This window comes from Oncorhynchus mykiss, chromosome 1 (assembly GCF_057628025.1).
Source record: "Oncorhynchus mykiss isolate SJ-2025 chromosome 1, ASM5762802v1, whole genome shotgun sequence".
Classification (NCBI taxonomy): domain Eukaryota; kingdom Metazoa; phylum Chordata; class Actinopteri; order Salmoniformes; family Salmonidae; genus Oncorhynchus; species Oncorhynchus mykiss.
The window spans coordinates 36,056,484-36,174,218 of record NC_143022.1 but is presented as its reverse complement, the minus strand read 5'-3'; the positions used below and the strand labels follow the sequence as shown (position 1 = coordinate 36,174,218).

At 42.8% G+C, this 117,735-nt stretch overlaps 7 protein-coding genes across 11 annotated transcripts in view; 3 read left to right on the top strand and 4 right to left on the bottom strand.

Annotated features, from left to right (window-relative positions):
• The first annotated feature begins 2,703 nt into the window (after nucleotides 1–2,703).
• On the top strand, nucleotides 2,704–6,913 carry zp2.3 (zona pellucida glycoprotein 2.3). Its single transcript, NM_001124600.1, is given in 8 exon segments — nucleotides 2,704–3,330; nucleotides 3,594–3,781; nucleotides 4,019–4,116; nucleotides 5,082–5,239; nucleotides 5,320–5,512; nucleotides 5,862–6,009; nucleotides 6,506–6,581; nucleotides 6,709–6,913. Coding segments are annotated over 8 exon segments (1,575 nt in total). The 5' UTR covers nucleotides 2,704–2,720; the 3' UTR covers nucleotides 6,813–6,913.
• Nucleotides 6,914–34,168: 27,255 nt separating this feature from the next.
• Nucleotides 34,169–39,057, top strand: LOC110521923 (kelch repeat and BTB domain-containing protein 13). The gene is made up of 9 exons (XM_036976547.2): nucleotides 34,169–34,489; nucleotides 34,861–35,113; nucleotides 35,297–35,485; nucleotides 35,640–35,824; nucleotides 35,980–36,331; nucleotides 37,743–37,888; nucleotides 38,180–38,334; nucleotides 38,496–38,653; nucleotides 38,761–39,057. The coding sequence occupies exons 2-9, from the start codon at nucleotides 34,862–34,864 to the stop codon at nucleotides 38,941–38,943; spliced, it is 1,620 nt and encodes a 539-aa protein (XP_036832442.1). The 5' UTR covers nucleotides 34,169–34,489; nucleotide 34,861; the 3' UTR covers nucleotides 38,944–39,057.
• Nucleotides 39,058–40,309: 1,252 nt separating this feature from the next.
• cpt1 (carnitine palmitoyl transferase I) lies at nucleotides 40,310–51,270 on the top strand. Of its 2 annotated transcripts, none has more exons than XM_036985287.2 (19): nucleotides 40,310–40,621; nucleotides 43,977–44,136; nucleotides 44,385–44,524; nucleotides 44,844–45,015; nucleotides 45,167–45,268; nucleotides 45,428–45,565; nucleotides 45,743–45,820; nucleotides 45,932–46,039; nucleotides 46,342–46,426; nucleotides 46,640–46,835; nucleotides 46,956–47,141; nucleotides 47,323–47,428; nucleotides 48,336–48,452; nucleotides 48,649–48,813; nucleotides 49,131–49,265; nucleotides 49,819–49,971; nucleotides 50,086–50,199; nucleotides 50,394–50,486; nucleotides 50,611–51,270. In XM_036985287.2, exons 2-19 carry the CDS (start codon nucleotides 43,996–43,998, stop codon nucleotides 50,701–50,703), a joined length of 2,322 nt encoding a protein of 773 aa, XP_036841182.2. In that variant the 5' UTR covers nucleotides 40,310–40,621; nucleotides 43,977–43,995; the 3' UTR covers nucleotides 50,704–51,270.
• A 379-nt stretch (nucleotides 51,271–51,649) lies between these two features.
• On the bottom strand, nucleotides 51,650–65,835 carry LOC110521911 (selenide, water dikinase 1). Of its 3 annotated transcripts, none has more exons than XM_021599875.3 (10): nucleotides 65,510–65,835; nucleotides 62,556–62,684; nucleotides 62,244–62,340; nucleotides 62,055–62,158; nucleotides 59,288–59,395; nucleotides 59,037–59,191; nucleotides 58,753–58,843; nucleotides 53,649–53,748; nucleotides 53,167–53,379; nucleotides 51,650–53,074 (listed from the first exon to the last, which is right to left on the bottom strand). In XM_021599875.3, exons 2-10 carry the CDS (start codon nucleotides 62,649–62,651, stop codon nucleotides 52,860–52,862), a joined length of 1,179 nt encoding a protein of 392 aa, XP_021455550.1. In that variant the 5' UTR covers nucleotides 62,652–62,684; nucleotides 65,510–65,835; the 3' UTR covers nucleotides 51,650–52,859. The 3 variants fall into 3 exon arrangements, with proteins under 3 accessions (XP_021455550.1, XP_021455540.1, XP_021455559.1); XM_021599865.3 differs by having other exon boundaries at nucleotides 65,431–65,561; XM_021599884.3 differs by having other exon boundaries at nucleotides 65,496–65,559.
• A 1,641-nt stretch (nucleotides 65,836–67,476) lies between these two features.
• bend7 (BEN domain containing 7) lies at nucleotides 67,477–75,516 on the bottom strand. 2 transcript variants are annotated; one of them, XM_036976539.2, is made up of 10 exons: nucleotides 75,098–75,516; nucleotides 73,805–73,882; nucleotides 73,375–73,713; nucleotides 72,608–73,089; nucleotides 72,387–72,494; nucleotides 72,196–72,313; nucleotides 71,961–72,074; nucleotides 71,829–71,873; nucleotides 70,432–70,482; nucleotides 67,477–70,266 (listed from the first exon to the last, which is right to left on the bottom strand). In XM_036976539.2, the coding sequence occupies exons 1-10, from the start codon at nucleotides 75,165–75,167 to the stop codon at nucleotides 70,208–70,210; spliced, it is 1,464 nt and encodes a 487-aa protein (XP_036832434.2). In that variant the 5' UTR covers nucleotides 75,168–75,516; the 3' UTR covers nucleotides 67,477–70,207. The 2 variants fall into 2 exon arrangements, with proteins under 2 accessions (XP_036832434.2, XP_036832437.2); XM_036976542.2 differs by having other exon boundaries at nucleotides 71,829–71,870.
• A 2,022-nt stretch (nucleotides 75,517–77,538) lies between these two features.
• LOC110521894 (uncharacterized) lies at nucleotides 77,539–86,478 on the bottom strand. The gene is made up of 8 exons (XM_090184334.1): nucleotides 86,195–86,478; nucleotides 85,856–85,892; nucleotides 84,549–84,662; nucleotides 84,148–84,455; nucleotides 83,855–83,871; nucleotides 82,451–82,665; nucleotides 77,952–81,629; nucleotides 77,539–77,836 (listed from the first exon to the last, which is right to left on the bottom strand). The coding sequence occupies exons 4-7, from the start codon at nucleotides 84,317–84,319 to the stop codon at nucleotides 81,350–81,352; spliced, it is 684 nt and encodes a 227-aa protein (XP_090040460.1). The 5' UTR covers nucleotides 84,320–84,455; nucleotides 84,549–84,662; nucleotides 85,856–85,892; nucleotides 86,195–86,478; the 3' UTR covers nucleotides 77,539–77,836; nucleotides 77,952–81,349.
• A 26,844-nt stretch (nucleotides 86,479–113,322) lies between these two features.
• The window catches only part of zgc:77752 (protein tyrosine phosphatase domain-containing protein 1), a 7,980-nt gene continuing 3,567 nt past the window's right edge, over nucleotides 113,323–117,735 (bottom strand). Inside the window, exons 6-12 of the mRNA XM_090183179.1 lie at nucleotides 116,550–116,852; nucleotides 114,745–114,996; nucleotides 114,530–114,646; nucleotides 114,179–114,280; nucleotides 114,006–114,086; nucleotides 113,778–113,888; nucleotides 113,323–113,697 (exon numbers count right to left, since the gene is read on the bottom strand). Coding sequence (XP_090039305.1) covers nucleotides 113,557–113,697; nucleotides 113,778–113,888; nucleotides 114,006–114,086; nucleotides 114,179–114,280; nucleotides 114,530–114,646; nucleotides 114,745–114,996; nucleotides 116,550–116,852 — 1,107 coding nt within the window. The 3' untranslated portion in view covers nucleotides 113,323–113,556. The remainder of the gene's footprint in view (nucleotides 113,698–113,777; nucleotides 113,889–114,005; nucleotides 114,087–114,178; nucleotides 114,281–114,529; nucleotides 114,647–114,744; nucleotides 114,997–116,549; nucleotides 116,853–117,735) is intronic.

Genomic DNA, 117,735 nt, shown 5'->3' with positions numbered 1-117,735 from the left:
ATTAAAAATGTTTTACACTTTCAGAGGGTATTTTATGTAGATTGTTAACAAAAAAAGAAAATTAAATACATTTTAATCCCACTTTGTAACACAACAAAATGTGAAAAAAGTAAAGTGGTGTGCCACGACCTTCATATGAATAATTGGACCAAGGCGCAGCGTGAGTAGAGTTCCACATTTTAACGATACTGACACTTCTAAAACAACAACGATATCACAATCGTGAAATACGTAGCGCACATTGGCACTCAAACAAAATAATATCCCACATCGCAGGTGGGCAAAAGGACACACTAAGTCTGATCCCCAATTAGAGGTAACGATCATCAGCTGCCTCCAATTGGGAACCATGCACACACACACACCAACATAGAAATATAATACCTAGAAACCCCCCTAGTCACGCCCTGACCTAAAACACAGGGCGTGACATGGTGTGAATACTGTCCTAACTTATTCTGCAAGTGCTGGATTTGCTAGTTAACGTATATAGTTTGATAACTAATGAACTCTGTAAATGTCTATCTTTTACCTCATAATGCATCAATTTGACATAAATGTATGTTGCAACCAAATAATATATGGATGTGGCTGTAAATACTGCATCATCATTCTCCAATGGAAAGAGTCATTGGAAAAAAGAGTCATCTGTGCTATATTTTGGAAATGTAGTTTAGTGTACAATGCACTACTTACCTGGGTTGTATATAGCAATATAATCCACTCATTATTTGAATTACAGTAATATATAAATAATTTCAATTAGAGAGGCAGGCAAAACTGTATGATTTGACAAGTCACATAGAAAAGGTGATCTTGTACAATGTTGCATCGGGCAGAAATGGCATACAACAACATGCTATGTTTTCACAGTAGCCACCTGCTTTACAATACACCTATTTCTGGTTCTGTCCTATATATGTAGTGTATACGGCAGGGGTTCCCAAACAGTTTTTTTGGCCGCAACCCCATTTTGATTTTAAAATGTTTTTGTAACCCCGCCATGTGAAAAATGTTATGTTATAAACGGCCAATGTTTACTTTTTTTATTTGGGCTATGACAGTTTATTACAAATCACTTTGACAGTACCTTTGAAAGTATTTCAATCTGATGGAAGTATGATTTTAAGTGACTGAAATGCATCAGAACATTTTGAGTGCTCTTGATGATGATCTTTTCCCCCCAGTCTGATTTAGTACCTGGTCTTGTCCACGAGTCCTGTGTGGCTTGTAGAGGGAAACAGAAGACACATACGTATTCCTGAGAGTATTATCTTTCAATGATTGGGTCATACATAATATTTTGAGCTTAAACGGTTTAAAAGATAGAGCCACATTTGTAGGAAGAAAACAGAAACCGCTCTGTTTATTTCAAACACATCTAGCGGCAACCAGAGGTTACTGACCTAATGTCGGTTCTATCAACCAAGCTCAATTTGATACATTTGATTTCAGTTTCTCTCGTGACCCCACATCGGGTCACAACCCCTAGTTTGGGACACGATGGTATAAGGATAATGAAACTGTAAGACTGACATATTTGTCAACATACTAACAACCTGCCATTTGACACAAGTTATTTTAAAAAGTGTGCATGTCAAGTTATAGTCAAATACTGTATAAAAATGATGTCTACTATTCTTTCTATTCAGCACTTCAAAAATATGTTTTGAAATGTGTATCCTGTCATTTATTCTATTGGATTAAATGGTAGTTAAAAGGACTAAATGGTGAGCCTATCATTATCTACTGTAGCGGTGACTAATCAAAAGATGCACATGGTATTTCAAGGAAAACTTTGATTTTGTATAAACGACTAAATGTGGAGGTGTGTGAAACCCCAATGAATGTACAATCAAAGCTTCTGAACATAAGATAGGGGACATTAGAAGTGTTATCAGTTTAGAGTTTTTTACTTCGAGTTTTGAAAATACACCACTTCTGAAAAATGTGCCAAAGTGGTTAAAAAAACAGTATATACAACCCAGGTATTTCAGAAATGCATTCTACACTACACTATACACTGAGTATACAAAACATTAAGAACACCTTGCTACTATTGAGTTGCACCCTCTTTTGCCCTCAGAACAGCCTCAATTCGTTTTGGGATAAATTCTAGAAGCAGTCCACAGGGAATTTGTTTGTTGTACTATGCTTATAGCTTTGACCACAAGCCATTTTGATGATCTGTTTAGATTTTTGTGCTTAGAGTTGTGAAAATGTACTATATACTTGTGAAAATGGCACCAAAGTGATTGAAAAAAACTGTAATATATACAAAATTGTCTAATTATCTATTTATAATGCGTAAATCATTTTGAATTGTTTCTGACTATCAAAATAAATATATAAATAAATATATATGTATATTGTCACATACAACAACTTGGAGCAAATTAGATACTGACAGAACTGGCAAAGCCTCCAATGACATGACGTGTCGGTCACAAAGACCTTTCTCAAGGCCATGACCGAAATGTTGGATGTTCGCAAATGTTACACAACTGTTTTGAATAGTGTGCTACTAAAGGAACATTAGCCAGGGCATTTGATTGGCTAAAACTTTGACCCCTCAGAAAAGGAACGGTCAGATAAAGAGGGGGCGGATTTCCAATAAGTAAACAACGCTCCATCTGTTATAAAGGTGGCCGCAATTCGTTCATCCTCATCACAGCATCCAGTGAACATTGTGGATTAGTTCTTGTAGCGAAGCCATTGCGATGAAGTGGAGTGCAGTTTGTCTAGTGGCAGTGGCCACGCTTGGCTGGCTGTGTGATGCTCAGATTTACTTGGAAAAACCAGGGTGGCCACCCATCCAGACACCACCGTCATGGCCAGCCCAACCCCCTCAGAAGCCTATTCAACCCCCTCAGAGGCCTGCCCAGCCCCCTCAGTGGCCTGTCCAGCCCCCTCAGAGGCCTGCCCAGCCCCCTCAGAGGCCTGCCCAGCCCCCTCAGAGGCCTGCCCAACCCCAGCAGTGGCCTGCCCAACCCCCTCAGAGGCCTGCCCAGCCCCCTCAGTGGCCTGCCCAACCCCCTCAGAGGCCTGCCCAACCCCCTCAAAGACCTGCCCAACCCCCTCAGAGGCCTGCCCAACCCCCTCAAAGGCCTGCCCAACCCCCTCAGTGGCCTGTTCATCCCCCTCAGTGGCCTGTCCAACCCGGTACGCCGCTTCAGAGGCCTAAATTCCCCTCTGACCCAGGCTCAAAGCAGAGCTGTGATGTTGATGGCCAACACAAGGTGCAGTGTGGACTTCCTGACATCACTGCCGCCCATTGTGATGCCATTAACTGCTGTTTTGATGGACGGATGTGCTTCTACGGAAAATCAGGTATGTTTTTGACCATGCTCATTTTACTCTAGAACTCTATGTTGTAACAGTACGGTTTACTTTATGTACTGCCCCCTCAGAGAAACTTGTTTATCGCACTTCACCAGAAAACAAATCATTGTATTCTGAACTCTCACTGATTCCACTTCCACTTATATATGGACAATTTTTATCCAAAGCAGTTTAATATCAACATGTTCCAACATGCTCCAATTTACTCAAGGACACTAAGTTCATGTTTTTGTTATGCTCTTTGTCACCAGTGACTGTTCAGTGTACCAAGGATGGCCAGTTTGTGGTGGTGGTGGCCAGGGATGCCACTCTGCCCAGCCTGGAACTGGACTCCATCAGCCTGCTGGGGACAAACGGAGCCCACTGCCACCCTATTGGCACAACTTCTGTCTTTGCCATCTACCAGTTTAAAGTCACTGAATGTGGAACTGTCATGACGGTACGTATCACCTGTGCCTGGCTTCCGTCTCAGTACAGGGAAGTAGCTCCTATCTCCTTCAAATAATTGGATCACATCTTCTGTATTGGTTGCAACAATGATCATATCATGATCATATCACTGATTGTTTATTCAGGTTTAAAGATGCTGCCACATTGTGACAAAAGCTCGTTGTCAAAGCTATAGTGATTTTGCCTCTTAAAGATGACCTGTATAACATAGTTGTGTTTATTGCAGGAGGAAACGGATACTATTATCTATGAGAATAGGATGTCCTCTTCATATCAAGTGGGGGTTGGCCCCTTTGGCTCCATCACCAGGGACAGCCAATATGAGTAGGTGATATTAAAAAAAAAATTATAATAGCAACACAAAAACAACAACATCCTAAGGAACCATCACTTTAAATTGTTGTGTACTATATATGGAGCCAGGGGCCTCATTTATCAACCGTGCATACATACAATTCTGGGGTACGTGGAGATTCTAGGATTAGCTTGAGCAACAAATTATTGGGATCATTCAACTGTCGAACGCAGCACATACTCATGTTTTCATTGATAAATTAGAGCCATACTATATTTTTGCACTCGTGAAAATACGAATTGTTGTTAAATATTTGGCTTATCCTGCTTTGGTATAGGCTCTGAATTTAAGGCTATGATGTTGCATTCCTATCAATACTGTAGCCTACCCAATTTAAATAGGCTACCGGTCTTTACGTCCGAGCATGTTTGGCTATTAAATGAGCAATGGATAAATGGTAGGCTATTATTTGTTGTGTAGTGGGAATAAACCAGTTGTGAGAAAAGGAGAGACATAATTTAGGCCTATATAATACAATTTAAAAAAAACACATTGGGCAACATACATTACCAATGAAAAATGTATAAATGTTATGATTAACCCTGTTCTTATTAGCCTACCATTATTACAATTCCTGTACACATTAATTTCCTTCAAAATAAGAATATTTGCTTGCAATACAATTGATCAACCGCTCTAAGTTCTGGGTACGCACAGTCAGAGATTTGCATGGAGATACCCACACTTTCCTGTCAACAAGGATAAATGCCAACCTTTATGGGAAAACCTGCAAACACAAGGTTTAGAGTCTCTTTTGTGTGCATTCGCGTTTGATAAGTGAGGCCCCTGGTTGGAACTTTTAACAAGACACTGGAGTTAACACAATTTGTATTGTTAAATAAGCAATGGGATCTTTAGTCATCACCTTATACGTCCTGCTTTAAAGTCTCTCAGACACCTTCAAGATGTCTGACCACACGTAATTTCTTCCCAGTCTAACATTCCAGTGCAGATATAAGGGCAGTACCATTGTGGCTGTGGTTATTGATGTGAAGCCGGTTCCTCCTCCAAATCCTGATATAGCTCCTGGGCCCCTCATAGTTGAGCTCAGACTGGGCAGCGGAGGATGCCTTACCAAGGGATGTAATGAAGGTATGTGGCACTATATTCATTGATTGGTTAGTTGGATTAATAAATGGGTGAATGAATGAATCTTTCCTCTTTTGAAACAGAGGAAGTGGCCTACACCTCTTACTACACAGAGGCAGACTACCCTGTCACCAAGGTCCTCAGGGATCCTGTCTACACTGAGGTTCGCATCCTGGCGAGGACAGATCCCAACATTGTGCTGACCCTGGGTCGCTGCTGGGCTACCACAACCCCAAACCCTCTCAGCCTGCCCCAGTGGGACCTTCTCATTGATGGGTAAATATCTGAATAGGTAGTAGTAGAAGTAGTAAACATTTTAGTAACTGTTTCGTCCAATTACTGTTCTGCCCTTCCTTGCGAAGATTAGGAAAATGTTCAGCAGCTCTTGGAGTTATTCACTTAAAAAAATGACTCTTTATTATCAAAACCAATGTGTCATCTCATAGCCTTGATCAATGTATTTGCCGTTGCTGGTGTAAAGGGGGTAACGGCAAAGTGAGAGTCGTAACATGGCATGCGGCATGCCAACCCTGACGCAGACAGACACTTGACCATGACTCTGTCTGTCTGTCTACGTCTCACTCTCTCTGTCTGTCTCTCTCTCTCTCTCTGTTCATATCATTAGATGTCCTTACCAGGATGACCGTTACCTGACCACTCCCATCACTGTGGGACCCTCTTCGGGTCTGTCCTACCCAACCCACTACAGGCGCTTCGTCCTTAAGATGTTCACCTTTGTGGATCCAATGTCTATGGCCCCCCTGAGGGAGACGGTATGACCATAGAGATACATTTATGTTACATATTTACAGATATTGTTCTATTTAATTCTGAGGGTATGACTGTGTTCTAATTATACTGGAACCATAGAGTTCAAATTAATCATAATTATAATAAGAGGTTTGAAACAACTACATTGATGTTGTTGATTATCATGCTAACACTGTTTATTAAATTCATGCATGAAATAGAAGTGCTGTACTTTATGCTTACATTAGATTTTTGATAACACTTTTCACTGTCCTATTACAATTAGTATTTGTGATATTATTTCCACTAATTACTGGTAATTAATGATTTAACAAAAATGTGTCGGCTTGCTTGGTCACAATTGGTACTTTCTGGTAGGCCTATTTCTTACAATTACATAAGTAATATAAAAGCATATAGTTTACATAAATATTAAACTACTCTAATTTATTCTTGGGTAGTAATTATCTGGCTAGATACTTATTGCATTTAAAAAACAATCTGTACTGTCTCTTGCAGGTGTTCATCCATTGTAATACAGCTGTGTGCCTGCCATCCCTTGGAGACAGCTGTGAACCAAGATGCTACAGAAAGAGTGAGTTACCTTTCTCTGATAGGCTGCATTGCATTCCAGCAAATAGTTTCAATCCCTTCCACCCTTCCCTACAGTTTGAGTCTCGTCCCTCTCTCTGCAAATGACCACATAAAATGTTTTTTTCCAGGGAGAGACATTCCTGCTGCAGTTCAGAAGACCACCAGAATCAAGTCTAATTTGGTTTCCAGTGGCGAACTGATCCTGACTGACCCAAGGGAGCTCACCAACTAGAAAATCTTTTGACTTAACTCAAGCACTTTGTCACCGTGGTGCTGCCGGCTGTTATGATGACTTCACAGTGAGGCATGTGCAAATAAATCTGACTGTCCTCGAACTTGTTGTTCATACATTTTTTTGGTTATAGTTCCATTCATTCCATTCGGTCATTACAGTGAGCCTTCTTTAAAGCCTCTACTTTAAAGTGATACCAGCCTCCACTGGTGTGTGTGTGTGTGTGTGTGTGTGTGTGTGTGTGTGTGTGTGTGTGTGTGTGTGTGTGTGTGTGTGTGTGTGTGTGTGTGTGTGTGTGTGTGTGTGTGTGTGTGTGTGTGTGTGTGTGTGTGTGTGTGTGTGTGTGTGTGTGTGTGCGTGCGTGCGTGCGTGCGTGCGTGTGTGCGCATGTGTGTGTGTGTGCGAGCGTGCGTGCATTACGGAGGTGAAGCGCATAGTTTGAGCCCCAGTCCGTCACATTGGTGTCAGAAGTGACAGGCTTGGCCCAAGTGATGAGTAACCTTGTCTTGGAGATTAATTGTGTTATCCCCATCCTTGAGCTAGTGTATAGGCTTTGGATCAGTGGGCTAACACATTATTTTGACTTTTGACTCAGGATATATTCAAGATATTGTTTTTAAATCATAAAGAAATTACACAGCCCAAGCCTATCTTCAAAACAGTGAATCTGGCTATGAACTTTCCTCTTGAAGAACTATTTCAGGATTTTACAACTTATTGTTAGATGGTTCCACATCCTTAAAGTAGTTTATGTGCCAGGAGAAATTTGAATCCATTGTTCGGTTTTCTTTAAACAGCCACTGCAAAACATCAGCTAACATTAGCCACAACAAGCTAACAATTATTTTACAACAGGTGAATCTAATCATGATTGGTTAAAACCTCATTCAAGCCGGTGTCTATTCCACAAGTTACCACTGGCTAAATCTATGACGTTAAAATGCCTATTTACTGTCTCATCAGTCTAGCAATGTATAAACTTAATCTCCACCATAAAAAACATCTAGAAATTCTCACATTTCTTTTAGACTAACATTTAGTTTTCACGGCGGAGATTTGTATAAACCTTGCTGTTGTTCTCCCCGACATTTGCAACATTGTTTCAATATTATAATTATATATCCAGCTGTCCCATAGTAATGAATGTATCAGGAGTCTGGATGAGACAGACGAGCAGGCAGCGTTTCTCAGCCAGTCGAAATCATGAATCAGCTGGCATAATTTTTATGGATACATACAAAGAAATGTCAATTTAAAAAATGTAAAATGAAGCAAAGTGCTAGTTTGTAGTCTTTCCATCTTCAGTTTGAAGTGATTGTGTTAGCTGTGTTGTTGGCTAGCTCCTCTGAACAACTGTGTCCTGATGAGTGAGCACATTTTCTATGCCAGGCGAAATCACGTCTCAATAGCTCATTGTTATGTATGTATACAAATAAATGTCACTCGAAAACATCTTAAACTAATGCAAATGCAGCAACTTTCCTGTTATGCTGGCTGATGTGAATGTAAGTTTGCCATAGTTGGCTAGCTAGCAAGCAAGGGATACGAACGTTGCCAGCCAGTATGGCAATGGAACATTTATAACGAAAGACTGTGTCGTGTCCATAGATACAGAACAAAAAGACTGAACGGCCAGGTTGCGTCTCTGGCAACCGAACCGATAGAATGACCAGCCAGCTTGGATAACAATCCTAGATTTGTGTCGGGACTATATCTTGTGGAATGATGAAACAGTACGAATGAATTCATCAAAATAAAAATTATGAAAGTATGTCAAACATTATTTTAATGTTGGTAACCTGTTGTATAAAAGTGATAATGCCCTCGAAGCTGGTGTTTGGGGGATATATTGGCACAACACGGTGTCCTCCAAACAGCGGCTTCTCGGGCATTATCACTTAAATGGAAGTGATAGGTGCATGTGAGCATGTTTAAAGCCCCCATGCAGTCTTTTTAATTATACTGTTAAATCATCACTTTGTCTAATAAATCACTGTGTTTATTTTTTCATATGTTTCATATAACTCCCAAATATATGTTTTGTTATTTTCCCTGAGCCTTCTTGGGCCACTGAAATGCTCAGTCTGACTGTATGGGCATGGGGATACACATTTTAATATATTTACATACAGCCTTGATTGGCTGATATAATTATCTAGAGCCCACTCCTTACCCTTAAAAAAAGAAAAACAAAAGGCACTTGGTACTCAATCTGTCAGTTAGAGTTGGAGTTGGAATCTGAAAGACACAAACTTCCACAGGTGTGTTGGCTTTTTTTTTTGTCATCAAAACCAAAGGCATACATCACACATCTTAATTTGCTATATCATTGTTGTACTGTTTTCAATAGGTCACCAGAAGACGCAATAGGTCAGCAGAAGATGTAGGACCAGAACAGCCTGTTTGCATTATGGACCATCCTGCAGAATGCCATGATTATCTACAGCACAGGTGTTAAACTCATTCCACAGAGGGCCGAATATCTGCGGGTTTTCACTCCTCCCTTGAACTTTTTATTTCACCTTCATTTAAGCAGGTAGGCAAGTTGAGAACAAGTTCTCATTTACAATTGCAACCTGGCCAAGATAAAGCAAAGCAGTTCGACACATACAACGACACAGAGTTACACATGCAGTAAAACCAACATACAGTCAATAATACAGTATAAACAAGTCTATATACGATGTGAGAAAATGAGGTGAGATAAGGGAGGTAAAGGCAAAAAAAAAAAAAAGCATTTTCACTTTTGGATGAAAAGCATGCCCAGAGTAAACTGCCTCCTACTCAGTCCCAGATGCTAATATATGCATATTATTAGTAGATATGGATAGAAAACACTCTGAAGTTTCTAAAACTGTTTGAATGATGTCTGTGAGTATTACAGAACTCATATGGCAGGCGAAAACCTGAGAATAATCCAACCAGGAACTGGGTAATCTGAGGTTTGTAGTTTTTCAAAGCTTGGCCTATCGAATACACAGTGTCTATGGAGTCAAGTTGCACTTCCTACGGCTTCCACTAGATGTCAACCGTCTTTAGAAACTTGTTTGAGGCTTCTACTATAAAGGAGGGGGGAATGAGGGCTCTTTGAGTCAGTGGTCGGGCAGAGTGTTACAGGCTCGTGACTCGCGGTCACGAGAGAGTTAGCTCTCGTTCCATGGCTTTTCTACAGACAATGGAATTCTCCTGTTGGAACATTATTGAACATTTATGATAAAAACATCCTAAAGATGGATTCTATACAATGTTTGATATGTTTCTAGGATCAGTAATCTAACTTTTTTGAATTTTCGTCAGACCTTTCCGCTGAAAGTTGCAAGCGCGTTTCGATTTGTTTACCAAACGCCCTAACAAAAGCAGGTATATGGACAAAAATTAGGAACTTTACCGAACAAATCAAACATTTATTGTGGAATTGGGATTCCTGGGAGTGCATTCTGATGAAGATCATCAAAGGTAAGTGAATATTTATCATGCTATTTCTGACTAATGTTGACTGCGCAACATGGCACATATTTCTTTTGGTTGGTTTGGGCTCTGAGCTCCGTACTCAGATTATTGCATGGTAAGCATGATACGTTTAAAAAAAATCTGACACAGCAGTTGCATTAAGGAGAAGTGTATCTAAAGTTCCATGCATAACACTTGTATTTTCATCAACATTTATAATTGTATTTCTGTAAATTGATGTGGCTCTCTGCAAAATCACCGCATGTTTTGGAAGCAAAACATTACTGAACATAACGCGCCGATGTAAAATTAGATTTTTGGATATAAATATGCACTTTATCAAACAAAACATACATGTATTGTGTAACATGAAGTCCCATGAGTGTCATCTGATGACGATCATCAAAGGTTAGTGATTCATTTTATCTCTATTTGTGCTTTTTGTGACTCCTCTCTTTGGCTGGAAAAATGGCTGGGTTTTTCTGTGAGTTGGTGGTGACCTAACATAATCGTTTGTGGAGCTTTCGCTGTAAAGCATTTTTGAAATCAGACACCATGGCTGGATTAACGAGAATTATATATTTAAAATGGTGCCTAATACTTGTATTTTTGAGAAATTTGATTTATGAGATTTCTGTTGATTTGTATTTGGCGCCCTGCAATTTCATTGGCTGTTGGCGAGGAGAGGAGTTCCTAGACAGGGTAAGGTCACTAATTAGTAAGGAACTCCCCTGGTTGTCTTGAGCTTAATTGAAAGGGAAAATCTAAAACCTGCAGACACTAGGCCCTCCATGTATACAGGGCATACGATAGGCCTCTGCATATCAAAAGCCAAACACAGTAAATCAGGGTTTCCAAACTCGCCCTCCCCCCACCCCCACAAGTAATATACTATTAATAAAAAATTACTTTATTGAAATGATCAGGTTTGGGGAATATATTTTCTCATTCAAACCTGAAAACAAAGTGCAAGTTACATCACTATCATAACCATAAAATCTTACACAACCACTTGCCCTCGCATTTACTTCATAAACTTCCATTTTATCTAACTTTGCTGTTGAAGTTTAGACACCTGATTTTACTAACCCGCTCACAGGATTGGTTAACTCTTGAGGTTCCTAGGGTCTACACCTGTCACGCCTACTCCCGATCTCCCGCTCCACGTCGCCGGTCTACTAACCACCGGTCCACATTATGCAGACCTGGCAACCATCATTACTCACACCTGGACTTCATCATCACCCTGATTACTCTCCCTTTATTAAGCCCTCAATAGCCTAAGTCTTCAGACAGTATTGGTTTTGTTTACATTCAGTATGCCACTCCCATTTTTTTATCTTCAAGTTTCTTATTATTATACTCACCTTCTGCACCTGCTTCCTGACTCCCTGCGTATACATAACAGAATACTGCCTCAATATATGGAAACAGCAGAAGTTAAGGATATCTCCCAGATGGTCGACAAACAGGAACACCTACTCCGTCAACACCATGACCAGCTGGCTCAACTGGGTACGGTAATGGATAAGGTCCTCTGCGTTCTTCACCACCTCGACAACACCTGAGAGGAGGATCCTCTATCACGAGTCGTCCCAGCGAGCCTGTCCCTCAGCCCATCCAGCAGTCCGCTCAGGTCAGCGATGCCCTATTGTCCCTCCCAGACAAATATGACAGGACTCCATCGACATGCTGTGGCTTCCTACTCCCAGTGATCTCTCTATTTCGCTCATCAGACAGGAGCCCTCACCACCGAGATGTCCAAGGTTGCAACAGTTATTTCCCTGCTGACCAGATGGGCTTTGGAGTGAGCTACAGATATCTGGAAGAGAGGAGAGGAGGTCTTCGCGTGTTGTTCAGGTCTTCGCGTGTTGGGACAACAACCTTTCCTTGGACGCTTTCATAGCACTGGCCATCCGTCTGGATAACCTTCTTTGAGAGCGCCAGCACCCTCCTCGTCTCTCGCCTTCCTCCTTTGGCCGTCCTGAAACAGAGCCTGAACCAATGGAGGTAAGGGCCACACACCTCCCTGCGGCAGAGCCTGGTGGGCTGGGAGGGGTACAGTCCAGGGGTACAGTCCAGAGGAGCGCTGTTGGGTCCTGGTGGAAGACATCCTGGATCCCGACATCGTCCGGGATTTCCACCTCCACGGTCCGGACCGGCCCGCTCCTCGCCATCTGGGCCTTCCCCTTGGCTAGTGTCGTCCTGTGGCTGGAGCCGCACATCAGGATGCGGGGGGTACTGTCACGCCTACTACTGCTCTGGTACTCGATGTCGCCGTTCTACTAACCACCAGTCCAGGCAACCCAGATTAAGCACACCTGGCAACCATCATTGCGCACACCTGAGCTTCATCAGGTGTCTCTCCCTTTATTTAGCCCTCCTTTGCCTTTGTTTTTCTGGGTGATTTGGGATGTTTTATTTGTTCTCAGAATGTTTTTTTAAATCATTTTTTCATTTAACCTTTATTTAACTAGGCAAGTCAGTAAAGAACAAATTATTATTTACAATGTCGGCCTACATCAGCCAAACCCGGACGACGTTTGTGTGCCGCCCTAGGGGACTCGGTTGTCATACAGTCTGTATTTTAATGTGTGCATACAGTGCATTCGGAAATTATTCAGGCCTCTTGACTTTTTCCACATGTTGTTACGTTACAGCTTTATTCTAAAATGGATTAAATAAAAAAATTATGAGCATCCTGTTTCCATCTATCATCCTTGAGCTGTTTCTACAACTTGGAATCCACCTATGGTAAATTAAATTGGTTGGACATGATTTGGAAAGGCACACATCTGTATTTAAAGGTCCCACAGTTGACTGCATGTCAGAGCAAAAACCAAGCCATGAGGTTGAAGGAATTGTCCGTAGAGCTCAGAGACAAGATTGTGTCGAGGCACAATCTTGAGAAGTTAACAAAGCATTTCTGCAGCATTGAAGATCCCCAAGAACACAGTGGCCTCCATCATTCTTAAATGGACAAAATTTGCTTCCTAGAGCTGGCTGCCAAGTCAAACTGAGCAATTGGGGGAGAAGGGCCTTGGTCAGGGAGGTGACCACGAACCTGATGGTCACTCTGACAGAGTTCCAGAGTTCCTCTGTGGAGATGGGATAACCTTCCAGATGGACAACCATCTCTGCAGCACTCCACCAATCAGGCCTTTATTTTAGAGTGGCAAGACGGAAGCCACTCCTCAGTAAAAGGCACATGACAGCCCGCTTGGAATTTGCTACCTAAATTACTATCATACCATGATACCAGATTGTCTGGTCTGATGAAACTAAGATTTAACTCCTGAATTCCAAGCGTCATGTCTGGAGGAAACCTGGCACCAACCCTATGGTGAAGCGTGGTGGCAGTATCACCCTGGGGGGGGGATGTTTTTCAGTGGCAGGGACTGGAAGACTAGTCAGCATCGAGAGAAAGGTGAACGGAGCACAGAAAGATCCTTGATGAAATCCTGCTCCATAGCACTCAGGACCTCATACTGGGACAAAGGTTCACCTCCCAACAGGAGAACAACCCTAAGCACACAGTCAGACGACGCAGGAGTGGCTTCAGGACAAGTCTCTCAATGTCCTTGAGTGGCACAGCCAGAGCCTGGACTATAACACGACCGAACATCTCTGGAGAGACCTGAAAATAGCTGTGCAATGATGCTCCCCATCCAACCTGACAATGCTTGAGAGGATCTGCAGAGAAGAATCTGAGAAACTTGCCAAATACAGGTGTGCTAAGCTTGAAGCATCATACCCAAGACGACTTGAGGCTGTAATTACTGCCAAAGGTGCTTCAACAAGTTACTGAGTAAAGGGTCTGAATACTTATGTACATTTTTTATACATTTGCAAAACATTCTAAAAACCTGTTTTTGCTTTGTCATTATGTGGTATTATGCGTAGATTTACGAGGGAGAAAAACAATTGAATACATTTTAGAATAATGCTGTAACGTAACAAAATATTTTAAAATCCTGGGGTCTGAATACTTTCAGAATGCACTGTATGTATATATGTATTTTATTTTGTTTGTTTTTGTTTGTTTGTTTACTGTGTATTTTAAATTGTATTATACAGGAAGCATTTGGAAAATATACCTAGGTCTCAATATGTCTTCCCTGTCAAAATAAAGGTTATATAAAAAGTTGCCACACAACCAAACCACATCATATTCTCCTTTCTATCTTTCCTGTAACAAAGCCAAGAATTTCTAGAGCAGTCACCAAGTAAATTGAAGTTTCCCTCTTTCTGTTCTGAAAATCAACCAACTGTTAGCTTAGGCTTCACCAGCGTCGACTTGGGAGGGTTAGGGGGGAACCAGTTCAGCTGCTTCTCAAACCAGTCAATATTCACCTGTCTGTCCTATCTGTGTGTGTCTCAAAATCTTCATCCTCTTTTTCACCAAGTAGCTCCTCATCAAAAGTATCTTCCTCCAAGAAGTCCATGACCTCATGGTCCTCCTCATCCTGCAGGCCTTCCTCAGCAATGACCCTTTAGCACATAAGAAAAGGGAACATGAATGGGAGGGAATTGTGTAGCTACAAGTTATCAACCTGTTTGCAAAGTTGCATTTTATAATCCTAACATTTGAGAAAACATGTTACATCTGTTTTATCACAGCATGCATCATTAATGACTTACAATGACAGAACACACTATGACCAACACATGATAAAAAGAAGGGGAAAAAACACATTAAGACAAAGGCACATGCACTAACCATAGTATCCCTAAAATAATAGTTTGATTCAAGTGTTGTTTTTCATCGTACTCTGGGGAAAACAGGCAACAACATTTTCCAATAGAAAGACCCCATATAACAGTTAATCAATTACACCCATGGGCAGGATGAACCTGCTACTAAAGCTGCTCCTGTGTTGCATTAGAGTGCTGTGGAGTGGGGTGTGTGTCAATGTACATGACCATATGTGTTTTTAGTTGCAGCCTTTTCATGAACATGTCCTGCATTGATTCCAGCCAATTGTAGCACTGGCTTTCTTAATGATTTTGTCAAGCTTGTTAAAGTCTTCCTTAGCTAAATTCCCTTTCCAGCACACAATGGCATAGGTCATTACACTCGCCACGACACTGTTATAGAACATACGGACCATTTTGTCACATACATTAAAAGATCTAAGCTTCCTTAAAAAGTACAGTGTGGATTGGGATTTTTTGTAGACACTGAGGATTCTCCTTCCAGTTCAGTTTGTTGTCCACTGTTACACCCAAGTACTTATTTTTCCTAGAATTTATCACTAGCTCCTTGATACTTCAGTACATTCAGGTCCAATTAATTGGCCTCAAACCATTCCACAAAGGACTCCGTTATATCCCTGTGATGAGCATCGTATCCTCTCCTGACACAGCTCACTATAGCAGTCATCAGACTGTGGTCTATTGGTCAGTTAGTTCACAATCCAATTTATTGTGTGTGGATTTACGTGAATGTCCTTTAGCTTTTGGGCCAGCAGGTGGGGTTGTGTGGTATTGAAAGCACTGGAGAAGTCAAAAGAAAATTGTTCTCACCACACAGCCGGGTTTCTCCAGGTTATATACATATACTCTGTAGAAGAGATTGAGCAGAGCATCTTCAACACCAGTTTTTGGGCGGTAGGCAAATTGCAAAGGATACAGATAGGCTGCCACCTCACTATATAGGATGTTTTCCATTTAGTAGGAATATCTGATAGTATTAGGGTTGACATGTATTGTATACTGCAGTATGAAAATTGATTAGCACATACCTTGAGTACTCTGGCATCATAAACATCAGGCCCTGCTGACTTACTGGGACTGATCCTCTTCAGCTGCTTCACCGCTTGTTTCTCAGAGATTCTCATGGGCTCAGTGCTTCCCAGATCAGAGTCCAGCACCTCCCTCATCTGCTGTAGCTCTGTTGAGAAATCATACTCATTGAATCTGGTAAAAAAAAAAAAACTGGTTATGGCCTCCCTAGTGGCGCAGTGATCTAAGGCACTGCCTCGCAGCGCTAGCTGTGCCACTAGAGATCCTGATTTGAGTCCAGGCTGGGATGTGTTTCAGAGGACACATGGCTCTCGACCTTCTACTCTCCCAAGTCCGTACGGGAGTTGCAGCAATGAGACAAGACTGTAACTACCAATTGGATCCCACGAAATTGGGGAGAAAAAAGGCTCTGTCCCTTCCCTCATCACTTGTAGTTGTGATGTAGCTGGTTATCTTCTTCATACCATCCCAGACATCCTTCATGTTATACGCTTGCAGCTTGCTTTCTAGCTTCAGTTCGTATTTGTGTTTGCCTTTCCTGATCAGCTCTTTAATTTCCTTCTGTACTACTTTCAACTCATCCCTATTTCCAGGTTCAAAAGCCTTATTTTTCCTGTTCAGTGCCTCATTGATTTATTTTGTGACCCATGGCTTATTATTTGCATAGCATTTCACTGTTTTGCTTGGCACCACATTGTCACTACAGATGTTAACATAGTCTCAAATCAAATCACATTTTATTTGTCACGTGCCGAATACAACATGTGTAGACCTTACAGTGAAATGCTTACTTACAAGCCCTTAACCAACAATGCAGTTAAGAAATAATAAGTGTTCAGTAAAAAATAGATACTGTAAGTAAAAAACAAAACAAAAATGATGTACTGGGCCATACGCATTACCTTCTGTAGCGCCTTGTGGTCGGAGACCGAGCAGTTGCCATACCAAGCAGTGATGCAACCAGTCAGGATTCTCTTGATGGTGCAGCTGTAGAACTTTTTGAGGATCTGAGAACCCATGTCAAATTTTTTCACTCTCGTGAGGGGGAATTGGCATTGTTGTGCCCTCTTCATGACTGTATTGGTGTGTTTGAACCATGAGAGTTTTTTGGCGTTGTGGACACCAAGAAACTTGATGCTCTCAACCTGCTCCACTACAGCCCCGTCGATGAGAATGGGAGTGTGCTCCGCCCTCATTTTCCTGTCCATGATCATCTCCTTTGTCTTGATCACATTGAGGGAGAGGTTGTTGTCCTGGCACCACACTGTCAGGCCTCTGACCTCCTACCTCTAGTCTGTCTCATCATTGTCGGTGATCAGGCCATCCACCGTTGTGTCGTCGGAAAACTTAATGATAGTGTTGGAGTTGTGGAGTACAACAGGGAGTACAGGAGGGGACTAAGCACACACCCCTGAGGGGCCCCCGAGTGTCAGATGTGTTGTTGCCTAACCTTACCCCAGTTGCAGAGGGAAGTGTTTAGTCCCAGGGTCTTTAGCTTAATTATGAGCTCTGAGGGCACTATGGTGTTGAACGCTGAGTTGTAGTCAATGAACAGCATTCTCATATAGGTGTTCCTTTTGTCCAGGTGGACAAGGGCAGTGTGAAGTACAACAGAGAGTGTGTCAGCTGTGGATCAGTTGGGGCGGTATGCAAATTGGAGTGGGTCTAGGGTTTCTGGGATGATGCAGTTGATGTGAGCCATGACCAGCCTTTCAAAGCACTTCATGGCTACAGACGTGAGTGCTACGGATCGGTTGTCATTTAGGCAGGTTACCTTGTTGTTCAGGGCACAGGGACTATGGTGGTCTGCTTGAAACATGTAGGTATTATAGACTCGGCCAGGGACAGATTGAAAATGTCAGTGAAGACAATAATTTGTCTGGCCCTGCGGCCTTGTGAATGTTGACCTGTTTAAAGGTCTTATTCACATCGGCTAAACTGAGCGTGATCACACAGTCATCAGGAACAGCTGGTGCTCTCATGCATGCTTCAGTGTTGCTTGCCTCAAAGTAGGGCAGCTAGCGTCTGGGCAGCTAGCATCTGGGCTTCCCTTTGTAGTCTGTAATAGTTTGCAAGCCCTGCCACATCAAATCAAATCAAATCAAATGTATTTATATAGCCCTTCGTACATCAGCCGATATCTCAAAGTGCTGTACAGAAACCCAGCCTAAAACCCCAAACAGCAAGCAATGCAGATGTAGAAGCACGGTGGCTAGGAAAAACTCCCTAGAAAGGCCAAAACCTAGGAAGAAACCTAGAGAGGAACCAGGCTATGTGGGGTGGCCAGTCCTCTTCTGGCTGTGCCGGGTGGAGATTATAACAGAACATGGCCAAGATGTTCAAATGTTCATAAATGACCAGCATGGTCGAATAATAATAAGGCAGAACAGTTGAAACTGGAGCAGCAGCACGGTCAGGTGGACTGGGGACAGCAAGGAGTCATCATGTCAGGTAGTCCTGGGGCATGGTCCTAGGGCTCAGATCAGTTGAAACTGGAGCAGCAGCACGGCCAGGTGGACTGGGGACAGCAAGGAGTCATCATGTCAGGTAGTCCTGGGGCATGGTCCTAGGGCTCAGGTCCTCCGAGAGAGAGAAAGAAAGAGAGAAGGAGAGAATTAGAGAACGCACACTTAGATTCACACAGGACACCGAATAGGACAGGAGAAGTACTCGAGATATAACAAACTGACCCCAGCCCCCCGACACATAAACTACTGCAGCATAAATACTGGAAGCTGAGACAGGAGGGGTCAGGAGACACTGTGGCCCCATCCGAGGACACCCCCGGACAGGGCCAAACAGGAAGGATATAACCCCACCCACTTTGCCAAAGCACAGCCCCCACACCACTAGAGGGATATCTTCAACCACCAACTTACCATCCTGAGACAAGGCTGAGTATAGCCCACAAAGACCTCCGCCACGGCACAACCCAAGGAGGAGGGGGGGGGGGCTTCACCAACCCACTCAGGTGACGCACCCCCTCCAGGGACGGCATGAGAGAGCCCCAGTAAGCCAGTGACTCAGCCCCTGTAATAGGGTTAGAGGCAGAGAATCCCAGTGGAAAGAGGGGAACCGGCCAGGCAGAGACAGCAAGGGTGGTTCGTTGCTCCAGAGCCTTTCCGTTCACCTTCCCACTCATGGGCCAGACTACACTCAATCATATGACCCACTGAAGAGATGAGTCTTCAGTAGAGACTTAAAGGTTGAGACCGAGTTTGCGTCTCTGACATGGGTAGGCAGACCATTCCATAAAAATGGAGCTCTATAGGAGAAAGCCCTGCCTCCAGCTGTTTGCTTAGAAATTCTAGGGACAATTAGGAGGCCTGCGTCTTGTGACCGTAGCGTACGTGTAGGTATGTACGGCAGGACCAAATCAGAGAGATAGGTAGGAGCAAGCCTTTGTAATGCTTTGTAGGTTAGCAGTAAAACTTTGAAATCAGCCCTTGCTTTGACAGGAAGCCAGTGTAGAGAGCTACACTGGAGTAAGATGATCACATTTTTTGGTTCTAGTCAGGATTCTAGCAGCCGTATTTAGCACTAACTGAAGTTTATTTGGGTTTCCAATCTCTCCAAAAGAATGTGGTGATCGATGGTATCAAAAGCAGCACTAAGATCTAGGAGCACGAGGACAGATGCAGAGCCTCGGTCCGATGCCATTAAAATGTCATTTACCACCTTCACAAGTGCCGTCTCAGTGCTATGATGGGGTCTCAAACCAGACTGAAGCATTTCGTATACATTGTTTGTCTTCAGGAAGGCAGTGAGTTGTTGCGCAACAGCCTTTTCTAAAATGTTTGAGAGGAATGGAAGATTCGATATAGGCCGATAGTTTTTTAATATTTTCTGGGTCAAGGTTTGGCTTTTTCAAGAGAGGCTTTATTACTGCCACTTTTAGTGAGTTTGGTACACATCCGGTGGATAGAGAGCCGTTTATTATGTTCAACATAGGAGGGCCAAGCACAGGAAGCAGCTATTTCAGTAGTTTAGTTGGAATAGGGTCCAGTATGCAGCTTGAAGGTTTAGAGGCCATGATTATTTTCATCATTGTGTCAAGAGATATAGTACTAAAACACTTGAGCGTCTCTCTTGATCCTAGGTCCTGGCAGAGTTGTGCAGACTCAGGAAAACTGAGCTTTGAAGGAATACGCAGATTTAAGGAGGAGTCCGTAATTTGCTTTCTAATAATCATAATCTTTTCCTCAAAGAAGTTCATGAATTTATCACTGCTAAAGTGAAAGTCATCGTCTCTTGGGGAATGCTGCTTTTTAGTTAGCTTTGCGACAGTATCAAAAAGGAATTTCGGATTGTTCTTATTTTCCTCAATTAAGTTAGAAAAATAGGATGATCGAGCAGCAGTAAGAGCTCTTCGGTACTGCACAGTACTGTCTTTCCAAGCTAGTCGGAAGACTTCCAGTTTGGTGTGGCGCCATTTCCGTTCCAATTTTCTGGAAGCTTGCTTCAGAGCTCGGGTATTTTCTGTGTACCAGGGAGCTAGTTTCTTATGAGAAATGTTTTTGGTTTTTAGGGGTGCAACTGCATCTAGGGTATTGCGCAAGGTTAAATTGAGTTCCTCCGTTAGGTGGTTAACTGATTTTTGTCCTCTGGCGTCCTTGGGTAGACAGAGGGAATCTGGAAGGACATCAAGGAATCTTTGTGTTGTCTGTGAATTTATAGCACGACTTTTGATGATCCTTGGTTGGGATCTGAGCAGATTATTTGTTGCGTAATAAAATGGTGGTCCGATAGTCCAGGATTATGAGGAAAAACATTAAGATCCACAATATTTATTCCATGGGACAAAACTAGGTCCAGCGTATGACTGTGACAGTGAGTGGGTCCAGAGACATGTTGGACAAAACCCACTGAGTCGATGATGGCTCCGAAAGCCTTTTGGAGTGGGTCTGTGGACTTTTCCATGTGAATATTAAAGTCACCAAAGATTAGAATATTATCTGCTATGACTACAAGGTCCGATAGGAATTCAGGGAACTCAGTGAGGAACGCTGTATATGGCCCAGGAGGCCTGTAAACAGTAGCTATAAAAAGTGATTGAGTAGGCTGCATAGATTTCATGACTAGAAGCTCAAAAGACGAAAACGTCATTTTTTATTTTGTAAATTGAAATTTGCTATCGTAAATGTTAGCAACACCTCCGCCTTTGCGGGATGCACGGGGGATATGGTCACTAGTGTAGCCAGGAGGTGAGGCCTCATTTAACACAGTAAATTCATCAGGCTTAAGCCATCTTTCAGTCAGGCCAATCACATCAAGATTATGATCAGTGATTAGTTCATTGACTATAATTGCCTTTGAAGTAAGGGATCTAACATTATTAAGTAGCCCTATTTTGAGATGTGAGGTATCATGATCTCTTTTAATAATGACAGGAATGGAGGTGGTCTTTATCCTAGTGAGATTGCTAAGGCGAACACCGCCATGTTTAGTTTTGCCCAACCTAGGTCGAGGCACAGACACGGTCTCAATGGTGATAGCTGAGCTGACTACACTGACTGTGCTAGTGGCAGACACCACTATGCTGGCAGGCTGGCTAACAGCCTGCTGCCTGGCCTGCACCCTATTTCATTGTGGAGCTAGAGGAGTTAGAGCCCTGTCTATGTTGGTAGATAAAATGAGAGCACCCCTCCAGCTAGGATGGAGTCCGTCACTCCTCAGCAGGTCAGGCTTGGTCCTGTTTGTGGGTGAGTCCCAGAAAGAGGGCCAATTATCTACAAATTCTATCTTTTGGGAGGGGCAGAAAACAGTTTTCAACCAGCGATTGAGTTGTGAGACTCTGCTGTAGAGCTCATCACTCCCCCTAACATCTAACAAGTGTCGGAGCCGGTGTAGTAGGGTTCAATCTTAGTCTGTATAGACACTTTGCCTGTTTGATTGTTCGTCGGAGGGCATAGCAGGATTTCTTATAAGCGTCCGGGTTAGAGTCCAGCTCCTTGAAAGCGGCAGCTCTACCCTTTAGCTCAGTGTGGTTGTTGCCTTTAATCCATAGCTTCTGGTTGGGGTATGTACGTACAGTCACTGTGGGGACGACCTTCATAGATGCACTTATTGATGAAGCCAGTGACTGATGTGTTATACTCCTCAATGCCATCAGATGAATCCCGGAACATATTCTGCCTCATCTGACCACTTCTTTATTGAGCGAGTCACTGGTACTTCCTGCTTTAGTTTTTGTTTGTAAGCAGGAATTGGAAGAATATAATTATGGTCAGATTTGCCAAATGGTAGGAACACCGCCTCTGGATGAGCATATACATCTCATTCAGTGCAGTCTTAGTGCCAGCATCTGTATAGACCGCTATGAAAAATATAGATGAACACACTATTTACCAAGAGTTGTCTTCAGCTTATCATGAGATACTCTACCACAGGCGAGCAAAACCTTGATACTTTCTTAATATTCGATTTTGCGTACCAGCTGTTATTGACAAATAGACACAGACTGACACCCCTTGTCTTACCGGAAGTAGCTGCTTTGTCTTACCGATGCACGGAAAACCCAGCCAACTGTATATTATCCATGTCATCGTTCAGCCAAGACTTGGTAGCTGATGTCCCGTTGGTAGGATAGTCTTGAACGGAGCTCATCCAGTTTATTCACAGTTTATTCACCAATGATTGCAAGTTGGCTAGTACACACTCACTCACAAATTCTCACAAGGCACCCGGACCCACGTCCCCTCTATCGGCATCTTTTCTTTTCTTCATTCGAATGACAGGGATTTGGGCCTGGTCCGGTATCTGCAGTAAATCCTTTGCGTCCAACTCGTTAAATACAAAATATTTGTCCAGTTCGAGGTACGGAGTTCGGTTCTGATATCCAAAAGCTCTTTTTAGTCATAAGAGTAAAAAGATTATTATAAAAAGAAAAATTATGCACAAAGTAAGTTACAAATAACGCAAAAAAACACACAAAATAGCACAATTGGTTAGGAGCATGTAAAACGTCAGCCATCTCCTTCGGCGCTATTCTGTTCAGTCATTTGAAATGCATTCATTAGGCCTAATCTATGGATTGCACATGACTGGCAATACAGATATGCATCTGTTGGTCACAGATACCTTTAAAAAAGGTAGGGGAGTGGATCGTAAATCCAGTCAGTATCTGGTGTGACCACCATTTGCCTCATGCAGCCTGTCATCTCCTTTGCATACAGATGATCAGGCTGTTGATTGTGGCCTGTGGAATTCTGTCCCACTCCTCTTCAATGGCTATGTGAAGTTGCTGTACATTGGCGGGAACTGGAACATACTGTCGTACACATCAATCTAGAGCATCTCAAACATGCGCAGTGGGTGACCATGTATGCAGCTGAGTATACAGGTCATGGAAGAACTTGGACATTTTCCATGAATTGTGTACAGATCCTTGCAACATGGGGCGGTGCATTATCATGCTAAAACATGAGGTGAAGGTGGTGGATGAATGGCACGACAATGGGCCTCAGGATCTCGTGATGGTATCTCTGTGCATTCAAATTGCCAATCAATAAAATGCAACTGTGTTCATTGTTCGTAGCTTATGCCTACCCATACCATAACCCCACCGCCACCACGGGGCACTCTGTTCACAACATTGACATCAGAAAACTGCTCGCCCACACGACGCCATCTGCCCGGTACAGTTGAAACAGCTACTCATCCGTGAAGAGCACACTTTTTCAGGGTGCCAGTGGCCATCGAAGTTGAGCATATGCCCACTGAAGTCGGTTACAACGCTAAACTGCAGTCAGGTCAAGGACCTGGTGAGGACAACGAGCACGCATGCAGATGAGCTTCCCCAAGATGGTTTCTGACAGTTTGTGCATAAATTCTTTGGTTTCATCAGCTGTCCGGGTGGCTGGTCTCAGTATAGTATTTGTCATTTTCCATGATCTGGAAAAAAATATTTGTTTCAGCTCTCAGGATGCATCTCTAAACAACTCAGCTGCCAGGACGAAATTTGAAGCAACTTAATTGGCTAGTTCATCTACCTATCAATAAATGGTCAGGTTCCCACTGCTACAATTGGAGCGTCGCCTCACATCTCTCTCCATCACTCATTACTTGCTGCTGTTTACTGCTACTATGATAACTAGCTCAATGGCGATAACATTTGCTAGCAAGCTATAAATGTGTGTAATATCTAACAAGGAGAGCGAGGGTAGGAAAAAAGATGAAACAACGATACACGTTCAGTCTGAATTTCTCAAATCTGCCCATAGTTTGAGATGTGAGAATGCGCACACTCTAAGGGATTTCCTCCTCTTCTTCCGAAGAGGAGAGGCGAGAAGGATCGGAGGACCAATATGCAGCATGGTTAAAGTTCATGGTTCTTTAATCAGAGAAACTATACATGAACAGAATACAAAACAAGAACCGTGAAAACCCGAAAACAGTCCCGTGTGGCACAAACACTGACACAGGAGACAACCACCCACAAATCCCGACACAAAACAGGCTACCTAAATATGGTTCCCAATCAGAGACAATGACTAACACCTGCCTCTGATTGAGAACCATATCAGGCCAAACATAGAAATAGACAAACTAGACACACAACATAGAATGCCCACCCAGCTCACGTCCTGACCAAGACTAAAACAAGGAAAACACAAAAGAACTATGGTCAGAACGTGACACACACACGCTAATATTCAGCTTTATGGTCCATAAACATGCAGGAAAATTCTTAGGTAGTTAAACCTATTGCTAACCTTTATTTAGGCATTTTAAAACACTTATTTCTTTCCCTATTATGACAATCCTCTAATCCAACTATCTGTCAATTTATGGATACAATTGCGGCTGGTCATATCAGCAAACTAGTAAATGGCTAACGTTACACCACAAGTCAGATGGTTCGTTGCCGAAAATGTTTCATGTTCAAAATGACAACAAGCTAATGTTAGCTAGCTATGTTGGCTATTAGCTCCTATCTGATATCTTAGCACCATGTTTATCTAGCCAGCTAACTACCATAGTAGCAATATATCTAGCTAACATCACAGATAAAGTTTAATATTCATAATCTTTGCTAACAAGTCACATAGCTACCTGATTATCTAGCTACAAGCCATATTATTGGTGAATTAAACTAAACTATTTACAACAGGAGTTACATTTTGGTTACTGTGTCAATTCAACCTTTTCTCAATACTGCACCTTTCAGTTGGAGAATGAGCTTGTGGCGGCTGGCATAGCAGCAGTTTTGCTTTGTGAAGGAACTATCTGCAAATCCGATCGAGAAGGGCCGATGGACCGATATTGGCCTTTTCTGGTCTGATATATCGGCTCTACTCACAATGGGTTTTGCTCAGTACAGTGTCTGACTTTCAGCTGACGCAGATGCACCTCCCAACTTTACTTGGCAACTTTTGTCTACAGTCGGATACTACTGCCTGAGGGAGTCAACCTGGTAACAGAATGTTGCATTATGGGGATAAAAATTGTTTACATAAATCATGTGATCAAGGGTTATTAAGTTTTGACTGCAGTCCACTGCAAGTTTCTGCAGTCGCTCTTCATCAACTTCACCTTGCAGCCATCGTCTGCATTGTGGGAGGCTTTATTATCAACCAATCCCTAGGGTGTTTATGTTTGACCCACGCGAATGTGACCAAAGACATGACTGAAAAAGGAAAAAAACTTTGCCGCGATTCATGGATACAGTGGATTTTACAAATGAATGTGATATGACTCTCTCTCTCTCTCAATTGATTTACAATGTACACACACATGATTCCAGTATGTGAGTGTGTGATATGTGGGTTGGAGACATGTTTATTTCGACATTATAAAGAAAAACTTTCATAAATCTTCTTAGGGCTAGGCGTCCCGCTCGCGGACAACTTCGGGTGAAACTGGAGTGAGCGCAATTCAAATAAATAATCATTAAAATTACGGCTATTAAACATGTAGGTACATACAAGTGTATTACATCGGTTGAAAGCTTAAATTATTGTTAATCTAACTGCACTGTCCAATTTACAGTAGCCATTACAGCGAAAGCATGCCATGCGATTGAGGACGGCGCCCCACATCAAAATATTTTTACACCGGCACAGGTTTCATAAATTCACAAATAGCAATTAAATATTCACTTACTTTTTGAAAATCTTCCTCTGATTTGTCATCCAAAGGGTCCCAGATATAATATGTAGTGTCGTTTTGATCATTCATTATATCCCAAAAAGTCAGTTTAGTTGGCGCCATCGATTTGAGTAATCCACACGTTCAACATGCAGAGAAAAGAATCCAAAAATCTACCGCTAAACTTTTTCTAAACAAGTCAAAATGTGTTTCTATTGACTCCTCAGATACCCTCAAATGTAATCAAACTATAATATTTCATATGGAAAGAAGTATGTTCAATAGGAAACCGATATTAGCAAATGCACCTTGTCTTTCTCGTGCGCCCAAACACGAATTTCCAATAGTATGTCCCAGTGCTAAAACTCTAATTTCTTACTTGTTTTCTAAGAAACAAGCCTGAAACCTTGAACGTAGAGTGCTGACACCCTGTGGTAGCCATAGGAATTGAATACTGGGAGTTTGATTTAATTATTTCCCTATACTTTCCATTGTAAGAGCATGGGCTCTCAAAAATGTTTTATTCTGGTTGGTTTTTCTTTGGATTTTCTCCTACCATATTGATTATGTTATAGTCTCCTACATTATTTTAACATTTCTACAAACTACAAACTGTTTTCTTTCCAATGGCACCAATTATATGCATATCCTGGCTTCAGGGCTTGAGCAACGTGCAGTTTACTTTGGGCGCGTCAGTCAGGCGGAAATTGAGAAAAAAAGACTCTAGCCCTAAATGGCAACACTCCCATGTTGATCTGAGCCTTGCTGTTGGAAAACCACTTTAATGTCCGACTTTCAGCTGTTGCAGATGTATCTCCCCCTACTTAACTCCTCGACTTCCGTCTGCAGTCGGTTTCTTTAGCCTTACCACTCAAACGAGCCCAATGACTTCTCAAACCCCAGCCTGGTCTGCTTGGTCTGTTTCACAAGTGTTCCCGGAAGTCTCGCAATGTTGCGCCTCTGGGTTTAGAAACTCTGTGGGTTCACTACCAGTGTATATATTTTATTTCCTAATTGTGTGATGTACATTATGGCTGTCCAGTCTGCCCAGTTGTATGGAACTGTTTTTCTGACCACATCGCCATCCAGTGGAAACAAACTATGCATGCACATTTCCAGAACTCATGAAGTCAAACGTCTAATACAATGACACAATTGCAAATGCATTATTTTCAGGTTATTGATACAAGCCAGGGAAATCCATGTATAGATTAAATCTATTTGGTGTCCCTCATCTCTGAGCGAGTGTGTTTTTCTCTTCAGCTGCATTTCTTTCTTAACCTCTTGATCCTACTTGAGACGCAGACGTCTCAACTAGGCACCTGGAAATGCAAATGCGCTACGCTAAATGCTAAATGTACTCGTTAAAACTCAAATGTTCATTAAAATACACATGCAGGGTATTGAATTAAAGCTACACTCGTTGTGAATCTAGCCAACAAGTCAGATTTTTAAAATGCTTTTCGGCAAAAGCATGAGAAGCTATTATCTGATAGCATGCAACACCCCAATATACCTGAAGGGGACGTAAACAAAAGAATTAGCGTAGCCGGCGCTACACAAAAACGCAGAAATAAAATATAAAACATTCATTACCTTTGATGATATTCTTTGTTGGCACTCCTATATGTCCCATAAACATCACAAATTGGTATTTTTCCCGATTAAATCCGTCCATGTATGCCCAAAATATCCATTTGTATAGCCTGTCTAGTTCAGGAAAAAAGCTCTCTTCCAACGCAACGTCATTTAAAAAAATTATATAAGTTGCCTATATTCTTTGACAAAACACTTCAACCTACTTTTGTAACCCATCTTTAGGTATTTGTAAACGTTAATAAGCGATCAAATTGATCACTGGGCAATCTGTATTCAATAGCAGCGACTCAAGAAAACAATGTCCATTTTTCAATCTTCCAAAATCGATTGTTGTAGGCTGGATGGAATGACGGATTTATTGGTCATGTCTCAAAGGATTTTTGTCAATGAAAATGACGTTTTTGGCGACATCGTGTGGAAGCTGTAGGAATTGCATCCGTGTCCATATTAAATTTGGTGTCCTTTAAACAATACATGAAAGTGGCGCATGGATACTTTTTTCAGCTTTCAGTGACCAGTTTTTCTTGCGCTTTTCGATGAAACACACGCTCTGTTATAGTCACAGCTGTGATTTAACCAGTTTTAGAAACTTCAGAGTGTTTTCTATCCACACATACTAATCATATGCATATACTATATTCCTGGCATGAGTAGCAGGACGCTGAAAAAGGAGGGGGTAGAATGAAGAGGTTTTAACTACCTGCTGGAGATGGGTGGATATTCAGAGAGCACTATGCATGAGGACCAAGCTCGCAAAGAGCTGGAGATGTTCTTCGAAGCAAATCGGTAAGACAAAAACATATACCACAAATTAGCCCAAAAGAGATAGCTCACTCTTAAATCGAAGATTGATTTTCTGAATTCAAAAGTAATCTACACTACTTTTCATTATATGATTGTCATAATTTATTGGATTTATACTGCGCTTTTCCACCTAGGTGTTCATCGCGCTTGACATAAGGTGGAAAACTCACCTTTTGCAAAGTAGTGCCTCAGCGTATTGTAACATCAATTAATGTAATTCACATGACATTGCAGGTATAGGTGTTCTATGGCCTCTCCACCAAGTGAGTGGTTCTATGACCTGGATAAACAGTGGCACGTGCTTCCAAAACACATCAATATTTACATTGTCAATTCAGAACTATGCCCAGTCTCGATTTGATGCTTACGTCGGCAGAAAAAGCTACTTTTTACCTTTTTAGTTTGGTTCATTTATTCAAAGTATGTATAAAAGGATTTGAGTGAAATGATAACGTAGCAGAAACATGGTTAACAAGGCAGATTTATTAAGTGGTGAAACCAAGCCAAATAAGGGGGAAAAACACCCACTAAGAGTCGGAGGTGGATTTTTACAAGATAATCCATCGTTTGAACTTTTATATTTATAATATACCACTATACCATCCATATAGTATCTTTGCTTAGTAGCATCCAATACTTTGCAATGCCTGTAACAAGTAACGGTGAAGCAGGGACTTATCTGCAATCCAACTCAATGCACTCAACCTCTACTATGAAATACGAAATTCAGTGAAAAAGCACAGCAAAAATGTATGTTGTTTGTTTACATTAGTTATCTACTGGTTCCAAACATTTCTTTTCAAAACCTTTTGTAAGGGTTTTCCTGTGGTGAAGGAGAGGCGGACCAAAATGCAGCGTGGTGGTTATTCATGTTCTTTAATAAAGGAACTATACATGGAATAACTAACAAAACAATAAATGTGCGAAAACCTAAACAGTCCTATCTGGTGCAAACACAGAGACAGGAACAATCACCCACAAACCCACAGTGAAACCCAAGCTACCTAAGTATGATTCTCAATCAGAGACAACTAATGACACCTGCCTCTGATTGAGAACCATACTAGGCCGAAACATAGAAATACCCAAAACCTAGAAAAACAAACATAGACTGCCCACCCAACTCACGCCCTGACCATACTAAATAAATACAAAACAAAGAAAAAAGGTCAGAATGAAGAAGCGGACTCCAGCCGCAAAACCTTGACCTATAGGGGAGGGTCTGGGTGGGCGTCTGTCCGCAGGGGCGGCTCTGGCGTGGGACGCGGACCCCACTTCACCATTGTCTTAGTCCGCCTCATTGTCCGCCTCCGTGGCTCTCTAACCATGGCAACCCCTCTCAATGACCCCACTGGACAGATGGGCAGCTCGGGACAGAGGGGCGGCTGCTCGGGACAGAGGTGCGGCTGCTCGGGACAGAGGTGCGGCTGCTCGGGACAGAGGGGCGGCAGCTCGGGACAGAGGGGCGGCAGCTCGGGACAGAGGGGCTCTGGCGGCCCCTGGCTGACTGGCGGCCCCTGGCTGACTGGCGGCACTGGCGGCCCCTGGCAGACTGGCGGCACTGGCGGCCCCTGGCAGACGGGCGGCTCAGGCGGCCCTTGGCAGACGGGCGGCTCAGGCCGGGCAGACGGGCAGACGGGCGGCTCAGGCCGGGCAGACGGGCAGACGGGCGGCTCAGGCGGCGCCGGGCAGACGGGCGGCTCAGGCGGCGCCGGGCAGACGGGCGGCTCAGGCGGCGCCGGGCAGACGGGCGGCTCAGGCGGCGCCGGGCAGACGGGCGGCTCAGGCGGCGCCGGGCAGACGGGCGGCTCAGGCGGCGCCGGGCAGACGGGCGGCTCAGGCGGCGCCGGGCAGACGGGCGGCTCAGGCGGCGCCGGGCAGACGGGCGGCTCAGGCGGCGCCGGGCAGATGGGCGGCTCAGATGGCGCTGGGCAGACGGGAAGCTCCGGCAACACTGGAGAGACGGGTAGCTCAGATGGCGCTGGGCAGACGGGTAGCTCAGATGGCGCTGGGCAGACGGGTAGCTCAGATGGCGCTGGGCAGACGGGAAGCTCCGGCAACGCAGGAGAGGAAGGCTCTGGCAGCGCTGGACTAAGGAGCTCTGGTAGCGCCGAACAGGCGGGAGACTCCGGCAGCGCTGGAGAGGAGGAAGGCTCCGGCAGCGCTGGACAGGCGGGAGCACCTGTAGGGATGAGACGGAGAGACAGCCTGGTGCGGGGGGCTGCCACCGGAGGGCTGGTGCGTGGAGGTGGTACCGGATAGACCGGGCCGTGCAGGCACACTGGAGCTCTTGATCACCGAGTCTGCCCAACCTTACCGGGTTGAATGCTCCCGGTCGCCCTGCCAGTGCGGCGAGGTGGAATAGCCCGCACTGGGCTATTCAGGCGAACCGGGGACACCATGCGCAAGGCTGGTGCCATGTAAGCCGCCCCAAGGAGACGCACTGGGGACCAGATGCGTAGAGCCGGCTTCATGGCACTTGGCTCAATGCTCACTCTAGCCCGGCCGATACGCGGAGCTGGTATGTACCGCACCGGGCTATGCACACGCACTGGGGACACCGTGCGCTCCATAGCATAACACGGTGCCTGCCAGGTCTCTCTCGCCCCCCGGTAAGCACAGGAAGTTGGCGCAGGTCTCCTACCTGGCTTCGCCACACTTCCTGTGTGCCGCCCACCAAGAAATGTTTGGGGCTGACTCTCGGGCTTCCATCCGCTCTGCCGTGCTAGCTCCTCATAATGCCGCCTCTCTGCTTTTGCTGCCTCCAGCTCGGCTTTGGGGCGGCAATATTCCCCTGGCTCTGCCCAGGGTCCTTTCCCGTCTAGAATCTCCTCCCAAGTCCATCTCTCCAAATAGTGCAGCCTCTCCCACTGCTGCTGCTGCTGCTCCTGCTGCTGCTGCCTCTGTTGCTTCTCCTGCTGCTGCTTCTGCTGTTGCCCGTCACCACGCCGCTTGGTCCTGTTGTGGTGGGTGATTCTGTAAGGGTTTTCCTGTGGTGAAGGAGAGGCGGACCAAAATGCAGCGTGGTGGTTATTCATGTTCTTTAATAAAGGAACTATACATGGAATAACTAACAAATCAATAAATGTGCGAAAACCTAAACAGTCCTATCTGGTGCAAACACAGAGACAGGAACAATCACCCACAAACCCACAGTGAAACCCAGGCTACCTAAGTATGATTCTCAATCAGAGACAACTAATGACACCTGCCTCCGATTGAGAACCATACTAGGCCGAAACATAGAAATACCCAAATCATAGAAAAACAAACATAGACTGCCCACCCAACTCACGCCCTGACCATACTAAATAAATACAATACAAAGAAAATAAAGGTCAGAACGTGACACTTTTAGTCAGATTGTTCTGTATTCATGTGCATTATTTAACAGTCATTCAATACACCTTCTTTTTATTTTACCCCACCTCGTAATTTAAATGATTATTGTTGGACTTCAGTACACACTTCAGGGTCAAAATATGCACATTTTGTGTTGCATGTTTTGTTCTTGACTTGTTTGTTAAATGTGTGTTCTTGTTTGGTAAATGTGTGCTATGTGCATGGTGTTGGGTGCTGGCATGGACATAATACATAGAATGGCAGAGAATCAAGCTGCAGCTCAGAACTCCATTCATACTGTAGTTATCTGTTGCTTTGTAGTACAGTATGGAACACAGACTGATGGTCCTATTCATTTAGAAATAGTAACTAAGTGGCCGGAGGAACACAACAACTTTGTTGCCGGGCAAGATTGTATGTTAACATTTATGATCATCTTCATCTATCAGTGAAAGTGTTAACGCTGTGGGAAAAAAGCAGACGCTCAATTGCATAGTAAGTCAAATATGTTCTTAAACAGGATGTTGTTTTTGACCTTTCTCTATGATGGGGTCTGTTTGAATGGGGCCTAAACTCAATGTATGGCCTACCTGTTTCAGCATTATCTCTAGTTAAACTATATAGCCAGTCTGTTTTAAGAGTCTCTAGAGTCATTCTACCTCTTCACAACAATCAGGATGATTTTGCACATTTTATGTTTGCATGACAAATGAGCAAATGTATAAAGGAGTGAAACTAAATGATTCAAAAACGTGTTTTTGGTTATGGACAATGGAAGCTAATTGCACAACATATCTCAGAGAGCATCTTTTGAAAATAATAATCTCAGTTATATACTGTACAGCTTTCAGTATCAGAATGTGCTAAATATCGTCATCCTTTTTTTGTTGTTGCTGAAAGCCGTTTGGCTTTTATGAAGTCATTGCAATCTGACTAGGTTAACCTTGCATTCTAAAGCTGTTCCATTACTAGGAAATGGTATAGAACTGTCTGTCACAATTTGACTATTGTAACGAATCTCTTCGTCATCTGACGACAAGTATGAAATATCGGACCAATGCGCAGCGTGGTAAGTGTCCATGTTCATTTATTAACTGAACACACAAAACAAAATAACGAAGTGAATGGAAGAAACGAAACAGTTCTGCAAGGTGACATAAACAGAAAACAACCACCCACAAACAAGAGTGGGAAAACAGGCTACCTAAGTATGGTTCTCAATCAGAGACAACGATTGACAGCTGCCTCTGATTGGGAACCATACCAGGCCAAACACACAGAAATACCAAACATAGAACAAAAACATCGAATGCCCACCCCAACTCACGCCCTGACCAACCTAAAATAGAAACATACAAAAGGAACTAAGGTCAGGACGTGACAACTATGCCCAACGTTTAAATGTTTGTCATTTTCCATTTCATACCAAGAACCACAATAGCTAAATAAAACTGTTCATGACTTTGAACAACAGATTTTGTGTCTGAATAAAATGTGCATTTGGACACTGTTTGCGTACGCCTAAAGTATTATTTAAACCAAGTGTAATATCATCTGCATGATTTTTAAATTCAGATCCAAAGATAATGAAAATGGGATCAGGCTGAAAGAAAAGTTATTTTTTTCCTTGGAATGGCAATCATTTGAACACGTCAAAATGTTGTTCAGTATAATTTCTAACGTTGTAAATTATTTAGTATATTTGTTTGCTAAGTGCAGTACCCTCAGTTTTGGTATGTCGGTTATAGTAAAGGTTTCCCTATGAATTGACCCTATGATATCAGAATTAGAATGTATGCTGTGGATATAGGCCGGTGTTAGATTTTAGAGAATATGAAACTGCCTACTTTAGAAGCCAGTGCGTCATCATCTAGCTTCATTTTTGAGTATTTTACATTACATCTCAATCCTGTCCAAAATCCTCCTGCGGTGTAAATATGATAAATTAACAGCTAATAAACAGGCTTGATACCTGATTGATTATGGATATTAATTTATTGATATGGCAACAGTTCTTTTCACCTTGTACGTACTGTAGAAAAACAATACATGTTCAGGAACCAGAGCTCCCCCTAATGGTACAATTCTTAGCAGATTTAGGGGAGTCATATTTCACACTAGCATACTTAATGCTAATCTGTAAGGATTGGGTAGATATTCAATATGGAAATAGCTACACCTCTTAACTAGGTGGGAGTTTCACTATGTCACTAACATCCATATTTCTTCCTTTCAGTGCATAGAAGGAAGGGGAATGGGGAGTACCTAGGGGTAGGGGCTATGGGTTCATTTGGAATTAGGCACAAGTCCCCCATGATGCCTAAAATAGATCAGTCCTTTAGAGCTGTTTTTCTGCACACAGTTCCATGTAAGCCCTGCTTGGACTGTCTATGGAGAAGAGGCTTTATAACTGACCTTGTCTACTCTCACACGGGGATCGAAGCTGGATTTTGGATTTATGCACGTTTGGGATGTCATTGTTAGGGGTCCAAGCAACATAGTTGCTGTGGACCAATTGCATTTCTTTCTTCTTTTGTGTGGCCACCGGTGTGTGGCATTCAGCTAGTATTACAGCTGCTGCTGCTGCTGCTGGACTGTTATCTTATCAGACATGTGACTCTGAGCTGCGATGGATCAGGGAGATAAATGTGTGTTAGGACCCTCGAGTGTCTGTTCAGTGTTCAGTGTGTTTCCTTCATGCTCTGTATTGTTGTTGTGTAATGCAAGCCCTTCTCCTTGAGTTCTCTATAGCAGGAGGTTGTTCAATGTTTCTAGGATCTAAGTTTAAATCTGGGTTTCTCACAGTTAGTGGCTAACATATGCCTGTTTTTCTTCCTATGACAAATAGTTATACAATATTAGCATAATTGGTCAAATGTATGACATGAATCTTTAAAAAATGACACAGATATATTTTGGCTAGAACCTAACACAGTTTTGAGAGACAGAAAATAAGATCGATTTGTGAGATAGATGAGGTAACGCCCTTTAATATTAGTAAATCATATTTTCTCCTCAGTATGATAAGTCATCTCAGACCGTATGTGAAAGTTGTGGTGCTGTGGATCAGCGGGTGGTTGAAGTACGCGTTAGAGAGGGTGTGGAGAATGCCGTTCTCAGTGCCACACACCTGGGTGACATCACCAGGCAACTCAGGTGAAGGACTGTATGACAGGTTGTCAAAGGAGTGGCTAACCAATGAGGTGTATCGTACCTATCACCATGGAAGTGGAACAATGGTTACAGTCCAGACCAGCACACATGCCTTCTACGTAAGTTAACAGCTGCTGTATGTCATCACATCATCCCTGCATTGCCTTTAGAAATGGTACACCTCACTTCACCATAATGGAGATTGTCTCATCAGACATAATGCAGAATTTTTCCATAACTTGACATAATGACAAAGATAACATTCCATCTATGTTTTTTGTTCTTTCATCTGTGTGTATAAGGTGAACCTTGGTCGACTGACTGACTGTAGTGAGTACTTCAGAGCCCTGTCCCAGTCCAGTATGAGAGAGACCACAGAGAGCCTGATTGTCCTGGACCACATTCCCTCCTCAGTCTTCCATTCCCTCCTAGAATTCTGCTTCCGGAATGACTTCAGCGTTCCCCCGGAGGAGTTGGGAGAACACATCCAAGTGGGTGGACATCTTATTCCCCATATATCATACTTATTTTCCACTCATATGGAAATGAATCTGTCCCAGGCTGGCACATCACACAGAGCACCAGCAATTTATTGTTTGAAATGTTGTATGTCTGATAACTCAATTTCTCTGTCTGACTCTGGAGGTGGGCAGCTACCTGCTGGCTGAGGCCTTTGTGTCGCAGTGCCTGTTGGCCCTGTCTGGTGTTCTAACCCCAGACACCTGCCTGTCCTACCTGGCTCTGGCCCGGGACATCAGCTGTACTGAGATGGAGACGACTGTGTTCTCCTACCTCAGCAGACACCTTCTGGAGCTGTCTCACCTCACCAGGTACAGCATGATATTCCCCAATACTTGACCTCATTTAATCAGCCTACTTCATGGGTTTCAAGTTCCACACCAAGCAAATAATCTTCAGCTGCAAGGAGTGAACTCTCCTTTCAACTGAAAATGGATTATTCTTCATATTGTGAATGCATGGCCAGGTGTTTGCCGGCTGAAGACAGGGCTGAACTGACCCGTCTGAGGTGGCAGGGTGATCTCCGGCTCTGCTGCGTGAGGAAGGAGAACCTGACCTCCTGGAATGACCTAGAAACAGAAGCCGCCCGCCACCTCTTCACCCTAGATGGATCAGAGGTCACTGGTGACTGGCGTCCACTAACAGAGCTCCCCTTCATGGCTGATAAGTGGTGCTTCACCACGGTGGTTCTACTCAACTACCTCTACCTCATCGGTGGCTACAGGCAGCGGGCCAAGAGGGGCTGGGAGTTCAAAATGGCCTCCTTTAGGTACAACCCCTTCACCAACACCTGGGTCTCCACTGCACCTCTCATCAAGGTACAGGAAAGACATCCACCTCATGAAAATCAATCATTGTTAATCATTGTAATATAAAATGTACAGTGCCTTGCGAAAGTATTCGGCCCCCTTGAACTTTGCGACCTTTTGCCACATTTCAGGCTTCAAACATAAAGATATAAAACTGTATTTTTTTGTGAAGAATCAACAACAAGTGGGACACAATCATGAAGTGGAACGACATTTATTGGATATTTCAAACTTTTTTAACAAATCAAAAACTGAAAAATTGGGCGTGCAAAATTATTCAGCCCCTTTACTTTCAGTGCAGCAAACTCTCTCCAGAAGTTCAGTGAGGATCTCTGAATCATCCAATGTTGACCTAAATGACTAATGATGATAAATACAATCCACCTGTGTGTAATCAAGTCTCCGTATAAATGCACCTGCACTGTGATAGTCTCAGAGGTCCGTTAAAAGCGCAGAGAGCATCATGAAGAACAAGGAACACACCAGGCAGGTCCGAGATACTGTTGTGAAGAAGTTTAAAGCCGGATTTGGATACAAAAATATTTCCCAAGCTTTAAACATCCCAAGGAGCACTGTGCAAGCGATAATATTGAAATGAAAGAAGTATCAGACCACTGCAAATCTACCAAGACCTGGCCGTCCCTCTAAACTTTCAGCTCATACAAGGAGAAGACTGATCAGAGATGCAGCCAAGAGGCCCATGATCACTCTGGATGAACTGCAGAGATCTACAGCTGAGGTGGGAGACTCTGTCCATAGGACAACAATCAGTCGTATATTGCACAAATCTGGCCTTTATGGAAGAGTGGCAAGAAGAAAGCCATTTCTTAAAGATATCCATAAAAAGTGTCGTTTAAAGTTTGCCACAAGCCACCTGGGAGACACACCAAACATGTGGAAGAAGGTGCTCTGGTCAGATGAAACCAAAATTGAACTTTTTGGCAACAATGCAAAACGTTATGTTTGGCGTAAAAGCAACACAGCTGAACACACCATCCCCACTGTCAAACACAAATGCTCTCCATCCAACCTCACTGAGCTCGAGCTGTTTTGCAAGGAGGAATGGGAAAAAATTTCAGTCTCTCGATGTGCAAAACTGATAGAGACATACCCCAAGCGACTTATAGCTGTAATCACAGCAAAAGGTGGCGCTACAAAGTATTAACTTAAGGGGGCTGAATAATTTTGCACGCCCAATTTTTCAGTTTTTGTTTTGTTAAAAAAGTTTGAAATATCCAATAAATGTCGTTCCACTTCATGATTGTGTCCCACTTGTTGTTGATTCTTCACAAAAAAATACAGTTTTATATCTTTATGTTTGAAGCCTGAAATGTGGCAAAAGGTCGCAAAGTTCAAGGGGGCCGAATACTTTCGCAAGGCACTGTATATTAAGTGTCTATATCTGTTGTCTTCCCGACAGCACAGGAGGCATTTCAGTGCGGTGTCATGTGATGGCTGTATCTATGCTGTGGGAGGCTGGTACTTGGACTCTTTGGTGACTCCGGACTCTAGCACAGCCCTCTACACTGCTGTGGAGCGATACCACCCCAGGGACAACACATGGACGTAGGATACAGCTCCTACCTGGATGTGTATTATTATGTTGCTACTATGGCTGTCAAACGATAAAAACATTTCATCGTCTTAATCACAGTATTTGCTGTGATTATTTACTCGCGATTAATCACAAATTCAGAATTGGAAGATCTTTTTTTTTATATACAAAAAGCATTACAAGAATATCGATGTCTTGATTTTGTCCAAAGTAACTTGAGTTGACGGATTAACTCTGACAGCCCTAGCTGCTACTGTACCTCTTAGTCTAACCTATAGGTTTGTGTGTGTTCTCTGCTGCAGGTTTGTCTCCTCTCTGCCTCTGACTGACTTACAGTTCACCATGTCCCTGTCCCATGACCTCCCTCTGGCCACCAGCCTGGGCTCCCGTCTCTATGTCCTGGGGAACATCCAGAGGACTGGAGAAAAGCTGCTTCTACAGTATGACACCAGGCAAGGTAAAGCAGTATCAATCTTGAGTGGAGTTGTTCCTTGCAACCTTACATGTTGGTCAATTGCAGGCTGTAGTCTAATCAATAACAGCCTTTGAGCCCCTATCACACACATACAAACACACACAGACAGACATGAACACTCCTGTTTTCTCTGTCTTTCCCAGACTTATGGTCTGAGCTGCTCCCTACCCTAACCAAAGCCAACGCTGACCTCCCCAGCCTCTACTTCCTGGGTGCCACGGACCGGCTGTTTGTGATTGGAGGAAACAACTCAGAGAATGTGGTGACATCATTCTGTGTGGAGTCTGGGAAGTGGGGGCAGGTGAGACCACCACCTAAGCGTTATCTTGAATGAGATTAAGTTGCTTTAAATGCCATAGGCCTATCTATCTAGGCCTATCTATCTAATCCTCCTGTTTCTGGTCCTAGGTGAAAGGGGCTGAGAAGGTAGCATTAGCTGGACAAGGGACAGTGCTGGGTGACCAGGTGTACATGCCAGGTATAGAACACAACGCTGCTGTAAGGCTGGATCTCCACTCCCTATCTCTCACTGTCCTCCCTCCTCTACCCATCTGCATTCGCTATGAAGCCCTCCTTCACCTTTCCTTCTAAAACAACTTTCATCAATTAGTCTGATTTGACTTGCCTTGCTGTTTCTGGGGTTTAGGTCAGGGTTTTTTGTTTAGTGCTTCTGGACAAACGCAGACTCATCATCAAGGGGGTCTTTGCTACATGTGGACTTCACCATTCTGTGTCAGCAACAGTATGCCTTGTCCTGCTTTCACTCTGCCTTACATGACAAATTTATTAACTTAAGTAGGCCTAATCTACAGGAGATAACTCACCGGACCGATTGTCCTCCGGCTTGTGTTCAGTTTGCAAATTACAGCCAAGACTGTTCAGAGGTGCTAAGTACTCTCGCCAGCAGATGCTAGACAATCCTACCGGTCTGGTCGTCTCTTAAATCTTTACCCGGAGGAGGATGGGCTCCCAATCTCATTTTCTTCTTAGTCAGGTTCCTTTTAAAGGTTTCCTAGGGAGTTTTGGAGTTTGGAGTTTCTGGAGTCACGTGTGATGATATGGTGTGTGGTCCTACTACTAAGACTCGGGAAATCATGCAGTTTATTAGGATGCAGATGAAATAAGTTATGATGAATTTCACAACAGTGTGCGGTGATGAGTTTGATGCGCCTTTCCAATAAATGTTGAGTGTGACATGATGATTGATGCTTGACTGCCATTTGACAAATAAAGATATTCGGTCTCTTATCCATAATAATCTCATCATGTAGACTCACTAGCCTACCCGTACATTGTGCAGCCTACCCGCACTGTACAGTATCTGCCAGCTCTTGTGTAGAGCGCACATGCTAAGTACAGAGTAGGCACATTTGCTTTTTAATGCAACAGTTTTTATGACAAAATTATCAGTAGAATTTGATAGGCATAGAAACCCAATGAACTCTAGATATTTATTCAGTACATGAAAGCTTGTGTGCACTACATCATTAGTGTGCACTACATCATTACTGTGCACTACATCATCACATACTGATTTTTAACAGAAACATGTCAGTTTGGTGGAGACACCACTGGTGGGGCAATTCAGACATTTTCTTTATGCAGAATTTGGAGTATCCGTGTGTGAAAATCAGTTGCCAATTGGATTGTTTACTCTTTTGGGAGGTTTACTTACTTCTAAGCACTTTGTGACAGATGTATTTGTGATATAGAGGTTAAAGGAGAATTAACTGCTTGGTTGACTGCCTAAAGCTTAAAGCCTGTCAAACCATAAAAACCAGTGTGTCCACAGACGTAGTGATAGAAAAATGGAACATGGTGGGTTTTAAATAACAAAGTAACGATAGACACACTGTTCACAGAGAGATGAAACTCACCTCTAAAGTTGCCTCATGACTATGAATTATTAACCATTTGTCACCGGGTACCACGGCCAAAACGTAATATATACGTAAATAGATTGATGAATAAACATCAGGTGTTTCTAGTAGTACTCTGTAGGGGTTTGAATGCTATGTGGTCAGCAGGCACACGAGGATACAGTCTAGCTCTAGATGGTGTCCAGTTGCAGAAAGGAAAGGGGGTAGAATTTTGCTCCCAGTACCTGAGGAAAGCCGCTTCAAGGGCATAGGAGTCACAGACAGAGCACAGAGGCAGCACATACACAGAGAGCTCAGCTCTGGTCCAGAGGAATTCCACTGTGAGAAACCAAAGTCACTGTCTTCTTCTGTTTCACTTCAGCCAAGCTTGAATTGAATCGATTTTCAAGGTATTGAATGTTTGGTTTTTGGATTGTTATTATGTATCAATTCTTTGGCTACTGTAGCTGTCTATGTCTCTGAGAAACACTAAGTATGTAATACTGTACTAGTGTAGTTAGTTACCATATAGATTTGTTGCTGGTGCTGGGTTGGGTGTCACCGTCTATGCACCTGAGAGCTATAGGAAACATTTCAGATGCTTGACAAACAAAAGCAAGTCAAAAGTTAGTTATTCTCTAGCCCCCTTGTGCCACACAATAAGTGTGTGTAATAGGCTAACGGAAAGTTAATTCATAGGAAGTCTGCATTCTCACAATTGATTTGAAAAAGTAAATGTTAACTGAAGGAAATTAATTGTCTCATTCTTCAGTTGATATTGTTAAAATCTAAACTTTTAGCTGACCGGACACATATTATAAAGCTATACTGGAGAAATATCCATTTGGCACTGATGGCACTGTATTATGTATTTGGCACTGTATTATGTATTTGGCACTGTATTATGTATTTGGCACTGTATTATGTATTTGGCACTGTAATATGTATTTGGCACTGTATTATTTATTTGGCACTGTATTATGTATTTGGCACTGTATTATGTATTTGGCACTGTATTATGGCCCTGATGATCAAACCTAACCTTTTTTATGAATACACCATGCAAAATGTTTTGTTATGTGGTCAGTGGTGTAGTAGGCTGCTCTTCCTAGTCTGCAGTGTTTATATTTATAAACCGGTTCCACTTCTGAGCGCATGCCAGTAACCCAGGCTACACCGGCCTCTATATCTGCCATTTCAACTTTGCCCTACTTGGCTGCCGGGCACGGCATATGACATGGAAAAAGGAATTCAAGCCCAACTTGTCAGTCAACCGGGCCACAACATAAACAGACTTATGACCTCCACATACAGTTAGAAAGTATTGAACTAATCCTTGAAATTACAAAAGGGCTGCCTATGGCTATTTCTTAGTCATTGTTTCCATGAGTCTCTGAAAATGAACGTTTCTCTCACCTGAGATTGATGTGAGAGAGGTTCGACTACATTCCTGCATGCATCCATTCCCAACCGTCAGCCTAAAGTTGGTTTGGTTTGAACCATGAGGCTAGAGCAATAGTAATGGCGTCTTTTAGTAGGCACTAACTCCGCCATGGCTCGTTGGCCAATGCCTATGGGGAAATTACAGTTTTTTTGTGTGTTTTTTGGATAAACGCCAAAAATAGGTCTGTGGTTAACACAGGCTTAGGAGATCTTATACGTTTTGTTCTATGATCTTCATCGGCTAACGTAACTTTTTGTGAATTTCGAAGCATATATGTAATCAAAACAAGCACAGAAAGGCTTCATATTCATAAAGGTCATGTTAACTGACTGATGTTATCTCATTAAAAAAAGTATATGATCTCCTAAAGGCCATACATAGGTTCCGTTAGGTCCTATCCGAACTCGGCTAGTAGAAGTGAACGTCTGTTCTCACATACTCCTTAAAAACCATTGTTTGTTAAACTAGAAAAAAGCAGCAATATTACTGTTGTTTGTCTCTAGAGCCACCATGGCAACAACATTTCCATGCACTTCCTCAAAATAGTCAGAATGAATCAAAGAAAAATCAAGAAATTACGTTTTACATCTACCTAAGATGTTTGGTGCAGTACTTCTCAGGTGAAAAATTGTGCATGAAAACTAGTAGTGCACATACAGTAGGGCCTAGCTGCTGCTTAGCTCTCTAGTCTCTCGTTGAATGACAGCAAACACTTCATTGAACAATCCCGTCCATATGTCCTACCCCTACTGTTGACCAATTACCAATGAAGGGGCGTAGACATCAGCTACCAAACTTCAACTTGCCTCAAGAAAGACGTGTGTGGCGAAGAGCTGGAAAAAAACCTGCCGAACACCGAAATTAACAAAAACGCCACAAAATGGCATCAGAATATATTTGTGAAACAGGCGTAAGCCTGTGTTAACTTTAGACCTTATTGCCGGCATTTATCCCATAACCCCATTCTTTCCCCATAAGAATGGCTGGAACCAACCAGAAATAACTAATTTCCTGGTTATTAGGAATATAAACAGACATGCTCTATTTGATAATTGCGCGAAAAAAATAAGGATTTAATATTTTAAATATATTTCCACACTATGAAGTTGAAATAATACTGTGAAATTGTGAAAATTAAGATTATGTTATTTTAGTGTATGAGCTGTTTGAAAAGCCTGCCTGACATTTTTGCTTGTTTTGCATGGGTGGGGTTTTGAACCACCGGTGACAACACTAATATTGAATCCTACTACACCGGCTTTGATGCTCGTCGGATGTGGCAGGGCTTGAAAAATATTATAGACTACAAAGGGAAACCAGCTGCCCAGTTACGTGAGCGTACCAGACGAGCTAAATGCTTTTTATGCTTGCTTCGAGGCAAGCAACATTGACTCATGCATGAGAACACCAGCTGTTCCGGATGACTATGTGATCACGCTCTCCATAGCCGATGTGAGCAAGACCTTTAAACAGGTCAACATTCGCTGTTCTACCTCTCCCTGGCCAAAACTGTAATACCTACATGTTTCATACAGACCCACACAGTCCATGTGCCCAAGAAAGTGAAGGTAACCTGCCTAAATGATTACCGCCCCGTAGCACTCACGTCGGTGGCCATAATGTGCTTTGACCAGCTGGTAATGGCACACTTCAAGACAATCATAACAGAAACGAGACCCACTCCAATTCACATACCGCCTCAACAGATCCACAGATCGTGCAATCTCAATCGCACTCCACACTTCCTTTTCCCACCTGGACAAAAGCAACACCAATGTGAGAATGCTTTTCATTGACAACAGCTCAGCGTTCAACACCATAGTGCCAATAAAGCTCTTTACTAAGCAAAGGACCAGCGACTCCTGTGGCGGGCCGGGCGCAGTGTGCGCTAACCAGGTGCACAGTGTTTCCTCCTACACATTGGTGTGGCTGGCTTCCGGGTTGGATGCGCGCTGTGTTAAGAAGCTGTGTTAAGAAGCAGTGCTGCTTGGTTGGGTTGTGTTTCGGAGGACGCATGACTTTCGACTTTCGTCTCTCCCGAGCCCGTATGGGAGTTGTAGCGATGAGACAAGATAGTAACTACTAACAATCGGATACCACGAAATTGGGGAGAAAAGGGGGTAAAATTCAACAACAAAAAAACCAACTAAAAAGTTAATGAAAGAAAGTGTTACTACTTCACAGACAGTATCTCTTCACAATCATTACCAATTTGGGGTAAAAAATGTACCCCTGTTCGCGCTTTTAATATAAAAATGTGTTGGCTCATTTAGGGTTAAAAAAGTTGAACGCCTCTGTTTATATCTCTCTTTTTTTAACAGGGTCTTCGACGTCACCGGGATGGCAGAGGCACATCAGGCAGTTGGCTTCCAGTTCACCGTAACCCCAGACGGCATCGACCTCCACCTGAGCCGCGAGGTACTCAAACACATCTACCTGTCGGGAGTGACGTCATGGACAAAGCGCGCCATAAGATTTAAAGTTTGTTTTCCAATTATTAAGTAGCCCTACAGTTATTACCAATCCTGGACATGATAGCTAGCTTGGTGTTTGTTGCAGTCCAGCAATAAAACAAATTAGTCAAGTTATTATTATTGCCTTGATTTATTCAGGTGTGTGTAGCCTACTGCTGAGCTGGGACAAATGCTTGCACATCTAGGAATAGCCTAGTTGGTCTGTTTGTAGGGTAACTACCTAAATGAACATTGAATTATATGATTTTATTTCAGAATGGGATATTGACAGGGGTCTACCCTGCCAGCCCATCCAGTTTGCTGATCGTTGTGATAGCCATAATGAGCACCATATATGCCAGGATAGACCCATCACTGGGAATGATAGACACCATCAAGAGGACCATGTCTGTCAGGTCAGTGAGCAAATAACACAATGATGAACAGGCACTGTGGAACAACGATACATCTTCTTTTCGGCCTGTGGTTATCTGTCAAAATAATTTCCTTGTGAAGAACAATAAACATAATTTTGATTGTTTGATGGTTTGACTTTTTGCCTAATGCTATTTTGTTGTGATAAAAATTAGGTAAAGTTGTGTTCTCTCCTGTGTCCAGTGGCTACATGACAGTGATGAGTGCCATTCCGTTTGAAAAACAATTTTTAAAAGTTTGCTTGCTGCAGTACCTGACTGGATTTTCTTCTTTCCACTCTCTCGTCTCCCCTCACTCCAGTGGCTACATGACAGTGCAGACCCAGACAGTGCTGAGTGCCATCCTGTTTTCCACAGGCCTGTGGCTCTCTCTCATCCTCATGCTGAGGTACATTCTCAAGGCCCTTCTCTCCTACCATGCCTGGATCTTTGAGTCCCACGGCAAAATTAGCTTCTGCACCAAACTCTGGCTGGTATGTCTGTTAAATGTCTCTATTTCAAAATCAACATGACCAAAAGTGCAGCTCACTCATAGCTCAGAATCAAGACAATATATTGTCTGAGCTCAGTATTGGATTATTCTGGCAATTAACCCAGTCATTGTGTTGTGTTGTTTCTCCTCAGAGTCTGGTGAAGATGCTCTCTGGGCGCAGACCTCTCCTCTATAGCTTCCAGACCTCCCTACCCAGACTACCTGTGCCTAGCGTGGATGACACCATAACCAGGGTGAGAGAAAGAGAGATATTTATGTGTCTCATATGCTTGGTTGAAATACAATATCAAACTGATAATTTGTTCAGGAGAGACCAGGACCAGTATATAACCAACCATACATGTACACTACATATCGGTATTATATCATATAATCTCTCTATGACCTTGCAGTACCTGGAGTCAGTGCGCCCCCTGCTGGATGATGAGCAGTACAACCAGATGGAGGTGGTGGCCAATGACTTCAAGAAGGACCAGGCACCCAAACTCCAGAAATACCTCATCCTCAAATCCTGGTGGGCTACTAACTATGTACGTATTCAGATTGTTTCAAAGTGCCATGTTAGGATACATTAAACAATAATGTTGGTAGCTTTATTTATAAAAAATAAATTACTGTATTACTGTTTTGGTGAGTGATGGAATTGCTCTTTAAAACAAAATAGTAATCAAACAAATGATTGTAATAGATTGTTTTACCTGTTGCAGGTGAGTGATTGGTGGGAGGAGTACATCTACCTTAGAGGCAGGAGTCCCATCATGGTCAACAGTAACTTCTACTCCATGGTAAGACATGTCTGTACTGTACGTGTACTGTAGACATTATACAGGGAACATGGCATTAATTAAGATGCATCCAGTACCCTTCCCTAATGCTGTAATGATGATCTGATTTAGGATCTGCTGTACGTGACTCCCACACACAGACAGGCAGCTCGGGCAGGGAATGTTGTTCACGCTATGCTGCAGTACCGCCGCAAACTAGAGAGAGGAGAACATGCACCGGTAACGAAAACCCCTCTCTCTGTCTCTCTCACCGCTCTTCTTCTCTTCTCCTTGGAGTATTTAGGTCCCTCCTCCATTCCCCTTGGACCCATGGCCCTCTCTCTACCCCTTAAATAACCCAGGTCATCTTCCTCCTCCTTCTCTGTTAACCTAAATCATCCTCCCACTGCCTTTGACTTATTTCTGCTCTACTAAAGTAACCCCACTCTCTCTCTTTTCTCTCTCTCTCTCTCTCTCTTCTATCTCTCTCTCTCTCTTTTCTCTATATCTCTCTCCCTCTCCCTCTGTCTTTCTCTCACTAGTTGAGGGCTCTGGGGGTGGTGCCCATGTGTTCTTATCAGATGGAGAGGATGTTCAACACCACACGTATCCCTGGTATAGAGACAGGTGAGCACACTGCTGCCTGCTGGGGGCATAACACTATCAGACTATCGCTGGGTAGTTGCATGACTAAATATGAACATGCATTTGTGTAAGACAAATCTTCCGACAATCGAAGACAAAAGCTATAATTCATAAGGAGCGTTATGTGCATCCCCCCCAACCCACAAATAATGTTCTATGTTCTCTCCTCTCCCCCTCTCCTTCTCCATGATCCAGACTTTGTTCAGCACCTGAGTGACCGGAAGCACCTGGTGGTGTACCATAAGGGCCGCTTCTTTAAGGTGTGGCTGTACTACGGGGGGCGTCACCTCTGGCCCTCTGAGCTGGAGACTCAGTTCCAGAGGATCCTCGATGACACCACCAAGCCACAGCCTGGGGAACTCAAACTGGCTGCCCTCACAGCCGGCAACAGGTATTCACACATATAGGCATGAAAGGGCAAACACACCTGCACACACACACACAGAGGGGTACATATACACCCCCCTTCCTTACACACACATCAGAAATAAAACAGACACCTCTCCTCCAGAGTTCCGTGGGCGCGGGCTCGTCTGAAGTACTTCAGCCAGGGTGTTAACAAAGCCTCTCTGGAGGCCATCGAGACGTCAGCTTTCTTCCTCAGCCTTGATGACGAGGCACACGGTTACGACCCTGACAAGCTGAGGTCATTGGACCTGTATGCCAAGTCCCTGCTGCACGGGAAGTGCTATGACAGGTGAGACAAACAGGAAGTGCTATGACAGGTAGGACAGGACAGGAAATGAGGAAGAAAACATATATTGTAAAGTAGGCCTATTTTTCACTGAACTGTAGTTTAGTGGTAAATTGCTGTTCTGTGCACTGCCTTGTGATGAGTGTGTTACAGTGTTTAACCCGATATGCATTCTTTCTCTCAGGTGGTTTGACAAATCTTTCACTCTGATCGCTTATAAGAATGGTAAACTGGGGGTTAATGCAGAACACTCGTGGGCAGACGCTCCCATTATAGGACACATGTGGGAGGTAATAACCATATTATTGATGGTATTAATGATGTATTGCATTAATGAACAAAACGTTTTTCTAAAACACATTATAAACTGGGTGGTTCGAGTCCTGAAGGCTGATTGGTTGAAAGCCGTGGTATATCAAACCATATACCACGTGTATGACGTTGGTAACCAGTTTATAATAGCAATAATGCACCTCGGGGGTATATGGCCAATATAACACTGCTTAGGGCTGTATCCAGGCACTCCACGTTGCATCGTGCTATGAACAGCCCTTAGCCGTTGTAAATTGGTCATATACCACACCCCCATGCCTTATTGCCTAAATATAGACTAAGTGTACAAAACATTAAGGACGCCTGCTCTTTCCATGACAGACTGACCAGGTGAATCCAAGTTAAAGTTATGATCCCTTATTGATGTCATTTGTTAAATCCACTTCAGTCAGTGTAGATGAAGGGGAGGAGACAGGTTAAAGAAGGATTTTTAAGCCTTGAGACAATCGAGACATGGATTGTTTATGTCTGCCATTCAGAGTGTAAATGGGCATGACAAAAGTGCCTTTGAACAGGGTATGGGAGTAGGTGCCATGCGCACCGGTTTGTGTCAAGAACTGCAACACTGCTGGGTTGTTCAACAGTTTCCCATGTGTATCAAGGATGGTCCACCATCCAAAGGACATCCAGCCAACTTGACACAACTGTGGGAAGCATTGGAGTCAACTCGGGTCAGTGGAATGCTTTCGACACCTTTGTAGAGTCCATGCCCTGACGAATTGAGGCTGTTCTGAGGGCAACGGGGGGGTGCAACTCAATATTAGGCAGGTGTCCTTAATATTTTGTACACTCAGTGTACGACATTGTGATTAATTGGGATGTGTGTTGTGTGAGTCTAATGATTGTTGTGCTGTCTCTGTGTAGTATGTCCTAGCAACGGACTGCTTCCTTTTGGGCTACACAGAGGAGGGGCACTGCAAAGGAGACATCAACAAGGGCCTGCCTCTCCCCACCAAACTACAATGGGACATTCCACTGGAGGTATGGCTTCTAATGTGTTAGGGATAAAAGTTGTAGCTTTAGTAAAGAGGAAATGGGATGAATGAAAATTCTCTCTGTAGAGTCAGTAACGCTAGTTTAGACTGTGTTGTGTTCAGTAGACCAGTCAGTAGTTTATACAGGCTGCCCTGTGTCTTGTCTGACCCTGTCTGTCCTCTGGTCTCTCCTCGTCCCTCAGTGCCAGGAGGTCATTGAGGAGTCCTACATGGTTGCCAAGGTGATAGCTGATGACGTGGACTTTCATGGCTGTCTGTTTGATGAGTTTGGGAAAGGCCTGATCAAGAAGAGTAGGACCAGTCCTGATGCCTTCATACAGCTAGCACTACAGCTGGCCCAATTCAGGGTGTGTGTGTGTGTGTGTGTGTGTGTGTGTGTGTGTGTGTGTGTGTGTGTGTGTGTGTGTGTGTGTGTGTGTGTGTGTGTGTGTGTGTGTGTGTGTGTGTGTGTGTGTGTGTGTGTGTGTGTGTGTGTGTGTGTGTGTGTGTGTGTGTGTGTGTGTGTGTGTGCTTTCAGCATGAATAGTCATGACCCCTGACCTGATGTCAACGGATGATACCAGACAAACAATACAACACAATGATTAGGTTAACATTAACAACACAAGACACTATCAAGTCCATGGCAATGCATCTGAATGTATTTGTTGTCTATGTGTTGTAGGATAAGGGGGAGTTCTGTCTGACGTATGAGGCCTCAATGACCCGGATGTTCCGTGAGGGTAGGACAGAGACGGTTCGCTCCTGCACATCAGAGTCCACAGCCTTTGTCAGAGCCATGGAGGACAAGAACACTGCGGTGAGGACACGCCTTGGTTAATCATGTCAGAGAAAATATAGAATGAACTAATGACAACACAAGAGCAGTAACAGTCACCTTCCACTTACATGCTAGAACGTGCTAGACCATCAGACGGTTGACAGTATCTGATGTTAAACACAGTGTGGGTTCAGCACTGCAGGTCAGTAGTTCCACAGTCAGTAGCCTTGTCTGTGGGAGTTATTGATAGAGAGTGATATGATGTAACTTCCAGTAAGGCTCAGGTCACTCTGACTGAAAGCTGGGTGACCAGGACCCAAATGTCTGTTTCTGGACTCTGATCTCTGAACTTGGCCAGCTACTGGCTATGTACTTTTTACTTTTGCTCCTGCGCTAACATACCTGATTTAGCTCATCAAAGTGCTGATAAACAGCTGATAGGTAGAATCAGGTGTGTCTGAGTAGGGCTGCACCGAATACCTGCACACTCAGTAGCTTTCCAGGTGGAGGGTTGGCCACCACTGTTCTATCTGTTGTGTTTTTGAGCTGTATCTAGGTTTTGATTGAATACCCTCTGTTACTCTGTGGAAAGAGCGCCCAAAAGTTGGACCTCTTCCGGAAGGCCGCAGACAAACACCAGAACATGTACCGTCTGGCCATGACAGGCTCTGGCATCGACAGACACCTCTTCTGTCTCTACATCATGTCTAAGTACCTCAGCATCCACTCACCATTCCTCAAACAGGTGTGTGGGTGTGATGTTAACACCATTCTACATGTTAAATGATACTTTGGTGACCAAGTGAAATGATATCAGAGATTTACGCTTACCCCCTCACCCTTCTCCCTCTCCGTTTAGGTGTTGTCAGAACCCTGGAGGTTGTCCACTAGTCAGACTCCTCAACAGCAGCTCAACATGGTTGACATAAAGAAGTTTCCCAGATACGTGGGCGCGGGGGGGGGGTTCGGCCCTGTGAGTCAACCGCCCACACGCACATGCTATACACACACACGCACACAGACAGACATACGGTAATAAATTAGCTGGTACCAGAATCTCAAGTCCTACTGCCGTTGTGTCCTCTGTTACTTCTTCTATGTCTGCTTTTACTTTTATGTTGTGGTCAGAGTTAGGGGTGAGTGGTACTGTCTCTCCTGCGCCCCCAGGTGGCTGATGACGGCTATGGCGTCTCTTACATCATTATAGGAGAGAACCTCATCACATTCCACATCTCCAGCAAGTTTTCCAGCCCTGAAACGGTGAGACCACTGTCTAACACTACACAAACCTACTGAATCACACAGTATATAGCCCTCACATATTACCTTAATGGCAATCTAGGTGAATATTTATCAGGTTAAACAACTGTCTTGTTCTCTGTAGGACTCGTACCGCTTTGGACAGAACATTCGACAGGCCATGCTGGACATTCGTGCGCTATTCGACCAAAAAGACAAGAAGGAGAAGGAGATGTGATGAGAAGACAGTCTGGAAGGTCTTTATAGCCTTCATACCACATTTTTGTGCTCTGTGACTTTACAACATTGTTTCCAAAATGGCTGGTCACGACTAGTCTCTTCTGGGTAGCGACTTTAGACTGGGTTAAGTTATAAAGCTTCTGGATATCTACTCAGAGAGCAGGAGGAATTGCTTTGCAGAAGAATACATATTTAATAAAGCATTTTCACTATTTATATCAGACACTATCCTCTCTATAAAAGGGCAGTGAATTTTGAGTATAGTTTTGAACCGATTCTGGCAAGAGCAATGAAGCACATAATGCCTTGGTGGCATTCATGGTGGCTATTATTAATGTGATTTTGATTGTAGTAGAATGATAAATGAATGTAGCCTTGTAAGGATAGGCCACTCATCTGTTTAGAGAGGTTATAGTATTTGCTTCTGATTGTAATATGTGTACACTTGTATATACCATTGTTTTGAGTATTTTAAGTGTTGTAATATAAGGTTGTATATCGGAATCTGTTATGCTTATGTATTTGTGTTTATTAGTATATTATAATAAAGGATATGTTGATTGTTTGACTTCTTCTTTGGACTCCAGGGCAGTTGGAAACCTCAACTGTGTGGCCAGCTGCTGCCATTGCCATGTATAATAGAGGAATTACATTCTGGTGTACAAGGTGGTTAGTTACTATATGGCATAATGACAATTTAGGGCTCTATTCAATCTGGATCGCTGAAGTGTTAGATTGCGCGCTGGAAATTGTAGTCTTTTCCGATTGAGCCGACATACAGTTTACCGTGAATGTAGTCTCCACTAATGCTGGAACGTTGCCTTTAAATTTCATTCACGCTGTAATGCTGAACTTCCACAAGTCAGATTGAATAGAGCCCTTGATGTTGCTGTGTAGATGGCTACTTCCTGCTTTAAGAAACAAGATGAGAGAACACACAGTCCTTCAGTGTAAGAGAGGATCCAGTTTTATTTCAGTTTGGAAGCAGTTTTACAACCCTTTATGGTACCAGATATTAGAAAAGGCCTTATATCAGATGACTGGAGAGTATTAAGACTACACTGATCCCAACCAGGATGATTAGAAACAGATTGTAGATTTGAGATACTGTGAACAAAGTACACTACCGGTATACAAATGATGGAACCTCTAGGTACTGGAAGATTATATGGCACATCAGAGGAAGCTCTGCTACAGATGGATACACTGGTATTATTTTCATGGAGAAAAGTGTCAACCAAGACTTGAGTGCTTTCCATTTCACCTGCCTCATCATGACCCCTGCTTCCTGAAAAGGTAGTCAGTCGTACAATGCAACAGAGTTGAGACAGAATGCTCCGACTTCTTCAAAATCCTATTGTGTGATCACATCTCTATAGGTGAGTATATCCAATTATCCCAGGCCGTTGTGTTCTTTTCCTGTAAAATGATTTAATGTCCTTGTTATGCAATGTGAACAGACGGAGTCCACCTCAGGTTCCATCAGTTTGATAGTGCTCTCGTAAAACAACGCAAGAAAATAAAACATTTGGTTTATTTTGGGGGAAAAAATACAAAAAGTGAAAGTAAAAAAAGCAACCCTTACGTTCACACTCTTTAAAGGCATTTTTCAATCTTTCAAGGCATCGCTTATAGCTTTCAACTTGAACTAGGCTTTTGAACTGTACACATAGTGAACGGACAAACAAAAACGCTATCTCGCTACCCATCACTTACACATGCTTAGCACCCTTTAAAAAGAGCCCAAAAGGCAACGGACACCCAGTCTCCAAAAGATTCAAAATGAATCAACAGTATCGGATAATCTTCATCATCATCAATTCTCAAACCCAGAAGCTGCCTGCCTCTACAATTAAACGTAACAGATTACAACAGACACAAAAGGCAAATGGATTTTTACTTTCGTTCTATTCTTTTGAGATAATTTTTCTTTTTAGTTGTGTGATGACCTGCCCCTAAGGCTTCTGTCTGAGGCAGGTGTGCATACACAGCAACCCAGTTAATTGTGTGTGTGTATATATACATACATACACACACACACACACACACACACGTGTATACATTTAACACGCTCTAGTTTAAGAATATGCGAAAAAAGAAAAAAAACGTGTCCGAGCTTGTGGTTCTGGTCTGCGTTGCAGGGGGTGGGGGTTATTATGAGGTTGCGCCGGGTGTGGGATTGACATTCTGTGTGGAGAGCTGAGGAGCGACCTCGATGATTCGTGGTTTATCGATTATGCGGGCAGTGCGGTTGCCCTTCTCCACGATGCCGATGATCCAGGCCTGGTGGCCCTCACCGTATTTAGGAGATTTGATCTCAGCGCAGAAACGAGCTGCCTGCTCCCTGGGAAGACAGATCAACAGACCCCCTACAGGTAGGTAGAGAGAGGTGGGTGATGATTATGTGTGTGAAAGACAAGCAAGAGACAACAGACTGACAAAAACGCCCAGACACACACACCTGATGTCTCAGGGCAGGTTCCGTGCATGAGTCCGAACATATTCCCGCAGGCCTTGGACACAGCTGCCATCTTGGCGAGCACGGGGAGGTTGTGGATGACGAACGACACCTCGCTACGCTGTTGCCGTGCCAATGTCTGGGCGTGGCCCAGGATCCCGAAGCCAGTGATGTCAGTGGCAGCGTGTGCATTGAAGGTGTGCATCAGACCAGCGGCTGTAGAGAGAAAAACAACGACATCAATATTTAAAATCATATTGGTTCAAACAATGGTAGAAGAGAGGAGAGAAGAGAAGAGAAAGAAGGGAGGGAGAACAACTTGAGGATATGTACTTGGTCTGTCGAGTCGGGCTGTGTGTGTGTGTGTGTTTCTAAGACAAATTAAAGCTAACTAATCGTATCAAATGGACAGTATAAATCACGCTTCATTGTCCTTCATGAGGAAAAGTCCAGCCTCAGTATTTTACACACGTGTGCGTGTGTACCTGTCCTGTTGAGCCGGGCCATGTTCATCATGGCTTCTTGATAGGCCAGCTCTACATCCTCCTGAGTCACCACTAGCTTGATCTTATTCCACTTCTCAGGCTGAAGGACAGACAGAGAGACACACACAAACGATATATACAGTACCAGTCAAAAGTTGACACACCTACTCATTCAAGGGTTTTCCCTTTTTTTTTACTATTTTCTACAATATAGAATAGTGAAGACATCAACACTATAAAATAACACATATTGAATCATGTAGTAACCAAAGGTGTTAAATCAAAATATATGAGATTCTTCAAAGTAGCCAACCTTTGCCTTGATGACAGCTTTGCACACTCTTGGCATTCTCTAAACCAGCTTCATGAGGAATGTTTTTCCAACAGTCTTGAAGGAGTTCCCACATATGCTGAGCACTTGTAGGCTGCTTTTCCTCCACTCTGCGGTTTAACTCATCCCAACCCATCTCAACTGGGTTGAGGTCGGGTGAGTGTGGAGGCCAGGTCATCTGATGCAGCACTCCATCACTCTCCTTCTTGGTCAAATAGCCCTTACACATCCTGGAGGTGTGTTTGGGGTCATTGTCCTGTTGAAAAACAAATGATAGTAGGACTAAGCATAAAGCAGAGGGGATGGCGTATGGCTGCTGAATGCTGTGGTAGCCATGCTGATTAAGTGTGCCTTGAATTCTTAATAAAATCACTGACAGTGTCACCAGCAAAGCAACCCCTCACCATCACACCTCCTCCTCCATGCTTCACGGTGGAAACCACAGGCACGTTCACCTACTGTGCGTTTCACAAAGACAGCGGTGGGAACTAAAAATCTCAAATTTGGACTGATCAGACCAAAGGACAGATTTCCACCGGTCTAATGTCCATTGCTTGTGTTTCTTGGCCCAAGCAAGTCTCTTCTTCTTATTGGTGTCCTTTAGTAGTGGTTTATTTACAGCAATTCGGCCATGAAGGCCTGATTCACGCAGTCTCCTCTGAACAGTTGATGTTGAGATGTGTCTGTTACTTGAACTCTGTGAATAATTCATTTGGGCTGCAATCTGAGGCTGGTAACTCTAATGAACTTATCCTCTGCAGCGGGGCTAACTCTGGGTCTTCCATTCCTATGGCGGTCCTCATGAGAGACAGTTAACTCTAATGAACTTATCCTCTGTAGCGGGGCTAACTCTGGGTCTTCCATTCCTATGGCGGTCCTCATGAGAGACAGTTAACTCTAATGAACTTATCCTCTGCAGCGGGGCTAACTCTGGATCTTCCATTCCTATGGCGGTCCTCATGAGAGACAGTTTCAGCATAGCGCTTAATGGTTTTTGCAATTGCACTTGAAGAAACTTTCAAGTTCTTGACATTTTCCGGATTCACTGACCTTCATGTCTTAAAGTAATGATGGAATGCCGTTTCTCTTCGCTTATTTTAGCTGGTCTTGTCATAATATGGACTTGGTCTTTTACCAAATAATATGGACTTTTACCAAATTCTGTATACCACCCCTACCTTGTCACAACACAACTGATTGGCTCAAATGCATTAAGGAAAGAAATTCCACAAATTAACAAGGCACACCTGTTAACTGAAATGGATTCCAGGTGACTTCCTCATGAAGCTGGTTGAGAGAATGCGTGTAAATCTGTCATCTAGGCAAAGTGTGGACACTTTGAAGAAACCATTTAGATTTTTTAAAGACTTTTTTGGTTACTACTACTACTACTATTATTCCATATGTGTTACTTCATAATTTGGATGTCTTCACTATTATTTTACAATGTAGAAAACTGTAAAATAAAGGAAAACCCTGGAATGAGTAGGTGTCCAAACTTATGACTGTACATACATACACAGTGCAATTGGGAAATATTCAGACCCCTTGACTTTATCAACATTTTGTTATGTTACAGCTTTTTCTAAAAATGTTTTTATATATACAGTGCCTTGCGAAAGTATTCGGCCCCCTTGAACTTTGCGACCTTTTTCCCACATTTCAGGCTTCAAACATAAAGATATAAAACTGTATTTTTTTGTGAAGAATCAACAACAAGTGGGACACAATCATGAAGTGGAACAACATTTATTGGATATTTCAAAGTTTTTTAACAAATCAAAAACTGAAAAATTGGGCGTGCAAAATTATTCAGCCCCTTTACTTTCAGTGCAGCAAACTCTCTCCAGAAGTTCAGTGAGGATCTCTGAATGATCCAATGTTGACCTAAATGACTAATGATGATAAATACAATCCACCTGTGTGTAATCAAGTCTCCGTATAAATGCACCTGCACTGTGGTAGTCTCAGAGGTCCGTTAAAAGCGCAGAGAGCATCATGAAGAACAAGGAACACACCAGGCAGGTCCGAGATACTGTTGTGAAGAAGTTTAAAGCCGGATTTGGATACAACAAGATTTCCCAAACTTTAAACATCCCAAGGAGCACTGTGCAAGCGATAATATTGAAATGGAAGGAGTATCAGACCACTGCAAATCTACCAAGACCTGGCCGTCCCTCTAAACTTTCAGCTCATACAAGGAGAAGACTGATCAGAGATGCAGCCAAGAGGCCCATGATCACTCTGGATGAACTGCAGAGATCTACAGCTGAGGTGGGAGAGACTGTCCATAGGACAACAATCAGTCGTATATTGCACAAATCTGGCCTTTATGGAAGAGTGGCAAGAAGAAAGCCATTTCTTAAAGATATCCATAAAAAGTGTTGTTTAAAGTTTGCCACAAGCCACCTGGGAGACACACCAAACATGTGGAAGAAGGTGCTCTGGTCAGATGAAACCAAAATTGAACTTTTTGGCAACAATGCAAAACGTTATGTTTGGCGTAAAAGCAACACAGCTGAACACACCATCCCCACTGTCAAACATGGTGGTGACAGCATCATGGTTTGGGCCTGCTTTTCTTTAGCAGGGACAGGGAAGATGGTTAAAATTGATGGGAAGATGGATGGAGCCAAATACAGGACCATTCTGGAAGAAAACCTGGAATGGTTCAAAAATAAACATATCCAGGTGTTAGAATGGCCAAGTCAAAGTCCAGACCTGAATCCAATCGAGAATCTGTGGAAAGAACTGAAAACTGCTGTTCACAAATGCTCTCCATCCAACCTCACTGAGCTCGAGCTGTTTTGCAAGGAGGAATGGGAAAAAATGTCAGTCTCTCGATGTGCAAAACTGATAGAGACATACCCCAAGCGACTTACAGCTGTAATCGCAGCTAAAGGTGGCGCTACAAAGTATTAACTTAAGGGGGCTGAATAATTTTGCACGCCCAATTTTTCAGTTCTTGATTTGTTAAAAAAGTTTGAAATATCCAATAAATGTCGTTCCACTTCATGATTGTGTCCCACTTGTTGTTGATTCTTCACAAAAAAATACAGTTTTATATCTTTATGTTTGAAGCCTGAAATGTGGCAAAAGGTCGCAAAGTTCAAGGGGGCCGAATACTTTCGCAAGGCACTGTGTATATATATATATATATATATATATATAAATAAATCCTTATCAATCTACACACAATACCCATTAATCACAAAGCAAAAGCAGGTTTTTATAATTTTTGTAAATGTATTAAAATAAAACTAAAATAAAATAATACATTTACATAAGTATTCAGACCATTTACTCTGTACTTTGTTGAGGGCACCTTTGGCAGCAATTACAGCCTTGACTCTTCTTGGGTAGAACGCTACAAAGTTGGGGAGCGTTGCTGCACATCTATTTTCAGGTCTCTCCAGAGATGTTCGATTGGGTTCAAGTCCGGGCTCTGGCTGGATCACTCAAGGACATTCAGAAACGTGTCCCGAAGCCACTCTTGCATTGTCTTGGCTGTGTGCTTAGGGTTGTTCTCCTGTTGGAAGGTTAACCTTCGCCCCAGTCTGAGGTCCTGAGCATTCTGGAGCAGGTTTTCATCAAGGATCTCTCTGTACTTTGCTCCATTCATCTTTGCCTCGATCCTGAATAGTCTCCCAGTCCCTACTGCTGAAGAACATCTACACAGGATGAGGCTTCCACAACCATGCTTCACCGTAGGGATGGTGCCAGGTTTCCTCCAGACAGGACGTTTGGCATTCAGGCCAAAGAGTTCAATCTTGGTTTCATCAGACCAGAGAATCTTGTTTCTCATGGTCTGAGAGTCTTTAGGTGCCTTTTAGCAAACTTCAAGCAGGCTGTCATGTGCCTTTTACTGAGGAGTGACTTCCGTCTGGCCACTCTACTTTAAAGGACTGATTGGTGGAGTGCTGCAGAGATGGTTGTCCTTCTGGAAGGTTCTCCCATCTCCACAGTGGAACTCTGGAGCTCTGTCAGAGTGACCATTGGGTTCTTGGTCACTTCCCTGACCAAGGCCCTTCTGCCCCGATTGCTCCGTTTGTCCAGGTGGCCAGCTCTAGAAAGAGTCTTGGTGGTTCCAATCTTCTTCCATTTAGGAATGATGGAGGCCACTGTGTACTTGGGGACCTTCAATGCTGCAGAAATATTTTGGTACACTTTCCCAGATCTGTGCCTCGACACAATCCTGTCTATGAGCTCTACGGACAATTCCTTTTGACCTCATGGCTTGGTTTTTGCTCTGACATGCACTGTCAACTGTGGGACCTTATATAGACAGAGGTGTGCCTTTACAAATCATGTCCAATCAATTGAATTTACCACAGGTGGACTCTAATCAAGTTTTAGAAACATTTCAAAGGAAACAGGACGCACCTGAGCTCAATTTCGAGTCTCATAGCGAAGGGTCTGAATACTCATGTAAATAAGGCATAATAATACATTTGCAAAAAAAATTCAAAACCTGTTTTAGCTTTGTTGTTATGGGGTATTGTGGGTAGATTTTTCAAGAATAAGAATAAGGCTGTAACGTAACAAAATGTGGAAAAAGTAAAGTGGTCTGAATACTTTCCGAAGGCACTGTATACATACACACGACATTAGACCACTTTGAATTAATGAAAACCACCGATAAAGCTTTAACTCGACTGTAGAGGTTGATATTTTGGAACAAATACAGACACCTTGTTTGTTGACATTTTAGTGTTGAAGTTACAATATAGGCTATTAAATCAAATGAAAGGTGGTTTGTCTGTTGACACTTACGATGTCCAGCCACTGGTGTACAGCCACAGCCACCTGAGTCCCCAGAGGTTTGGTGAGCACCAACACATCTCCTGGCACTGCGTTATCTGGCCTGGGAGACAGCAGAGAACACATCAACATGATCAATTCTGATTTCATGACTATCACAACGCAAAACACAGCTCACATGAACAAACTAGCAATAGTTCAGAGGCTTAAACAGAGAACAAAAACGAGACGGAGAGAGCGACCGAGAGGGGGCAAGAGTTGGACAAGAGGGTAGCTGTCTATGAGAGCGTTCTTACATGATGAACTCATTGGGTTGACAGACGGTGGTGGCCACACCCCCCATGACCACCCAGGGGTTAAGCACCGTCTGTCCCCCTGTCACAGACGTGCCTGCTTCCTCTGACGCGTCTTTGAAACCCTGGATGATCAGAGGCATCACCTTGTCCCGCTCCTGACAGGGAAATAGAGAAAGGAGAGGGACAATTTAGTGGCTGGGTGCTAGCCATTGGTGGTGGTGGTGGTGTGTGTGTGTGTTAATGCAATTTACCTTTTCTGACAGTTTGTTACTGATCCCCAGTAGCATCAGCATGTTGTCACATTCCGTCACTCCCATGGCATACAGGTCACTTAGAACATTGGCACACGCAATTCGCCCCTACAGACAGTTATCAAGAAGGCATTATTGACATGATTTAGAAACACTACATGACCAAAAGTAGGTGGAGAACTGCTCGTCGAACGTCTCAATCCAAAATCATGGGCATTTATATGGAGTTGGTTCTCCCCTTTGCTGCTATAACAGCGTCTACTCTTCTGGGAAGGCTTTCCACTAGATGTTGGAACATTGCTGTGGGGACTTGCTTCCCATTCAGCCACAAGAGCATTAGTGAGGTCGGGCGATGAGACGTGGCTCACAGTATGCGTTCCAATTAATCCCAAAGGTGTTCAATGGGGTTTAGGTGTGAGGTCAGGGCTCTGTGCAGGCCATTCAAGTTCTTCCACACCGATCTCGACAAACCATTTCTGTATGGACCTCGCTTTGTGCATCGGGGCATTGTCATGCTGAAACAGGAAAGGGCCTTCCCCAAACTGTTGCCACAAAGTTGGAAGCACAGAATCTTCTATAATGTCATTGTATGCTGTAGCGTTAAGATTTCCCTTTACTGAAACAAAGGGGCCTAGCCCAAACCATGAAAAACAGCCCCAGACCATTATTCCTCCTCCACCAAACTTTACAGTTGGCACTATGCATTGGAGCGGGTAGAGTTCTCCTGGCATCCACCAAAGCCAGATTTGTCTGTCAGACTGCCAGATGGTGATACATCACTCCAGAGAACGCGTTTCCACTGCTCCAGAGTCCAATATCGACGAGCTTTACACCACTCCAGCCGACGGTCTTGGAAACCGATCTCATGAAGCTCCTGACGAACAGTTATTGTGCTGACGTTGCTTGCAGAGGCAGTTTGGAACTCATTAGTGAGTGTTGCAACTGAGGACAGATTAATTTTATGCGCTTCAGCACTCGGCGGTCCCATTCTGTGAGCATGTGAGGCCTACCACTCTGTGGCTCTTCAGTAAGGCCATTCAAATATCAATGTTTGTCTATGGAGATTGCATGGCTGTGTGTTCCATTTTATACACCTGTCAGGAACGGTGTGGCCGAAATAGCCAAATCCACTAATTTGAAGGGGTGTCCACATACTTTTGTATATATAGTGTATGAATGAAGATAACACATACTCCGCTCAGGGTGAAAGACTCCTGTCCAAAGCTCTCCGTAACTATTCAATCTACAGTGCATTCGGAAAGTATTCAGACCCCTTGACTTTTCCCCACAATTTGTGGAATTAAATAAAAAATGTTCCTCATCAGTCTACACACACTACCATCTACCCCATAATGACAAAGCAAGAACAGGTTTTTAGAAATGTTCGCAAAATTATTTTTTTAAATACCTTATTTACATGAGTATTCAGACCCTATGAGACTCAAAATTGAGCTCAGGTGCATCCTGTTTCCTTTGAAATGTTTCTAAAACATGATTGGAGTCCACCTGTGGAACATTCAATTGATTGGACATGATTTGGAAAGGCACACACCCATCTACATAAATGTCTCACAGTTGACAGTGCATGTCAGACCAGTAAACAAGCCATGAGGTCAAAGGAATTGTCTGCAGAGCTCCGAGACAGGATTGTGTTGAGGCACAGATCTGGGGAAGGGTAGAACTGGCCGCCCGGCAAACTGAGCAATCGGGGCAGAAGGGCCTTGATCATGGAGGTGACCAAGAACCCAATGATCACTGACAGAGTTCCAGAGTTCCTCTGTGTAGATGGGAGAACCTTCCAGAAGGGCAACCATCTCTACAGCACTCCACCAATCAGGCCTTTACGGTAGAGTTGCCAGACAGAAGCCACTCCTCAGTAAAAGGCACATGACAGCCCGCTTGGAGTTTGCCAAAATGCACCTAAAGGACTCTCAGATCATGAGTAACAAGATTCTCTGGTCTGATGAAACCAAGATTGAACTCTTTGGCCTGAATGCCAAGCGTCACCTCTGGAGGAAACCTGGCACCATTGCTACGGTGAAGCATGGTGGTGGCAGCATCATGCTGTAGAGATGTTTTCAGCGGCAGGGACTGGGAGACTAGTCAGGATTGAGGGCAAGATGAATAAAGCAAAGTACAGAGAGATCCTTGATGAAAACTTGCTCCAGAGTGCTCAGGACCTCAGACTGGGGTGAAGGTTCATCTACCAACAGGACAACAACCTTAAGCACACAGCCAAGACAACGCAGGAGTGACTGAATGTCTGAGTGACCCAGCCAGAGCCCAGACTTGAACCGGATCTAACCTCTCTGGAGAGACCTGAAAATAGCTGTGCAGCGACGCTCCCCATCCAACCTGACAGAGCTTGAAAGGCTCTGCACAGCGGAATGGGAGAAACTCCCCAAATACAGCTGTGCCAACCTTGTAGCGTCAGACCTGAGGCTGTAATCACTGCCAAAGGTGCTTCAACAAAGTACTGATAAAGGCTCTGCATACTTATATAAATGTGATATTTCCCGTTTTTAATTTTTTATACATTTGTCTAAAAACCTGTTTTTGCTTCGTCATTATTTGGTATTGTGTGTAGATTGAGAGGGGAAAACGATTTAATCAATTTTAGAAAAAGGCTGTAACGTAACAAAATGTGGAAAAAGTCAAGAGGTCTGAATAACTTTCAGAATTCACTGTATATGATATTCACAGGACCTAAAGCATGTGGTATAGCTGAAAACAGTAACACAAAGAGTGGTACAGAATGAGAACATACCATCATGTAGGGGTCGTCCACTATGGGGTAGATGTAGTCTGTCGTCTGGACGAGAGAAAGGCCCCCGTGTCGGAGGGGGATGACACAGGTGTCCATACCAATGCCTGCATAGAACAGAGTTATTATTAAACTGTAAAAGTTATCTAAAGAATGGATGTGAATAAAGTGCATATGTGTATGTGTTCATACCAAGTCTGGGCATGACAGCCCCAAGGAACTGTTCATCCTCCTGATAGTGGTTCTCCTGCAGGGCTTCTAGAAGCTTCTGTAGCACATCCTGGGGCACCTATGGAATAACAAGCAGATTACCTTAGAAGTACAAGTCAAGCATAATCATAATCATCCTAATGTTAACATTTGTAGTGCTTCTCACACTCATCACAGTTTACATTGTATAGTTATGAGCATAGAGTAAATGTCTGCTCGTTGCTCCCAAACATTATTTAATATTGAAGCTAAGGATACAGCAAATAATATTCGTAAGCAGCGTAGAAAACCCACCTTGCAGCCCGTTCCTTTGAGCTCAGTGAAGCGTGTGAGTCTGAAGCTCTTGTCTAGCTCATAGCTCTCTGGGTTAAACGACTCTCTGACAGACATGGCTGGAAACACTTTGGGATCTCAGTCAATAACCTGAGGTGGACAGAAGAGCGGGAACGGGGAAGAGAGGAGAGAGGGATGAGAAACATGTCTGGAGTAATGCTGGACATTCACCACTGACTACACCTCTACTCTGTTCAACCAATCAGCATCTGGGATCGGGATACAGTGACTTAGGATAACGGAACAGAGAAGGACTGAGGGATGAGTGAAGGAGAGAGAGTAAAACATGAAATATCCAGTTGTTGTGTAACTACGACTAAACTGAAAAGGTACAGGTATTTGGTTAAAATGTATCCTTGTGTATCAATAGTGTGGAAGAATGTTGAAGAATGATTGACTACGTTATAGTGCTATTAATGGAGATTAGGTTATAACTCCAAAATGTCCAAAGTGAGAACTTGCAAATACCTAATACAACCAAAACTGCCTATTAATTTATGTATCGTTTAGTGGCTGAATCAGTTGATTCATGTTTTTAATTTGTTTCGAAACCCTATCTAAAAATCAATCATAAATGAATTACTCAAAATAGATTTGAGGGAAAAAGTGAACTTCTTAGAAAAGTCAGAGCTGTTTAAAGTAGGATAAATCCATCTAGACAGATTGTTTCAAAGACAGTATTGCTAAATCTTATTTGATTGTTCTAGTGAGCTGCCTACCAGGGATGTAGTGCTGCCATAGGGCTGCATGGGGAGCACAGGCAGAGCCGCAATTTCAGAATACAAAGCTGGTGAAAATATTTCTGGAAATGTATTCTGATCAATTCTATTTAATTACCACTCAAATTCCATGAAAATTATAGTAAATGAATATGTAAGCTATAGTAGCCTATAGGTAGGTAAATGGTGGTTTCTTCCCTGCCTTCCCTCTCTCTGGCGTGTGTGCAGAAGCAAGTCGGTCGGAAGCTTGACCACTTTGTGCGGGCCAAAACCAACGTAACAAGCCACAGACAGAAAACTACCAGGTGTTGCTAAAACAGCTGTCCTCAAAACAGGTTGTTATGGACTTCGGGATCACGTACGATGCACTTGAACTCGCCCTACTGTCCGAGTGCTTAGCTTACAGAAACGTACCACCCCTATTCCATATGCAAACAAACGGATCCACCCCATGACTCATCAAACTAACAAGATCTAATAACCAAATTCACTGTGCCTGCCTTGATGTTCAGAAAACTCCACGGACCCCTCTTCAGTAGTGGAACCCAGAACGATGTGTGACCACTTGGTTAAGGTGCAGTCCTTTCACCACCACGATTCAAAGGGCCCTCAAATCGCTTAAAATAACCCTCAACGAGATATCTTGCCCATGCTAAGTCCTACTCATCACTTAGTATTATTACAAATAGAAGATGATCAGTTCTCACATTGGTGATTGTTTAGTAATCAAAGCTGAATCAATGCCTTGCAAGCTCACAATTATTAATTAGTATGTTACATAACAGAACTGAAAATAATAGTAGGGCCTATACACTGTAGCTTTGTAGCAGATTAAAGCAGATGTGTTACACCAAAAACACCTCCTCAGTAATTTCTTATCTGAAGCTGAAGTCATTTTTTCCCCTCGTGGCCAAAACTAGGCAGGATATAGGTCTATGTTTTGATTGAAACAATATAGGTCTACAAGAAAGGCTAATAGTTCATTAACACCATCTGCTTTAATTAAGAAAAGTAAGAAACAGTAATTCAAGAAGATCAAAATACATATACCCATGAAATTTATTGAGATCAAATGGATTGGCATGCAGTTTGGAGTGTCCACTGGTAAAACGTGAAGATTTAACATTCACAACTGGCATATATTGAAATGAGGTATGCCAAACTTGGTGTTTATGAGTATTAAATGTTCTGACAATATGTGTGGGCATAGGAAGACGTTACATTTGGAGGATGCATTTTATGCATAGGCCTGTTCTACAATGATATTAATTAAATAGGCTAAATATGTTGGTGCAAACTTTAATTGAGAAATGATGACATCATTTAAATTTTAAAAAATCGCTCCCTCCCCTAAAACAAATAGCACTACATCACTGTTTACAAACACCTTTAAGGAAATAGAATCAGACCTAACTCATGTAATTTCTTTGATAAATACAACAGAAAATCCCAGCCGCAGGCTAGGACTAGGAGCAAACTTTCCCTGTGTGATCGAGCCTGTATTTCATCATGGCTCTGGCTAAATTGTTGCGCTCAGGGCCTAGTTTGAAACGGTTTAACAGGGGCGTTTTGGAGGCTCCTGAAACAGTGCGAGGAGGATGTGAAGTTGGGCTAGTGTGCGCCAGCTCCAGTTAAATCATGCACCAGTCATTTGCAGCCAACTTTCAACTTCAGCAGTCAAAAGTTGGAAATATTAACTATCTACAGACAGTAAAACATGATGTTAACAATAATTCGGTGGGCTAGCTGCAAGACAGGAAAAGCCCACCGATTTGAACAAACCTGCCTGAGAGCTAACGTTTGCTAATCAAAGAGTTAACTATCAATCAAGTATGACTGATTGGGCCTCATACAGGATTTTAAAAAAACGTACAGAATAGTACTGTATTCATCATTTCAGTTATAGAAACCAGAACAATAAGGAGCATTTTATGGTTCGAAGTAAGCGGGAGGCGCAGTGTATAAAAATGTCGGCGGTGGAAAAAATTAACCCCTTCGTGTCCAGCGCCATGCGAGACGTGCAACAACAGACTTTGTAACAATAAAATAGCGCCATACATGCAACTTGCACACCGTTTGTCATCATATGCTGCCTACGATATATTTAAAGTACCCACCCTTGCATTTACAGGGCTGACGCGGAGGTGTATTCCTATAACATTTCCCCTTTAATTGCTCTCACCAGTTTATCCTTACCGGTTTTGCTTTAGCTTCGGGTCTCCCGATACAAGAGAAGGGACCGTACCAGAATGCATTTGGAGTAAATCGGGTGCCTCTGAAGATAGCCTGACGAAAAATACATTCCTTTTTATTTCTTGTTATACAACAGAATATTACATTTATTCGGCGTTGGGAGGTGCATAAAATAAATAGATGTACATGCGTCAGATTATATCGCAACGTGAGGAAAGTAATCACAACTGGGGAGTTTTTTTGATTAAGCACGAGCAAAAATACTATTTTGTCTGTGGCACGAGATCACAAAGGGTCCTTCACAAGGAGACTGGCGGTTTTACCTCCCCTTTAAAGAACCGCAGAGTCTGGCAATAAAAAGTCAACAATGGATTGTACCTTTAATTTAGTATTTTCCCTCCAATGTGATCCCTCACATCAGTAGCATTACATATGCTGTAATCTAGTTTATTGTATTCACAGTATAAACAGTGCATGCGTAATGTTATATGATTGTACATTCAATGTTAAATTACCTCTGAATTCCAGTATATGTTCAGTAGGCTATCGTTTTTTTTATAAAACGTGTCATTGGTGCGTGGTTTTAACCATGTGGGAAAAGACTGATAACTTTGCAAATGAATGACTGAATGAATGATTTGCATTAATCGACTTGCTAAATTTATTTTTAATTAGGTCTTACAATTATACTCATAATATGTCAGCACAAAGGCATTGATGCATCTGGAACTACTGAGTGGTGCTGATATGAGGGTTAAGCAATGGGAACATAAACTATAATTTATAGTAGACAATTCATAATGTCTAGGGGCACGTTCGAGTGGATCATTTTTGTAAAGTTGGTGACCATCTTTCAAAGTATATTGCATTATGGGGTTAAAAATGTCAGACTAGCGCCTACATGTCGACTGTATGAACTTTACAAAAATCATGTGATCAAAGGTTATTTAAGGTTTTGGTCGTGTTCCCCGGCTCAGACGTTGCATACCACGTCAACCGCAGTTGGGCACAATATTGCTATAACATATGATGCGGTTAGCTGATACGTAACATATTAAGGTGTTTTAAGATCTGGCAGGCGTAAGCAGCGTCTGATCAGAGGAACGGAACTTTTGACTGCAGTCGACTGCAAGTTTCTGCAGTTGTTACCAACTTCATCCTGCAGCCATCACTTGCATTGCGGGAGACTATTGCTAACCAATCATTACGGTGTTTTTGTTTGACCCACGCGAATGTGGCCGAAGACATGACGGAAACAGGAAACAACTTTGCCGTGATTCCTGTATACAGTGGATATGTACAAATGAATGTGATATTTGATGCTCTCTCACTGATTGATTGTACAATGTACACACATATGATTTCAGTTTGTGAGTGTGTGATGTAAGGGTTGGAGCCATGTTTATTTCGACATTACAAAGAAAAATGTTTATAAACAAATGAAACACTGGAATGTGAGCCTTGCTGTTGGAAAACTACATTAGTGTACGACTTTCGGATATCGCAGATACACCTTTCCCGACTTCATTCCGCAACTTTTGTCTACAGTCAGTTGCTTTCGCCTTACCAGTCAAACGCACCCAAGATGTTTCCACCTGTCTGTGGTAAGGAGAGGAGGCGTTTGATATGTTCCAACAGAACCAGAATGGTGTTGGGCTCCTGGCAAACACTAGATGGAGAAAATCACTGTTTTAAAAATGTTTAAACTTTTGATGATGTCATCGGGTAGAACTTTTTGACTTTGTATTGGTATTGTGCTGGAGAAAGTGAAAATTAGGTTGGAAAGTGGTGGAATTGCCCTTTAACTCAAACCCTAATTTCACCCCAACACCTTGTACTTGCTCGTTATCAGTTCTGACAATCTCACTTGAACTCATGTTCATAATTCTAGCACGATACTGATATAATCAAAGGTGTTTACAGTGTTTGCTCTCAAAGCAGCACTCATCATCAACTAAAACACAGTACCATCAGATCATATTTAGTTTAATATGTATTATACACAGTCAACTGTACATGTACACAAAGGAGCCTTACATGAAGGTGTTGGCAGGTGGCACAGTGAACACAAATAAAAACAGTACTGTCCTATTGGTCACATTAATAACATAAATGGCACTGAGGTGCATAGTGAGTGGCAGGTTAGAATGCCATTAAGACAACACATTACAGTCTACATGGTATACAAAACCATAAAAGGCGCAATCCGTACATTTGAGGTTCATAAGTTCAAAGATGTCACCTGGAAGAGATGTTGTTTTTATTTTGTAGGACTGAGGGACTTTACAAGTGCAAAACAAAGAGTTACCAGGAAGTTATCCACCTTTGTTTTCAGATAAACAGTCATAAAGAGACAACAACCCTGCTGAAAAAAACAGCATAGACCAGCACAGTCTAGTGATCAGCCTTCGTTGTGTTTTCGCGGGTGACCAGCAGGATTGGGGTCAATTCCAATTGTATTTCAAATTCAATGCTCAAATTCAAGCAGGAAGTAGAGAATTTACTTGGAATTGCAGCAATCTTCAAACAACTTAATTTGATTTCAATTAGAATTTTGATTGTCGGAATTGGAATTGAACATGAACCTTGGAATGGAATTGGATTGGATTTAGACTGTCTGAACATGAATTGAATTGGAATTGAAGAACAAAACCATCCTTGGAATGGAATTGGAATTGAATTGGAATTGGAAAATAAAAACATACCAATGAATGGAATTGGAATTTTAAAAATGGTCAAACTTGAATTGTATTATAATTGTGCAATTTACATTTACTGGACTTAATGCATTTAGCACACTGGGATATATGCAAATGTGGGCAAATATGAGTGCCAGTTAGTGAACATTGGAATTACCACCCGTGAGTCACCGTGACTGTGTTAGCTAGTGACAGAAACATGGTTTTGTATTTAATTCCTATCAAACCAGTAGCTTTCACCAAGTGAGTGCCTAAGTGAATATAGTATCCTTAAAATGTTACCCTTCATGATAATACATTACATACGGTATCATAAGGCTATACCTCAACAGCCTAGTTTTACCCTAACACAGTGGTCTGAAACTCCTGGTTTGCAGGCCACAACAGGCACAACAGGCATGTCACATTATGCTGGCTTGCAAAGTGATATGTAATACCCAGCCAGCAATTGGAATTTTCAACCTGCATTTGGAATGACTGCCAAGGTAGGGAGAATTGGACAAAGGAAACCACCTAAACCAAGGATGGGCAACTTTGGGTCGGGGTGGGGGCCACAAAAAATCTGAACTCATCATGAGGGGCCCACAGTGGCTTGCGGGTCTGCGTAACCACATCCATACCCACATATGCAGTCAAAGCCGGCCGTAACATTTTAGTGTCCCCGCTGGACAGGAGAAAAAAAACTGAAGTTAATTTCCTGAAATAATTTTTTGCCACTCTACATATTTTTCCATTGGGCATATAAAATATTTTACAATTTAACAGCTAATTTCCTGCAAATCTTCACATTTTTCCATAGGGTGGAGAGAAATGCAGTTTTTAATATGATATCTGAGGAGAGTGATAAACAAAATCATGTAATTCAACCATGATTACTAAGTTTAGATAGCTGGCTAGACTAATTTAGCAGTCTAAAAAATGTTGGTTGACATGGGATAATTGAGTGACTGTCAGTTACCACATTTCCATCCAGTTTTAATGTGGGTAAAGTCATACCTTATTAAAAAAAATAATCACGTCAGCTGTGAAGGAAACAGGTAGTTTCAGTACAATTTTATAAATGCTGACAGATCATTTGTTCGTTCGACATGGTGGAATCTTTTTGTGTTGGTAAAATTAAGTGGAATTCCACTCTACATTTAGTATTTTTTGCATTACTTAGACAGACACATAGCATTTGCTTGTTGCTGGGAGTGTTTCCCACATGACCTCGACTCTGGACGATCCTCTCATTTCTAACATGAATCTTGTTTCGAACAAGATACGTGAAAAGGGATACATGAACATTTTGGCAATGAGCCCCTTTATATACTTCCCCAGAGTCAGATGAACTTGTGGATACCATTTTTATGTCTCTGGGTATCTGCTAGCATGTTTTTCAATGATCACCACTGTCCAAAACCCAGCAAAGGCTGGTCACCAGCGAAAAACACAATGAAGGCTTGTCACCAGCGAAAACACAACGAAGGCTGGTCACCAGCATAAACACAACAGATGCTGGTCTGCCAGCGAAAACACAGCGAAGGCTGGTCACCAGCAAAAACACAATGCAGGTAGGTCACCAGTGAAAACACATCGAAGGCTGGTCTGCCAGCATAACCAGCTAGCCCATGCTGGTCAGACCAGCTAGACCATGCTGCTCTTCCAGCATAACTAGCTAGACTTTGCTGGTCAGCCAGCAGAACCAGCTAGACTATACTGGTCAGACTGGTGTGTGTGTGTGTATTTCTGTGTGTGTCTGTGTGTGTGCATGTGGTGTGCATATGTAAAACAAAACAGTCCATGGAAACTAACTACATTTCACTAACCAACTTATTTTGGTCACTGTTCTGTTTTTTTCTCTACAACCACAATACAATTTTGACATAGCTGTAAAAGAACAATACATCTTCCAAAATGGACTTTCTAAAGTGGCACAACGCATCAAGTTAGTGGAGCAACAAAGACATAAAGTACAGTGCGTTGTATCTTCATTGCAAGTTGTTGATTCACAGCACCGGAATCAATCAGTCACATTCTTCCCCACCTTAACCAAACATGCTGGCTTGTTGTAGTCACAGCCTACAGGACACATTTTCAATTAAAACAGTGTTATATCAAATGTAATTAAATTATCTAATTATAACCTGAGTGTGTGTGTTTCTGTGTGTGTGTGTGTGTGTGTGTGTGTGTGTGTGTGTGTGTGTGTGTGTGTGTGTGTGTGTGTGTGTGTGTGTGTGGTGTTACCTGTTGTTAGAAACTCCCTCTCCTCCCTCTCTCCAGACAGCTGAAGAGATTCTATTGCAAGAATATGATATCACCATAGTTATCAATCCACATTAAAAAATCTATTTATTTATTTAACCTTTATTTAACTAGGCTCCCGAGTGGCTCAGTGGTCTAAGGCACTGCATCTCAGTGCTAGAGTCGTCACTACAGACCCTGGTTTGATTTCAGGCTGTATCACAGTTTTGTGTGAAGCAAACATACAGATGTTCAGCATTTACTACGACACTACTGTCAGTGGTGGAAAAAGTACCCTATTGTCATACTTGAGTAAAAGTAAAGATACCTTAATAGAAAATGACTCAAGTAAAAGTGAAAGTCACCCAGTAAAATTCTACTTGAGTAAAAGTCTGAAAGTATTAGTTTTAAAATATACTTAAGTATCAAAAGGATAGCCAAAGGCCCACTCCAACACTCAGACATAATTTACAAATGCAGCATTTGTGTTTAGTGAGTCCGCCAAATCAGAGGCAGCAGGGATGAGCAGGGATGTTTTCTTGATAAGTATGTGAATTGGACCATTTTCCTGTCCTGTTAAGCATTCAAAATGTAAAGAGTACTTTTGGGTGTCAGGGAAATGTCTGCAGTAAAAACTACATTATTTTCTTTAGGGATGTAGTGAAGTAAAAGTAAAGTACAGATACCCCCAAAAAACTACTTAAGTAGCACTTTCAAGTATTTTTACTTAAGTAATTTACACCACTGACTACTGTTAATGTAGAGAGTTTGCTAGTCTCCAGTGTACTGCTGTTCTCATATGAGAGCTGCTGTTAAAGGAGGTGAGCTCAGTCCAGTCTAACACAGTTCAGTACATCCTCTGGACAGTGTCCACATCCCCCACCCTAATGTTACAGAACTTCTGGACTGATACACGATGAGGTAATAGAGAACTACCGACAGACAGAGGGAGAAAGGAGCAGGGTAGACAAAGAGGGAGGGAAGACAGAAACAGATGTGGAGGGCAAAAAAAGAGAAAAAGAGAGGGAGCGAGTGAAATAATAAGAAAGAAAGAGTGCGACAGAGAAAGATGGGAGACATGAGAAAGAGAGTAGAGGGATTGGTGAAAGAGCGTAGGAGACAGAGGAGAGAGAAGGGGAGTGTGTGTGTGTGTGAAAGAGTAAGTTGAAATAGAGAGGAGCAGGAAAGAGTAGCACCGTGTGAAACGAATTAGCTGACATTTTGGGAGTCTGAAAAGAGAATGTCAAATGTCAGGGGGATCGCCTCACTTAAACATACCGGCCAAAGACAGAGCCATTACACCCAAGGTGCATAAACCAGGGACGGATGGGTGAGCGAAGGAGGGGAAGGGGTAATGTCAGGTGCAGCGACTGTTGTCATGTGTGTGCATATGTGTGTACCTGTGCACGGTCTGTTGAAGATGTCCTGAGGGTCTGTAGCCTCTGCTGAGTCCACAAAACAACAGAGTTTCAGTAAGATACATTCTGAACCCACACACAAACACAAACACACACACACACACACACACCTACCTCTCTTTAGTCGTCTGCGGGCAAGTTTGATCTGGTCCTGTAGTATCTGGACCCAATCTCGAGGGCCTGGCAGCTTCTCTATTCTGTGAGCTGTGCAGTACTTCTCTGTAAACACTAGACACAGCACGGGAGATTTACAGAAAACCCAACAAAACAAGTAGATATTACATCTCTCTCGCTCCATGCCCGATCTCTCTCCACTCCACTCCACTCACACGGTTAGTTTCTTTCCTACCTTTAATGGCTCCCACAATGTTCTGGTCCAGTCCTTTCCTTTGGTCGTTCAGACCTCTCTTCCTCTTGCCGTTGGGCAGTGAGTTAGCTAGCGTGGTGTCGTCAAAGAAGGCGCACACCTGTGACCAAGATGGTGTGTCAATCAACATAAATAAAGTGAATAAAGCCAGTGATAAGGTTAATAAGACCCACCAACTTCCTGAAGAGCAGGCTTCCAGAGCGTGTGTAGTTGACCAGGATTGAGTCCAGCTGGGCCTTAGGAATAAACACCTCATAGTCCTCCGCTAGACGCACCTCACTCTGGGGGGAGAAAGAGAGGCATATTCGTCCCACAACAGAGACAGACAGACTGATAGTACACTACCCCCCCCCCCCACACACACACACGCACGCACACACACAGTGCACCATACCTCTGAGGATTGAAGACCTTTGGGTTGTCTATAGTTAGGATTGTGTGTGTCGTCACCAGGGATGGGCTTGTTCTGCATGGACAGGGTTTGAATGGAGAGCTCGGGTGAGGTGGAGGTAGAAGGTGAGGCAGGGGTGTGCACAGGTCTCTCCAGCTCTCTGCTCCCCCTCTCCCTCCTTCCCCCGGACTCCAGGGGTACACAGGCAGGGGATGAGGGGGGGAGAGGGGGAACAGCTGCCCTCTTGCTGGGTGCGCTCAGTGGAGCAACCTTGTGGACAGGACGTCTCTTGCGGGGTCTGCGACGCGGAGCTGTAGGGACAGGGCAAGGGGGGCAGGGAGGGACCCTGTGCTCCTGCTTCTCCTGGGAACCTTTCTGTGTCTGCATTAGCCTCCTCATGGTGCGTAGCTCCTGTAGAATGGCCTGTAAGGTGCTCTTACAGTTACACATACAGCAGGGAGCCTCTACCACTGCAGGAGCCACATCTGCACGAGAACACACAGACACACACATATACACACACGTGTCATTACATGGGACAAACATTTTGCCCAGGCAGCTCTGACACCCCATGCCTCTGTCTGACTGTTTAAATGACACAAGCTTCTCCACTGTCTCTCTCCCTTACCAGACAGGGACTGATAGAGGCCTCTTTATGATGTCACTGCTCTGTATAATGATGTGGCTGTCTGGTTCTGCAGACATTGTCTGGATGGAGGATAGGCCTGCTGCTCCCAAGACCTCATAAAGAGACCCCCCCCCCCCATTACCATTAGTTTTGACTGTGCCTTTGGTGGTTGTGTTGAGCATCCTCTGGGTCTTGGAGCGTGTGCCGTATTTTCCAGACCCCTGGCAATTGGGGACTGGATTGGGTATAGACATGGGACTGGGCTCTGTTTCCCCTGCTGAGCTCCAGACCTGGGGGTCCTCCAGGTCTGGGGACAAAGCAGCCGGCTGCGCCCAGCTCAGGTGCTCCTCCTGGGGCTCCTGTTTGAGGCTGTTTCCCTCTGCTCCCACACGCTGGTACATCCGGCCGGCCTTGTCACTCAGCAAACGCATCATGCCTGTGATCTGTCTCTTAATCTCCACACCCTCATCACCCAACCAGGCTGGGGAGGAAAGAGAGGAGTTAGAAAGAGAGGATGTGTGTGTGTGTGTGTGTATTTTTCCTGACTAAAATAAAGAGCATGAATATCATACCTTCTGGCATGGCAGTATCTTTTGATGCTCCATTGACATGTATATTGACGGCATTGTCAAAACTCCTTGCGTCAAAATCTGTGAAAATAAAAACACCAGAGATCTGTAATATCTAGAGTACAATCAGGGTAGTTCGGTGTAAATCCAAAATAATGACATTAAAATAAATGAAATTATGTTTGTATGACTGATGATAATATACATATGAGGGTTGACATACAATGAATGTACAAAACATTAGGAACACCTTCCTAATATTGAGTTGCACCACCTTTTTCCCTCAGAACAGCCTTAATTCATCGGGTCATGGACTACAAGGTGTCGAAAGCATTCCACAGGGATGCTGGCCCATGTTGACTCCAATGCTTCCCACAGTAGTCTCAAGTTGGCTGGATGTCCTTTGGGTGGTGGACCATTCTTGATACACACAGGAAACTGTTGATCGTGAAAGAGCCAGCTGCGTTGCAATTCTTGACATACTCAAACCGGTGTGCCTGGCACCTATACTCCTTTCAAAGACACTTCAATCTTTTGTCTTGCCCATTAACCCTCTGAATGGCACACATACAAAATCCATGTCTTAAATGTCTCAAGGATTAAACTTCCTTCTTTAACCTGTCTCCTCCCCTTCATCTACACTGATTGAAGTGGATTTAACAAGTAACATCAATAAGGAATCAGATTTCACCTGGATTCCCCTGGTCAGTCTATCATGGAAAGAGCAGGTGTTCCTAATGTTTTGTACACTCAGTGTATGTATGAAAACATTGCATTCCTCTGTCTAGGCCCACATCATACACTATGCTATGGTAATTATGTGGGCTGTGATGTAAACCAATGATTCTCCACCCTCCTCCCATTCAGCCCAGAATCCACCACCTGTGGGTGGTATTGTATGACGAAATCTTTCTCACTAAAAACACTCTCTCAGCTCTCATAAAGATTATTCTCACTAGTTCACAAAAAAGTGCCCTAAAGGCTAGACAAATACAAGAGTAAAACACATAAAATAATATTATAATCATATTCTGTACAAAATCACTGATCCACTGCCTAAATGCTCTCTGGATTTTCTTAGTTCGTTGCGTTGGTTGAATTTCCTTTTTTAAATACTCACTCACCTATCTATTTTTTGTCAACCATGACGAGTGAGTTATACATGCATAACAGGTACATACCTATGTACTGACGTAGCCATCTCTATCCTATTGTTTACAGTGTAGCACTGACTTGCTCACAGCGCCAGACGTTCACAGACACACAGACAGACACGCAGTCTCCCGTATCCCCTACCTTGCTCTTGCTCATGGACCAGTTTGAAGCTCTGAGATTTCCTTCTTCTTTTCCTCTCGCTAAACTCCATCTTTACAGGATCTGTGTGTTGAAGAGCCGAGGATGCCTCATCAGAAAGCGAAGCGCGCAGTGCATCCGCACACAGAAGATCACTGACCGTCTGCCCTAATAATGCTCCGTTAAAATTCGCCTTCAAGATCTTTTATAGTTCCATCAAACATTCACTCTGTAAAAGCTCTTCAAATAATAACTGAGGAACTAATTATTGTTTTTCATCACAGTCATCTTTTAAATGGGTTGTCCTCAGAGGGCTGTCCGTTTTTTTGGCTATGTAAATAAATAAATGACTTAATTCTTACAAATTCGTCACATCTATGCCTTTGCGCCACCTGATGGTCGCAACAATCCAGTTCTCTGCTATATTCAGGACTGGAGGGTCAACACTTAAATGATAATGCCCGAGACGCCGGCTTTGTCTCCGGCCTAACAACACCAGTGCCAATATATTCTTCAAACAGCGGCTTCTCGGGCATTATCACTTAAATAACAATTGAAAATATTAATAGGATTGAGAAATTAGAATAGCTACATCAATATATTATATTCTATATTCTGTTGGCAATAGAGTATTGTTCTGTCTTGTGATGTAAATTATTTTATAAGACTTGATTATTCAGTCTTAATAACACATTCTTAATTTCATATTATTATAATTTTATTTTTCAACACTGTTGGCTCCTGCTACATTAGGTAAGAGTTTTGGTGAACGATGTTCACGGCTGCGATTTCGGATTTTCTGGAACCCGATTTACAGTGGCTAATTATACATATATTTCTGCACGTGTGTGATTCTTATGTAGCTGCTGCCTAGCTAGAAACAAGTACTTGGCCCAATCGTGGCCCTATTCTGGCGAGCCAGAACTGATTTAATCAGTCGAATCCGGGTGCTTTTTTGTATTTTTTATTTACCTAGGCAAGTCAGTTAAGAACAAATTTGTATTTACAATGACGGACAAACCCTAACCCTGAAGACGCTGGGCCAATTGTGCGCTGCCGTATGGGACTCCCAATCAAGGCCGTTATGATACAGCCTGGAACCAGGGTCTGTAGTGACGCCTCTAGCACTGAGATGCAGTGCCTTAGACCACTGCGCCACTCTGGAGTCGGTATCTTGCCAGAATCCCATCAGAAGTGTACCGATGCAAAGTCATATTAATAAATTCATACTAATTATTAATATTACCCATCCACCCCCCCAAAGTCGGCATGGTGTTGGTCCAGTAGACGACACTCAATGCTGACTCAGCTGATCATGCATTCACCCAACCGAGTGTGGCCTGAGTCCTGCTGCTAGCTGGGTGCCCAAGTAGGTGCTCAGTGCACCCACTGCTCCGCTGCCTCTTCCCCTTATTGACACGGAGGGGGAAGCTTCATGTTGTACACTAAAGATATGGTCAACATGTTCGATATATGCATTCCATGGCTCAAGAGTGATTTTTTCTCATGTTGTAGCCTACACAAAATACATGATAATGTTCGTACAAACTTTATTGTAACAGTATATTTAGGCAAGAATATCAAACACAAGCAAGACACATACAGGCAGTCAAAATAGCGATTATTTTCTATACGATTTTATTTCGGTATTACTGGGCTATATTGTTAAGCAATAAGGCATTTGGCCTATTTACCACAGCTAAGGGAGTGCCTGGATACAGCACTTAGCCGTGGTATATAGACCAACACATTCAAATGATTTATTCATGTTGATCTGAATGTTGCTATTTATTGTGTACAAATGAAAAAAATGGTCCTATGTTATCGTTTGCTGCTGGAAATGGAAGCTGCTGCTGTGCTTTCTGAGAATAATGCTTCCAGATTTGGCCTCCAGTACCTTTGAAGAGAGATTGCGAATCTGTGTCCTCTTGACAGAGTATTCCTCGCGCCTATAGTCAAGAAACCGCACAGGAGATTTTAGCATGTATATCTGGATGGCGCAAAAAAACACGTGGGATGCATGGCGGCAAAGCCACTACACAACACATGAATTGCATTATAACGGTGACAAACGGTGCCCACAAACTGGTAGGGCCTACATAAAGCTGTCCCAACAGCAGAGTCCCAACACATTCCTACTGCTAAACCTGGCTTTCAGCTGAGCCTTGTCTGGCAGCGAAACAGTTCATTCAGCCTCATTTAATGCCTTTAAAAATGCATAGCTGATATGGCAGACTTGCTGAAACAAATGTGGTTTCTACTGACATTTGGGATGTACAAATTATGGTATAAGAGTATAAGACTACACCCTGAGGAGAAGCAACCCGTAATTTCGATTAAGACGTTCACGTATTTTCTACTGCCAATCACACCACCACAGAAAGCACCGCGCTAGGCTGAAACGCCTGCATTTTGAGCTGCCTTACGCAAGAAAGCAAGAGACCATGTTTGTATGCGGCTTTATTAACTCAATTACATTTTTTTTGTTACATTGTTTGCAAACTGATATAACATATTAATGCCAAAATAACAAGCAAAACAGGCACCCCCTAAAAATAAAAATAAAGTGTGTCGGTCAAAACAGGTGGGGCTGCTCCACCTGTCCTGAATGACGGGTCGCCATTGATCACCCGACAGTTTCTGAACCACGGTTCGGAGGCAGTGGTTTGTTTAAATCTGCGACGGGACAGGTATTTTGCAGGGGTGAGGGTGGTCACTCCCATCGGCTCGTCTTTTGTGTACCTGAAACATATAATACAAAATAACGTGAACTAATAGTTAGGCCTACAACACAACCGGTTATATTGTCAGGGTACGTTAGAATGATTTAACTAGCTAGCGTTAACAGTTAATTTACATATGTATCAGTTCACTGGTGGGCAGCTTTGCTGAGCCCCTCTTTCCTCAACTTTTTAATTACGCCGACAGACACATTGTTGGTTGCTCGTTGTGAATTTGGTGTCCTTCTGTCTACTCCATTCCAGACTAAGGGGGGTCGTTGATGTCTCGGCTCAAACCAGCTCAGAGTCCAGCGTAACGTTAGCTGCTAATCCTATATTATTCGCCATACATGTTTCTCACAAAACCATGAAAGTAGCATAGAATGACGTTCGGTTCCGTTTTAGTTGTATTCCCAAACTCACAATGTATCCCATGTTCTGCACACCAGTCAGTGAAGCAGGAAAGTGCCCATTTAGTTTGTTTCGGTTTCTATGAAGTTGATCGAAAGGCTTATTTTCTACACCGGCATGTCGAACTATTGTTGATGTTGCCATTTTATCGACGTGAAAAGGCGCAACGATATCAAGGTGACAAGCCTAAACAGTCAAAGTCATGGTATACCGTCTCACACACAGCTAAATGCTGTTTTAGCCAATCAGCATCCAGTATCCAAATATGCGTGATCAATATTTATTTCTAGGCAATGTAGTAAACTATAGCCTAATCATATGTAGGAAGTACATGTCCTATGAAAGCTAACTGCCCCGTGCTTCTCCGCCCATGCATAGGCAGCCTACTCTATTTCATTGAGACCACACATATACTAGGGCACTTGATCTCGCACGCCCAACGAGGAGAGGTAGGCTACTTACTGTAACTTGAAGCAGCGAATTCTGATTGTGTGAATAATTTGACAAAGATGTGATTTTAATACAACAGGTAGGCTAACGCATAGAAAGCAGAAATACGAACATTTTCAAATAATCTACGGGACAACAATATATTTGAATCGCAAAATTGCCCGCTCCCAACTGCAGCATGAAAAATGCCAACCATGCCGCAATGATCTCTGTTGGGAACCGCAGGTACTACAACACTCTACTACCGTGGCCCTAAAGTAGGCAAACAACCTTTCAAAAAATAATAGGCTGCTAAATTTGGTAAAAGGCTTCAAAATATTTTAAAGGCCTATAAAATGCTAGAACATATTTCAGAGTCCTGCAATATCTGGTAAAAGGCAGCAAAATATGCCGGCCTGCTAGTTTATTAAAATGCTGCATAATATTTCAAAGGCCTGCAAAATTTGGTAAAAGTCATGCGAAATATTTTAAAGGCCTGCAAAATGATTTATAGGCCAGCAAAATATTTCAAAGGCTTTAAGAAGCATTTGACAATGGTCTGACAATGGTCTGAGTACATGTGTTTTGTTCATAAAGTCACTCTTGGGTCATCCCCAGAGAACAGTTTTAAAATCCACTTTCTCAGTGAGGCAAAAACGGCAACTGACGAGCACTAAATGATTCCACAAAACCAAAACAGGCAATGTTTACCAAGATTATCTCCAGTTACTTGGACAATACTGCCATGTATACAACCACTGAAGAAGGGAACTTCAATACCCTCAGTCTCAAGCACTTTCAAATCACTTACTATTGGCTTAAGAATGGAATCAAATCCATGCATTTTAAGGTCCTGATATGGAAGAGTGCACTTAAGGGAATATTTACCAAAATGTAATTAAACTTTGGGCTAAAATTATTCAAAGTATACTCAGCAAAAAAAGAAACATTCTCTCACTGTCAACTGGGTTTATTTATGAACATAAGATTCAACAACTGAGACAAAATGAACATTTTCCACAGACATGTTACTAACAGAAATGGAATGTGTCTCTGAACAAAGGGAGGGAGGGAGGGGGGGGTCAAGATCAAAACTAACAGTCAGTATCTGGTGTAGCCACCAGATACATTGAGTACTGCAGTGCATCTCTTCCTCATGGACTGTAACAGATTTGGCAGTTCTCGCTGTTAGATGTTACCCCACTCTTCCACCAAGGCACCTGCAAGTTCCCGGACATTTCTGGGGGGAATGGCCCTAGCCATCACCCTCCGATCCAACAGGTCCCAGACGTGCTCAATGGGATTGAGATCCAGGCTCTTCGCTGGCCATGGCAGAACACTGACATTCCTGTCTTGCAGGAAATCACGCACAGAACGAGCAGTATGGCTGATGGCATTGTCATGTTGGAGGGTCATGTCTGGATGAGCCTGCAGAAAGGGTACCACATGAGGAAGGAGGATGCCTTCCCTGTAACACACAGCATTGAGATTGCCTGCAATGACAACAAGCTCAGTCTGATGTTGTTGTGACACACCGCCCCAGACCATGACGGACCCTCCACCTCCAAATCGATCCCGCTCCAGAGTACAGGCCTCGGTGTAACGCTCATTCCTTCGACGATAATTGCGATTCTGACCATCACCCCTGGTGTGACATAACCGCAACACCGAAGAACACTTTTTGCCAGTCCTGTCTGGTCCAGCAACGGTGAGTTTGTGACCATAGGTGACGTTGTTGCCGGTGATGTCTGGTGAGGACCTGCCTTACAACAGCCCTACAAGCCCTAAGGCACATTCACGCAGATGAGCAGGGACCCTGGGCATCTTTCTTTTGGTGTTTTTCAGAGTCAGCAGAAAGGCCTCTTTAGTGTCCTAAGTTTTCATAACTGTAACCTTAATTGCCTACCATCTCTAAGCTGTTAGTGTCTTAACGACCATTCCACAGGTGCATGTTCATTAATTGTGCATGTTCATTAATTGTTAATTGAACAAGCATGGGAAATGGTGTTTAAACCCTTTACAATGAAGATCTGTGAAGTTATTTTGATTTTTACAAATTGTCTTTGAAAGACAGGGTGCTGAAAAAGGGACGTTTCTTTTTTTGCAGCGTGTATATACCTCCCAACTTGTGAATACCCTTTTTTGATCCCAATAGATTAGCAGTGTCAAAGTCATCATAAAATAGTTGAATTTGCAATGCATTTTTCTCTTTAGAAAAGAGAGGATGTCTCTTCATATACATTTACATGTAAGAGCGGTCGCTTTAGCTTGACTCTCTCTTGAACTGTTTCTTCCATGGAAGTTACAAAACTATTTATAGTCGTCTGACCTACACCTGCAGTTGTGCAATAGCAGACGCACACATATCAAGTGTGTTCTTGTTAGATATTGGTACCACATGGTTACAACTAGAACTTGAAGGAAAATCAGCATGACTTGGCTGATTATCAACTGCTGTATTAGTATCCAAGTTAGCGTAACAACATTTGATAGTCTCTGGAATGTGCCCTGTTCAAATGCTTCCTAAAGCCTGAAAATGTACCAAATACACAACATTAATCTGCTTGACCACATTTTAGTCTAAGAGTTCTAACAGGGAACGTTCCATGCATCAACTTGAGATGCCTCACGAGCAAGTTGGTACTTCCATGACTAGCTTGGCAAACAAAACATATCATCATAACTTAAATCGGCATTAGTGCAGGAGTCTAGCTCTGAGCTCAGAAACCATTGGAGTCTCCTTAACCTTCCCAATGTCTATGTTGTACACAGTTGTCTGTATGAAGGTGTACATGTTGCGCAGCATTGTACTGTAAGCAGTACCAAAAACTAAGTGAGTCTTAAAGCTCTTCGAAGGCACCAAGATGATGAAGTAAGCATGAAAGCTGCTCTTCCTGGTCCTGACTGCAAGAAGATATGGTTGGCGGCTCTGGTCAATCGCGTCAAGGTGCTCCTGGATACATACTGGTTCCTGCCTGAAGACGACAAAAATGAACACCATTAGTTCATCATAACGTCTGCAGCACTGTCCATGACTAAGAATACCAATACAAACCTTTTGGAATATCACAAGATGCTGTTCAGCTTGGGATGCAGACATCATGCCTTGTCATGAAGGAATAATCAAATGGAGCGGGAGAAGGATGGAGGAAAGGTCACCGTTCCATCCTAAACAAAGAAGAGATCCTGATTTAAAATGGTAAATTCCATCATCAGTGACACTAACATTTCAGAGTTACTTGAAATATAAATTATGATCATCTAACCATCAGCATTCGCGTCAGCTCCCTCATCAACTGCAAATTCTGCTATCTGGATCAGCTCCTGAAGTTCAGCTCCCTGAGTGGCCTTGCTTAGGGTCTTGCTTAGCATGATGATCTTTTACTTGAATGTAGTTGGCCACCTCTCCAAAAACTTGGCTGATGTCCCCTCTCCAAACAGCAGCACAAAATCCAATTCAATCTGAAACAAATAAGACAAAGAACAAAACATTCGGTTTGTGCAAGTCAATTTCTTTCTCACAGAACATTCCATTTTAACCTCAGAGTTTAGTAAATCGCCAGCCTACACATTAATTTAACTACTATTACAGAAGTGTTGTTTTTGTTTAAATTTACTGGCATCTGGCAATTTATACAACTTAACATTATTATTATTTTTTTAAGTCTTAAAAGCTCTTCACATCCAGAAAGCATGGAAATTTGGTTAGGAGGGTGGAGCATTTACTCGGGTCATCTTCTTCCTGTACTCAAAGGTCAATTTCATCTTCTGTTTCTTCATCGGAAGAATGCTTCACAAGAGAAACCGGTCTTCACTCAGGGTAGGCAAAGTGGATGGACTGGACTCCCTCTCAGCAGTTGGTCCTCCATAGTATAGTTGAGGGGGCCGTTTCTCAGATGAAGCCAAAATCCTCTGAACGGTTTTGATTCCATACGAGAGGTACCCTTCTCCACTATTAGGGTCATAATAATGTTCCTTAACTTCTTGCGTCGAGCAATCCTGTATCCGGGAGCGTAATCATAGCCTCAAGCTCATTACCATAACGCAACGTTAACTATTCATGAAAATCGCAAATGAAATGAAATAAATATTGGCTCACAAGCTTAGCCTTTTGTTAACAACACTGTCATCTCAGATTTTCAAAATATGCTTTTCAACCATAGCTACACAAGCATTTGTGTAAGAGTATTGATAGCTAGCATAGCATTAAGCCTAGCATTCAGCAGGAAACATTTTCACAAAAACAAGAAAAGCATTCAAATAAAATCATTTACCTTTGAAGAACTTAGGATGTTTTCAATGAGGAGACTCAGATAGCAAATGTTCAGTTTTTCCAAAAATATTATTTGTGTAGGAGAAATCGCTCCGTTTTGTTCATCACGTTTGGCTAAGAAAAAAACCCGAAAATTCAGTCATTACAACGCCAAACTTTTTTCCAAATTAACTCCATAATATCGACAGAAACATGGCAAACGTTGTTTAGAATCAATCCTCAAGGTGTTTTTCACATATCTATTCGATGATAAATCATTCGTGGCAGTTTGGTTTCTCCTCTGAACCAAATGGAAAAATGTACGCAGCTGGAGATTACGCAATAATTTTGACGGAGGACACCAAGCGGGCACCTGGTAAATGTAGTCTCTTATGGTCAATCTTCCAATGATATGCCTACAAATACGTCACAATGCTGCAGACACCTTGGGGAAACGACAGAAAGTGTAGGCTCATTCCTGGCGCATTCACAGCCATATAAGGAGACATTGGAACACAGCGCATTCAAAATCTGGGGCACTTCCTGTATGAAATGTCATCTTGGTTTCGCCTGTAGCATTAGTTGTGTGGCACTCACAGACAATATCTTTGCAGTTTTGGAAACGTCAGAGTGTTTTCTTTCCAAAGCTGTCAATTATATGCATAGTCGAGCATCTTTTCGTGACAAAATATCTTGTTTAAAACGAGAACGTTTTTTTATCCAAAAATTAAAAGAGCGCCCCCTATATCGAAGTTAAGAAAATGACTAATCTTACTAATCTTGAAAGAAAAAACAAATAACCAAGTCCCATTTGCTCAGACACCATACCAGACGAATTAAACGCAGATGCGCTTTAACAGTTGAAATCTATACTTACATATCCATTTGTGGTGTAGGGATCCTTCAGGTATGGGAACAAGGAGATGATGCAGACGTTTTTCCTCACACTGCGCGGTGGTGATGTCCTGACAATATAATGTTACGTTTAGGCGGCAATCAGAATCTCCACAAGCAGAATTGGTCCCCAGTCAGCTAAATATCAGGAGTGATTTTTGAATCAGTATCATGCCCATCGAGTTTAATACAAGATAATTATTCTACCAATAGCAGTGGATGGTCAGCAGTAGCCTAACCAATTATGTGACTGAGATACTGATACAGAAGTCATTTTTAACATTCAGCAGATATTGGAGCAAGCAATGCTCAAAAATTCTCATTATGAATCTTTCCTTTAAACTTACCCATAAGTCTCATCGCTGAAACAAGAATGTTGATCATCTTTCGTCTGGTGCAGTCAGTCAGGTTTTTAGTTTTGAAGTATTTCTTGATGACACCCTCTCCACCAGACTTTTTCTTCAGTATGCTCTCTATTAGCTTTGATGGCAAGTGAATTGAAGAATGAATTACAAACATACTTTTTTTGCTTCTTCATCAGATCTTTGATGCTGTCGTGAGGAGCTTCCATCACTCAAAATGATTGCATCATCCAACTCATGGTCTGAACCACACATTACAGAACTGGCAGAGACAGGACTCATCAGGGAAGATTCTGAAATACACGATGACAATACAGGCATGTCAAATGTATGGCTATATTGAAAGTGATGCCACAAGTAGTCAAGACTTGAAAACCAGCACATACCTTTAGCATCAAACACCAAGATCTGGCCATTTCACCACCTCATCAACTTTAGTTCCAGACCCATCATACAGCTTTGCCTCTGATAAACTAATGGGATCTCAAATTTCAGGAAAGCTGTGACAAACATTAAAACAACAACCTCCAATTAGAATTGCAATCGTAATGGTAAGAGTACTCAGACTGACTTGGATGAAAAAGCATTACATTTGTATTTCAATCATGACACATTGTTAGAGTTGCGTAAATTCGAATCTGGTATCAGGATAAATATAACAATGAGTCACCGATTGTATACTATGTATTTTTTATTAGCTAAGTAATAAATGGCAAATGCAACTTTCGTATATACGGGCTCACTGTAATACCACGCAGGGCAGAACAGAGAACTGACAAGATGTATGTAAACAGTGTTCTTATACTGTGATAGACATTGTCCCAACCCGTCTGTTGGCCTATCACTCATGCGGGTCCCCGCCTCTTGGTTTCTTGGAGTCCTGCCTCCATCGATGTATAGATTCCTACTGTTCTGGTATCACCCCCTAGTTATAACAGTTGCTCAGTTCCTGCTATTATGTTGTTCAGTATTTTTCCATCTCAGTTAAACCTGGTGATGACCACCCCTCCCTATCACAACTTTGTAAGATACAGCAAGTCACACCATGTGCTCAATATTGTTACATACAAACACAAGGACAAAGCATCTGCTGGGCTGTTATCTACAGTTTTGCAACATGCAGGTCACACCATGTTACTCAGTTCTTGTCACACACAAACAGGTAAGTAGCAAGCAGTTGTTTAATCTCATAATGATGCTCCAGTGCACAAATGCAGACACCTCACACAACCAACATCAGATCATATTTAATCATATATACGGTAATGGCTATAATGTAAAATACAGAATCCCACAATATCATGATGACTGCAAACATTTACCAATACTCCTTTACTTAGCAATGTTATTTAAAAATATGTTCTGAAAATATTGGATCATGACCAGAACTTGTCTGATATTACTTAAAGCAGGTCCCAACTACAGCAAAAAGACTATTCCACTCACATTCACTGTCCCGAAATGTGGACATGGCCTAATTAGTCCAGTAAAATACACTCGTAATTCCAGCTAGTCACTATATAATGTTGTCATGTTCTAGGAGCAGTCTTACAAGACCGCCAAAATGAACTGGTGATAAAGTGAGTGGAAAACGCAGTTAGCTAGCTGCCGATGCAATGGCCACAATATTTATCTATAAGCATCACCCACAAGTCGAAAATGCAGTTATAATTTGGCTAAATAAACAACTCACCTTAAATCAGATTAGTCCTCAATATTTTTGTAAGCAGCTGAAATAAAGAGAACAAACTAGCATGAGGCTAAAAAAAACCTGGTGCTGAAGTGAGACGCGCCCACGGAACCACCACGTGGAGCAGACCAACTTGCACAGGACTGGAGCAAGCTAGTTAGCTAACGTTAGCATGCTATCAAAGACGTGCAAAAAGTGAAACGCAAGTAACTCTAACATTAGCTACACACACACAATCAAAACTGTTACTTTTTATGTCACACGGCAGTCTGACAACCAAGTATCAAGTATTTAAATTAAAATAGCAAAATAATATCAGTGAATTAATTGTTTAAAACTCACTTGTTGTGGGACAAATTAGGATTTTGTTGATCCAACAACTGTGTCGAGAAAAGGACATTTGAACGCAGAAACTGAACTTATGGGCGGGGTTGTGATGCTGTTTACACTTACTGAGTAAATGTCTATTCTAATAGAGTAAAATTGTATACCTTAGCAATTAACACCAGTTATCAGCACTGACGCTAGGAGTCATTTGGCACTGCCAGTTGCTAAAACAACTCTATGGGAGTCGATCAGTTTTGTCACAGTGAATATAACACAGGTGATTTTACTGTGTATAGTAAGTACTCTACTGTACTTTTCTTTACTTTAGTGTTATGTACTATACTTTTATTTACTCTACTGTTCTGTACTGTACAGTATATAGCGCTGGGAATTACCAGGGACCTCACGATACGATATTAGCGTAATACTTACAATGCCTTCAGAAAGTATTCATACCCCTTGACTTATTCCATATTTTGTTGTGTTACAGCCTAAATTCAAAATGGATTAAACTGATGTTTTTCTCACCCATCTACACACAATAACCCCATAATAATAAAGTGAAAACATGTTTTTTGAAATTGTACAGAAATATCTCATTTACATCATTATTAACACCCCTGAGTGAATACATGTTAGAATAACATTTGGCAGCGATTACAGCTGTGAGTCTTTCTGGGTAAGCCTCTAAGGGCTTTGCACACCTGGATTGTACAATATTAGCACATTATTCTTGTAAAAATAATTCAAGACCTGTCACTGAACCAGGTTTTCCTGGTTTTCCAGTGACCACCATGATTGAAAATACAATAATATAAGCGTGGTACTCAGTGATGTGTTGTGTTGGATTTGCCCATCCTGTTTGCCTTATTGCAAACAGGATGCATGTTTTGGAATATTTGTATTCTCTACAGGCTTCCTTCTTTTCACTCTGTTATTTAGATTAGTATTGTGGAGTAACTACAATGTTGTTGATCCATCCTCAGTTTTCTCTGCCATTAAAGGTACAGTGCCTTGCGAAAGTATTCGGCCCCCTTGAACTTTGCGACCTTTTGCCACATTTCAGGCTTCAAACATAAAGATATAAAACTGTATTTTTTTGTGAAGAATCAACAACAAGTGGGACACAATCATGAAGTGGAACGACATTTATTGGATATTTCAAACTTTTTTAACAAATCAAAAACTGAAAAATTGGGCGTGCAAAATTATTCAGCCCCCTTAAGTTAATACTTTGTAGCGCCACCTTTTGCTGCGATTACAGCTGTAAGTCGCTTGGGGTATGTCTCTATCAGTTTTGCACATCGAGAGACTGACATTTTTCCCATTCCTCCTTGCAAAACAGCTCGAGCTCAGTGAGGTTGGATGGAGAGCATTTGTGAACAGCAGTTTTCAGTTCTTTCCACAGATTCTCGATTGGATTCAGGTCTGGACTTTGACTTGGCCATTCTAACACCTGGATATGTTTATTTTTGAACCATTCCATTGTAGATTTTGCTTTATGTTTTGGATCATTGTCTTGTTGGAAGACAAATCTCCGTCCCAGTCTCAGGTCTTTTGCAGACTCCATCAGGTTTTCTTCCAGAATGGTCCTGTATTTGGCTCCATCCATTTTCCCATCAATTTTAACCATCTTCTCTGTCCCTGCTGAAGAAAAGCAGGCCCAAACCATGATGCTGCCACCACCATGTTTGACAGTGGGGATGGTGTGTTCAGCTGTGTTGCTTTTACGCCAAACATAACGTTTTGCATTGTTGCCAAAACATTTTTTTCAATTTTGGTTTCATCTGACCAGAGCACCTTCTTCCACATGTTTGGTGTGTCTCCCAGGTGGCTTGTGGCAAACTTTAAACGACACTTTTTATGGATATCTTTAAGAAATGGCTTTCTTCTTGCCACTGTATAGGCACTGTATACTTCCAGATTTTGGCGATGAGGCCTTTTATCTACTTCCCCAATGTCAGATGAACTAGTGGACACCCTTTTTATGCCTGTTTCCAGTAGAAAGGAAGTTAGTTTCGTGAGCCAATGCTAACTAGCGTTAGCGCAATGACTGGAAGTCTATACAGTAGGTACAGTGCATTCGAAAAGTATTTAGACCCCTTCCCCTTTTCCACAATTTTTGCAAATGTATTAAAAATAAAAAAAACTTACATCACATTACATTAGTATTCAGACCCTTTACTCAGTACTTTGTTGAAGCACCTTTGGCAGCGATAACAGCCTCAAGTCTTCTTGGGTATGACGCTTCAAGCTAGGCACACCTGTATTTGGAGAGTTTTTACCATTCTTCTCTGCAGATCCTCTCAAGTTCTGTGAGGTTGGATGGGGAGTGTCGCTGCACAGCTATTTTCAGGTCTCTCCAGAGATGTTCAATTTGGTTCAAGTCCAGCCTCTGGCTGGGCCACTCAAGGACATTCAGAGACTTGTCCCGAAGCCACTCATGTGTTGTCTTGGTTGTGTGCTTAGGGTCGTTGTCCTGTCAAAACTGGGACCGAGAGACTGAAAAACAGCTTCTATCTCAAGGCCATCAGACTGTTAAATAGCCATCACTAGCACATTAGAGGCTGCTGCCCTATATAGACTTGAAATCATCACTGGCCACTTTAATAATGGAACACTAGTCACTTTAATAATGTTTACATATTTTCAATTACTCATCTCATATTTATATACTGTATTCTATCCTATTCTACTGTATCTTAGTCTATGCTGCTCTGACATTGCTCAGCCAAATATTTATATATTCTTTATTATTCAATTTCTTTACTTTAGATTTGTGTGTATTGTTGTGAAATTGTTAGATATTACTTGTTAGATATTACTGCACTGTTGGAGCTAGAAACACAAGCATTTCGCTACACCCGCAATAACATCTGCTAAACACATGTATGTGACAAATACAATTGGATTTGATTTGATGTATGGGGAACTTGGTTTGTTAAGGTACTTGACATCTGTGAATAGACCAGAAGAGGGCAGCAGTTACTCACAAGTCTGTCAGTTCATTCCAGTAGATCTGGGGTGTAATCATAGTTTCTAACAGCTCCAAAGATTTGCCGGCCCTGGGCATAAGTGACAAGCGGTCACTTATGGCCCCAAACCGCTAGGGCACCCTAAAGCAAAAGAAAGTATTAAAAAATATATTCCTACATTTGGTAGTGCAGCAGTTTTTCTCTTGTAATGTCAGTTACTGACATTCACTCGATGTGCCCATGTCAGCTAATGTTTAGTCTAGCCAGTTACAGTATCTACACCTTGTAGTAATCCTAGCCCAATTACTGACCAGACATACAGGGCATGTGCCCAGGTGTCCTGACCTCCAGAGGGCCCCCAATGATTTTGTTAGTCACTCTCACTCAGATAACATATGACCATAAGAACATTTGTAAAATTGTAGGAAATGTGATTTTAAACTGCAAATTGTTCTGTCTGCCTCATAGCACAATGAGTAGAATTACATGAAATTAGCTTTAAAGCCACAACATTTTCTTTACACCCCATGGCACAATGCGTAGAATTGCAGGTTACCAACTTTAATTTGTATACTTTAAACCTTAACATTTTCTCACCACCGTCAAGAGGAGACTACTAAAATGTTTTACCCACAAGGTGTGGGGCCCCAAAACCAAATCTCACTTAGGGCCCCCAAAAAGCTAGGGCCGGCCCTAAGTAGGCCAGTGATGGTGTCTCATATTCAATAGTATCTAAAATAGGAGTGAGGTAGTCCAGTTGACCTTTTCAGTTGTATTTAAAATACACCAGTGATATGCCTGATGTATGTTATTCTATAAATAATCCTCACTGGTTATTAATCCTTCAAATTATATGACAAGCCTGTCTTGATGTGGTCTGAGCAGGAAGATGTGTAATATGGAACAGAAGCTGAACAGCAGAAAGTGTCTATTATTAGCTCCTCAGTTCTCAGATCTCCTTTAGATCTGGTTGATAGTGTTTTCCTACAGTATGCTAAAAGAGGTTAGCAGACTATAGCACAGTCTAATCATAATTTGATACAAGTAGCTTTTGGTTTCAGGTAGTTGAACCAACAAGTTTTGTTGGATTTGTTTTATTTAACAACAGAAAGTAGTCCTGTTGTAACACAGTGTCGTAAGTATCATACATTCTGATATGTGTCTATATTAAGTGTGAAATTGCTTTCTGTTACTACACAATTGCAGGACAATAGGCCAACAATACTTTGCAATGATTTGTGAAAAATGTACACTGACTATGTACTGTATGTGTAACCATACAGCACTCATACGATACAACAATCTAATTACATGGATATGGAATTACCATGGTGTCTTCCTCTGTTCTTTTCTTTTATTAGTCTGTTCTCCGGCTGTCAGATTACACATCACTGTTGCATTGTATGCAGGGACGCAACTTTGGTTTTAGAAGTGTGGGGAACATCATTTGGTGGGGGGGTCTGGGGAACTCCCATTTTTTGCAGCATCTAAAGCTAATTTCTTACATTTCTAAACAATCTTAAATGACTCATGGTCCTTCTAGCCGTCTCTTTTCAGAACAACATAAAGTAAACAAAAATGCCCAGTCATGAAGCTAGATAAGAGACCATTATTAAATATGTTTAAGTGATTGGTAAGACTGAGCTAAATCAATGATAATTAAATAATCAATATTGTGTTGCACCTTTAAGCAATAGCCTAACAAATAAACACCTCCCACAAATAAAGTAAAGACTTTTAATTGTCTTTATTAAGACATCCTCTATATCAAATTTCAGCTAGACCGCCCAGCCAGTTTGAGCCGCCTAAACGCCCAACCCCCACCAGTCTAATCAAATAGCTCAACTCTCTCAAACACAACTTCCTTCCCATATTTTTTGTTTATGACACAAGGAAAGGTTTGGAAAACACACAGAAACAGTACACCCTCCATATAATTAATGTCATAGGCCTGTACAGTACTGTAGAGCTCTGTTTACTTGCACACAATATAGCTGGGTCACCCCGTCCTGTCCCTAGGGGTCCATGGCCCTGCAGCACTCTAACTCAGCACACCCCACTCAGCTTTAGGATCTTAGTGTAACATTCATTATTGGTTTCAGGTGTATTAGGCTAAGGCCAGAGTGTCAAGCAACAGTACAGCAGACCCCCAGGGCCAGGACTGACCATAAGCAGCTAGGAATTGCTTAAATAGGTATCTCCCCTGACGTAGGCATGTTTTCAATACAAACTCATTTTGTCGTTGTCAAGGTGTGGGTGTATGGTGCATTGGAAGTCAGGCGCAGGAGAGCAGAGATGAGTGGATAAGGCCCTTTACTGAGGCAATATGAGGCAGCACTAAGTACAGAAATAACAAGGTACAAAGTACTGGCTGTCAAAAAGCACGGGTGTAAAATATAACCCGGCGAAAACCAGCCGGAAGAGTGCCAACCTGACAAATAAACAATACACACACAGACATGGGGGGAACAGAGGGTTAAATACACAACATGTAATGGGTGAATGAATACCAGGTGTGTGGGAAAACAAGACAAAACAAATGGAAAATTAAAGGTGGATCGGCGATGGCTAGAAGACCGGTGACGTCGACCGCCGAACCCACGCCCGAACAAGGAGAGGGACCGACTTCGGCGGAAGTCGTGACTGTCGTACTGTATTCCATATTTTTATTGTCTCAGCCTCCAGTATTTATGCTGCAATTGTATTGATTTATTTTATTTTTATTTCACCTTTATTTAACCAGGTAGGCCAGTTGAGAACAAGTTCTCATTTACAACTGCTACCTAGCCAAGATAAAGAGTTACACATAAACAAACGTACAGTCAATAACACAAATCTATGTACAGTGTGTGCAAATGTAGAAGAGTAGGGAGGTAAGGCAATAAATAGGCCATAGCGGTGAAATAATTACAATTTAGCATTAACACTGGAGTGATAGATGTGCAGATGATGAAGTGCAAGTAGAGATACCGGAGTGCAAAAGAGCAAAACGATAAGTAACAATATGGGGATGAGGTAGTTGGGTGTGCTATTTACAGATTGGCTGTGTACAGGTACAGTGATCAGTAAGCTGCTCTGACAGCTGATGCTGACATTTGTAAAATTGTAGGAAATGTGATTTTAAACTGCAAATTGTTCTGTCTGCCTCATAGCACAATGAGTAGAATTACATGAAATTAGCTTTAAAGCCACAACATTTTCTTTACACCCCATGGCACAATGCGTAGAATTGCAGGTTACCAACTTTAATTTGTATACTTTAAACCTTAACATTTTCTCACCACCGTCAAGAGGAGACTACTAAAATGTTTTACCCACAAGGTGTGGGGCCCCAAAACCAAATCTCACTTAGGGCCCCCAAAAAGCTAGGGCCGGCCCTAAGTAGGCCAGTGATGGTGTCTCATATTCAATAGTATCTAAAATAGGAGTGAGGTAGTCCAGTTGACCTTTTCAGTTGTATTTAAAATACACCAGTGATATGCCTGATGTATGTTATTCTATAAATAATCCTCACTGGTTATTAATCCTTCAAATTATATGACAAGCCTGTCTTGATGTGGTCTGAGCAGGAAGATGTGTAATATGGAACAGAAGCTGAACAGCAGAAAGTGTCTATTATTAGCTCCTCAGTTCTCAGATCTCCTTTAGATCTGGTTGATAGTGTTTTCCTACAGTATGCTAAAAGAGGTTAGCAGACTATAGCACAGTCTAATCATAATTTGATACAAGTAGCTTTTGGTTTCAGGTAGTTGAACCAACAAGTTTTGTTGGATTTGTTTTATTTAACAACAGAAAGTAGTCCTGTTGTAACACAGTGTCGTAAGTATCATACATTCTGATATGTGTCTATATTAAGTGTGAAATTGCTTTCTGTTACTACACAATTGCAGGACAATAGGCCAACAATACTTTGCAATGATTTGTGAAAAATGTACACTGACTATGTACTGTATGTGTAACCATACAGCACTCATACGATACAACAATCTAATTACATGGATATGGAATTACCATGGTGTCTTCCTCTGTTCTTTTCTTTTATTAGTCTGTTCTCCGGCTGTCAGATTACACATCACTGTTGCATTGTATGCAGGGACGCAACTTTGGTTTTAGAAGTGTGGGGAACATCATTTGGTGGGGGGGTCTGGGGAACTCCCATTTTTTGCAGCATCTAAAGCTAATTTCTTACATTTCTAAACAATCTTAAATGACTCATGGTCCTTCTAGCCGTCTCTTTTCAGAACAACATAAAGTAAACAAAAATGCCCAGTCATGAAGCTAGATAAGAGACCATTATTAAATATGTTTAAGTGATTGGTAAGACTGAGCTAAATCAATGATAATTAAATAATCAATATTGTGTTGCACCTTTAAGCAATAGCCTAACAAATAAACACCTCCCACAAATAAAGTAAAGACTTTTAATTGTCTTTATTAAGACATCCTCTATATCAAATTTCAGCTAGACCGCCCAGCCAGTTTGAGCCGCCTAAACGCCCAACCCCCACCAGTCTAATCAAATAGCTCAACTCTCTCAAACACAACTTCCTTCCCATATTTTTTGTTTATGACACAAGGAAAGGTTTGGAAAACACACAGAAACAGTACACCCTCCATATAATTAATGTCATAGGCCTGTACAGTACTGTAGAGCTCTGTTTACTTGCACACAATATAGCTGGGTCACCCCGTCCTGTCCCTAGGGGTCCATGGCCCTGCAGCACTCTAACTCAGCACACCCCACTCAGCTTTAGGATCTTAGTGTAACATTCATTATTGGTTTCAGGTGTATTAGGCTAAGGCCAGAGTGTCAAGCAACAGTACAGCAGACCCCCAGGGCCAGGACTGACCATAAGCAGCTAGGAATTGCTTAAATAGGTATCTCCCCTGACGTAGGCATGTTTTCAATACAAACTCATTTTGTCGTTGTCAAGGTGTGGGTGTATGGTGCATTGGAAGTCAGGCGCAGGAGAGCAGAGATGAGTGGATAAGGCCCTTTACTGAGGCAATATGAGGCAGCACTAAGTACAGAAATAACAAGGTACAAAGTACTGGCTGTCAAAAAGCACGGGTGTAAAATATAACCCGGCGAAAACCAGCCGGAAGAGTGCCAACCTGACAAATAAACAATACACACACAGACATGGGGGGAACAGAGGGTTAAATACACAACATGTAATGGGTGAATGAATACCAGGTGTGTGGGAAAACAAGACAAAACAAATGGAAAATTAAAGGTGGATCGGCGATGGCTAGAAGACCGGTGACGTCGACCGCCGAACCCACGCCCGAACAAGGAGAGGGACCGACTTCGGCGGAAGTCGTGACTGTCGTACTGTATTCCATATTTTTATTGTCTCAGCCTCCAGTATTTATGCTGCAATTGTATTGATTTATTTTATTTTTATTTCACCTTTATTTAACCAGGTAGGCCAGTTGAGAACAAGTTCTCATTTACAACTGCTACCTAGCCAAGATAAAGAGTTACACATAAACAAACGTACAGTCAATAACACAAATCTATGTACAGTGTGTGCAAATGTAGAAGAGTAGGGAGGTAAGGCAATAAATAGGCCATAGCGGTGAAATAATTACAATTTAGCATTAACACTGGAGTGATAGATGTGCAGATGATGAAGTGCAAGTAGAGATACCGGAGTGCAAAAGAGCAAAACGATAAGTAACAATATGGGGATGAGGTAGTTGGGTGTGCTATTTACAGATTGGCTGTGTACAGGTACAGTGATCAGTAAGCTGCTCTGACAGCTGATGCTTAACGTTAGAGGGAGATATATGACCGCAGCAGAGAACTGGAAGGAAAGGCGGCCAAAGGAAGTGTTGGCTTTGGGGAAGACCAGTGAAATATACCTGCTGGAGCACATACTATGGGTGGGTATTGCTATGGTGACCAGTGAGCTGAGATAAGGCGGGGCTTTACCTAGCAAATACTTATAGATGACCTGGAGCCAGTGGGTTTGGCGACGAATATGTAGGAAGGGCCAGCCAACGAGAGCATACAGGTCACAGTGGTGGGTAGTATATGGGGCTTTGGTGACAAAACGGATGGCACTGTGATAGACTACATCCAGTTTGCTGAGTAGAATGTTGGAGGCTATTTTGTAAATTACATCGGCGAAGTCAAGGATTGGCAGGATAGTCAGTTTTACGAGGGTATGTTTGGCTTCATGAGTGAAGGAGGCTTTGTTGAGAAATAAGAAGCCAATTCTATATTTAAATTTGGATTGGAGATACTTAATGTGAGTCTGGAAGGAGAGTTTACAGTCTAACCAGACACCTAGGTATTTGTATATGTCCACATATTCTAAGTCAGAACCGTCCAGAGTAGTGATGTTGGTCGTGCGGGCGGGTGTGGGCAGTAATTGGTTGAAGAGCATGCATTTAGTTTTACTTGCATTTAAAAGCAGTTCGGGACCACGGAAGGAGTGTTGTATGGCAATGAAGCTCATTTGGAGGTTTGTTAACACAGTCTCCAAAGAAGGGCCAGATGTGTAGAGAATGGTATCGTCTGCGTAGAGGTGGATCAGAGAATAACCAGCAGCAAGAGCGACATTGTTGATGTATACAGTCTGCCGATAAGAATGCTGTGATTGACAGAGTCGAAAGAGGTGCATCCATATCCAGCTCGGAAACCAGATTGCATAGTGGAGAAGGAACGGTGGGATTCGAAATGGTCGGTGATCTGTTTGTTAATGTATGCCTTAATATATATAATATAAGGCATCCATACTTTTTGGAAGTTGCACAGACACAGTATACCCTTAATCTTGTAATAAATCAAATCTGGTGATACATATCTTGACATTTCAATAAGATGGCGCCGACAGATATGGCAGCTCTGCTTCTAGCTCTGAAGCAACTCTGCAGTATATAATTTTTTTGTGTGTTATTTCTTATATTATTAGGCCAGATTTTTTTTGTGTTATTACATACAGCTGTAAATAACTTTTGATATCAGAGCGGCGGTAACTCGTGTTAATTTCTTTACTATCAGAGGAGAGACAAACTTATCACACAAGTCAGAATTATACTTAAACTAAATCTTTATTCACCCTATTAATAAGGGAGCAGGTCAATACAACACATACATATATAGTGAATCGATTGAGTGCTCTACATTAATGATGGCTGGTTGACGAATCACCCTCAGATAATTCGTTGAGAGCCCCGAGACAAAAGTACAAATGTCTTTTATAGCCAAGATACACCCCCTTCAGGCTACATGACAAACAATAGATGTATGGAATGGGTCACAAGGTTAAGATTAGTATGAAATATGCTTATATTTCACAGTAGATAGTATGTCATTCTCTCCCTGGTACCTTATAGAACAGATACATTAACTCATGCTCTGGAATGCGGTATCACCCAAAAACTTTGTAAATCTTCCAGAGGCTCATCCTCAGTAGAAAACACACAGATGAGCATTCTAACATCCCCTTATTATGTTGCACAAGACAACCATTTGATGCAATAATAGCATTATAACATAATCTTGTTATATCTGTTTTGACACTCACTAGCATTACGACCAGGAACGACTTTCCCGAATTGGATAATTTTTTCGTACCCCCCCATGGCAATTTAACTTATTCCAGAAGCTGCTCCAAAACCATCAGTGGAGAAGAGGTATTCGAAGTGGACTTCTAGTCTGACTCAGGAGGCATGCACACCATCTACCGCTTCCGAGTATGTTACTCGCTAATGTTCAGTCTCTGGATAATAAAGTAGAGGAGCTCAGGACGAATCAAACAGGCAAAATGTCAGTACAGAGACAAAGTGGAGTCGCAATTCTACGGCTCAGACATGAGACATATGTGGCAGGGTCTACAGACAATCACGGACTACAAAGGGAAAACTAGCCACGTCGTGGTCACGGACACTGACGTCTTGCTTCCGGACAAGCTAAACACCATCTTTAACCGCTTTGAGGATAACACAGTGCCACCGACGTGGCCCGCTACCAAGGACTGTGGGCTCTCCTTCTCCATGGCCGAGGTTAGTAAGACATTTAAGCATGTTAACCCTCGCATGTCTGCCGGCCCAGACGGCATCCCTAGCCACATCCGCAGAGCAGCTGGCTGTATTGTTTACAGACATATTCAATCTCTCCCTATCCCAGGCTGTGGTCCCGACTTGCTTCAAGATGTCCACCATTGTTACTGTACCCAAGAAAGCAAAGGTAAATTAAGTAAATGACTATAGCCCCGTAGCACTCACTTCTGTCATCATGAAGTGCATTGAGAGGATAGTTAAGGATCTATCACCTCTACCATACTTGACCCCCTAGACCCACTTCAATTTGCTTACCGCCCTAATAGATCCACAGACGATGCAATCACAATCGCTCTGCACACTACCCTTTCCCATCTGGACAAGAGGAATAACTACGTAAGAATTATGTCAATTGACTCAGAATTCAACACCATAGTACCCTCCAAGCTCATCATTAAGCTTGGTGCCCTGGGTCTGAACTCCGCCCTGTGCAACTGGGTCCTGGACTGCAACTGGGTCCTGACGGGCTGCCCCCAGGTGGTGAAGGTAGGAAGCAACACCTCCACTTTGCTGATCCTCAACACTGGGGCCCCACAAGGATCCATGCTCAGCACCTTCCTGTACTCCCTGTTCACCCATGACTACGTAGCCACGCACGCCTTCAAATCAATCATCAAGTTTGCAGATGACACAACAGTAGTAGGCCTGATTACCAACAATGAAGAGACAGCCTACAGGGAGGAGGTAAGGGCCCTGGGAGAGTGGTGCCAGGAAAATAACTTCCCACTCAATGTCAACAAAACAAAGGAGCTGATCGTGGACTTCAGGAAAAAGCAGAGGGAGCACGCCCCTATCCACATCAATGGGACCGCAGTGGAGAATGTGTACATCTTCAAGTTTCTCAGCATACACATCACTGACGATCTGAAATGGTCCACCCACACACAATGTGGTGAAGAAGGCACAACAGTGCCTCTTCAAACTCAGGAGGCTGAAAGAATTTGTCTTGGCCCCTAAGACCCTCAAACACTTTTACAAATGCACAATTGAGAGCATCCTGTCAGGCTGTATGACCACATGGTATGGAAACTGCACCACCCGCAACCCGCAGGGCTCTCTAGAGTGTGGTGCGGTCTGTCCAACGCAACACCGGGGCAAACTACCTTCCCTCCAGGAAACCTACAGCACCCGACGTCGCAGGAAGGCCAAAAGATCATCAAGGACGTCAACCACCCGAGCCACGGCCTGTTCACCCCTCTATCATCCAGAAGGTGAGATTAGTACAGATGCATCAAAGCTGGGACCGAGAGACTGAAAAACAGCCATCACTAGCCAGCTTCCACCCAGTTACGCAACTATGCACCCACATTGTGGGAGGATAACCAGCTATCCAATTAATGGCAATGCATTTCTTACCAGCTATAAATGCTAGGTTACACAGCTTCTTCTGATAACAGTCTTCAGTATCAACATTTCCAAGCAAACAAAAACAGGGAGAAGGGGGAATCTGTAGACTTGCAGAGATAAAATAATATACTCTTTGCGAGTATTCAGACAGCCTTCACAAGACCATAACATTTGCAAATACAGTATGTCTCCTTTTGTTTTTTACACCTCCAGCAGAATAATTACATTTCTGTGTGCAGGAAATTCAGTTTCACTGACATATTGTGCATTCTATGAATGGTCTTAAACTTCATTCATTTATGTCTGAGATTAAATGAGCATGACTAGGCATTTTAACATATCTTTATCCATTCATCATCATCAATAGTCTCTCCCAAGTCTTCATCACATTTTGGATAAAAAAAAATTTGTGTCACCGGGAAAAGCCTCTATCAACCCTTGATACAGTTTGGAAATCAACTTTAGAGGTCTGTCAGACTGCCTTAAAATAGTTTCAACCTTTGAAGCTTCTTGCTTGTCCAGTGTTTTATCTGCAAAAATTTACCTCAGCTACGTCACACACTGGTCTTCTCTGGCTGCCTGACCTGCTCAGATGAGGCATGACAAAGAATTCAATTGGTGTACATTTATAAATTATATTATCCATATAATCAATGGTTTAACAGATCCCAGACTGTAGCTTACACATCAGCTCAAGATGGAACTTTGTATCCATTCACTGATTGTTATAATATACTGAAAAATTCACCTGAGCTCTGTAGGCTGGTCTTTCCTGGCTGTCTGACCCTGCTGGGACAACTGTCACCATCTAATCCTCCTAAGACATGATGAGCATAGTGTTGTGTACTGACTGTGAACCATGACAGTGAAGCCCGTAGAGCTGTTTATACCATGTCAGTGTGAAAAGTAGGGAATTAGCTAGGGAAACTGACAGATCAATAACGTTACATTGCTATACTGACTAATAAAAACTCATATTGCGCTGAAAAAATATCAGAATATTGGTCTTGTTTGGATGCTGGTATCATGATTCGATTCAGGTGTAGTGTGATTGAGGCAAAAATAATAGCTAAAGTTAGTGAGCTAGCTATCTTTGCCAGCTAATGGTACAATGGTACCTCATCAAATTTACTTCTATTGAAATGAGACAAAACAAAGGCTACAAAACATTTTCACACACACAATAGCTGGTAGATATTTCTACCTGATATTTCTACCCCTGCACATAAACCACTGTAGATTACTGAGACACACCCTAAAACAGAGGACAGCAACAGGCGAACCATTGAATTTATTTTGGCCCACCAAGGTTTTTAGCCCAAAAACGTTGTGATTAAAATGTTTGGTTAAAACCTCTTCAGTCTACCCCCTCCTTTTTCGAACATTCTGTTAAAAATCGCGCAACATTTCAGCGTCCTGCTACTCATGCCAGGAATATAGTATATGCATATGATTAGTATGTGTGGATAGAAAACACTCTGAAGTTTCTAAAACTGGTTAAATCACGGCTGTGACTATAACAGAGCGTGTGTTTCATCGAAAAGCGCAAGAAAAACTGGTCACTGAAAACTGAAAAAAATATCCATGCGCCACTTGCATGTATTGTTTAAGGGACACCAAATTAAATAGGGCCGAGATTGCAATTCCTACAGCTTCCACACGATGTAGCCAAAAACGTATTTTTCATTCACAAAAATCCTTTGTGTAATGACAAATAGATCTTTCATTCCGTCCAGCATACAGCAATCGATTTTGGAAGAGAGAAAAAGGACATTGTTTTCTTGAGTAGCTGCTATTGAATACAGATCGCCCAGTGATCCATTTGATCGCTTATTAACGTTTACAAATACCTAAAGTTGGGTTACAAAAGTAGGTTGAAGTGTTTTGTCAAAGAATATAGGCAACTTATATCATTTTAAAAAATGACGTTGCGTGTTGGAAGAGAGCTTTTTTCCTGAACCAGACAGACTATACAAATGGATATTTTGGGCATACATGGACGGATTTAATCGGGAAAAAGACCCAATTGTGATGTTTATGGAACATATAGGAGTGCCAACAAAGAATATCATCAAAGGTAATGAATGTTTTATATTTTATTTCTGCGTTTTGTGCAGCGCCGGCTACGCTAATTATTTTGTTTACGTCCCCTTCAGGTATATTGGGGTGTTGCATGCTATCAGATAATAGCTTCTCATGCTTTCGCCGAAAAGCATTTTAAAAATCTGACTTGTTGGCTAGATTCACAACGAGTGTAGCTTTAACCTGTTGGATCTCTAGGGGCGCTATTTCATTTTTGGATAAAAAACGTTCCCGTTTTAAGCGCGATATTTTGTCACGAAAAGATGCTCGACTATGCATATTCTTGACAGTTTTTGAAAGAAAACACTCTGAAGTTTCAGAATCTGCAAAGATATTGTCTGTAAGTGCCCCAGAACTCATTCTACAGGCGAAACCAAGATGAAACGTCAAACAGGAAATGAGCAGAATTTCTGAAGCTCTGTTTTCTAATGTCTCCTTATATGGCTGTGAATGCGACAGCAATAAGCTTAGACCTTCTGCCGTTTCCCCAAGATGTCGGCAGCATTGTGACGCATTTGTAGGCATATCATTGGAAGATTGACCATAAGAGACTACATTTTCCAAGTGTCCGCCTGGTGTCCTGCGTCGAAATTGGTGCGCAAAGCGTATAGCTGCAAGATTTTTTCCACTTGATTGAGAGGAGAAACCATGCTTCCACGAACGATATATCATCGAAGAGATATGTGAACAACACCTTGAGGATTGATTCTAAACCACGTTTGCCATGTTTTCAGTCGATATTATGGAGTTAATTTGGAAAAAAGTTCGCGTTTTGAGGACTGAATTTTCGGGGTTTTTTTGTAGCCAAATGTGATGTACAAAACGGAGCTATTTCTAATACACAAAGACATTTGCTATCTAACTGAGAGTCTCCTCATTGAAAACATCCGAAGTTCTTCATAGGGAAATTATTTTATTTTAAGGATTTTATGTTTTTGTTGAAATGTTGCGTGCTGGATGCTAACGCTAATGCTAACGCTAACGTGTTGTTTACAAAAGGCTAAGCTTGAGAGATGGCATATTTATTTCATTTCATTTGCGATTTTCATGAATAGTTAACGTTGCGTTATGGTAATGAGCTTGAGGCTGTAGTCACGATACCGGATCCGGGATGGGGAGATCAGAGAGGTTAATTCAATACCCTGCATGTGTGTTTTAATGAACGTTTGAGTTTTAACGAGTACATTTAGCATTTAGCGTAGCGCATTTGCATTTCCAGGTGTCTAGATGAGACGTCTGCGTCTCAAGTAGGATCAAGAGGTTAAAAATAAAATAAAACCTCCAATAATTCAGCAAAGAGTTTCATTTAGGAAATTGATTCCCCAAGTATTCCCACAAATAAAAAAAGAGACGTGATTGTGTCTCAATGTAATCAAATACAACCTATTTTTGGGGCTTAGTTATGGTTAATTTGTAGTGTACAAATTGTTATAATTATTTTCCCGCCCCCCGACCATCCACTCTGACAAAAATCAGCCTGCGTCTGGATTTAGAACCCCTACCCTAAGATGTCCCTGAAATAATACACTGACACGTTGTCATAGCAATTTCCTGTATTACCAAATGAGGAGAGTTACAAACCACACACCAGTCAGAGTTATACTTAAACTTCATCTTTAATAATATGAGCTTCACCATAGCCCTGTGACTTTCAACAATTCACTATCTAGAATTCATTGTTGAGAGTCCCAACATAATGGCAACTGAGATATTTTATAGCAAAGATACACCCCTCTCAACTTTCATGACGAACCACAGATCTTAGGAACAGTTCACAAATAAATACTTTTACTTGAGAGAGGAGTATCCCATAGCCAGATAGCATTAGCTATAAATTATCATTCAGTTTGGTCTCTAAAACGACGTTCTAATCTCGTTCCTGGTACTTCATAGTACAAAAATATTACCTCACTATCTGAAATGCTCTTTAGGCTTTATTGGCCAAAGACATCGTAAATCTCCTCTGTCAGTGCTATCTCATAGAGGCCCATCCTCAGTGGAACACTGAACACACAATAGTCGACAGATTCTATTCTGTCGAATAAAACAACCATTCTAATGCAATACAATGATTATAGTATAATCTTACAAGCACTATAACATAATCTCGCAATTTTCCACGACAACGTGCACTTTGGTCCTCACCGCACAACGTACACAAAGGCTATAGAGCTTGTTCCTGGTCAGGGCTAAGCCCCAGTGGTCCCATTATAGATATCTTCTAAGTCTCCTTCCTTTCCTCATCTCCTTTCCTTGTCTTCTTCCCCACTGATTTGACCCGGCAGGGCAGGTGAAAGCCCTATGATGGGAGTCAGTCCAATCCATAGCCATTAGCATTGGCAAAGTCTCCATCAGCACAGTTTCACACACATCTCCAGCTCACTCAAACATGAGCCCCCATTAATTCATAGAGTTTCCTGGCCAGGTACTCCCTTCACTCGCACAGAACCCTCTTTGTGCTCCTGATCCATGGGACCATGAAACCATGAAATAACATATGGAATCATGTAGTAAACAAAAAAAGTGTTAAACAAATCCAAATATATTTTATATTTGAGATTCTTCAAATAGCCACCCTTTGCCTTGATGACAGCTTTGCACACTCTTGGCATTCTCTCAACCAGCTTCATGAGGTAGTCACCTGGAATGCATTTGAATTAACAGGTGTGCCATCATAAAAGTTCATTTGTGGAATTTCTTTCCTTCTTAATGTGTTTGAGCCAATCAGTTGTGTTGTGACAAGGTAGGGGGGTATACAGAAGATAGTATGGACTTGGTCTTTTACCAAAGAGGGCTATGGAAAGAACAGCTCAAATAAGCAAAGAGAAATGACAGTACATCATTATTTTAAGTCATGAAGGTCAGTCAATACGGAACTTTGAACGTTTCTTCAAGTGCAGTCGCAAAAATAATCAAGCGCTATGATCAAGTTACCTCTGCTTTTCTACTTTTAAACTCGGACAAAACAGAGATGCTAGTTCTAGGTCCCAAGAAACAAAGAGATATTCTGTTGAATCTGACAATTAATCTTGATGGTTGTACAGTCGTCTCAAATAAAACTGTGAAGGAGCTCAGTGTTACTCTGGACCCTGATCTCTCTTTTGACGGACAGCTTTTTTCCACCTATGTAACATTGCAAAAATCAGAGACTTTCTGTCCAAAAATGATGCCGAAAAATGTATCCATGCTTTTGTCACTTCTAGGTTAGATTACTGCAATGCTCTACTTTCCGGCTACCTGGATAAAGCACTAAATAAACTTCAGTTAGTGCTAAACATGGCTTCTAGAATCTTGACTAAAACCCCAAAATGTGATCATATTACTCCAGTGCTAGCCTCTCTACACTGGCTTCCTGTTTATGCAAGGGCTGATTTCAAGGTTTTACTGCTAACCTACAAAGCATTACATGGGCTTGCTCCTACCTATTTTTCAGATTTGGTCCTGCCGTACATACCTACACGTACGCTACGGTCACAAGACGCAGGCCTCCTTACTGTCCTTAGAATTCCTAAGCAAACAGCTGGAGGCAGGACTTTCTCCTATAGAGCTCCATTTTTATGGAATGGTCTGCCTACCCATGTGGGAGACGCAGACTCGGTCTCGACCTTTAAGTCTTTATTGAAGACTCATCTCTTCAGTAGGCCCTATGATTGAGTGTAGTCTGTCCCAGGAGTGTGAAGATTAATGGAAAGGCTCTGGAGCAACGAACCGCCCTTGCTGTCTCTGCCTGGCCGGTTCCCCTCTCTCCACTGGGATTCTCTGCCTCTAACCCTATTACAGGGGCTGAGTCACTGGCTTGCTGGTGCTCTTTCATTCATGCCGTCCCTAGGAGGGGTGCGTCACTTGAGTGGGTTGAGTCACTGACGTGATCTTCCTGTCCGGGTTGGCGCCCCCCCTTGGGTTGTGCCGTGGCGGAGGTCTTTGTGGGCTATACTCGGCCTTGTCTCAGGATGGTGAGTTGGTGGGCCTGTTTGGTCCTGTCCGGGGGCATCGTCGTACGGGGCCACAGTGTCTCCCGACCCCTCCTGTCTCAACTTCCAGTATTTATGCTGCAGTAGTTTATGTGTCGGGGGGCTAGGGTCAGTCTGTTATGTCTGGAGTATTTCTCATGTCTTATTCGTTGTCCTGTTTGAATTTAAGAATGCACTCTCTAGTTCTCTCTCTCTTTCTCTCTTTCTCTCCCAAGGACCATGCCTCAGGACTACCTGGCCTGATGACTCCTTGCTGTCCCCAGCCCACCTGGCCGTGCTGCTGCTCCAGTTTCAACTGTTCTGCCTGCGGCTATGGGACCCTGACCTGTTCACCGGACGTGCTACCTGTCCCAAACCTGCTGTTTTCAACTCTCTAGAGACAACAGGAGTGGTAGAGATACTCTGAAAGATTGGCTATGAAAAGCCAACTGACATTTACTCCTGAGGTGCTGATCTGTTGCACCCTCGACAACCACTGTGATTTATTATTATTTGACCCTGCTGGTCATCTATGAACATTTGTACATCTTGGCCATGTTCTGTTATAATCTCCACCCGGCACAGCCAGAGGAAGGCTGGCCACCCCTCATAGCCTGGTTCCTCTCTAGGTTTCTTCCTAGGTTCTGGCCTTTCTAGGGAATTTTTCCTAGCCACCGTGCTTCTACAGCTGCATTGCTTGCTGTTTGGGGTTTTAGACTGGGTTTCTGTACAGCACTTTGTGACATCAGCTGATGTAAGAAGGGCTTTATAAATACATTTAATTGATTGATTGATTGCAGAGGATAAATTCATTAGAGTTACCAGCCTCAGAAATTGCAGCCCAAATAAATGTTTCACAGAGTTCAAGTAACAGACATCTTAACATCAACTATTCAGAGGAGACTCGGGCCTTGGTGGTCGAATTGATGCAAAGGAACCATTACTAAATGACACCAATAAGAAGAAGAGACTTGCTTGTGCCAAGAAACACGAGAAATTAACCTCTCTGGGATAGGGGGGACGCTTGCGTCATACTTGGCCAATAGTCAGGGAAAATGTAGAGCGCAAATTCAAATAAAATACTATAAAAATTAAACTTTCATTAAGTTAAATCACACATGTAAGATACCAAATTAAAGCTACACTCGTTGTGAATCCAGCCAACATGTCAGATTTCAAAAAGGCTTTTCGGCGAAAGCATAAGATGCTATTATCAGATGATAGCACAACAGTAAACAAAGAGAGAGCAGCACATTTCAACCCTGCAGGCGCAACACAAAACGCAGAAATAAAATATAAATCATGCCTTACCTTTGACGAGCTTCTTTTGTTGGCACTCCAATATGTCCCATAAACATCACAAATGGTCCTTTTGTTCGATTAATTCCGTCGATATATATCCAAAATGTCCATTTATTTGGCGCGTTTGATCCAGAAAACACAGCTTCCAAATTGCGCAACGTCACTACTACTTTTGTAATACAACTTCAGGTATTTTTAAACGTTAATAATCGATCAAATTGAATACGGGACAATCTGTGTTCAATACAGGAAGGCAAAAAACTCACGCTACGTTTCAAGTCATGCTCCTCTCTCAAAAAGTAGACTTCAAATGACACTCATTCAAGATGGCTGTACTTCTTCATTACACAAAGGAATAACCTCAACCAATTTTTAAAGACTGGTGACATCCAGTGGAAGCGGTAGGAACTGCAAACAAGTCCCTTAGAAATCTAGTTTCCCAATGAATAGACAGTGACCTCATTGAATAGACAGTGACCTTATGGTGTGGGGATGCTTTGCTGGTGATGCTGGATGTATTTTATTTTGATTTCAAGGCACACTTAACCAGCATGGCTACCACAGCATTCTGCAGTGATAGGCCATTCCATCTGGTTTGGGCTTAGTGGGACTATCGTTTGTTTTTCAACAGGACAATGACCAACACACCTCCAGGCTGTGTAAGGGCTACTTTACCAAGAAGGAGAGTGATAGAGTGCATCAGATGACCTTGCATCCACAATCACCTGACCTCAACCCAAATGAGATGGTATGAGATGAGTCGGACCGCAGAGTGAAGGAAAAGCAGCCAAAAAGTGCTCAGCATAAGTGGGAACTACTTTAAGACTGTTAGAAAAGCATTCCAGGTGAAGCTAGTTGAGAGAATGCCAAGAGTGTGCAAAGCTGTCATCAAGGCAAAGGGTGGCTATTTGAAGAATCTCAAATATAAAATATATTTTGATTTGTTTAACACTTTTTTGTTTACTACATGATTCCATAATGTTGATGTCTTCACTATTATTCTACAATGTAGAAAAAAGTTAAAATAAAGAAAAACCCTTGAATGAGTAGGTGTTCTAAAACTGTTGACCGGTAGTGTACATAGTAAGAAGAAGAATCTGAAATAATTAGGTCTTGGGAGAGATACAATACTTTATAGTGTACTCTTATCAAATCAAATGTTATTTGTCACGTGCGCCAAATACAACAGGTAGACCTTACCGTGAAATGCTTACTTACTTACAAGCCCTTAACCAGGAATGCTGTTCAAGAAATAGAGTTAAGAATATATTTACTAAATAAACTCAAACTCAAATTATAAAACAAGTAACACAAGACAAATACATAACAATAACGAGGCTATATACAGGGGGTACCGGTACAAAGTCAATGTGCAGGGGTACAGGTTAGTCGAGGTAATTTGTAAAGTGACTATGCATAGATAATAAACAGCGAGCAGCAGCAGTGTAAAAACAAAAAGGGGTGGGGATCAATGTAAATAGTCCGGGTGGCCATTTGATAAAATATTCAGCAGTCTTATGGCTTCGGGGTAGAAGCTGTTAAGTAGCCTTTTCATCTTAGACTTGGCGCTCCGGTACCGCTTGCCCTGCGGTAGCAGAGAGAAGAGTCCATGACTAGGGTGACTGGAGTCTTTGAAAATGTAGTATATATGTCGTGGATTTCAGGAAGCTTGGCCCCAGTAATGTACTGGGCTGTACGCACTACCCTCTGTAGCGCCTTATGGTAAGATGCCGAGCAGTTGCCATACCAGGCGGTGATGCAACCGGTCAGGATGCTCTCGATGGTGCAGCTGTAGAACCTTTTGAAGATCTGGGGACCCATGCCAAATTGTTTCATTCTCCTGAGGGGAAAAGGGTTTTGTCGTACCCTCTTCACAACTGTCTTGATATGTTTGGACCATGATAGCTCGTTGGTGATGTGGACACCAAGGAACTTGAAACTCTTGACCCACTCCACTTCAGCCCCTTCGATGGTAATGGAGGCCTGTGCAGCCTTCCTTTTCCTATAGTCCAGGATCAGCTCTGTTGTCTTGCTCACATTGAGGGAGAGGTTGTTTGCCTGGCACCACAATGCCAGGTCTCTGACGTCCCCATAGGCTGACTCATCGTTGTCGGTGATCAGGCCTACCACTATTGTGTCGTCAGCAAAGTTGTTCTTGGCTACTCAGTCGTGGGTGAACAGGGAGAACAGGAGGGATCTAAATGCACACCCCTGAGGGGCCCCGGTTTTGAGGATCATAGTGGCAGATGTGTTGTTGCCAATCCAGTTGCAGAGGTAGGTGTTTAGTCCCAGGGTCCTTAGCTTAGTGATGAGCTTTGTGGGCAATATGGTGTTGAACGCTATGCTGTCGTCAATGAATAACATTCTCACGTGTTCCTTTTGTCCAGGTGGGAAAGGGCAGTGTGGAGTGCGGATGAGATTGCCTCATCTATAGATCTGTTGGGGCGGTGTCACGTTCTGACCTTTATTTCCTTTGTTTTGTCATTATTTAGTATGGTCAGGGCGTGAGTTGGGTGGGCAGTCTATGTTTGTTTTTCTATGATTTGGGTATTTCTATGTTTCGGCCTAGTATGGTTCTCAATCAGAGGCAGGTGTCATTGGTTGTCCGGCGCTGCTGCCGGAGTCTCCCGCCTGTCCGGCGCTGCTGCCGGAGTCTCCCGCCTGTCCGGCGTTGCTGCCGGAGCCTCCCGCCTGTCCGGCGCTACTGCCGGAGCCTCCCGGAGCCTCCCGCCTGTCTGGCGCTGCTGCCGGAGTCTCCCGCCTGTCCGGCGCTGCTGCCGGAGCCCCTCAGCCCAGAGGCGCCAGAGCCCCTGCCCCTCTGTCCCGAGCTGCCCCCCCTCTGTCCAGAGCTTCTGCCCCTCTGTCCAGAGCTTCTGCCCCTCTGTCCAGAGCTTTTGCCCCTCTGTCCAGAGCTTCCGCCCCCCTGTCCCGAGCTTCCGCCCCTCTGTCCCGAGCTTCCGCCCCTCTGTCCCGAGCTGCCCCTCTGTCCAGAGCTTCCGCCCCTCTGTCCCGAGCTGCCCCTCTGTCCCGAGCTGCCCCTCTGTCCAGTGGGATCATTGAGAGGGGTGGCCATGGTTAGAAAGCCACGGAGGCGGACAATAAGGCGGACTAAGACAATGGTGAAGTGGGGGCCGCGTCCCGCGCCAGAGCCACCACCGCGGACAGACGCCCACCCAGACCCTCCCCTATAGGTTAAGGTTTTGCGGCCGGAGTCCGCACCTTTGGGGGGGGGGGGGGGTACTGTCACGTTCTGACCTTTATTTCCTTTGTTTTGTCATTATTTAGTATGGTCAGGGCGTGAGTTGGGTGGGCAGTCTATGTTTGTTTTTCTATGATTTGGGTATTTCTATGTTTCGGACTAGTATGGTTCTCAATCAGAGGCAGGTGTCATTAGTTGTCTCTGATTGAGAATCATACTTAGGTAGCCTGGAGGTCACTGTGTGTTTGTGGGTGATTGTTCCTGTCTCTGTGTTTTGCACCAGATAGGGCTGTTTTGGGTTTTCACGTTTCTTGTTTTTGTTAGTTTGTTCATGTGAAGGGATTTATTAAAACATGAGTCAAAATAACCACGCTGCGCTTTGGTCCGCCTCTCCGTCAATGGAAGAAATCCCTTACAGGCGGTATGCGCGTTGGAGTGGGTCTATGGTTTCCGGCATGATGGTGTTTATGTGCGCCATGACCAGCCTTTCGAAGCGCTTCATTAATACCGACGTGAGTGCTACGGGACAGTAATCATATAGGCAGGTTACCAATGCTTTCTTGGGCACAGGGACTATGGTGGTCTGCTTGAAACATGTAGGTATTACAGATTTGGTCCGGGAGAGGTTGAAAATGTCAGTGAAGACACTTTCCAGTTGGTCTGTGCATGCTTTGAGTACACATCCTGGCAATCCGTCTGGCCCCGCGGCCTCCTGTTTAAAGGTCTTGCTCACATCGGCTACGGAGAGAGTGATCACACAGTCGTCCTGAACAGCTGTTGTTCTCATGCATGCTTCAGTGTTGCTCGCCTTGAAGTGAGCATAAAAGGCATTCAGCTCATCTGGTAGACTTGCGTCACTGTGCAGCTCGTGGCAGGGTTTCCCTTTGTAGTCTGTAATATTTTTCAAGCCCTGCCACATCCGACAAGCGTCAGAGCAGTTGTAGGATTCAATCTTAGTCCTGTATTGACTGTTTGATGGTTTGTCTGAGGGCATAGCGGGATTTCTTACAACCATCTGGCTTAGTGTCCCGCTCCTTGAAAGCGGTAGCTCTAGCCTTTAGCTCGGTGCGGATGTTGCCTGTTATCCATGGCTTCAAGTTGGGAAATGTACGTACAGTCACTGTGGTGGCGTCGCCATCGATGCACTTAATGATGAAGCCGGTGACTGAGGTGGTATACTCCTCAATGCCATTGGATGAATCACAGACTTGCCTAGTTAAATAAAGGTTAAATGTATTTTTTTAATGAATCCTGTAACATATTCCAGTCTGTGCTAGCAAAACAGTCCTGGTGTGTAGCATCCACTTACCTTCCGTCATCCAACCCATTCTGTAATTTCAGATAGATGGATGATGGAAAGGAAAAAGAGTATCAAGATGTTAAAGAGTATCAAGATGCAGTTTTGCTCTAAGTGTTCTGTGGGTTGAACTGAAACTTGAACCATATGATAGAGTTTCTTTGCTGTCTCGTGTATCTTTCTTTCTTCGATACAAGCATCATGAAACCTCTAACACAATAAATCATTTTGACTTGGTGAAAATCAGTGTTTTGGACCTAACTTGCTTACCACTTTTTCCATGTGGTTTCTTCCTTTACAGACTCCATGAAATGATGACCTCATCCGAAATATTTGGTGAAATTATACATTTTGTGTATGGTTTCCTAGAAACAAGGGTGGCTCAAAATACCAATTTGGCTCAATTTACCCCACTCTCCATCACAGTATGTTCTATTCTGTGTTTTTGGCACATTTGGAAGATGTTACTTACAGTATGTGCCTGGTGCAGGGTAGAACTCATAAACCTTGGGCATTAACCCGAAACAAATGGTTTCTGTTGTAACAACACCTTTACAGCTAAATAATCAATTAATTTCTTTGAAGATTTAGAACTGAGAGACATAGAACTGCCTCTGATCAGGACTTGTAGTGTTGTTGAGTGGTCGGCAGCTGGATCTATCTCAAAAGTCTAAAGTAGCTCACTCTCCTCATCTTCACTCCTCCATATTTACTAGTGTCAGGTTTTACATGCACAAGTACATTGAACTGTAAAAAGACAGGATAGGTGAAAGCAATGTGTGTAGATGAAGGGAAGGGGACAAGAAGAGGAAGCCAGTTCAGACTATTGGGATGATGCACCCATAGTAACAAAGGAAGATGTTGAGGGAGCTTATTGTGACCTTGGGGATGAAGAGGAGTGAGTAAGTAAGTAGTAGCACAGGTGGGAGAGGGTATATCATGTTGAAGTGCCATAATAAGTGGCTTACTCAGTCATTACCATACTGAACTGATACAAATTAAGAATGTACTCGTTCTATGTATATTGTTTGTTTAATAAAAAATATGGTCCGTCAAATAACAGGTTTCCATGTCTGTAGTTCATGGTTAGGTTATAGTGCCATCGAGTGATACAGTATGTTAGACAGGGGGGGGGATACTGTCACGGATCCCTTTGGAACTTTCATTGCACTCATCTGGCCCCTATTCACACTGATTGTATTTGTATATATGAGCCCTTTGTTCACCATGGTGCTGTCGATTAATGTTCCAATGTCCGTTGGTGCGTGTGATAATCATTGTGCGCTAGTGTTATTTATTCGAGGTACTCCTCACTCTTTTGTTTGGGTTTCAACCCTGTGTTTTTGTAATGTGTTTGTTTGGTCTTTGTCCCCGTGCCTTTACACAGCACGCCGTAATAATACTATTACGCATTCCTGCGCCTGTCTCCCGAATCTCTTCATACCATACACAACATGCAACAACTTCAAAGATTTTATTGAGTTATTGTTCATGTAAGGAAATCAATCAATTTAAATAAATGCATTAGGCCTTAATCGATGGATTTCACAGGAATACAGATATGTATCTGTTGGTCACAGATACCTTTAAAAAAAGAAGGTAGGGGCGTGGATCAGAAAACCACCCACAATATCTGGTGTGACCACCATTTACCTTATGCAGTGCGATACATCTCCTCAGCATAGAGTTGATCAGGCTGTTGATTGTGGCCTGTGGGATGTTGTCCCACTCTTCTCCAATGGCTGTGCGAAGTTGCTGGATATTGGCGGGAACTGGAACATGCTGTCATACACGTCGATCCAGAGCATCCTAAACATGCTCAATAGTTGACATGTCTGGTGAGTATGCATGACATGGGAGAACTGGGACATTTTCAGCTTCCAGGAATTGTGTACAGATCCTTGCGACATGGGGCTGTGCATAATCATGCTAAAACATGAGAGGATGGCGGTGGATGAATGGAATGACAATGGGCCTCAGGATCTCGTCAAAGTATCTCTGCATTCAAATTGCCATTAGGAAAATGCAATTGTTTTCATTTTCCGTAGCTTCTGCATGCCCATACCATAACCCCTACTGCACAATGGAGCACTCTGTTCACAATGTTGACATCAGCAAACCGCTCGCCCACACGAAGCCATACAAATTCTTCCATGAAGAGCACACTTGTCCAGCGTGCCAGTGGCCATTGAAGCTGAGCATTTGCCCACTGAAGTCAATTATGATGCCGAACTGCAGTCAGGTCAAGACCCTGGACAACAAGCATGCAGATGAGCTTCCCTGAGACCATTTCTGACAGTTTGTGCAGAAATTCTTCAGTTGTGCAAACCCACAGTTTTATCAGCTGTCCGGGTGGCTGGTCTCAGACGATCCTGCAGATGAAGAGGCCGGATGTGGAAGTCCTGGGCTGGCATGGTTACACATGGTCTGCAGTTGTGAGGTCTGGTTGGACGTACTGCCAAATTCTCTAAAACGACGTTGGAGGCGGCTTATAGTAGAGAAATGAACATTCAACTCTCTGGAAACAGCTCTGGTGGACATTCTTGCAGTCAGCATGCCAATTGCACGCTCCCTCAAAACCCTTCGACATCTGTGGCATTGTGTTGTGTAACAAAACTGCACATTTTAGGGTGGCCTTTTGTTGTCCCCAGTACAAGGTGCACCTGTGTAATGATCATGATATTTAATCAGCTTCTTGATACGCCACCTGTCATGTGGATGGATTATCTTGGCAAAGGAGAAATGCTTACTAACAGGAATGTAAACAAATTTGTGCACAAAATTTGAGAGAAACTAGCATATGGACCATTTCTAGGATCTTTTATTTCAGCTCATGAAATATGGGACCAACACTTTACATTTATATTGTTGTTCAGTGTGTATGTAAGATTTGAACAATAATACACGCCGGGATGAGGTCAATGGTACAAATATTTGTATTGTGTAATGTGCAGAGAGAATATACTCCAATATCAGGATCGTGGCCATGCTTCATAGAATCTACACCCATCCAAGCACCACTAAAACAGTAAAGAGCTTACTGCACCTAGTCATAGAAAAGAAAACACTAGAAATTGAACAAATATTTGACCCTTCATACAAATGGTTATGAAGTTAAGTTTGTACAACCAATAAACCCATCAACCAATCAATCAATTGTTTCCTCTTCTTGAGCAGGTGTTTGTATAGTCTGAGGTCTGTGTGAGGGAGTTATGGTTGTGGAGTGTTTGTTTATTGCTGGACTTGAGGATTCTCATCAGGACTTTATAGCTCTCCATCTCCTCCTGAGGGTGCTATTGAAAACAGAGAACAATAGTTAGACTATTTGAACTATGACTGCCACACACACTCACGCACACACCCACAGACTCACCCTGGTGAGTGCTTGTATCAGGCGTCGTAGCACGGCCTCCTCTCTCTGAGGACACAGACTGGTCACCTGACCCACACAAGCCAGCAAACAGGACATGGTGTGGCGCTGGGGCTGCTGGGACAACATGCACACACACACATACACAATAGTTGCTGAGGAGGTTGAAGACCCCGAAGTAAGCCATGACACGATTAAACGTGTATCAATGGTCTGACTGGTGGGTCTCACCTTCGTTAGCACACTGAGATGGTTCACGTGTTGAGATACTGAGGTCAACCTCTCTACGTCATCTGCACTCAGAACAGGCTCCTGGAGAGAGATCAAAAGAGAGTATAAAAAGCAGGAGAGTGTAAGAGAGTAAGAGTATAAAGGGAGAGAGATCTTTATCTGAGCCCTCTGACCTTGAGTTTCTCCAGCCAGGTCCACAATAGACAGCTGAGTACGTGCGGATCAGACTCTGTGACCAGTAGGGCCCAGGCACACTCACTGCTGTTCAGCTCCTCCTGTCAGTCAACACAGACAAAACAGAGTGCAGTCAGGATTCCGGTTACTGGTAGGCAGCCCATGACAGATTAAGGTATCCCATTCCAATATGTTGTAATCATAGTTATGGTAAATTCCATTTGATTTAAGTCAATTCAGGAGGGCCCAAATCTTGAGATCCGCAGAATAAGCTTCAATGTAGCTTAGTAACTTCCAGACAGTCTACACTACACCTCAACTTGTGATAACTTGCTGTAACAGTTTATTACCTGTAGCAGTGCTGTCCTCTGTAGAACTGTCTCTCCAGGGGGGTTTAGATCTGCCATCTCCTTGGCAACTGCCCGAGCCACTGAGGCCTGTCCGGACTTACGCTGGTTTTTACGTACCTTCAGAGCACAGGAAATAGTGTATTAAGAAATGTGTTTTATATAAAAAAAGAGACACTTTTACTAGTATGTCCCCAGTAACACAGTCTGATACTCACCTCAATGTAAGAGTTGAATTTGTGAAACGCTGGCGCCCTCTTGGCAGTGCACTTTAAACAGTTACTGTTGGTTGCCCCACTGCCTGCTGGGAGGTTGAGTCTTTGTGAGTCCTCAGGACTGGAACAGAGGCCAGCTGTAGGGGTGGGCAGGACTGGACTCATAGGTCTCACTTCAGGTCTAATCTGCTCTAAACCAGACCAGTCTCTCTTACTCCTATCTAGTACAGTACAGTATGAGCCCAACTCAAGATCCTGGAAGAAAATAAAGCAATGTGGTTAATATTAATGCTCTGAATGTTGCCAGTACCAATGCAGATTTTTCTAAACTAATGTTCAAGAATGTTCCACCTGTAACCAGTAATGCCGGGGATACACTACTCAATTTAGCCACGAATTCGCTTTTGCCTAAACAAATTGTATTGAAATCCTTTGAACTTGGGCTATGATCAGTACGTCAGGACTCACATAGTTTGAGTGGGTGACACGAGCCTACCAGACAAGCTAAATTACTTCTATGCTCGCTTCGAGGCAAGCAACACTGAACCATGCATGAGAGCATCAGCTGTTCCAGACAACTGTGTGATCACGCTCTCCATAGCTGATGTGAGTAAGACCTTTAAACAGGTCAACATTCACAAGGCCACAGGGCCAGACGGATTACCAGAACATGTACTTCGAACATGCGCTGACCAAATGGCAAGTGTCTTCACTGACATTTTCAACCTGTTCCTGGCTGAGTCTGTAGTACCAACATGTTTCAAGCAGACCACCATATTCCGCGTGCCCAAGAACACTAAGGTAACCTGCCTGTATGACTACCGGCCCATAGCACTCACGTCTGTAGCTATGAAGTGCTTTGAAAGGCTAGTCATGGCTCACATCAACACCATTATCCCAGAAACCCTAGACCCACTTTCATTTGCATACCGCCCCAACATATCGTCCCTAAAAATTGCTGAAAGACTCCAGTCATCCTAGTCATAGACTGTGCTCTCTTCTACCTCATGGCAAGCGGTACCGGAGCACCTAGTCTAGGTCCAAAATGCTTCTTAACAGCTTCTACACCCAAGCCATAAGACTCCTGAACAGGTAATCGAATGGCTATCCAGACTATTTGCATTGTCTACCCCCCCCCCTCAATTTTTTCTGCTGCTGCTCTATGTTTATTATCTATGCATAGTCACTTTAACTCTACCTATATCTACATATTACCTCAATTACCTCGACTAACCTGTGCCCCCGCAAATTGACTCTGTACCTGTATCCCCTGTATATCGCCTCGCTGTTGTTATTTTACTGCTGCTGTTTAATTATTATTATTTATTTATTTTACTTATCTATTTTTTACTTAATTAACACTTATTTTTCTCTTGGTTATTAAGGGCTTGTACACCTGTTGTGTTCGGTATGTGTGACAAACACAATTTCATTTGATTTGACTGAGATGATGGACAGGTTTGTGGAGCTGTGGAGAGAACACAGCTGCCTTTTCAATATTAAATGGTTTATATTACCTCCAATTCCCTCTGTAGAATAGAAAGTGCCCACAGCTGCCCAACCATTTGCGGGTCTATATTCTGCGCATCCATCTCTTAAAAAAAAATGTTTCTTCACAAAATAATGTGCACATTAATAAAGTAGCTTGCTGTTTGCATGTCTGTATTTTTTTCCTACGACAACCAAGAAAGGTGGGGCAGGGTGAACTAGGAAATCATCCTGTAATGTGAGCACCCATGTCCAGGGGTTGCTCACATTAGATTTTGGAAGACGTGTATGCCGAGTCTAACCCTGATGTTAACCCTTACCTGTTTTACAGTGATCTTGCTGAGGTCTGAGTCACTGTAGCTGCGTTTATCCAGCAGTACCTGTCTCTTCCTCTCCAGAAAGCCCTCTGGTTCGTCCCAGGAGGACACAGAACCTGACCCTCCCCAGGACCCCATATGGACCTCACGGTGCAGGGGCAGGTACTGCTTGGCCACCAGGGTCTCCCTCACCGCCCTGCCCAGGGCCCGCAGTTCTGCCCTTCTCTCCAGCTCAGCATGCACCTCCAGAGAGGCAGGCAGGCCCAACGCCAGGGCAGTAAGACGGCCACACAACAGGTACACCACCTAGATGATGATCATCATGAAAACAGATAGCTTTTAGAAACAGATACAGGAACCCATGGGATACTGGAGAGAGTGGAAGATGGAGAGAGAGAGAGCATAGTGAATGGGGAGTGATCTGTCTGTTGGACCCAAAGCCAGACCCTCCAGACAACCACAAAGGAGGTAGGGGAGAGTGGGGTAAGTTAAGTCATTTTCTTCATTCAGTATCACTCCGTCAAGGTACATATAGTATTCTTTCTAACAATGATGTCTACTAATATTTCAGGATGTTGTGTATCCCTGGGGGGAAAAAAAAATCAGAATTCATGTAAATATTACAGGTTTTGAAAATATAGCTTGTCCCCCCTAAAACAATTGAGCCGCGGGACAGGGTAAATTAAGCCGCCTACACATTTCTGTACTGAATGAGGTATTAACACTACCTTTTAATCTTTATATTCAACACAATCACAAACGCTTTTTGTCTTTTAATAATTTTAAGCATCTTTTAGCACAGGCTTAACACCCAACAAACACTACTTTAGGCCAAGCTCTGTTGTTAACTCATATCTCAGCTATAATGCCTTGCATTATGCCTGGGAAGAAAACACTTACATTTGACATTGGCTCATCTCACCCCAAGGCAAACATTTTGACTATATTAAACCCACACAGCTACAATGATGTACTTTCATTCTAGGTTTAGGACCTCATATCTGACTCTACATGGAAGTCAGACCCTAGCAGTGGAGCAGGTCCCCACATGTCAAACCTCACTAGTATGGATGACTGTGGGAGTGCTCCTAACAGTAATGTCCCACCCACCAGCAGCCAGTGCCTAATGACAGTGACCATCGAAAGTGAAAAAGAAAGGACATGCATGTGGATGACAAGGGCATTGAAA

Excerpts from the sequence above, each read along its gene's own strand:
- LOC110521923 (XM_036976547.2), top strand. The coding sequence starts at position 34,862 with ATGATAAGTCATCTCAGACCGTATGTGAAAGTTGTGGTGCTGTGGATC. Across the intron at positions 35,486-35,639 it reads AGTTGGGAGAACACATCCAA|GTGGGCAGCTACCTGCTGGC; the intron begins GTGGGTGGACAT and ends CTGACTCTGGAG. Across the intron at positions 38,654-38,760 it reads AGTCTGGGAAGTGGGGGCAG|GTGAAAGGGGCTGAGAAGGT; the intron begins GTGAGACCACCA and ends TTCTGGTCCTAG.
- cpt1 (XM_036985287.2), top strand. The coding sequence starts at position 43,996 with ATGGCAGAGGCACATCAGGCAGTTGGCTTCCAGTTCACCGTAACCCCA. Across the intron at positions 47,142-47,322 it reads CACGGGAAGTGCTATGACAG|GTGGTTTGACAAATCTTTCA; the intron begins GTGAGACAAACA and ends TCTTTCTCTCAG. Across the intron at positions 47,429-48,335 it reads TTATAGGACACATGTGGGAG|TATGTCCTAGCAACGGACTG; the intron begins GTAATAACCATA and ends GTCTCTGTGTAG.
- LOC110521911 (XM_021599875.3), bottom strand. The coding sequence starts at position 62,651 with ATGTCTGTCAGAGAGTCGTTTAACCCAGAGAGCTATGAGCTAGACAAG. Across the intron at positions 59,396-62,054 it reads TGGACGACCCCTACATGATG|GGGCGAATTGCGTGTGCCAA; the intron begins GTATGTTCTCAT and ends AACTGTCTGTAG. Across the intron at positions 53,380-53,648 it reads GGCCCGGCTCAACAGGACAG|CCGCTGGTCTGATGCACACC; the intron begins GTACACACGCAC and ends TTCTCTCTACAG.
- bend7 (XM_036976539.2), bottom strand. The coding sequence starts at position 75,167 with ATGGAGTTTAGCGAGAGGAAAAGAAGAAGGAAATCTCAGAGCTTCAAA. Across the intron at positions 73,714-73,804 it reads AGATACTGCCATGCCAGAAG|CCTGGTTGGGTGATGAGGGT; the intron begins GTATGATATTCA and ends TTTCCTCCCCAG. Across the intron at positions 70,483-71,828 it reads CTTCAACAGACCGTGCACAG|AATCTCTTCAGCTGTCTGGA; the intron begins GTACACACATAT and ends TTCTTGCAATAG.
- LOC110521894 (XM_090184334.1), bottom strand. The coding sequence starts at position 84,319 with ATGTTTGTAATTCATTCTTCAATTCACTTGCCATCAAAGCTAATAGAG. Across the intron at positions 81,630-82,450 it reads AGTGAAGACCGGTTTCTCTT|GCAGGAACCAGTATGTATCC; the intron begins GTGAAGCATTCT and ends TGTCGTCTTCAG.